Below are 115,161 nucleotides of genomic sequence, written 5' to 3' on the forward strand. Positions count from 1 at the left end.
CAAAGGCAGATGCTCAACCACTGAGCTACCCAGGCATCCTCACAACCTCTGGTTTTAACGGTCACATAGAACCACAGGTCTATCATAAAACTGTAATTGAAATGGATGTTTCTAAGCAATGTAGAAATATATTCTAAGCTGGAGCTCTAAGAAGGTCAGTTGTATTTCCAGCTGATGTGATTCTTCATAAGCAATAGAGAAATATAGAATTAAGAGAGCAATTCTCTATGGTTAGTAATTTATTCTAAAGGTATTGTAGTACAGAGCAGCTTCAAGGAGGAGAGAATCACATTCACAGTGAGTATGAACAGATGAAGAGAGAAGCCCGAAGCAGACAATTTTGTCAGAATGCACTTTGCCTTGTGTGCTGATGCCACAGGGGGCCACCGTAGCTCCAGAGCTGCTTTGGCTGCGGGGGCTTCACCCTCTTGAAGCTGGGTCTGCGGTGTCACCTCTCTTGCAGTTGTGCCCTTTGCCAGAATCTCACCACCATCAGTTATAGAAGCTAACATCCAAATGGCCATTATCTTGCACCAGACACTCTGGTAAATGCCATGTATGTCAGTAACACCTCCATCCTCCCAACAACTGCTAGGAAAAACTCTTTGTCATCTTCATTTTACAGATTTCATATAGCTCATAAATAACAGAGCCAGGAGTCACCAGGCAGCATGATCCCAGGGCCCCCAGTTCATAATTCCTACCTTCTCTGGGACCTCTTGGTTGTTAAGAGGTCTGTCTCTCTTGTGACAGAGAATTCACTACCACTAAGGATCTTCGGCAACATTTGAAGTCCTTACCCATTTGTGTACTTCTCTTATGTGTCTTCCTCTTCGGCCCTGGGACTTGTCAATCTGTCACTTACTAGATAGTCAATTTAGTAAATTGCATGGCCTTTCTGAGCCTCAGTTTCCCCATCAATAAAATGGGGACAGGAGGGAGATGGCTGGATCAGATTCCTCAGGGCTCTATCCACTGTAAATGTTCTGGGATTCCACAATGCTCAGGGAATACCAATGATTTCAAGGCCACATGCATACCCATCAATCAGCATGTCATTGAAGGTCTTGGCTCTGGCACTGCCCTGCTCACCAGTCCCCGCTCCAAACCCAGAAGTTTTTATTTATTTACTGCAAGTGTGCATCTCTAGGAGTCCTGCCTAACCCTCCCTCCTCTGAAGGCCCCACAAACTCTCCTTCCCTCCTCCAGAGGCTTTCATCTTGATGCCTCTCCTGCCTTCTCCAGGCCATGCTTCTCTCTTCCCATTCTGAAGACTGTTCACATTAATCCCAGATGTGTACAGAATCCAGATATGCAGCCCTTTACAGGGGCCAGAGCACTGCGGGGTGCGAGTTTTCTTATGGAGAGACTCACAGCCACTTGCCCACATCAGGACCATCATGTCCACTATCCAGATGAAGAAATTAAAAAATCAGAAATAGCAGGATTTGTCCAACTTTGCTCCATAGCCCAGGCCAGAACTGGAGTGGAAACCTAGCTCCTGACCACAGGCTGGAGCTCCCTTGGGAGCCCTCACTGGCCATGTAGGCATTAACCCTTTCACGCTGGGGCACTGCATGTCTCCAGTGGGTCCAACCCCCTTGTTCTCGGGTCCAGGGTGTGACAAGTGGTGAAGAGCATGGGTGCTGGCACCTGTCCTGCATAGGTTGGGCATGTTTGAAGCCTCAGCTTCCTCACGTATGAGATGAGGTGGGGATTAAGTGAGATAACACAGGTATAGGTAGCCCCTGCTTTTCAAAAGTTCACATTTAACCACTTTGCTTTTATGAAAGACCTATGGGAATACCTGTTTTCAGTAACTGAAAGAAATTCTGAGAGGATTTTCACTTTCGAGATTCAAAGGAGCAAAGCAAAGATAGTGCTGAGTATCTTGCGGGCAAGCTGTTATCGATGCAGCGGGGACCCAAAGCAGTGTGATTGGTCCCCCACAAGCATCTCAGCATCCAGCTGTCACCGTTTTGGACTGGGTCTGTGAGCATCTGTGCTTTATCTCAATTTATTTTGGGCATCCTTAGCAAGATGTGTCCTAAGGTACCAGAAAAGCCTAAGAGGGGTTATTTTTGGGAACTCTCAAACATTTTCCTATATAAATTAAAGGTAACTGCTTCTTCCTTTACATCGTTTTGGCTCATGAAAGATTTCATAGGAACGTTCTACTTTCCGAGGGTGGTGTGTGTGTGTGTGTGTGTGTGTGTGTGTGTGTGGGATGGGACCTGTAAAGCATTTATTTAGCACAGGGTCTGGGAAATAATAAGCGCTCAATAAATGTTAGCTATCATGTCCGTCCCCGTCCCATCTCCGGGGGCCTAACTCAAATAACTAGAAATGAAAACCAGGAACTGACCATGGGGGCCACAGCCCACCTGGCTACCTGGTGCATCAGGAAGAGGGGCTCTCAGGGCTTGCCAGCTTCAGACCTGTGTAGGTCCCCTTGGACCTCCACGGTGTCTCCTCTCACCCCCAAATCTTGCTCCCCTGTGCGTGCTGGTAGCCGAATGAAAAGCCTCCATTTGAGGGCTTAGCCAGTGCCAGGCCCTGTGCTAAGCTCTATACACGAGGGATAGTCACACGGGCCCGGGGTGGCTTCTGGAGGCTGAGCCCGGTTCCCCTTTTCCACATCGTGGCAGAGCCTGGAGTGGCGGCTCACCTGGGACTGTGCCCCTTCGCTCCCCCTTTATGGGCATTTCCTACCACCAGGCACTACATTAGCCAGATAACAAAACAAATACTACATTCTCACCCTCCTGAAACGTGCATTCCCCGGGGCAGGGGGTGGAGGCGGCTCGCAAGTTATAGAGAGGAAAACTTTGGAAATATTCGATACGTTTAGATGTTTTATTAGGATTATTCTTTGCGGGGCAGCCCCGGTGGCCCAGCGGCTTAGCGCCGCCTTCAGCCCAGGGCGTGATCCTGGAGACCAGGGATCGAGTCCCACGTCGGGCTCCCTGCATGGAGCCTGCTTCTCCCTCTGCCTCTGTCTCTCATGAATAAATAAATGAAATCTTAAAAAAAAAAAAAAAAAGGAATATTCTTTGCTGCATGTGTTTATATGGAAGACGTTTATACCACCCCCCTCCCTCTCCAAAACGGGCTCCCGCTTGCGGGCATCGCCGTGCGCCTGGGCTTGGCGCATCAGGCAGGAGCCCGGGAGCCCCGTCTCGCTGTGCGACCCCGGGCGTTCGCTGCGTCTCCCCGTCTCCAGCCTCAGTTTCCTGCTCCGTCGCGCCAGGACAGCGCCGCGACCGCCAGCTCCCGGGCTGCTGGAAGGATCCCATTGGCTGGTGCACGGAGAGCGCTCGGCCCGCGGGGCAGCCCCGACCCGACCGACGCCCGGCTCCCGCTCCCCCGGGGAAGGTTACGTAAGGCCGGCGGGGGTGGCTGCCGCGGCCCGGAGCGCGCCGTCGGGAAAGGGGCGTGGGGACCCCCGGGGCGTGAGCGCGGCGGAGTCGGGTTTCAGAGCGCGGGTGACTCAGGGGAGCCGCGAGGCCGCCCGCCCCGCTGCCCAGCGCCGCCTTTGTTCGCTGCAGGAAGGGCGAGCCGGGCGCACGGGGCCTTGGGGGCGCGCGGGGCTGCGGGATGGCGCCAAGGTAGGACCCGCTCCCCCGCGCCCCGGGCCCGCGGCCCCGCGCCCGCCTCACCTCTGCCCCCGCCACCTCTTGCAGGAGGGACGCGCGCTCCTGGCGCCTGCTGTGGCTGCTCTCGGTCTCCGCGCTTCTCCCCGCGCCCACCCGGACCCGCTCGGCGACAGGTAAGCGCCCGGCCCTCGGGCACCGCCGCCCCGCGCCCCGCGCCCCCCGCCCCGCGCCCCCCGCCCCCCGGGGCAGCCGGGCTCGGCGGCGGGCGTGCCTGCCTGCGCTCCTCATTCCTGGACATAAAAGGGAGTCCTCGCCGCGCCGGGCGGTGCAGGGGGTGCGAGGGGCGAGCCCGAGGCCGCGGCACCGGGCAGCGGGGCGCGCCCTCGGGGCACCGTGGAGCGGGGCGCGGCGGGCCGTGCACACAGGTGCGGGAGCGTGACCACAGCGGGGACACCCGGGGGCCTGTGCCGCGCAAGAAATAACGGGACTGAACGAACCTCGATGCTGCCTCGCTTAGCTCCAGGTTACCTGCGGGAGTCCCCGTCCGCCCTCGCAGTGGCGCCCTGGGTGACGAGAAGAGCTCGGGGCGGGGAGCCAGGGGACCCGGTCCCTCCTGTTCCCCGAGCCTCACTTTCCCCCCCAGCACCCAGAGGTGGGTGGATGACTGACGGCTACAGTCGGAGTTAAAACACCGTTCGGTTAAGGGGTGTGTTCAGGCTGCTTGAATTGTTGGCTGAGTTAGGTGACCCAACTCAGGGCAGGGAATTTCACCTCTCTGTGCCTCAGTTTCTTCATCCAAAAAAAAAAGGGGGGGGGGAATAATTAGACCACCTTTCCTGGGGGATGCCGTGAAGATTACAAGAGATATTAGAAATATCCAATGTTTCCACGCTGCGGCCCATGCAGGCACAAAGTAAGTGGTAGAATTTCTGGGTGGATCTTTGCAGTCGCCGCGTTAGCAAGCAGTGCAGGCAGTTTGACAGCAGAGGACACTGAGGAGGAGAGACGCTTCAGAAGTGGCCTGTCCAAAAGGCGGGATCTGGGCTCCCATCCTTCCTCCCTCAGTCCTTTCCCCTTACCACTTTGCACAACTCTCTTGTCCCAGCAGTAGCCTCCCTCTCCTTTTGGTTTTAGAAAATCAGTACATAGCCTCAATAGAATAAGTGTGTGTGAGAAGGGGTAACAGCCTCTCTGTCCTTTTGAAGGAAACGGACTATTGAGGGTGGCCCAGGTTAACTCTTTGTGTGCCAGAGGGAGCCCGGGACAGCCTGGATCATTGTAACCTTGGGAGCAAGACCCAAACTGGCAGCGGCCACTTTTCCTGCCAGAGCCTCCGGCCTGGCATTTCTTGCAGATCAAAGGGCAGCTGGAGCACATATTGGCTGCTCAGCACCGTGGTCCATGTGGAAATGCTGCAGTTTGGCATGTGATATAGGGTATTGCCAGCTCAGTGGCAGAGGGCAGCTTCGTGTTTCCCGGTCTTTTGTGAATTTTGCTGCAACCCCCACCTCCAAAAGGAAGAAGATTCTGGGGAAAGAGACTTTGGTGTTTCTTTCTCCTCTTGTGTTTGAAGGCTGGACTCCTCGATGTCAAGTCAGTTGTTAGAAACAACACAGAGGATGTCCTGTTCCCATCCATAACGTAAAAGGGGAGTGCCAGGAAACCCTCAGAAGCTGAAAAGGGCAAAGAAAGGGCCATTTGCAACTGATGGGTATTCAGCGTCGCTCTGGGCCTCTGCAGAGACTTCCTAGACGTGTGAAACGTCCTCCTGCAAACCAGATTTTTGCGGGCAGTTTAATCATGCTCACGCTTATAAACAAATCACTTTCTACATTCAGGCAGAGGTGTGAGCAGGTCCAGGTTACATTTATCCAGTCCTCAAAATTGCTCCCGGAGGCAGGCACTGGAGCTGTTTATGTCTCTGTGCTTCAGTAAGGAAACCACTTCCCAAAGTCTCCAGGCTTCCCAGGCCCTGAGGGTTTCCTGGCCCACCCTGTTTAAAGAGACCCTTGTCCATGGGACCCTGTCCCCCACGCGGATCCTCGTGCCCCTGATGCATCATGGCCCAGCTAGTAAAGTTACAGTGTCATTGGAATACCTGCTATGCAGTTATAAGGAGGTTGTTTTGGAGCCGGGAAAAGTGGCTTCACAAGTAATTTGTTCCTGCTAAGAAAATCCTTATATGTGCAAATATTTACTTTTCTTTCAACTGTTTTACTGTGAAATATAACATCCATTCAGAAAAGTGCACACAGAAAGTACAGCCCAATGGTTTATCACGGAGCAAACACCCCTATAACCCAGGTAGAGAAATAGGCTAGCCCCAGAAGCTCTCTTGTGTGTCCCTTGGATGCGATCATGCCCTCCCTACCCTCAGAGGTAACCATCACCTTGGCTTTTATGTTAACTTCTTCCTTACTTTTTAGGAATAACTTTAGTACTTAAGCGTTCATCCTCAAATTCTACAGTTTCATTTGACTTGCGTTTGAACTTTATACATGGCGTCTTTCACTGAATATTAAGTTTTGAGATTCATTTATGCTGTTGCATGTGGGCTGTAGCGAATCCATCTTTGCTGCTGTATAGTTTTCCACTGTATTGATGTGCTATACCTTATCTATTTTTCTCCAACAACATTTGAGTCATTTCCATTTTGGCAGACATAGCAGAGTGTTTCTGCACGTTCTCGTACATGTGCATGTGTTCTGGTAGATTCTACATCTAGGGGTGGAGTGCTGGGATACAGGGTGCACAGATCCTCCAACTGAACACACAGTGCCAGCCCAGCCTACTCTATGGTTGTACTGAGGTGCACGGTCATCAGCGTGGCATAAGAGCCCCCATTTCTTCAAATCCCCACCAGCACTCGGTCTTGTCACTGGACTGAACTTCAGTCCTTCTAATGAGTACATAGTAGAATTTAACTATAGTCTTAATATATTTTCCTATTATTTTTGTCAAAGATTTTATTTATTTATTTCAGAGAGAGAGAGAGGGAGAGATAGAACAAGTAGGCAGAGCAGCAAGCAGAGAGAGAGAGAAGCAGACTCCTCACTGATAGGGAGCTGGTTGCGGGGGTTGATCCCAGGACCCTGGGATCATGACCTGAGCTGAAGGCAGACACTTAACTGAACCACCCAGGTGCCCCTATTTTCCTGATTATTAAGTTGATTACCTTTTCAAATATTTATTGGACATCTGGTAGTTATCCCGGTTGACTTTTTTTTTTAATGAGTTTTTTTTTTTTTTTAGCTTTTATTTATTTATTTGAGAGAGAGAGAGAGAGAGAGAGAGAGAGAGAGAGAGTGTGTCAGAGGGAGAAGCAGGCTCCATGCAGGGAGCCTGATGTGGGACTTGATCCCAGAACTCCAGGATCATGCCCTGGGCTGAAGACAGGTGCTAAACCGCTGAGCTACCCAGGGATCCCCACTTTTTTTTTTTTTTTTTTACCGAGGTGAAACCCACATAACCTAGAGCTAGCCACTTCCATGTGTATAATTCGGTGGCAGTTCATACATTCATGCTGTGGTACAGCCGTCTCCTCTGTTGAGTTCCAAAACATCTTCATCACTCTAAAGAGTGAAAAGCCTTATTCCCATTAAGTGGTCACTCTCCATTACTCCCATGCTCACCCCACCAGCTCCTGGCAGCCGCTAAATGGCCCTGCATCTCTGTGGATTTGCCTATTCTGACTGTTCCATAAAATGGCATCATATACCCTGTACCTTTTGTGTCTGGCTTCTTTCACGTAGCATGATGTGTTAGAGGGACTCCATGTGTGCCAGGACTTCATTCTTTTTTTATGGCTGAATATTTCACTGCATGGATATACCATAATTCGTCTATCCATTTTTCCATTGATGGGGACACTGGGGTTGTTTCCTCCTCTTAGCTCTCATGAACAGTGCTGCTGTGAACATTTGTGTATAAGAATTTGAGTCCTTGTTTTACTTATTTTGGGTATAAACCCAGTGGAACAGCTGGGTCATGTGGTCATTTCATGTGTAGGTTTTATAGAAACTCCCAAACTCTTTTCCACAGTGGCTGTACCATTCCACATCCCCATCAGCAGGGTACAAAGGCTCTGATTGTTCCACATCCTTGTCAACACTTCTGACTTTCCATTTTTAAAATTATAGTTATCTTAGTGGGTGTGAAGTGGTCTCTCCTTGTTATTTTGATTTGCATTTCCCTAATGACTAATGCCGTTGAGCATCTTTTCACATGCTTCTTGGCCATTTGCAGATCTTCTTTGAGGCAAATCTGAGCACTAAGCAGAGCCAGTTTGAGTTTTTCCTCTAACCATTTCACTCTTCTTGCTCATGGCTGTCTGATGTGCTTTCCTGAAGGAGAGAGAAGTGGCGAGGAGTCACACCTTAGATTTTCTCTCTCTAGCCTCTGGCCTTTCCTGTGTCCTGGCCTTAGTGAGCTACTGTTGCTCACATATCATTGGAGGTTGTGATGAAGATAAATGATTGTAATATTTTATTATTTTTTATTTCTTAAAAAGATTTTATTTATTTATTCATGAGAAGCGAAGAGAGAGAGGCAGGGACATCGGCAGAGGGAGAACCAGGCTCCCTGTGGGGAGCCTGATACAGGACTTGATCCCAGGATCATGACCTGAGCCAAAGGCAGACGCTCAACCACTGAGCCACCCAGGTGCCCCTGTAGTGTTTTAATTACTGGGTAAACTTTTTGGTTTTGTATAAAGTAGGGAATGCCTGTGGTCGCATCATGTGTTGCCTGTGTGTTTTACAGCAGAGTGCAGGCTGACAATTCCTGGCACACTGAACCACTCACAGCTCTCAGTGTACCGTAGGGATTTTGTAGTTCCTTCGACTTTGCGCAAGATGTGAACTCATCTCCCTGTCTAGAGTACACTTCCTTGCCTTTCTGTTTCTTTTTGAGGACTAGTGCTACTTACCAGCCTAAATGGCACCCTGGCAGGACCACTTTGAGGGTGTGGGTCATGCCTCATTTGTCCAGAAGTTGGCCACTAGGACTTCAGCTGTTTTGTCATTATTGTGACAATAATGCTGCTGGGACCATCTCTGACAAAAGGCCTTTGTTTTCCTTTTGGATTATTGTTATTTGGACTAGATTACCTCACACAGACTTGCCCATCAAGGGACAGAAGTACTTGGATAGATCTTATGTATTTAGATGGATCTCTCTTAGATACAAATTTAATCATTCTCCTTCCTATTTTAATTGCTCTCACTGGGTTCTTGCTGTACTTAAGCAGAAGCATGCCCCTTATCGACTTGGGCTCACACCAAATCACTGGTAGCTTGTGGAGTAAGATATGGGATGACTCACCCTGTGCCTCCGCATAGGCGGGTCGCTCTTTGAGAATACCTTTCTCCTTGTCCACCTGGCAACCCACTATTCATCCTTTAAGCATTCTCTCTGGGAAGCCCTCCTCCGCCAGGCATGTTGGGTGTCATTCTTTTGGGCTGACTGTCTATCAACCCATCCTTCAGTCACAGGCCTTCTCAGACTGGATTGTGACCAGTGATGATTTCCCTGCCTTCCCTACCACACGGGAAGCTCCAAGAGACAGGGACTGGGCCTTTCCAACTCTGAATCCCAGAACCTATCTCAGGGCCTGGCCGTGTGGGCACTCAGTAAACTCTGTCAATGAATCAAAGAGGGAATGAATGGGTAGGTCCAGCTTGTGGTCTGGAGAGAATGTGCCAATTTACCATGTCAATGGTAATTGTAATTCGTCTCTGTTCTTCCACAGCTCTGCCAACCGTGGGGTGACCATGGCTGAGTAATGAGGGTACATTATGGAACTCTTAGGTTTTTTTCCTTCAGTAACTTTAATAACTAGTTAGGAATTTATGCCAATGTTATTTTGTTCTTTATATTTTTTCATTATATGTAATTGCAGAAACAATTTATTGTCTAGCTTATCCCCTCTCATCTTATTAGTGATGGCCTATATTTTGTCAAAAGCTGTACATTTATCTTCTCTCTGCTAGTTAAATATTGAGTTTTTTTCAAGGTTTTTTTTGAATGTCTACAGCTTGACCTACTTAAAAAGGACCATAAATTAGGTTAATTACATAGATTACATAGCATGTAATCTAAAGCCATGTTTTTTCAAAGTGGTACCTAGGATTCCCCAAAATACTAATTAAGATGTGAGTGATTTACCCATCATTGTGTTGCTTCTGGTTATCGTATAAATTATTTTTCTTTAATGATACAAAATCTCTACTATTGGTCCCTTCTTGTGCCTATGTGTATGCATGTTTTTAAAAATCTCACATGGGGGCAGCCCGGGTGGCTCAGCGGTTTAGCGCTGCCTTCAGCCCAGGATGTGATCCTGGAGTCCTGGGATCGAGTCCCACATCGGGCTCCCTGCGTGGAGCCTGCTTCTCCCTCTGCCTGTGTCTCTGCCTCTCTTTCTCTCTGTGTGTCTCATGGATAAATAAATAAAATCTTAAAAAAAAATCTCACGTGGTCTTGATAATCATTGCATTGTAATATGTTCCAAAATCTGGTAAGGAAAGTCACTCCTGTCTTGTTTATTAGGCCATATACTTTTTTCTTATGATATGATTGGGTGCTGGGGATGTTGGCATGCTGGTGGGTGAGTGAGGGATTATCAAAAGAGAGGAAACCTTACAATAAGATTCAGTTGAAGACACTAATGTGCAATAAGAAGAATGGATGAGCAAATAAGGTTTCAAATTCAGAGCAGAAGATTATGGGTCTTGCACTATTGCTGTTGACACAGAGCCCAGGGGAGCAGAGATGCATCAGAAGTGTTGGAAGGAGCAAGGTTGTTGACTAAACCACCTTCCTCTGCTCTGCCTCAACTCAAGAGAGTAAAAGTCTAGGGTTGAGCAGAACCTGGGAGAAGGTCCAGACCTGTTATTGGGTAAGCTTTAATGAGGGAGACATGAGACTGAGGTCACCTAATGAGCACATCCCACCTCTTATCTCCATCAGAACTCAACCCAATTCAATTCAACTCAACCCAATGCAACCCAACCCAGCCCAACCCAATTTTATCCAATCCAGTTCATTTTGTACTTGTTGCATGGCATGGATGACTTGAAGGATTGGAAAGGGAAGAAAACTATTTTGAGGGTCCTGGTATCTCCCTTAAATGAGCAGGACCCCTGACTGCAAGTATTGAGAGAGCCCCTTCCTGGGTTTGGGGCAACGTGGCTAGAGTCTGATTTAAAGGGAGCAGCCTTGCCTTAAGCATCTCTAGGAGTCACCCTTCCGTCACTGAGGGACTTAAATGGGGCCCAGCTTCAAAGCCCTCTCTTTTAAGGGCTTTTTCAACTAGTCTCTCCATAAAGTGAACATCTGTTGAAGTCTTTGAAAAACTGTCTGCCAGCCCAGGTGGCTCAGCGGTTTAGCACCCCCTTCATCCCAGAGTGTGATCCTGGAGGCCTGGGATTGAGTCCCACATCGGGCTCCCTGCATGGAAGCCTGCTTCTCCCTCTGCCTGTGTCTGTTCCTCTCTCTCTCTCTCTCTCTCTCTCTCTCTCTCTCTGTCCCTCATGAATAAATAAATAAAATCCTAAAATAAAATAAAAAAAACTGTCTGCCCTATTCCGTATTCTAGCTACAATATAGATGTATAAATTTATAGATATATAGATTTCTATCTTCTTCCCATATTTCCTGACTGTCTGCTCTCACTGAGGCCCTCTGAGGTGGGTGGTGGGTGACTAAGAAGATGCATTGGATTGAGTACCCATCCTAGAGGGACAGTGCCCATCCTAGAGGGACTCACAGTTCAGTAGTTGAGACCAGTGTGCAGCGGCTGGTTTAAATGCTAGGGAGCTTATCCTGTGTGTCCTAATGCAGGTGCAAGCAAACCTTGGCACTACCAAAGTAGGGATGTCTATTTCCACCAGAAGATGGGGGAGGCAGGGGGAGGGAAGCAGGCTTTGAAGGAGGAGATTTATTTTGTTCAATTGCATTTAAAAATTGATAGTAAAAATAACAGTTATTGTAAAAATCTAGGGGGAGAAGGAGTTTACAAATGCCACATATTATCTCCAGACTCAGAGATAAATGCTGTTGACATTTGTGGACATTTTTCAAAGTTATTTGCCTAAATATGCACATGCATTATAAAAAGAATAGATCATTCTGTACAGTGTTTTGTTGCTTGGCATTTTTTTCCTTAATAATCATCTAAACACTTCCTCTGGAACACTAAAATATTGTTCCCTAACATCCTTTGTAACGAAAGTAGTGTTTCGTTGTATGTACATCCCTTAATTAGACTAGTCCCCTTTTATGCCTTTAGACGGTGTCTGGTTGTTTGCTAGCATAAACACTATCGTGATGACCCTAGTCTTGTAGCTCTGTATTTGACCTTTTCTGTAGTTATCTCCTAGCACAAATTCCTGAAGCACAATGTTGGCTCTAGTGCATGCCCATTTTTTAAAGCTTCTCTAGTGATTTCTACTCCCTGCAGCAGCATACAAGAACTAGCTCACCCCACCCTTATCCACTGCTGCTCTTTCTCTAATCCAAAGGGAAAAAGTGAACAGCAGGTATAGGGACAGTGCTGCATGACTGTCCCATATTGTCCTTAGCTGAATGGAGTCGTGAATCCTTCCTCCTTTTTCCCTTCCCGCTTCATTCATTTATTCATTTTGCACATGCCTTGTAAGGGCTGAAGAAGAGGATCTTTCAGGAAATTGGAGTTCCAGAGGTCAGGTCATAAGGACCTTGGTGGTTCTCAACCGTGGCTGCACCTTAGAGTCACTTGGGGATTCGGAATGAACCTGATGCCCAGCCTTCTCCACTTCCAAAACGCTGAGCTCATCCGGGGTGAGGTCTAGCCATTGGCAAGTTTTAAAAGCTCCTGGTGTGGTCCTACGGTGCAGCCAGGGAAGAGAACACCTGGTGCAGCCCAAAGGCCTCCTTTCAGATGTGGCGATCCCAAGTCCCATAGAGGAAAGTACCTGCCCATGGTTGCAACAGAGAAGAGGGGCAGACCAGGCACTGGATCCCAGAGGGAGCTTCAGGGAGTAGAGTTTAGACAATGAGCTCTGGGAGCCTGGGTTTTGGGTTCAGATCTCAGCTCTGCTACTTCCCTCTGAGTGACCTCTCTTTTCCTTATCCTTTCCTGTAAATTGGGCCAGTGGTTCCTACTATGAAAGGTAAGAAAGTAAGCATTGGGCCTATAATTAGTGACTTCCTTCCTTCCCTGCTCCCACATCACTGCTGGTTCCCCGAGGGCAGGAACCCTTTTTTATTTATCCATGTTTCCTCAGCATCTGACATGGCACCAAGCGGACACAATGAGTATTTGAATACATTAATGAATGCATCATTCAAAGCCTGAGACTGTGGAGATCTAAGTGAAAACCCAGCATTATGAACCCTTGACCATAGCAAAGCTTGTGTGTGCCTCCAGCCCTGCTGGAAAACCACCCGCAGCCATCTGCTGCAATGGATGGTGCAGGGACCAGAGTGAGGGGGAGAGCAGGGACTGGATATAACAGATATGGTGGGGATAGAATGAATACATGTCACAAAAGGAAAATGAAGGTATGCTTTTTGGGTGCTGGTAAGTTAGAACCATTGAATAGAAATCCAGAGAGCCCAAAAGCTGGCGGACAAACTGAACTGAACCTAAATGCAATTTTTACAGCATCACACACAGAGCTCCATCTGAAGTTGGGTCAGCCAGCTGCTTCTTCCCTCCCAGCCGTACATCTTACTGGCTGGCTTCTTCCAACTTTATTTTCAGCACATAGGTCTGCCTCCTTCCACCCTTCAATGCATCCCCCAACTGCGGCTAACAGTAGTCTTCTAGCTTCTTGCCACTCAGAAGTGCTTTGCAGACCAGCAGCATCAGCAGCACCTGGGGACTTAGGTAAAAATCATCATATCATCTCCAGTCCCACCCATAGACCCAGTAAATCAGAATCTGCCTTTTAACAAGATTCCTGGTGATTCGTGTCCACAGTACAGTTTGAGCATCACTATAAAACCAGCTCTGATCATGTCACCCCTGCTTAGAATCCTTTCTCATCTTCTCATGCTAACCACCCATGGTAGGTGGTCATGGCCCTCCGAAGGCTTCCTCATCTTAATCTCCAGCACCTGTGAATATGTCAGGTCACACGGTGTAGGAGAACTAAGGTAGTAGATGGAATTCAGGTTGTTAATCAGCTGACCTTAAAAGAGGGTGAGGATCCTGGATTACCCAGGTGGGTCCAACATAATCACAAGGGTCCTGCAGAGTAGAAGCAGTGGCAGGAGAGGAGATCATGCGACATGGGAAGATCTTGACTGGCCTTCTTTGCTGGTGTTGAAGACGCAGGAAGGGACCATGAGCCAAGGAACACAGGTGGCCTCTAGAAGCTGGGAAAGGCAAGAAATGGATTTTCCCTTAAATCTTCCGGAAAGAAGCACAGTCTGTTGATACCTTTTTATCCACACAAGACCTGTATTGTACTTCTAACCTGCAGAACTATGAGATTATAAGTTTTTTAAAAATATTTTATTTATTTATTTATGAGAGACAGAGAGAGGCAGAGACACAGGCAGAGGGAGAAGCCGGCTCCCTGCGGGGAGCCTGATGCAGACTCAATCCCAGGACCCTGGGATCACACTCCGAGCCAAAGGCAGCTACTCAATCACTGAGCCATCCAGGTGTCCCAAGCTTTTTTCTTTTTTTTTTCTTAGTATAAGTTACTGAGTTTGTGGTGATTTGTTACAGCAGTCATAGACAATGATGACAACACTTCTTAGCATGGCAGTTGAGACCCTTGACATCCCACTAATGTGCTATTTTGGCCTTGTCTCCCAGAATCTCCCTCCTCACTGTCTGATCTCAAACAGCACAGCCTCCAAAGTGGTTGGAGTCTGGGGGAGGGCCACCTCAAGAGTCGAAACTGGGAACATTCTCCCCTAGATCCTCAGCACCTAGCACCATGCCTGGCCCCTGGCAGGTACTCCGGCAACGCTCGTGAAGTGAATCACCTGGTACATTCAGGTTACCATCTACCGTGGAGGGGCTCCCCTGTCTTCAGGAGGCAAAGACGGCGATGATGTGGGGAGGCATGCTGCCCACAGGCTCAGCTTTGAGGGTTCCCTGTTCTTTTGTCTTGGACAGATCTCTTTTTGGGCCTCAGCTTCCTATCTGAGAAGTGAAGGGGTTGGACCAGGTGAACTTTAAAAGCACTGTTAGCATGAACATTCTAGCATGGCTGAGTTCAGTTTGGCCAAACGTTGTGGCACTTGGGGGAAACGGTTGAACTCAGCAGCTCTCATCCCTGTTCATCTGGTTGCTAGGCACATGCCTCACTATATCCCAGTCCACAAGTCAGGATGCAGAAACTGTGCCCGACAACTGTGTATTTGGCGCAAAACAGAGACCACAGCTGCCCTCTCCCCCTGTCTAGTTAAAATGCCAAATCACTCACTCTCCCACAGAAAGAAAAAATGAGGGAGGGGGCAGAGAAACTATTTCTCACTGCAGAGTTTTTCCATGTGACACATTTTCTAATTTTACTTCAGATTTAACTGTCTAGAGTAGATGATTCCACGTCAGAATCTCCCCCCTCTTCTTCTAGAATGTAAACTTCCAGTTTAAGAAATGGAATGTTTTTGCTTGTTTCATATTTGCAAGTATGGGCTGATACCAAATTATAGCTGAATGTCTTCGTCCTCTCCGCTGGGGGAAGTTCTCTGAAATGCATAGCACTAACCTGGTGGGTGGACTCCTCAATTCTGAGCCTGGTTGTGGGAGCTTGGCCAAGTCACTTCCACTCTGGGACTCAGATACTTACAGAGCAAGGACTGGAGAAGGCTGGTTCCCCATGGAGACCGTGTGGCCGGACTGGAAGAAGTGGTTGGTGGGCCCCATTGCTGAGAGTAGTTCTGTTTGAGACTCCATTGGTATTGTGTGCACCTGACCTTCCATCTGGACCAGCCGCTCTGTGTTGCTGATCCAGTGCATGAAGCGGCTGAGACATTGTTAGCACCTGGAAAAAATTCTCAGCTTTGTTTGAAAGAAATTGAGCTTACCCTTGCAATGCCTGTGGCATCCAATGTCCCGCTTCCCTCCCTCTGCCCACCCCCGGCCCCTTGGGGTTAGGCCTGTGTCCTGGCCTCCAGTGGATTGTTGTAGCAGCTCCCTGGCCAGTGGGACCTCTGTGTCTCCATTCCCAAGAACGCCCTGCAGGCAGAGTGACTTGTTGAAACACAGGTTCCATCATGTTAGGCCCCCTCCTGAACCCCTTACATGCTTTCCATTACACCTTCAATTCCACTTTTCTTGGGCTGGGATTCAAGGCTGCTTGTCCCCTTCCCTCCCACCTCCTGCCTTGGCTCCAGCCCCCCTGAACTACTCGCTGGTCTCTGAACTTTGAAGTATGTTCCCTTCACCCAGCCTTTGCTTGTGCCTTCCTGCAGGTTGGAATTCTCTCCGTGCCCTGCTAAAGTCCTCATTTGCCTTTTCTCCTTCATAGACTTATTATTCAAATTGGGCCTTTTTTTAAAAAGATTTATTTATTTATGAGAGAAAGAGAGAGAGAGAGAGAGAGAGAGGCAGAGACATAGGCAGAGAGAGAAGCAGGCTCCTCACAGGGAGCCGGATGCAGGGCTGGATCCCAGGACCCCCAGGATCATGCCCTGAGCCAAAGGCAGACGCCCAGCCGCTGAGCCACCCAGGTGCCCGTGAAATTGGGCCTTTGTAGCGTGGTGGTGAAGTGCTGGGGCTGTGGGATCATACAGAGCTGGTTCAGTTCTAGGCTTTGCACGTACTGGCTGGTGATTTTGGATTGTTTACTAATCCTCTTATAGCCTCAGTTTCTTCATTTGTAGAGTGGGAGATAATAATAGTACCCATCCATCGTAGAGTTCTCATGCTAAGGTCAGGAGCTCATGCCCCCACGGCTCTTAGCATAGCACTCGTATCTGCCTCATTCCATCAGGGCTCAGGATTTGTGTGCCGGCCCGTCTTGCCAAGGATGAGGAGGGCTGAGACAAGGTCATTCATCTTTGGAATCATTGACCTTCTAGTAGAGGGAACCTAAGAAGCCATACTCTGTTGTGGGAAAAGTGAAATATAGCTAAGCAAGGACTTTGCAAGGGTGGATAGGTGGGTGGGATAGAATTAATCCTAAGGTTTCTGGCCTCAATAGACTTGGCCATCCTGCCTGTCATACCTGGTAGGTTTTTCTTTTTTCTTTCCTTTTCTTTTTTTAGAGAGGGAGGGTGTGGGAACAAAGAGACAGCGAGGAAATCCCAAGCAGTTCCATGCCCAGCGCAGAGCCCAATGCAGGGCTCAGTCCCACAACACTGAGATCGTGACCTGAGTCAAAAGTAAGAGTCAGACCCTTAACCAACTGAGCCACCCAGGTGCCCCAGGTTTTTCATTTGTTCATTTGTTCACTCACTATTACCAAATAAAGAATTCATTGAGCTCTGGCTTTGTACAAGGCAATGTGGTATGTGCTGGGCATCAAATGATGAACAAGAGAGGCATGGTTCCCACCCCTCAGGGAGTCTACAATCTAGGGGGGACATAGACACTAAATAAATAATTGTACAAAAACCCCTAAATATTTGTAAATGGCAAACAAATGTCATGAAGAAGTACAGGGAGCTATGAAAGCACAGACCTGGGCATTCTGATCAGCACTAGGGTGTCGGGAGAGTCTCTGTGAGGAGTGACATTTAGGGTGAGAAGTGAGGGGTGAATCTATTTATCTGTGGGGTTGGTGGGTTTGAAGGGGAATGGAATCTTCCAGGTCAAGGGATCAGAATGAAGAGAGGGTAGAAAGAGCAGCCTGTGTGCAGCCTGAGCGTGGTGCGGGAGGGGAGGCTGTGAGGAATCTCAGGTCGAAAGCAGACCCTCCATCCAGGAGCTGCTTTCCCAAGCCTGGCCCGTAGGTGAGCCTCTTGGCTTCCTTCTGTGTGTGGATGCCTTGAAGAGCTCACAGCCTAGGATCCATGGACTGGGTGCCTCCAGGTCCTGCCTCCTTCCCTGCTTGTGCCTCTACTTGCAGAGGGTGAATTGCTTCAGGGAGGAGGTACAGTGCATTTAAGAGACTTGCAGCGAAATGATAGGGGAGCAGGGTTGAGTGAGAGCCACCCAGAGCCTCAGCCACCCAGAGCCTGTTACAGCCGCCTCATCAGGAGGCCGTGAATGTCACATGGGGAAAGGATTCTAAGAATTGCCCTCTGCACTTAGACTCCAGTTAGTCTTGGCTTTGAAAAGCTTCTTCCTGTCTGTGAAATGAACCCCTTCATTTCGGGCCCATCCAGAGCCAATGTTCTTCTTTTGATTTTTGTCTCTCTCTGGATCCCTGTATTCAGAATGTGCATCCATGAACACGACGCAGAGTTCTCTCGCCAGGGAACAGAAACAAGATCTTGTGGTAAAATAACTCTGGTGGGAAGCTTTTAGATGTGTTTGCACAGGAAAGCAACTTCTTTAGAGATGGTGGGATGTGGCTGATGCATTACCTCCTCCTGTCTGGGCCATTTCTTTAGAGACCTTCTCAGATTGGCTGTGCTCATGGCTCATGGCTCGTGACTGTGGCATGCAAAGTCACATTGTTTATTTCCTGCATCCATTTTACCCAGAGGTTGGTAACTTGGGGTGGGGAGTCTAGTAATAATTGGGGAATAATTTAGAACATTTAAAAAAAGATTTTATTCATTTATTTGACAGAGAGAGAGAGAGAGAGCAGGAGCGGGGGGAGCGGGAGGCAGAGGGAGAGGGAGGATGAAGCTCCCCGCAGAGCAGGGAGCCCAGTGCAGGGCTCCATCCCAGGACCTGGGGATCATGACCTGAGCAGAAGGCAGATGCTTAACTGACAGAGCCACCCAGGCGCCCCGATTTGGAGTATTTTATACTAAAAGGAACAGCACACATATATTATGGAGTGGAGTGCAAAAGTTGAGTTCTTTTAGAGTTAAAACCAGAAGGCTTTAATTAAGTTTCTAAGCTCTGGGGAGCTCTTTGTCTAGACCCAGATCCTCAGGCATAGCATCCCCTCTCCCTGATGGTAGGAAGCTTAAGTGGAGATGATGTTATATATAGATTTGAGGTCCCCAACTTGTGGGGGAGGTTCAGAATTATTGCAGTGGGTGCCAAACCTAGTTTTGTATAAACATTTGCTCCATCTGCAGATATCTAGCATGCGTGTGTGCAGAAGGGGTTATTACCCTTTATTTTGGTGTTGACAAGATGAAGATCACTGCCTTCCAAAGCTCTTGTACTAGAACTGTTAGTTCCATGAGGGAAGGAACTTGTCTGTCTGTCACTGCTGGATCCCCAGCACCCAGAATAGTGCCTGCCAAGACAGCAGGTGCCCAGTGAATGCTGATTGAATGAATAGATGTGTGTGTGTGTGTGTGTGTGTGTGTGTGTGTTCATGGCGACAAGAAACTTTCCCCTTTCCATCTGCATTTACCTTTCTAGGAATGAGTGTGTGGGGCAGCATTAGCATGGGAAGGTTGGGTGGAATTCGAGAAATGCTGCTCATGCATATGCATCCGGGAGGCTGGCCAGTCCCACTCAAGGTCCCAGATTCTAAGAACTGCCCTTTGGAGGCAGCCTCCTACCCAGTGTGGTCTGTGCCACATAGTGGCTCCCATGGGAGAGAAGGCACAGTTCACCGTTCTTGCACCTTGGAGAGCTGAGCTCCTGGGTCCCTCTGAAAGGGCCTGAAGGTCCCCCAAACACCTTGCCTCCATCAAAACCCCCTGGGAACCTGGAGGACCCAGAACAGGTGGGGCTTTCAGGATCATCTATTCTAGTTCTAAATTACAGACGGAAGGATGAGAGTCACACAGCTGGAATACAGAAGGCCTGGATCTGGGTCTTCTGATGTCCAGGTGGAGCATTGCACCGCCCTGAAATTCCTAAGCGCGCCTGACTGCAGATGTGTGGTCAGTGTCTGTCCCATCCCCAGGGACGTAGGAGGAGAGCCAGGGGCAGGAATTCACATAAGCTGAGGCCCCTTTTGTATGTGGCAGCGTGTGGTTAAAGCTGAGCTTTGGAAACATCAGATGGACTTCAAATCCCAATTCTGACTTTTCTGAGCTATGTGCCTTGGGCAGATGGCTCAGAAGAAGTGGTGGTCTTGTTGCCTGGATTGGGGTGGGGCTGGGTAGAGGTCCCACCTCCGCCTCCTCCGGAGCTGTGTGAGGCCTTCAGCAAGTAATGCTAGGGGAGTGCTCAGAGAGAGCGGGAGGCAGCAGGCCTTCTGCGGATGGGAGCTTTCCTCTATGCCTCATGCTGCTGCACAGAAGCATCTCTGGCCTCAACCCTAGAGATTCTGACTAAGGGGGCAGCCAGGCATCAGCGTTCTAACCCCCCACCCCCACCCCAGTGGTGGTTCTGCCCGGGATGAGGAGCTCAGTTCTAGACCACACAGACATGAAGACTGGTAAATCTCCAAGACTGGCAGTCCCAGGCAGCTGGTGGTTGGTGCTTGATAGTATTTATGAGTGAGTGAATGAATGAATGGATGAATGAGTGAATGAATGGACGGGCCAGGTGTGTGTTGCTCCTGACATGGCCCTATACCATCACCCTGAGAGCTAGGTATCGCAGTCTCTATGTCCAGACAAAAAAACCTAATGCTTGGGAATGTTAAAGAACTGGCCCAAGGTCATGGGCTTGTAAGTGGTGGAGCTAGGACTCGCACGCAGGTCTGTCTGGCACCGAATCCCACGTCCTTTCCCCTGCACCTGTGGGGTGATGCTGGGCCTCCTGGGATCCCCTCTGACGTTACCCACAGTTTCGGGTTTCCAGGTAGGGGCCTCTCCTGGGTACTCCTCTTGGAAGCTCTGACTCTCCCTCCTGTCACTCTGGAGGTGTGCCGCCCTCCCTCCAGCGAACATGTGCAGACCATCGAGCTGTACTTTCATCTTGACTGAACAAGAGTCAGCCTGTTGCAAATTATGACTCAGGTCACCATCTGTTCCAGCTGTTCGCTGAAACTCAGATCCCACCGCGGAGCCAAATGGGCTCTGGCGTCCAGCAGAGAGCAGGTCTCTGCACAGCGGAGCAGGACAGTGTGTAGGAAGAGGCAGTGTGTTTGGTAACAGCTGGAGGACAGTTTCTTAGGTGGTTTGTATCTGCCTGCACATCACTGTACATGCAATGGACCGCAGGCCCCCACTGCAGGCATGAGTGCAGTCATTCCCACATTGGGCCCTTACTGTATGCCAAGCACTGGCCGAGGCGCTTCCCACATCACACCTTCTTTAGGCTTTGGTGGGAGAGTGGCCTGGAGTGTAGACAGCTGTGGGCACATGCCATGCCGTGGGCGTGGGGGTGACTCCCATCGTCAGTCTGGGCCCTGATTTTCTCATCTTGGGGACACTGAACTGGTGTTTCCTGAGGTCCACTCTGGCTCTGAAGGTCTCCACCGGCCTTGGTGTGTGTAGGGAGATTTCATGGTGCCTGCTGAAGCTGTGAGCTCATTCCGCCGGCTGCTTCTCTGCCCTGGCTGAGTTCACACAAACTTGTCTGTTGGGACACCCTGGGCTGTTCCCAGGGCAGCTTGATTTTGCCCAGGGTGTAACATGCCAAGTGCCCTGAGAGGCTGCAGGAAAGTATGTCTCCTGCTGTTGCCAAACTACCGCCTTCGCCCCACATTCCAATTCACCAATTCCACCCTCTCCTTGGCAAGCAAAGGAAGGGGGCCCGGCTGCCAGGGGAAGCAGCTTAGGATGAGGTAGTGATGCCTCCTAAAATGGTCAGCTGTGGCTTTCCTCAGAAACCTACTGAGGCTCCTGTGGCCTGTTGGATTCATTTTTTATCCCCTTGACTTGACAGTCAAGCCTTTCTGCAATCTAGCTCCTGTCTCCCACATGAAAAGGTGGTAAGAGTAGAAAGAGCTAGGGGAGGACCTCAGGTGACCCACATGCAAGTCCCATGTGGTCATCCATCCGCTCACCAGCTCTGTGGCCTTCATCTGCAAAATGAGACAGCAGTGGTCCCCACCTTATCAAATTGTCCTGAGATTAAGTGAGCTAATGCATGTCACTTTAACATTTCTGTATTTCCCTGGATTTATATGCTTTCCTTTCTGCTGTAATGCTGGAGTTTAAGGGTCCCTTGCTCCCCCAGAACCACTCACACGCTTCTTGTTTTCCTTACAGCCTGTGCCCTGCTCCCTCCACCATATTCACCTGTGCAAAGCCTTCCAGTTCAGGCCGCCTGTAGCGGGGCTCTGTGTTGGAGTTTTGTCCCTCTACTAGGCTGAGAGCTACTCGGGGACCAGATACTGCATCCTCGCAACTTCCCAGAGTCCAGCCCAGAGCCAAATTTGGACAAGGTTAGCCCCTGGACACTGGTTGTAGGCAAGCCCGGAACCCTTGACTGAGACCAGGATAGCGTGAAAGGAAAGATCTTTCCAGGATCCATTCTCCCTTTGTGGTTATGAAGCAGGAGAGCTAGGTTCTTGTCTTACAGAGTTGAAGAATAAATCTTGCAGACAAAGGAGAGTGAGTAAAGCAATAGAGTTTTATTAAGCAAGGTTACAGAAAAAGTTCTCAGGAGTGAGAGGGGTCCCGGCAGGGTTGCCACGGAGGACCTTTAGGGTTGATCTTTTATTGAAAGCTAAGGAGGAACTTAAATCCTTTTAACATGTTTATTGATAACACCAGAGTAAGGACCAGTGATAACACCTTTAACGGCTTACTTTCTTTTTAGGGTCTGGTAATTCTTTATTGGTCAAAAGTAGCTGTTATAACAAGACCTTACCTCTGACACCTAGGACAGGATGGTCTGGTTTGTCCCCCTATCTCTGGTTTCCTTACACCTCTACATTTTTGGGATTTTAGTAAGCCTGATCCTGTAGCCCCCTACTATCTCTCCCTACCTAACCCTACCTTACCCTACTTCATTGGGGCTGGAATAATGTAAATTATGGCTGAACTGAGGCCTATAGATAGCAACTCTTTAAGGTATTTTACCGACCAGTTGTCACCCATGCCAAAAATTTCAGGAAATACCTGAGGATATGCCTCACTTAGAGAAAGGCTTAGAAAGCTCCAGAATTGTTGTCTTGCAAGCCCCTCCCACCCAGTGCCTTACTTTCTGGGTGGGAGTGGGAGTGGGGGTGGGGGATACAGCCAGGATTAGGAATCTTTCCTTACTTCCCCCAGGACCTGGAAGTCTGTTCCATCCCATCCCATCTCACTTGTCCAGTGGCCCCAGTTCATGTCTGATAGCCAGACAGGTTATAGGCAGTTTCCCTGAGGCCTCCAGCCAAACTTCAAGACCCTACCAGCATGTAAAGCAGAAGGGGAGGTGTGTGTTGCTCACATCCTCCACCCAGACCCTCAGTTCAGGAAGGGGGGAGGGTGGAGGCGGCTGGAATTTAGTCTGAAGTCTGAGAGGCCAGTGTGTTTAAGGGAGGCACTCCCAACTCAGTCAGTGGGTGAGAGCCAAGAGCAGAGATTTTGCAGAAGATTGGTCATTCAAAGCCCTCTTGCTTAAGGGTCAGCCAAAAGGATGGAAGACTGCAGCCCTCACAAAAGTTAACATCAGGCCTTTGTGATATTATAATAATAATAATATTCTATTATCTCTCAACAGTGGAGAGCAGATGAGAACTAAGCTAGTAGGTGCCTATTGAGCTAACAGTGCTGGTGGGATTACTATGGCAACAGCTGGCATTCATTAGAATTCTTTTGATTGATGACGATAAATATGAGATGTTAGGGCAAGCCTGCAATCACTCTTGTCCAAAATCTGTTGAGCTCATTCATTCACTCACTTGTGCATTATGTGTCCATCCATCCATCCATCCATCCATCCATCCATCCATCCATCCATCCATCCATGTTTAGGCCGGGTCCCATGCTAGGAGGGTGGGTGAAGTTGGAAGATACAGAAATGAAACCAGAACATGATATCTCTACCCTGAAGGGCTCACAGGCAGTGGGAGACATAGGCAAGTAAACAGATAATAACAGAATAGTGAGAAATCTGAGCTTCCTGGGAAACTCACACAGGGAGGATTTCTTGGCAAGATGAGGTGACTCATTTGTAGGCATCTGGAAGGAATGGGCCCTGAGGTCCAGCTTTCCAGTGTGGCTGAAGTGGACTTCCCTGGATGTGTTTAGGCCCCTTAAGTCCTACACAGGGCAAGGGGAGGCCGGAGAGGCAAGGGAAGTAGCTGTTGCCACTCCTCTGGAAGACATGGCTCCTTCTGCTCAGGACAGGTTTTCCCTGGGTACTAGCTCCCTTGGAGGCCATCAGCTTATTCCTGGCTGCAGAACCCTCACTTGATATGCCAAGGCCCTTGGGCTGGGGCTCCCAAGCCTCCCTGTATTCACTTCTCTCCAGCCTAGGGCCACTTGGCCACCTCACTCTAGGCCCTGGGGCCCTCCTGTTGTCAGTCAGTGGGTCTAGTCCCTCGGCAGACTCAGTATTCTATTGGCCTGGCTAGGAAGTCACTCATTTGCAGCTCATCATGGCCAAGGCCCTGCCTGGGTCCATCCCCTGGTCCCTGGTGGAGTCCTTCCCAATCCTATGCCTGGGTCCTGGCCCTGCAGACTTCTCTACTGCTGGCTATCTGCTCACATCTCCTGCTGTGTGGATGCCTACCACTGACCTCTGTTCTGGCCTTAGACCCCAACCTTAGCCTGCACCAGCACTGTATACAAGTGTCACCAACCTGAGGGTGATCATCACCTGGAGGACTAGTCCAAACATAGATGCTGGCCTTTGCTGCAGAGCTTCTGATTCAGTAGGTCTGGAGTAGAGCCTGAGAATTTGTAGCTCTGAGTTCCCAGATGATGCTGTGGCTGCTGGCCTAGGAACCACCCTTTGAGAACCATCAGTGTCATGGTTAAGCAGATGGGCTATGGGGCTTGAACCCAGCTATCTAGGTCCCAGATCTTGTCTCTTTTACCACCTATGTGAACCCACGCCTCTACACCTCATCTAGATGAGTCTCCTCATCTATAAACCAGGCTCCCGTGAGCACGGAACGACCCAGTCGAGGTCCTACCTGGCGTACCGTAAGCATTCAGTGAATACATTCATTTCTTTGGCTGCTGTCACAAATTACTGCAGCTCGTGTGGCTTAAAACAACAGAAATTTATTCTTGTACAGTTCTGGAGACCAGAAGTCCAAAATTAAGGTTTGGGGTAGAGCCTTACCCCCTCTGGAGGCCTTAGGGGAGGATCCTTCGTGGCCTCTTTGGGCTTCCACTGGCTGTGCCAGATTCCTTGACTTGGGGTGGCCTCTCTCTAGGCTCTGCCTCCGTGGTCACAGTGTCTCCTCCCATTTATCTGTCAGATGTCCCCCGTGTGTCTCTTATAAGGACACTTGTCACTGGATTTCAGGCTCACCTGGGTAATCTGGGATGATCTCTTCATTTCATAATCCTTAATATCTGCAAAGGACCCTTCTTCCACATAAGATCCCATTCACAGGTTCCGGGGATGAGGACATATCTTTCCGGAGAGCCATCATCCCACCCACTGCAGTGAACATGGTCATTGTTATTGTTGTTGTTTCTTCCAGCAGCTGCAGTTAGGCCTGACTCCAGCTTTTTGCCCTGGGGTGGGGGGATCGAGTGGGGTGCTAAACCGGTTTCCAGGTTCTAGCTCCTCTGTGCTGGCCCTGCTTCTCAAGCCATTCCCAAGCTGGCAGGAGGTTCCCCTCAGGAGTGGCATTGGCCCCATTACAGTCTCTCTGTGTGTTCAGATTTCACCCATCTGAGGAAAACCACACTCTCAGCTCCTGGACACCTGTTTGGAGCTCTCTGTCCTTATAAATTTTTCCTTATACCTGAGTTGGCTGCGCTTGACAAAGCACTTTGCCTTTCAGAACCGCATGTGGCCCTCCCTGCAACCTAGAGATGGAAGTAGCATTTCCTCTCCAGGTGAGAAAGCTGAGACCCAGAGGGAAAGCCGCTCAGAGCTGCCTTTCAGGGCCGTTACAGTAGTAGTTCAGGGGAGAGGAAGGAAAGCTCATGTCATTGATGATAATGGCAATAACCACACCCAATGTGCTCTACTAAACAAATGTCTGCTCTTGCTAGGCCCTCCACTGAGTGTTCTATATCTGTTATCTCAGGTCATTCTCAAGACTCTTTCCTGCAGTTGGGTGGCATTATTCCTATGTTATAGATTTAGAGCCTGAGGCTCAGAGAGGGGAAATGTTTTGTCCGACGTCACACAACTTTTAAGTGCAGTGCTGGGATTTGAAGCCAGAGCTGTCTTTCTCCCCATCATATGTCATCTTGTTTAGAGATCCTTCTCCCAGCTCTGAAAATATGTCAGGTCAGCCAAGAGGAGAGATGTGGCCCTCCAGTGGCCAGCAGGATGGGAGTCTCTGGCCCTCCCAGATCTGCTTAGAAGATAAAGCCCCTGAGAGACTGTCTCCGACTGGCAGTCTGTTCCTGGTAGCTGCTAGGGGGAAGCTGTGTTGGTACAAAGAGTGATGGGGGTAGAGAGGCAGATAGGTCCAAGGTCACTGAGGGCTAACCAGGGCATGCTCCCTGGCGCGGGGCAGCCTTGGGGGGAAGTGACATTCCTGGAGAGGGCCAGATGGAGACCCAGCTCTTCACTTCCGACAGATGAAGGCTTCACCCATTCTGAGACCTGAGAGCTGTGTGCTCTTGGGCAACTAATTTAACTGCTCTGTTTCCACATTTGCAGATTGGGGATGATAGGAGTGGGGTAGTTGTGAAGAACTCAGGGGCTGTGTCGGGGCGCCTGGGTGGCTCAGTCGGTTTAGCATCCAACTCTTGATTTTGGCTCAGGTCATGATCTCAGGGTCATAAGATCAAACCCCGCATCAGCCTCTGTGCTCAGCTCAGAATCTGCTTGAGATTCTCGCTCTCCCTCTCTCTCTACTCCCCCTGCTCTCTCCCCCGTTGCTGTGCAAGCTCTCTCTCTCTGTCTCCCAAGTAAATAAGTAAATGAAGTCTTAAGAAAAAAAAAAGAACTTGGGGGCTGTGAATGAGCATCACCTTCACTAGCCCAGGCTACGCTGGGACCACCTGAATCAAAATCTCTGGGAGTGAGGCATGGGCAGTAGAGTTTTTGAAAATCTCCCCAGTGATTCTGCTGTGCAGCCAGAGCTGAGAACCACTGCCATGGGGGTAGAGCACTTGTACCCAGGGCACAGGAAGGGCTCAATACATATGAGCTATCGTTAGGCATAAAGGCACATGTATGTTCACGACACTGACCTTTATTGGGCACCTACCTGTGCCAGGCTCTGTGCCAAGCATCACCTGTACAGGTCAGCTATTCGTATTTATCGACCAACTGTTTCTAGCATTGCTTCTAAGAAAATAAGTCAGTTGGGTTCGATGCTTTGTGAAGACATGACCCAAATCTGATATTCTGGGGAGGTTTTACTGACGAGGGGGAAAATTCAGAAAATATACCCATATGAGAGAAACTGAAACCCTGTGAGTAGGAATCATAGGCAAACATCTCCAACTCCCCCCCCCCCAAAAAAAAGATCTCCAAACCCTTTAATAGGTAGCTAGACTAGAGAGAGTGGGCTGCAGACTCTCCATGGGCCCCATGGCCAACATCTTCCCTTGCAGTGCTCCCTCGTGAACATCAGTAATGTGGAAGGCTTGTGATAGTGGAGTTTTTTTGTTTTGTTTTAAGGATTTTATTTATTTATTCATGAGAGACACAGAAAGAGAGGCAAGGACACAGGCCAAGGGAGAAGCAGGCTCCCTACAGAGAGCCCAAAATGGGATTCGATCCCGGGACCCCGGGATCATGGCCTGAGCTGAAGGCAGCCGCTCAACCACTGAGCCACCCAGGCATCAGATGGTAGGGGTTTTGTTGGTTTGTTTTTAGCTCCAGAACACTTTCCTCCAGTGAGGCTGGGATTGGAACTGAATATATGAAGGAAATGAGGTCTGAGTGGCTTTGGTGTGAGCATGTGTCCTTGTGAGTTAGCGTGTGAGAGTACCCACGGATGAGTGTGAGTGTGAGCAGACCAGTGTGTGTGTGACTTGGCATGTATAGGGGATGAGCGTGGGTGAGGGTGTCAGGGTGTGAGCGCTCTCATGTGCGTGTGCGTGTGCCAGTCCGGGCCTGCGTGCAGCCCCCCGCGTGCAGCCCCCGCGTGCAGCCCCCTCCGGAGCCCCGGCTCCGCCCGGGGAGGGCAGCTGCAACCAGGGGTCCAGATGTCTGCGCTGACCCCGCGCGGCCTCCGGCCGGGCTCTCGGGGCTCCGTCCCCTTCTGGGGGAACCTGGCAGTTTTCCGCTCCCAGCAGGCCGCTGCGTGTTCCCCTCCCGTGCCCGGCAGGTGCCCCCGACAGGCCCCGTCCCCTCCGTGCCCGTTTTCCATGGGTTTTCCTCGAGGCGGGCGCCCTGAGCCGAGTCCTCCAGAGCTGCCCGCCGGGAGTGATGACTCACTGCGGTTGATGTCATCCTTGGGCTCCAGGGCCTCGGCACACTCAAAGAGCCGTTGTTCTTCCCCAAATGGAAAAGAAAGGTCGATAAATCGAGAAGAGTTGACTCAAAAACTCTTCCCTGATGCTCCTGCCTGCCCACACCTGCCGTACTTCATGAGCCACCTGGTGCATGTGGTCTCCGAGGTGGCGCTGGGCCCAGGCTTCTGGGACAGGCTTGGAAAAGACCCTCACCTCCCCAGGACAGCAGGACCCACTGCATGCTCCCTAAGGCTTGCAGATGGCTCTGGCACCGGAGCCGATTTCTGTCCAGTCCAAGGCGTTAATGTGTGTGTGTGCATGTGTGCATGTGCGTGCGTGTGCATGTAGGAGGTGGTAGTGAGCAGACCTGGATCACAGAATCAGGGAGTCAGAATACATCCTCTCCAGGCTAAACTCAGTTCCCTCATTGCCGGGCCTACTTATCCGATTATATTATCAATTCTTTAATGGCTAACAGTTGGAAGCTGGCTGGCGAGAGCGTGGGGGTGTGGGGCCCAGAGCTGGCCCAGTCCAGTTAGCTAGGACCTGCAGCCGGTCCTGGGTTTTCAGCTGTGCCAGCTCCCTGCTGGGCATGGCCCCATGGTGCTGTCCTTTCTCACGATGACTCTGTGAGCCAGCTTCTGTTGCGGCCCCACCACAGCTCAGAGGAGTGAAGTGGCTTTCCCAAGGCCATATACGGCTTAGTGGCAGACTCAGGACTCAAGGCCGGGCGTGTCTGATAGCCAAGCCTGGGCTGGGGGAGGGAGGGTAACCCTTACTTGTGGCTGCCAACTGGGAGTGAGCATCAGACTTACCCAGGACAGACCCTGGAAGACACTGAATCCACAGGAGGAAGGGCCAGGCAGGAGGGGGCAAACCTGTCTTTTTTTTTTTTCTTTTTTTAAGCACTTTATTTATTCATTTGTTCATGAGAAACAGAGGCAGAGACACAGGCAGAGGGAGAAGCAGGCTCCCTGTGGGGAGCTGATGTGGGACTGGATCCCAAGGACCTCAGGATCATGACCCAAGCCAAAGGATGATGCTCAACCACTGAGCCACCCAGGTGCCCAGACCTCTGTCTTTTTAAAAGCTCCCTGGGTGACTCTGATGTGTGACTTGGGCAGGAAACTTCATGCCACGCTATACTACCCATTCTGATCTGAATCCTGATGTAAATCGTTTATTATCCTTCATGGCCTTAAAGTGATCATGAACTTCTCCAAGCCTCAGCTTTCTAACCTGTAAAATGGGGATAATAATATGACCTGCCCCAAAGAGAGTCAGTAGGAAGATGAAATGATTCATGGGATGCTTGTTGAGCGGCGCCTGTCACACAGCAAGCCCACGGTGAATCTTAGCTGCTGATGTTATTTCTTGTCTTCATTTATAGGTCACCCTTGCCAGGCTCTGCCTCCACTGGGGACTGAGATGGGTCTGCATGGTCTATGCCCAGAAGCCCACACGTGGTCCTATCAGAGAGGGAAGGGAACGCACCACCAGAATGCAGAGAGATGAAGGTGTTGGAGTGGAGGGATAGGTGGGGGACCCCGGGGAGACAGAGGTGTGCAGCTGTACCTGGGGGAGTCCCGAGGGCAGCCTGGGAGGCCGTGACTTGTAATTGGGCAGAGCCCAGCGTGAAGTCTTCCGTGCTGGCTCCTGCACTGGGGCTTCAAGTGGGTTGCTTCCTCTCTCTAGGGCTTGATTTCCTCCTCTTTGAAATGAGAGAGTGATCATGCCTTGCCTCTTCCCCTGGTGGAGGAGGGGATGCTCTGGAAGCCAGAGAGGGTGCTGGGTGGGGGACAACTTCTTCCTGCCGGGTGGGCAGGGGCAGACAAGCCGCAGTGCCCACACCTCGTTCGTCTCCACCCACGTCCAGGCACCTTCAAAGCCATCCTTCTCTCAGTTTAGGCCAAAGGCCTGAGAGAGCAAAAGAACGAGAGAGAGAGAGAGAGAGAGAAAGAGAGGGAGGAGAGCTCACACAGTAACTTCATTGAGCGTGAAAATTCCTATGCTATATATGAAAACCGGCAAAGGGAAGGAGGCGTTCTAAGTTTACATGTAGAAAAATGCTCTTCTGTAATTCAGAAAAATGAGGTCTTTGATTGTTGCCAAGCCCAGGTCTCCTTTCTGAGTTGATCCAGGATTTTTTCCCCCCTGGCAAGAAAATGGTTCTTTTTCTACGAAATGCATTGGGTGGCAGGTTTTTCTAAGAACCTCTTGCATCGTTGCTGGGTGCGGATGGATCCCATGCAGCACGAATTCTGTTGTTCCTTTTCCCCGGGAAGGGAGTCAGGTAGAGCTGGGAGTCTCTGCGGGCTCCAGCCTGGGTGGGGCAATGCTTCCTCGCAGGTGGAGTTGTGACATTTTCTTGGGCACAGCGCTCCATGCCTCTGGCCAGGCTGTGCTGCCCAAAGACAGGACGTCTGTGGGGCGGGCTGAGTTTGACTCCCTGCTGGAGTCATTCCTTCCAGGCCCGAAGGCTGTGGGTTGGAGGAACAGACAGTGAATGAACAGTGGTTAGAGAAGCTGGAAATCAGCTGTGAGAGACAAGAAGGATGCAGGATAGGAGACTCACAGACCTGGTGGGGAGCGGAGGGGGGGCATGGAAACCATCATCCTGAGGCTCAGAGAGAAGGGATTGCTCAAGGTCATACATTGAGCTAGTGGCCATCTGCCTCCAGGCCAGCAGTTTCCCCCACCCCATGCTTCAGAGAGGCCATGATGCAAGAGTCAAGGCCTGCCTGTGGGTGGTCCCAGAGTGCAAAGTAGGGCCCAGCCTGGTGGGTGTGAGCTAAGGGAGACCTCCTCAGTCCATCAGGAGAAAGAGATCTGAAGACTAAAGACTGCCCAGCAGTGGTCAGGGTTGTCCCCAGTAGTGGAGATGTGCACACAGAACACTTGCACATGGCCTTTTGGTGGGTATGCGGTGGAGGAAACACCCTCTTCAGACAGTGAGCTGTACTCTCCTTGCATAGAGTCTGTGGCTTGCTCCACTCCCAGCTTCCTGTCTCTGTGGGGAAGTGAGAGGAAGGGAAGCCACAGGCCAGGAGGTCTGATTTGATAACCCAGCGTCCTCAGGGACCATATGTCTGGAGGGGTATCCAAAGGGATGGGAAGGAACAGTCCTGGGAAGATGCAGGAACATCTCCTTCCCAGGCAGGATGGCCTGAGAAGGAGCAAGAGGAGAGATGCTTGGTTCTCGGAGGCTCCCAAGTTTATGCTGCTGGAGCAGAGGAGGTATTGGGGAACTCCTTTTTTCTCAGAGCCTGAGTATAGGGGCTCCCAGGTAGTCACCCCCACTTTACCTACACTCCCTTAAGCCTACTGGCTCCAGCCCCAGGCCACAGCAGCATGGGATCCTCTAGACCCCCTGTGCCCTGCCTCCCGTGGAGTACGCCAACCAGCTCGAATACGTCTGGGAGGGTGCCCACCTAAGCTGACTGAAGTGTCCCGTAGGTCTTCGCAGCCGCAGGTGGAAATGAGAGAGATGAGGAGGGGGCACCTTGTGCTTTCCCAGGCAGCCAGCACAGGAAAAGTGAAGAGGGTGGGAGGTAGGCATCTAAGTTCTAGACCTGGCTTGGCCGCAGCGACCTGCATGACCTCAGGCCTGCTGTGTGGGGACCTCCCAGGCCCCTGACTCTGATTCTGGTGTTGGGATGCCTGTCCTCGCTGTTTCCCCAGGCGGCAGTGTCCCCGCAACTGCAGCCTGGGAAGCCTCCGTTGGGTTTCAGGGAGGCGCAGTTCTCCAGGTGGCCACCAGGGGCCGCTGCCACGCAGGATCCGGGGTGTCCTCAGCCCCCCTCCCCGCTGGCTTCTCCGCAGCCCTAGTTGACCTGGAGCCAGAGGAACGCTCCGGAGCTCCTTCCGGCCTTAAATGCTAACAAGCGCGAGCACTGGGCGCAGGTCCCAGATGATCATCTGTGAGATGGAGCTTTGCGAAGCCAAATGCAGTTCCCTGGGGAGGCGAGGCCCCAGAGCCGCAGACTAGCCCCAGGCACTGCCCCAGCACCCCGCACAGGGAAGGGCTGATCCAGCCCATTGCACAGAAGGAGAAACCAAGGTGTGACGGAGGGAGATGAGATGCAGATGTCCTGGAGTCTGTGGCCGCCAAGAGCAGAGGGAAGGGTTCCGGTTCTTCACCTCCTCTGGCCAGGTTGCTGTCTTCTCAGTGGAAGGAAAACCTGAACCCTGCCCTGTTTGTTTCTTCATCGCTAGGAATCTGCCCTGGTTTCCATGGAAACTGGCTTTGGACCCCTGGGAGGAAAGTTGCACCCTGCAGTGACTGACTGTTCAGATTTTCCTCTGCTGGGTCCATCTCTAAAGCCGTCTGACGCCTCCTCCCTGTGCCCTCGGGAGGGGCCGCCCAGAGCTGTGCTCAGGAGCCTGAGCCAAAGACGTGGGGCACAGGGGCCTCTGTCCCCTTTCATCAGGCCACGGGTGCAGAGGGCCTGCTCCTGTGCTCAGCCCTGATTTGAGTATTTAGAGGTGGGATTGATGCTGTGGCTCTGTGTATGGGGTGCGAGGAGGGCTCCCTTGTCTTGGAGTGCAGCTGAGCAGGGGCAGGAAGTGGGAAGGTGAGGCTCTTCCTAGATGATTTGGCTCTGAGAAGATGGAAATAGGGGGAACAGCATGAGCAGAGACAGAGACAGGGGAGAGGGGAGAATGAAGAGATGAAGCAGAGGGTGTCTTCACTGGAATTTTGACTTGATTCTGCCGGAACTAGGGAGCCATGGAAGGCCTCGGAGCTTGTAAGTAGCATGAATGGATGACTACTAACCAAGACACCTGGATCGTGAGCTTCCTGAGTGCCTGCATTCTTGCTTCAGCATCACATCCCCGGTGGCACACAAGCCAAATCTGGGGACTTTATAAATGTTTATCAATTCATGGATTGGAAAAGTGGGTTGAAAAATCCCCATTGGAGATGAAGCTCTCTTTATGCACTAATGAAGTGAGAGATGAAGACTGAAGTCAGAGTCAGCCCCAGGAGGTATTTCGAAGGCAGCGAAGCTACTTAGAATATGTCAGAGTGGCTATGGCTCCAAGAGTCCATCTTGTCTAGCTCCTTGATGTGCACATGGGGAAACTGAGGTCAGGGATGGAGAACAGCTTGCCCAGGAGCACAGATGGAGTCAGGGGTGGAGCTGGGACTCAACTGAAGAGTCCTGCATCCCCCACCTGGGCCTCTCTCAGTGCCCCATGCTGTATCCATGCCCAGAGGGCTCCCTGGGACCTGGCACTGTGGGAATGGGAGGGAGCTTGGATCTCCAGGTGATGGATGAACATGCAGTGGGGTCCTTGGTAGAGGTGGGGCCCGAGCCTGATCCCACTAGCCTTAACCAGGGCCTCAGATCCTGAGCCTGGCACTTCCTGTGTGCTAAGCATTTTAGATGTATTATTTCACACAGCTGTCTATGGAGAATAGGTATCATTATCTGTGGAGAAGTGTGGGCCCTTCGTGGGAAGGGGCCCAGGTTCCCGAGGCCAGAGAGTTCCAGGATCAGCCCCTGTGAGCACTGCCCCCTCTGGGATTGCCTCCTCCCTCCCGATAGTGGGATGTCTTCCCACCAGCTGTGACCCCCACCCTCCCACTTCCCACCCAGCACAGAGCCATCCCAGGACAAGCCCGTGGACCAAGCCGCTGGGCCTGTTTGTCTTGGCTCCCTGGCTTCTCTCCCCTCCCTGGTGGCCGCCTAAGCAGGTGGCCCTCCTGCAGAAGCCAAGGGGAAATGAGCCAGCAGGCCCAGGCGCAGCGCTGAGCAGGGGGTCACTCCAGGCCAGGGGTCGCTCCCCCCACGCCACGCCATGGGACACTGCGTTTGGAGGGAGGTAGGGGTTGCTGAGAGCAGAGCTGGGCTGACTCGGGCTTCCTGCAGATTGCAGTTGGCTCCCTCTCTGGCCAACCCAGTGGAAACAAGGCCTGTGGCCAGGCTCCTGCACACTCGTCTGCCCTCACACAGCTGGGGCCTGGGCAGCAGGAGGGCAGGGGACCGTTAGGGAAGGTTCTCTTTGCAGACTTTGCCTCTTGCTCAGCTTATACCTTGCAATCCAGTAGAATACCAGCCGCTACCATTTGCTGAGCATTGGCACTTCCCACCCTTCGTTTCATCTGATTCCCCACATGTGAGATGAGCTGAATGTCCTCACATCACCGCTCAGTCATCCACCCAAAGGCTGCTGACTTGGTGGTAAATGGCAAAGGCTGGATCCGAACCCGGCTCCGTCCAATGCCAAGAATTCTCCTCTGCAGGTGGCTTCCTCTGCCCACTCTCCAGATGGCCGGCCAACGGCCTGTGCCCAGAGGGGCTGGGACAGCAGCGCAGGATTACACCTCCCCCTGTCCATCCTTACTCGCTGCTCATCTGCCACTTCCCGGCGGTGGCTTACAGTCACAGAACTCCCTCCCTGACCATCCATTTTCCTATCTATAAAACAAGGAGGTTGGATAGATTTGTAATTTTTTTTTTTTTTAAATGCAGGATTCTTTGGAGACTTAAAGGAATCCCAGAATTGCCACGTGGAAGCGTTGGGCTGATTTAAGCAGGCTTCCCGGCCTCTCTGCCTCTGCCCCAGGGTCCCCTGAACCCCCACCTGTCCCTGAAACCCTGGGGACACCACTTGGAAACCAGCCATGGCTGGATGAGAGGCTCTGGCCCATTTACTCTCTATGGGGGGGAGGGGTACTTTCTCCAGACTTGGAGCAGCCCACCGGAAAGGGGCTTGCCTTCTTCTCAGTAGGGGGGAGATTGGATGGGGATGGGGGGGTTAGAAGGGTGTAGAGCTTCACACTAGTTCAGGGAAGAAGAAAGCAGGGCTGTCAGCAGGATGCTCTTGGTTTTATTTTGTTTTTATCTTTCAACCTGGAGAGGAGAAAAGAAATCTCAGTGGGGTGTTTGCTTTTATTTCTTTTTTCTTTTCTTTTCACTCTTTCTTTTGCCTTTCTTTTTCTATAGAGACAGGCCACATCTGAGTGAAGAAAAGCAAGGAAAGACGCTTTCATAATTTCTAAAAGGGGATGGGAGGAGTTAATGTCTTTAAAATATGTAAATGTCTTTTTTCACACCATGTATATGGTATAAGATTTCAAAAAGTACAAGAGTATCCAGAGAGAAGAAAGTCTCTCATTCCCCAGCCACCGACTCCCTTCCCTGGAGACAATCTCGAGTCCCAGTTTCTTATGTATCCTTCCAGAGGTATTCTGACATATATTTAAGCATCTATATATTTATATATGAAATATGTATTAATATAAGTATTTCTAACAGATAGTGATTCTGCTCTGCACCCCTTTTTGGGTCTATTTTTACTTAATACATCTTGTTGATTGTTTCATATTAATACCTAAGGAATCACTCTTTTTAAAGGCTGCATGGTATATCAAAACTCATTATTTAACCATTCCCGAGGATGGTCAGGAATATTCTTTTTTTTTTTTTTTTGCAAGGAATATTCTTGTACATGCTCTCTATTTCACATATGTGACTTTGTTAAAAAAAAATCCATGAAGGTATAATTCCTGGATCAAAGAGCCCATGTTTATTGTGATTTTGAGAAATATTGTCAAAGTGCCTCCCACAGACATGATAGCAGTGTGTGGTCCCACCAGCAGTGTATGAAACCCCCTCGCAGCCTTGCATATATTATCTGACGTTCTGATGTTTGCCAATCTGAGAGGGAAAATGGCATCTCTTCGTAGCCCTAACTTCTATTTCTTTCCTGAGTGAGGTATCTTTTCATATGTTTAAGAGCCATTTTAGATATTTTTTTCACGGTGGAAAGAATTTCCCTATTCTTTCCCCATTTTTCCATGGGGCTGTGCTCTCCTGTTTATTCATCTGTTTTGTGTGTTAGGTAACTAGTTTGTTATCTGTGATATATGTAGCAAATATTTCTGTCCAGTTTGGAATTTTATTCGACACCTGTTTGGGAACTTTTGTTGTCATGCAGAACTTGAAGAATTTCTGTGCAGTTAAATTTAAAGGATTGATCAACCTTTTCATTTATGCCTTCTGGGGTTTCTCATACTTAAAATTAATTCCTGTCTTAATGCAAGTCAAAAACTGGAGAGGGGAAGCATTGGATGGAAAATCAGTTCTGAGTTCGTAGCCAGCAGTCCCCTCCTTCCTTGAATCTCACCTTTACCGTTTGTAAAATGAGGGGTTTGACTTTAGTCATTCATTCATTCATGCATTCATTCATCCATTCATTCATCAGAACTAGTCTGGATACTGGGAACACAGAGATGAATGGTGTGGACTTTGTTTTCCTAGTCTAACGGGGAGAGAGATAAAGTGACCCAACAGTGACATGCGGTGTGCTATAAGGGCTGAGGGAGGATTCCAGTGTGTACTGAGAAGGCATCTAATGCAGCCTCCTGAGGGGAGGAGGATGTGGGTGCAGGAGGTGAAAGAGGTGATTTCAGGGGAGGTGAGGCCGGGCCTGAGTCTTGAAGGATGAGAAGGAGTACCTCTGGCAAAGTAACTGGGTGGGGTGAGATGGGGTGGCTGGCATAGGGGACTGCACTTGCTCTAGAGCAGGGAGGAGCGGCCACAGCATGGGGCACTCCAGAGACTGTGTCAAGGCATGCTGGAGAGTAGGGAGTGCGGCTGGGTCCCAACCACAGGACAGGAGGCAGTGGCCTGACACTGACCCTGTCCAAGGGAGGGCCCTGGGCTGGGTGGCCTTGGGAGGCTTCTCAGCAGGGCACCAATGTGATCAGATTCGCTCTTTTGTTGAGGAGGGGTAATTGTTTTCACTAAGACATTGTGACATATTTTCCATCACATGTTTTATAAACAATACTACAATGAGTATCTTTAAATATCACTTAGTTTATGAAGTAAACATTACCCACCCCCCCAAAAAAAAAACTGAAGAAGAAGAAGGAGGAGGAGGAGGAGGAGGAGGAGGAGGAGGAGAAGGAGGAGGAGGAGGAGAAATCATTATTGTTGAAAAGCCACAGAGGCTGCTCCCATAGCTCATCTTCCTGCCTCCCCTGAATGTTGGCCAGAATATGCTGCTGGTGGGCACAGTGGCGTCTTACATGTTCTTACTACCAAAAAAGAAATGGTAGTTGGGTGATATTGGTGTTACCTGAAGATGTGGTGGTAATCATGTTGCAATACAGAAATAAATCCAATCAACATATTGTATACCTTAAACTTATACAATACTATATATCACTGATGTCCCAATTTAAAAAATTAGCACAGTTGCTTCAGAGGACATTGTAGCAGCATTCAGTGAAGTTGCAGGGGTACATCCCCACATCGAGCAATCATTCCACCCGCCGGGTGAGCACGAGGAGATGTGTATGAGAAGCCCATAGCAGTAGAGTTTTGAATAGTGATGAAAATCTCCCTTCCCACCAACAAAAAAGTGAGCCACTCTGTATGGCTTGTTGATACCGTAGAGTGTTATTGTGAAAGCATAAGATCAGAGCCACATGTGTCAATAAAGATCAATCTTCAAAATGCAATGTTGAGTGGGAAAAAAATTGTCAGAGGAGTCCACGTCAGTATACCAACTCTGATGCGAGGTTTAGAGACGTGCACTGTGGTTGCACCTTCCGTCACAGATGTACATGCTCATGTAGTAAACATATAAAGACAATGCATGGGACTATGTACCCCACATCCCACAGAGAGGCTGCCTTTGGGGTGTGGCCGGGGACTAGGATTGGACAGTGCCCGAGAGCTTCTGCTGAATCAGTACTTTCTTAAGCAGAGTGCTGGCATATGCCTGTTCTTCATAATATTCTTCAGAAATGGTTTTAATAATATATTCTATTTAACTTAGTATTTCCCCAAACTATCATGTATTTCAACATGTAATCCATATACACGTGATTAATGAGATATTTTACATTCTTTCTCAAAACTGAGTCTTTGAAATCCAGTTCATATTTTTCATGTGAGGTGCACCTCAGTTGGGATGACCCTCATTTCAAGTGCTCAAAAGCCACACTTGGCTAATGGTTATCATACTGGACAGTGTGGGGTTAACACATCTCTGTTAGGGACTGTATCAGGGGCCCTCTGAGATTCCTTTTGAACCTGAAAGTTGAAGATGATGATGATGATGATGATGATGATGATGATGATTGCCACCATGACTGAGCATGTGCCAGCGCTTCATACTATTTAATCCTCTCATTTAATTATTCCTTTTTAAAATCATGGCTAAATGGAGTGCCTAGGTGGCTCGGTTGGTTAAGCATCTGCCTTCGGCTCAGGTCATGATCCCGGGGTCCTGGTATGGAACCCCACCTTGGGTTCCCTGCTCAGCGGGACTCTGCTTCTCCCTCTGCCCCTTGCTCTCACTTGTGCTTTCTCTTTCTCTCTCAAATAAATTAAAATATTAAAATAAAATAAATGGCAAAACATAAATACACAAAATTGGCCATTTTAACATTTAATATGTGTCCCATTATTTATGGGTTTTGGTAGGTCTTAAGTATTTTGTACTAACTTTGTGACACATACACAGAGCAGCTAGCTGCTGACTTTGTGCAACCTTCTCTGTGGGTGCTGAGGGTGGGGCACTGGAGTCCAGGCATCTCTCTCTCCCATCCTTCAGGGACAGTTGAGCTCCTGGACCACTCAGAATTCAGTTGCACCCTCGTGCTGCTAAAGGATCATTGGCATGGCAGGCCAAGCAGGTTGAGCTCCCCCCAGAACCTCTGCAAGGGAGCCCCCATCTTGAGAGACTGAGGCAGTGAACCAGCCTGAGGTCAGACCAATCATGGGTTAAAAACATCTGCCACTTACTGTGTCACCTCGGAGAGTCACTCCATCTTCCCAAGCCTCAGTTCTTCATCTGCAGGATGGGAGAATGGAAGTTAATCCCTGGGGCTGTGGTGAGGACTAAGTAAAATCATGTATGAAAAACTTGGTCGTATTTATTCTGTATGGGGAGCTCAAGGGCACAGAGGCAGTGTGTCCAGGCCCCCATCTTGGCCCTCTCCTTGTCACAGAGGGGTCAATAACCCCTGTCCATCAACCACTTGGACTTGTTGAAAGGCAGAAGTTGGGGCACCTGGGTGGCTCAGTTGGTTAAGCATTTGCCTTTGACTCAAGTCATGATCCCAGGGTCCTGGGATTGAGCCCCGTGTCGGGCTCTCTGCTCAGAGGGAAGCCTGCTTCTTCCTCTCTCTCTCCCCCTACCTGCCATTCCGCCTGCTTGTGCTCCCTCTCTGTCAAATAAATAAATAAATAAAATCTAAAAAAAGAAAAAAAACAAAAAAAAAGGAAAGAGTAGTGAATGTTTATTGCATTACCACCTTATTTACCAAGTTACACAGGTGGTCTCACTCAATCATTTTCATGGGGCTCATATCATAGAGGAAAACATGGCCTTGCAATAGTGAAATGACTCACCCAAGGTCACACAGCTAATTAGTTGTTCAGCCAGACAGGGACAAGTTGGTAAACTGAAAGGCAGGCTTGATTTACTACATGGAGCTTTACTCCCAGTGCCCTTGAAGGCTTGGGTCTTCTCTGGACATAAACTCAAGTCCCCTGTAGTCACTCAGGCTCTCAAGGTCCTCTGACCTTTGGCTGTAACCCAGGCAGTCACCAGGGTCTGCTTTCCCCCTTGACCTCTGGGGAAGAACCCTGCTCGATTCTGACCCTCCCTCATCTCCTCATTGGGCTGAATACTCAGGATCTGGCTTCACTTCTGAGGCCTAAGTGTCCTGCATGTCCATTGTCCTGCCCGCAGGGGTCCAGTCCACCTGTCCCCAAGACCTGCCTTCCTGTCTCACTGCTGGCATCGTGGACATCTCCTCAGGAATGGGTGCACATCACACAAGGCAGCCCAGAGCCTGCTCCCAGGGCACCAGGGTTGGGCCGATCAGGGCTCCTTAGACTAGGGGCCTTTCCAGGCCACCACAATGGAACCCTAGGATTTCAGCTGGATAAGAGCTCAGACCCTGGGGTCAGATGCTCTGGCTTTGAACCCTGAGGGAACTTACCTTGGGCAAATTTCTTAATTTCTCCTTGAAGTCAAATGAAGCTAAGGGTACTTCCCCTCCCAGAATTATCATGAGGATGAAAAATGAGCTAATGTATGTGAAGAGTTTAGCGCAGGGCTCCACGCAGGAGAACTCAGGGAATGTCCCTGTTGATGATGATGAGAATTCCAACAGCCCTGAAGTCTAGGAACACTTCACCTTGTCCCAGCTTCTCCCCATAACCCTGGGGACACTTCAACAGTAGCCCTTGTTCAAAACAAACCAACCTACCCAGTTTTATAGAGAGAAACGAGGAACAATCTGTAAGTTGATGGGAGAACTTTATATAGTCCTCGAATATTCTAGGAAATACTTTAAAATGTTTTCCAAACTGCAGTCAGGACTTTTTAGTGGGTAATGACATTAATTGAGTGGGTCGTTGCCAACATGCTTTTAATGATTCTATTTATTTATTTGAGAGGGGAGGGGCAGAGAGAGAGGGAGAGAGTCCTAAGCATCTCCCTGTTGAGCACGGAGCCCAGCTTGGGGCTCAGTGTCGTGACGCTGAGCCAAAACCAAGAGTCAGACGTCTGCTCAACTGACTGACCCACCCAGGCGCCCCTCCAGCATGCTTTTAATAAAAGAGGAAAAGAATTCCCCAAAGGAAAATTTCGGAGTGCCTGGTGAGTATTGAAAGTAAATAATGTTTTATGAAACATTGTTCCAGGGTTACAGATATGTTTATTGAAACGGGCCTATTGGGTTGCAATATAAATGCATTTCTAATTGTGGGTCATTGTCAAAAAAGTTTGTAAACCAGTAAGGAAGGAACTATAGGGAGGTTTCTGAGGGATCCCATTTCCCTTTTTTTTCCTCCCCATTTTCAAGCATTGTGGAATATATGTGTGAGGCATGGCCTCTGTCTCCTTCCCTGCAGAGTTGGCTTCCCAGGGCCCCCTGGACCTCACGGAGCTCATCGGCGTCCCGCTGCCCTCATCTGTGTCCTTTGTCACGGGCTATGGTGGCTTCCCAGCCTACAGCTTCGGGCCTGGTGCCAACGTCGGCCGCCCAGCCAGGACCCTCATCCCACCCACCTTCTTCAGGGACTTCGCCATCAGCGTCACAGTGAAGCCCAGCAGTGCCAGCGGTGGGGTGCTCTTTGCTATCACCGATGCCTTCCAGAAGGTCATCTACCTGGGCCTGCGGCTCTCGGGCGTGGAGGATGGTGGCCAGCGGGTCATCCTCTACTACACGGAGCCAGGCTCCCATGTGTCCCATGAGGCTGCTGCCTTCCTGGTGCCTGTGATGACCCACCGGTGGAACCGCTTTGCGGTGATCGTCCAGGGCGAGGAGGTGACCCTCCTCATGGACTGTGAAGAGCACAGCCACATCTCCTTCCAGCGGTCCTCCCGGGCCTTGGCTTTCGAGCCCAGTGCAGGGATCTTCGTGGGCAATGCAGGAGCCACGGGGCTGGAGAGATTCACCGTGAGTCTAGCTCTGTGGATCCGGGAGGCCGCTGGACACTGTGCAAGAAACACAAGCCATTGTTCTTGTTATTATTTTATTCTTTCTTTTTTAAAGATTTTATTTATTCATAAGAGACACACACACACACAGAGGCAGAGACACAGGCAGAGGGAGAAGCAGGCTCCATGCAGGGACCCCGATGCGGGACTCGATCCTGGGACCCCAGGATCACTCCCTGAGCCGAAGGCAGACACTCAACCACTGAGCCACCCACGGATCCCTCATTATTTTATTCTTAAAGCCTCAAAGAGGCAGGCATGTGTGGTGGGATGAGCACTAGTCCCACAACCCAAAACCTAGATTCCAGTCCTATGTTTCCAACTTATTCTGATGATTCCAGAGCGTGGATTCTCTGATCCTCTCTGGGTTTTCTTATCTGTACACAAGGATGAGAAAGTCTGCACCATGGAGTGGTAGAGTCAAGTGGGATGGCCTGACGGAAAGCTCTCTGTGCATTTTCAGGCATTTATAAAAGGAGGATAGTTTATTATTTTTTCAGTGATCTTACCTTGGGAGAGGAGTGCCAGGTGCATTTAATTTTTGCCAAGCTAGAGGAAGCTGGAATGCCAGAGTGAAAGGTAGTTTCTCTCTCTCCTTTTGGACAATATTCTCTGAAAAAATAGCAGAAAATTGCCCTGTCAAACAGGCTTTATTTTTTTTTTAAGATTTAAAAAATTATATTTATTCATGAGACACAAGAGAGAGGCAGAGACACAGGCAGAGGGAGAAGCGGGTTCCTTGTGGGGAGCCTGATATGGGACTTGATCCCGGGTCTCCAGGTTCACGCCCTGGGCCAAAGGCAGGCACCCAACCGCTGAGCCAACAGGTGTCCCAAAAGAGGCTTTTATGCATAAGCCATTCTAAGAAAATCCCTTTTATTGTGGTTATGCATCCAGTCAGCACACATACTCGTACCTTACCTAACCGGTACTAGATGGTACCATGGGGCAGAGTTTGGGTTTATTTGTAGTTTAGTGGGAGACGGTGAGTGAATCTGAAGAAGTTAAAATCCAATTACAGTTTTTTAACACTTTGGGAGCATCATGGAAAACCAACTGTCAGGGTGGAGAGAGGAGGCAGGAGTGGAGGCAGGGAGGCTGGCTGGTCTTTCTTCTTCACACGAGGGCTTCTGGCCAAGAAGCTTCGAGCTATAGGGGAAAGACACTTTCTGGGTGAGGAAGATGGACGTGCATCTTAGGGCCTGTCACCAACAGGCTAGGGATCTGGATCCAGTTAGGGGGCTTCTGTGTTAGCCTGTGCTCTGAACACAGTACCCTGGGGCTTCTGCAGCTAGTGGAGCTCATATTATATTGGCCCAAGGAGAGTCCCCCTAAATGAGGTGGGCCGAGAGGTGGCTTATCCTGTTGTCATGGCCACACACAGCACATTCTCACACCTGTCCTTTCACTCAGTGGCGTGGTCTCTCTTACAAGAACAATCATGTTTGCCACTAGTGGTCTTAGATGTGCAAGCAGTGGCTTCTGACCTTGTGCTTTTCCCCAGGGCTCCATACAGCAGCTCACCATCCACCCTGACCCCAGGACCCCTGAGGAGATGTGTGAAACTGAAGAATCCTCGGTGAGCCCCCATCTCCCCTGTCCCTGCCCCCACCCCTAGCCGCCAGTTGACCTGGGAGGGCTGGACGCCCAGGCAATTCCTCTTCCCCAACGTCATGGAGTCTCTAAAATCTCTAGACTTCTCAAGCACTGCCTCAAGTCCTATTTTGAGTTTTTGGGCTCAGTTTATTTTTTTAAGAACTTCAGCCATGTCTTTTGTGGGGGTTGGGGTGGGTTGTATTTATTTTGGGGTGTTAGGTTCTTCTGTGGCTGTGGCAGTCAGTGGCCTGGTTTCTAGACTTCCTGCCAAGAAAGGGTGTCAGGATTCTAAAATCAAAGTTAAAACTCTAAGACATGAGTGTAAATTCCTATAAAAACGGGCCTAAATTTAGCTTTTATGCTTGGCAAATGAATCAGTTCCTAAGTTGGGGATGGAGTGGTAGGCAGGGAAAAAAGATGGGTCCTTCCACGCCCCCCCTTCCCTTCTGTCTCCCTCCCTCCCCCAAGGACCTACTGAGTCCCTGCTAGGTGACAGACCTGGGGGCTGCTGGAAATAATGAGATACATCAGCAGCTGTCTCTCCTCAAGCTGCTCTCACACACTTAACAAGCCCGAAGGCAGTGACAGAGCTGGGGGTGACCTGGAACCTGGGAAGTCCTCAAACCCAAGCTCCCGGGTTGAGTGGGGGCACGAAGGTGAAAGAGTAGGTGAGAGAGGAGCTGATGCTTGACCAATGACACACAAGTCTCAGCTGGGGATGAGGAGGAAAAGGCCTTTCTGGTAGAAGCCATAGCGTGATGCAGAAAGTCAGAGGTGAGCATGGCGTGGCATATTCCTAGAACTTCTCTTTCTCTTTGGGGGATGTCAACCCCAAAGTACAGCATAAGCTGATTTCATTCATCTAGAAAAAAATGCTGCCAATTTAGTGGGAAAGCTCTTTGGGGGTGGAATTAGGCTCTGTAAGAACGTTTGCACTCCCCAAGGCCTAACCCTGGCCTGCCATTCCTTTAAAGCTGGGAGAAGGGACACCTTACATATATCATCCCCTGCTCTCTGCCCTGCTGTTAGCACTGGAAAAGTAGAGGCCGCCCAAGAGTCCAAGAATAAGGTATTATTGACAAAAGGATGGTGGCCCCCAGGCTCTCTGGCTGACATCAGAAGGCTAATTATGAAAATAAGGTAGCAATAGGAAGACATTCTCCAAATGTCACGGTTCTCCAGCGTAACATTCTGGTGACAGCCATGCAAATGGAAGTGCCTTTGGCAGAGGTTGAAGGGCCCTGGACAAGATGAAAGTAGGTATGTTCGAGAGACTGTGCGTTGACTGCATGAGCAGTGAAAGGAACAGTGAAAAGAATAGCCAAGCCTGAGCACTGTACACGTGCTCTCTCTGGCTCTGTCCGTCTCCTTCTTTCACACATGCACACGCGCATGCACGCACACACACAGTTTCTCCAAAGGAGTCACCGTCTGTGACCGTCCCACTTGTCAACTGCTGCTCCCCCCTCTGCCGGGCATGATTTGTCTCCACACAGGCGTCAGGAGAGAGCAGCGGGCTTCAGGAGCCAGAGGGAGTAGCTGAGATCTTAGAAGCTGTCACCTACACTCAAGCCCCCGTGAGTACTGGCTGCCTCGCCGCACCTTCTTGGTCAGCTTTTAGGGGCCGGGAGTTAATAGAGAGGGCCCCGAGCTCTGGGGCTTCTGTCTCTTTTCTTAGATCTGTGACTTTAATTGTGGGCTCACCTGGGAAGGTCAGGAAAGTCCTGGCCAAGGCATTTTGCCAAATTCCCAGTGCAGTGAAATGCCAGTTATCTCTAGGCCACAAGAGGACCCTGTGCCGTGGCCGCAAGAGGACCGTCCAAAGGCAAGCGTGCTCCACTCCCTCCCAGCTCTGTGAGCTTAGGTGACTTACTCAGCCTCTCTGAGCCACAGCTCCTCTTCCATAAAATGCTGATCAGAGTCCTCTCTCAAGGAGGTGTTGGGAGGGTCAGATGAAGCAGTGCAGGGTCAGGTCTCAGCCCAGTGTCTGGGACGAGGGAAGTGGTGCCGCCGAATGGTGGCTGGTGTTCGCATTTGCTCAGGGCCCTGGGCTGTGGGAAAGAAGGCAGGGCCCCCACTCCTGTGAGATGCAGAGTCTTCCCAGGAGCTCCCTTCTGGCCCCATGGGAAAGGCTGCCATCCTTGCAGTGGTTGGGGCCTCCTCCCTCCTGGGAATGTACTCTGTGGCCCAGACAAGGAAGTGGTTTTGAAAGCACTGAGTCAGACCATGGGGACAGCAGGAACCCATTTTTAATGAAGACAGCAGTGTCTGAGTCATTGAACACAGAAGCCCAGCAATCTCCTTGACTGGTCTGGCATATTCTACAGACTTATCCCTGATAAAAGAAAGCAAGGAGATGGAAATAGGGCAGAGGCTATAGAGTATAGGTCTCTGGTGACAGAGGTTTGGGTGGAGCAGAATGGAACCTCAGTCTGTTAGTGCTGGGGAGACTTAAAGGTCCCCGCTTTCTGTACAGAGATTTATGGAAAACTGCCCTTTGGACAGATGGGCAAATTGAGGCCCAGGCAGGGGAACAGAGTGGCCCTTGGGTACCTGGGTGGAGCTGAAGCTAGAGCACGAGCCCCCTGACGCCCCATCCAGGGCTCAGGCCACAGCCTCGTGCTTCTGGTCTCAGGGTGCTGCAGAGGCTCCTCCCCAGGACCACAGCCAGTTCGAGGGCAGCTGAGATGGAAGAGGCAAGGGTCTAAGGTGGCCTAGATGGTGATGGGGCTGTGGCTGTTCTCGGCAGTGTCGTAACCCTATGTGCCACAGCTCTTGGCCACCCCATTGGCATGTCCAGGGCACTTGCAGCAGGGCCTAGAGTGCTAGTTCCTTCTAGCCTGACGCTGTGCCTGCCCAGTGCCCCAGTTCACAGCTCGGCGTGAGGCCAGCTCAGGCAGAGATGCCAGTAACACATGGTGGCCCCTGCAAGAGGAACGGAAAAGGGGAGTGAGGGTTTGAGAGCATGAGATGATCATGGCAGCAGGGACCACCCAGGGCTTCCTGGTGGAGGAGGCATTGAAGCTGGGCAGCTCTGGACAGGGGTAGAGAAAAGGAAGGGATGCAAGAGAACCAGCACTTCTCCATACCCACTGTGGGCCTGGTGCTTGTGTATACGTGACTTAATTCAATCCTTGCAACAACCTTGCAAGGGAGGTGGTGGCTCAGGGAACAGGATGGCTTTGCCAGGGTCAGGCAGTGGTGGAGTCAGGACCTCGGGCCACAGTGCCACAGGCGCGGGGCAGGTGTCCGAGCACGCTGTAGTCAGGAGGAGGTAAGGACTACATCCTTCTCGTGTCTAGAGAACAGAAGAGTGATTTGAGGGACTTGGTGGTCCCTGGGCCCCCTCCCTCCTTGGACACTTTACTTCCTAGACTTCCCAGCCGCACTGTCCTCCGTGGCGTTGAGAGAACCGGTGCCCATCAGAGTCCCACCCGGTGTGGCTCAGCTCTCCACTTGCTGGTTGTTGGCTGGACGTCAGTAACTTCCTCCTCCTCCGTTGAGGGGGCTGGTGCGGGTTACGTGGCCCCCGTGAAACATGGGCAGCCCTCCGTGCGTGGTGGTGGGCGTCGCTCTCCACTGATAAGATTATTGCCCTAGAGCGCCCTGTTCTGCTGGGGGCCCCCTTCCCAGCACCTGCTTCCTGGTCGGCTGGTGACTGGGGCTGCTGGGCATGCCAAACCCCTGTGGTTGCCCGTAGTCCTTAACAGAATTCTCTCTGGGCTGTGGGTGCTGATGCTAACTTGTCTGTTCCTGGCATCTGAGTCTCGTTTGTTCGTTTGTTCGCTGCCTCCCTGCGTGGCTCCTGCAGAGCAGCACTTCCTTTGCTGTTTCCCGGGGAGTGTTTTTCCATTCATTCCTCAGAGGGGGCACTGAGGCACAGAGGAGTGAATAGTTTGTCCCCAGGGCTGCCCCGCCAGGCGGTGGCACAGCCAGGTCTCCAGCTCCGGTCCAGGGCTCTGTCTCTCATGTCACCGCCTCCTGGGAGGGCTCCAGCTCCCCTCCAGGGCCACCCCTCCAGGACAGGGGAATTCCCCTCTTCTCTCAGATGTTCCCCTCTCATCTCTGTCTGGCTTCTCTCTTGGAACGAATCTCACTTCCCTGTCCTCACCCCTTCCAACCTGCCACTCTGCAAGACACAAGCCATGACCAGCGGCGAACTGAATCATGGGCTGCCGGAGCAGTCAGGGACTTAAAAAGCCAGCCCTCCTCACCTCTTTCCCCATTTAGGGCAGGAGTCCCTGCCACCGCATGCTTCCCCCTAAGTCAGCTTCTGTTGACACACCTCTCCATTTCTGGAAAGTTCTATCGTGCTCAGTTAGAATTAATGTCCCTGTGGTTCCCAGGCCTGGCTGTGCATCAAAATCGCGCGTGTGTCTTGGCGGGTGGTGGTGGTTGGGGGGGAGATCGGTGGGGGGACAGTTGCCTCTGGGCTGTGTACCTGGGCATTCAGATTCAGGAGGGCTGGAGTGAGGTCCAAGAAAGTGTACTTGCAAAAGCTCTGCAGGTGATTCGGATCCGCAGCCAGGGCCTCCTTTCCAGCCACACCTAAATGCTCACAGTTTTCCCAGACTCTGTAAACATTTGTAACTCCTTCACCCAGGCCTTGGCCTGGCCTCGGTGGTCTGTTTGCCTGGAGGGCCCTTCCCGCCCCCCGTCACCCCCCACCCCCCCGGCCAAGTCCTAACTGTTCAGGATCCTGTCCGCAGCCCCTTGTCGGAGCGTCCCTCCTGTACTCTGCTCTCACCCACTCTGCTGTCCCACATGTCACATTCAAGCACATCGTGTCTGAGTCTGGGTCTCCCCCCAGTACAACGATTTAAGGTCTTCATTTCTGTATCCCTGAGGATCAGCTAAGGATGCGGCACACAGTAGGGCCTCAGGAAGTACATGTGGAATGAAGAATTCTGTTTGTGAATGAGAGAGAGGCTCAGCAAGCCTCTACACCTTTGATACAAAGTCTTGAGACTCGGTAGTCCCATTTTGTCATAGACACACAGGTTCCGCATCCACACTAACCCCTGAAAACCAACAGCCACCTGTTGGAGGCAAGACACCTGACCCTAACCACCAAGGGTCAGCTTACCTGATTCATGCTCTGCCTCGAAGCGCAGTTGGTAGCTCACTTCTTGGGAATTTGACAAATGAGGGTTTTGGTGCACAGGCTGGAGTCCGTGATTTCACGTAACGGGACCGTTGCCGTCTTGAACACAGCTCAGCCCATTGTTACGTTGCGCTCTGGTTTCCCATACCCCTGCCTGCCCTGCCTGCCTGCCTGATCCCAAAGCTCAAACCCCTTACAAAGCAGCTTCGCTTCCAGCTACCAGCAGGGACGCCATCAGAGAACCACAGCAGAGTGCCCCCTGCCTAGGGCAGAGCTCACACCACCCGGCTGGGGCCCCCCTGCAGCTGGGGAGAAGCAGGGGAGCGTGCTTGGGAGTTCTTCACAGCCCGCTGGTGGTGGGGCCTGCTCTCTTTCTCCCACCGCCCACCCTCCCCGATTCCTGCCTCGCTGGGATTTTACTGTGCAGCCTCCCAGTTTCTTTCTTTTCTTTTCTTTTCTTTTCTTTTCTTTTCTTTTCTTTTCTTTTCTTTTCTTTTCTTTTCTTTTCTTTTCTTTTCTTTCTTTTCTTTTCTTTCTTTTCTTTTCTTTTCTTTCTTTTCTTTTCTTTCTTTTCTTCCTTTTCTTCCTTTTCTTTTCTTTTCTTTCTTTCTTTTCTTTTCTCTTTTCTTTTCTTTCTTTTTTTTTTAAAGACTATTTATTTATTCACAAGAGACACAGAGAGAGAGGCAGAGACACAGGCAGAGGGAAAAGCAGACTCCATGCAGGGAGCCCAACGTAGGACTCGATCCCAGGACTCCAGGATCACGCCCTGGGCCAAAGGCAGGCACTCATCCGCTGAGCCACCCAGGCATCCCAGCCTCCCAGTTTCTTGACCTAAACCCAACTCTCAACCCTCAAATCCGCACTCTCATTGGTGCCAGGCTGAACTCCCCAATGCATACACTTCTCTTGAACCTAATACCCATGGACACCCCAGGTGCAAGGTCAGACTTCTCACCAAAGAACTGAGCTCTCTGCTCTCTGCCTCCCCTGGCTCCATCCACCTGCTTCCCTCCCCGAGCCCTCGAACCCTCGCCAGGCATAGGTAAGCCAGGTCCTAACAGTGCTGTGTCCTTTCTTACCTGGAGCCTCCCTCCATCCCTGTCTTCTGAAACTCTCCTCATTCTTTAAGGCCCAACTTCTTGGAGACTTTCATTCCTGCTTCTGCCCTGGAGATTTTACAGTACAATAACCTACATTTTATTTTTAATACATAAATATTCTGTGTTCGTTACTGGAAAAACTGCAATTGTGGATGAACGAAAAAAGATAAAACAATCCCCTTTAATACCAACACCCAGGGAAAAGCACTATGGAGGTGCTGCTCTTTCTCAAGTACCTTTTTCAGGTCCTGGGAGGGTCAGTGATTGCCTATGTATACAATAGGCAGGTCCAGATATTTTTCTGGGTTTGTTTAGCACGTCGTGGATATATTATTTCCTCCAGTGAAAATCACTGCCATTTTTTTCCTGCTTCCCTCCCAAGTAAATCCTTTTGGGTTTTGTTTTTCCTCCCTTCAGTCTAAAGAAGCAAAAGTTGAACCCATAAACGCACCTCCAACTCCATCCCCTCCTTCTGACGACACAGAACTTTCGGGTGAGCCCGTACCCGAGGGGACTGCGGAAACTGTCAACTTGAGCGTCAGCCTGCATAGCATCCCAGAGCAAGGCAAGTCCCTGTTGCGCCTCCATACACGATGGTCTTCTGTGAAGCGATTGCTGTGTGCCCAGCCTGGGGGATGTATGCCACATGGAACATCTCATTTAACCTTCCCCTCGGCCCTTCGAGGAAGGAATTGTAACCATCCTCGTTTTATAGACAAGATGGGGAAATCAAGTCATAGAGAGAAGGGAGGTCACCTAGCTGAGGCTCTTTGGCTTGTAAATGGCAGAGTTGCATTTGAACTTGGATACTTGAACTTTTAACCCCTAGACTCTGGAAAGGCCCAAGTTCCAACAGAAAAGCTTACAGGAAAAAAAAAAAAAAAAAAGAAAAGCTTGCAGGAATTGTTGCTCTTTATTAAATACCTACTGTGTGCCAAGTGTTCACATACTCCATCTATAATCTTGGAAGTACGTCTCCCGGTTGGTTTTATTGGCCAGTATTTTATGGGTGGAAAACCTGATACTTGAAAAGGTAAGTGACATGCCCACGGTCACAGCTCATGCCCATGCTCAGACGGCTAGTGAGTAGTGGGACTGACCCAGCGTCCAGGCCTGATTCCAGAATCCCCATCCTTTCCAGCTTCAGCCGCAAACTCCTGACTCTCAGAGAATAGGATCAGGTCATCTAAGCTCCTACGTGGCACACGTGAGACACTGGTGGCCAGAGAGGGGCAGGCACCCAGCAGGTCAGTGGCAGGCCCTGGGGGAGTGCTGGTCTCCTGGCTCCCCATCCAGGGCTCTTGCTCCTGACCCTTGTCATCTGCAGTGTGCAGAGAACACTGGTCAAAACCCAGAATCTGATGTGATCCCCTAGGCGGCTGCCTGACATGTACCCAAGGGCCTGAGATTTCTGTCCTATATCAAAGGGGCAGCTGCTTCAGGCTGAGGTTACTGCTTGTGCCAGAGCACCAACATGCAGGGCAAAAAAAAAACAAGGGCAAATGCCCACTCAGACTGCCTGTAGGAAAGATTGGTTGGGCAAATTGTATTTCATTTTTATGTTAAGCTCCGATATTGGTGATGCAGAGGATTGAATGACCCAGGGACAGGTTTGTGGTATACTCCACAAAAAAAGTGGATTTCAACACTGCATGTATGCTGTAACCCTCATTTTGAATATATTTTTATATCTATTTATGTATAGGCATGTAGAGCAGTGTGTGTGCGTGTGTGTGTTAGAGTAATAGACAACAAAATGTTATAAGTAGTTATCTGGGTGGTAGGATTGTGGGTGGTTTTCCTTTCTTCTGTGTTTGACAAGCCTTCTGCAATCATACGCCTCATTCTTCTTTTTACTGCTACCATCAGTAAATGCAGGTTATTTTAACATCTAAAGTGGGAAGTCTCTGGGTGAGAGAAGGTATACAGTACTGAATAGGAAAAAATTTGTATGGTAATTTAATAAAGTCATAATAACAACCGCGGAGTCAGGGTGTTGCCGTGGAAGACCTGGGACGGAGCAGACGGTTTGGGCAGCAGCTCTACTCAGCCACCTATTTGCTCTTAAGGCCTGGCACACGTTGCTTAACATTTCCAAGCTTCAGATTCTTTAACTGCCCCCTGGGAGTGTTCACAGTCCCCACCTCCCAGGTAGTTTAGAGGATTGGACCCAGCCAGGGATGTGGAATTGGTTTATGAATCGGGAATGCTGTTCTCCTGAGTGGAATTAGGATCTCTAAGGAGGGGCAAGGAGCCAGCAAGGGCTGCAGGCGGAGTAAGGGCCTCTCCTTAGGGTGGGGGTGGGGAGTCGGGGTGCGTGTGAGTGCAAAGGAGGTGGGAGCCAATGCAGACTGGGACGCAGATCTAAGCACCTCTCTCCTCTGTTCCCTGGAATCAGCCAGATTCCTTTACAGGCAGAGAAGAGGCCAAATGGAAACAACAGAGCTTGCTGTTCTTTTGAGTAGACAGCCCAGATAGTGAGGAGAAAGGGGCCCGAACCCTGAGCCCTGTGCCCGTCTAGGCAAAGCTACCTAGGAGTTTTAATCCAAACTTTCCTGAGACTGTCTTGGCCCAGGGCACCCCCACCCCCACCCCACACCTCCAACTTAACATCCTCCAAGGAGTGGGGATTCAGGGCATTGGGGTCTGGCCTGCTGCTTGCACAGCACCCCCTGGTGGCCAGATCTGGGAGGACGAGAGAGAAGAGAGAGAAGAGAAGATGCGGGTGGGCCATAGCTCAGCACCTCCCCCCGCCCACACTGTTCTCACCAGGGGACATGCCTAGCACAGCACACGTGGATGTGGGAACAGGCCGACCTGGCTTCGAGGCCCCTTCCAGTCACTAACTTTCTGTGGGACCTGTTTGTCTTCAGCAAAATGGGGTTAATCATCATAAAGTGTTAATGTGCACACCAGAGCAGCACAGACATGCTATGGGGTGATAGTGGGCAGATGGAAAACGTGGGATTCCTGTCCGGGCTCTGCTCCCCCAGCTGTCAGGTGGTGGAAGGTCCTTGCAGGTAAGACAGATGGGCTAGTGGGAGGATCAAATGAGGCACCTCATGGGACATGCTTAGCCTGGGGCCCAGCCCATGACAGGCATACATTCATATTAGTATAATTTCTTCTTCTTCTTCTTTCTTCTTCTTCTTCTTCTTCTTCTTCTTCTTCTTCTTCTTCTTCTTCTTCTTCTTCTTCTTCTTCTTCTTCTTCTTCTTTTTGCTTTAGGAATCTACTTGTTTTTTAAATTGCAAAAGAGATATGTACTTGTGGTAACAGTTCAATCAATGCAGACAGAGTCCTATGAACCCTCCAAAATTTTCTTTCCTATCTGGAGGAAACCAGTATTAAGCAGTGTGGTTTAGCCAACCTTGTGTGGTTTATCTGCACACACACATACGTATCTATATGTTACATATGTTATTTAATAACTGTATTAGTTATATAATGAAGGTTATATATATATATATAATAATGATAAAACATGTATATTCATATAGTCTTTTTCACTTAACACACATAGAACCACACTGACAATGAGCATTTATCAATCGCTAACTATATTTATTGCTAACTGTATTGAGGGGCTGTCCTCAGTGCTTTTTTTGTATTAACTTATTTAATCCTCGTAGCACATAATCTTCCAAGCAACCTTGTGAAATAGTAATTGTTGCTCCTGACTCATAGACGAGGAACTTGAGGCCCAGGTTGAATGACTTGCCACAGATCACGTTCCTAGGAAGTGGCAAAGCAGGGTTCCCACCCCACAGTTGGTGCCAGCATCTGTGATTAAAGGACAGGGTAATAATCCCCCTCAACATCTGTTTTTCTGCAACTTGTTTTTTTCTCCTCTTAATCCTATATTACGGACATCTTTTCAAGTTAATAGGTAAAGAGGTGCTTCATTGCTTTTTCAGGATTACAAAATGCAGTTGTTAATTCCAGAATGCCTGCTTCCATAGGGTCTGGTGAAGTCCTGAATGACACACTGGAGGAAGTTCATACTGTGGACGGTGCCCCCATTACAGATGTTGGCTCGGGGGATGGGGCCTTCATTCATGTCACTGAGGAGGTGAGTGAATGGTAGATTTCATTTGCTGAGTCAGTAGTAAATTGGTTGCTTATTTCAGGCTTGGTGGTGACTTGTATTGGCACAATAAAGAATCAAGAGGGTTTTAGTTGTTGGTACGGATGAGGGGAGACCCAGGGCCCAGGAGGCTCTCCAGGGATGCCCCAGGACAGGGAGAGGAGATGCGGCATGAGCCAGTCCTCATACCTGCCTGGAAATGAGTCCTGGGTCCTCATTGTGGTACCCACCTCCCTCCTGCTCATTTGTGAAGATTACACAGCCTTTTCCTTTGGAGCTCCTTGAAGACAGAATCAGATGGATTGCATATGTGTCCACTCCATTGTCGTGTAATTGGCTTTTATACCCACAAAGCCAATTTTTTAAAATGCTAGACACAGTGAGGTGTGAAATTGAAGCAAATGTATTTTTTGCACAACAACCTGTGCTAAAAACTCACAGGTTCGGGTGTTTCTTTCTGCTATCCTGGGATGAAACGCGGACACCTCTCATTCTCTCCCAGTCACGATCTGATAATAACCTATTTTCACAGCTATTTCCAAAGTCCAGTCCAGCATAATATCCCTTTGTCTCCCAATTCAAAAGAACACATATCCAGCTCACAAATGGTTTGCAGTGGGGAGGAAGGAGGAGAAAATCTCAGCACACAGATGATTCTCTCTCCAAAGGAATTCTTTACCTTTCCCTATATAGCCCTGAGGCAGCTGGTGGCTGGAGGCAGGTCGGGGGCTAACTCTGATAGAACCACAAGAGATCCTAACTCTGGGAAACAAAGGGTTGCAGAAGGAGAGGTGGGTGGGTGGGGGGATGGGGTAACTGGGTGACCGCACTGAGGAGGACATTTGATGGGATGAGCACTGGGTGTTATGCTATATGTTTGCAAATTGAATTTAAATTTAAAAAAACCAAACAAACTGATTTCCTTTCTTGTCTCATAGCACGTGCCACACAGGTGGTCTGGTTGCTTTTTCTAGCATGTGGAAGTGTACTTAATTATACAATGAATTAATTGTTCTTAATTGTACTTTATTGTAAAGCCCTTTGGGACTTCAGCTAAATTTGAGGCAGAAAGAGTCTCATTTGAAAATCTGTGACGTCATCTTTTCTTTCTTTTTTGGGGAAGGACAATAATTCTGCAAGGATTTATATCGTAGGAAAAAGGATTCTGTGGTCAGATACATTTGGGAGATACTCCACTTTCTATCCTCCTTTTTATAGACTCCTTGTAAGTCCTGCAGCAAGGAAATCTAACTTTGGTCAGCTTAATGGTTTTAGTATCCAAAAGAACTACGTTTTGCAAAACAGAACAAAATAAAACAGAACAACCCTCCAAATTTAAAAGAAAAAAAAAAAGAAACGTTTGGAAACTGAGAGAAAACTGAGATAGTTGGATCACACTAGCACCCAAAACTGCTATTTCCATTTCTTGCATCTGCTGTGTAACCTCCAGAGAAGGTTCTGCATTTCCCAAGGAAACTGAGTCCCAGGCAGAGAAGGATCACGGGGTTCGGTCTGGAGAAGGCTGAGGAGGACAAGATTGTTGTCTGCACATCTCTGAAGCACCGTCAGGGGCAAAAGCATTCGACTTGTCCTTACGGCTTCTGGAGCGGCACCTAGGGCAGGTCACAGGGAGACAGATGTGTCTAGATAGAAGCGTCTGGAGCTGGAGCAGGCTAACTCAGGAGACAGGGATGGCCTGGCCACTGGGCATGTGCAAACAGATGCTTGGACTCAAACAGGAGATACAGTTGCCTCACGGTCTTTCCTGTCCCTGGGATTCTGTGATTCTGGGACTGTCTTGGGGCTGGGGTGAAGTTATAGATAAGAAAATTGCTTCGAGAGAAGGAAGCTACAGGAATGCAAGCTGATAGAGGGAGGGCTGTGGGCAGTCTGTTCTCTCCAGCCACAGGCACATGGATCAGAGCCATAGGCCCCCTGACATGGTGCCTCAAGATGCTTTTGTTTCAGGCTGTGCATACTGAAGAAGGTTTGGCAGCCACAGAGGCCACTGGGGAGGCTGAGGTGCCCACCAGCACTGCCGGGGAAGCGGAGGCCAGCAGTATGCCCACCAGGGGGCCAGCTCTCTCCTTGTCCACTGAAGATATGGGGGAAAGGGTCACTCTGGTAAGTAGCTCAGAGAACTTGCTGTTTCTGGGGGATGGTGGGCATCAGAGGTGGGGGCAGTCACTGGTCTTCCTTATCAGTCTGCAGAATGCAGAGTGATAGCCTTGTGGGATCAAGTCTGTGTAGACCCCGATTTGGAGGCTGAGGGGTCTGTTGACTCATTCAGCTGTTTGTGGAGTGATGTGTTATGTGGGGCATGGGTAGATAGGATAGACCAATTCCTGGGGACAGAGCCATAAGAGATGCAATAGGAAAAGCACTGAAAGGGGCCCAGAACCCAACCCAAAAGATCAGGGGCCCTGGATGCCTTCCTGAGGATAGGATGCTGCTGAAGGTGAGGCTATGGGGACGCTGAGAAGGAAGCTGGCAGGTGAGAGTGAGACAGGTGTTCCAGGAGGCGGGCTAGCAGGAGCAGAGACCTGGAGGCATCAATGGGAACGTGCAGAGGGTCGAATGTGAACAAGAGGAGGCAGGCAATGTGGCTGGAGAGGCCCCCGAGACCCTGAGAGCCGCGAGTGGGAGCTGGAGTGTGTTCAGAAGTGGACTAGTGGACTAGTCAAAGTAGGTCTCAGAAAGTGGAGAAAGGCTGGGAGAAGCAAGCCTGGAGGCCGGGGCTGGGATCGGAGGCTGTGTCGTGGTCCAGGCAAGGGGTGGTATCGGCTCGCTCTGGGTTTGGTCAGTGCTTTCATATTCTTCCCAGAGTCTCAGTGAATAAAGGCCTGGAAGGCGGCTGGTGGATCTGCCACTATGACTGTTGGTGGCCTCGGGAAGGGCAGGGTTAGGGGTGCGGGAGGGGTGGAAGGAGAGCGAGGTGAGGAGGAGGTCAGTGACGCCAGCCAACTCCTCTTAATGAGGGAGAAGGCTGTGTGTTGCGGGTCCCTGGATTTTGCCCTGGTGCCACGACTGGGGCGTCGGTGAAAGCCCCACTCCCAGGAGCAGTGGAAGGAAGAAGGAAGGGATGAGGGTGGGTGGCAGCGAGGATGGTAGGGAGGAGCGGGGTGAACCACGCAGGTGGCACGCTGGCCAGGGGCTCACACCTTGCATGGTGTGCGAGACGTGGGTTTCCGCATGGGTGCTGTGTTCACGGTGCTGCGCAAGATGAGGTCTTGGATGTGCAAGTGCTTTGAAGGCGAGGAAGCCACAGGGTGCAGATGCCCAAGGGACCCTGGCTGTCTGCTGGCTCCAGCCACACGGACCACAGTGGACCGCTGACAGGCCCCTCTCAATGTCTTCCTGTTCAGAGTGTAGATGCTGAAGAAGGCTCGGGAGCCACAGCAGCTGGGGAGGCCGAGGTGCCTGATGGCACCGCCAACGAAACAGAGGCCGACAGTGTGCCCACAGAGGGAGCGACCCTCTCCATGGCCGTCCAGGACCCTGGGACAGGGGTTACCCTGGTAAGGAGTGCAAAGTGCCTCGGGGTTGAGGTCACAGCTGGAGCAGGTCCTGGCCTTCTTAGAGGACCAGTCTTCATTCTGTTCAGCACATCCAAAGGAGCCTGAGTGGGGCGCTTCTCTGGAGTGGAGTTGGCCAAGGCCTGGGCAGGCGTGTGGTCGAGCCCTATTTCTGGGCACAAGCGTGAGCTGTGAGAGGGCAGAGGAAGGGCAGAGTCAAGGGCAGGGCCAAACTCCCTCAGCCCTCTCCTTAGGCGACATGGAGACAGTCAGTGTTCCCAGCTCATGAAGGTGGGACGCAGATATTCTAAGACACTTAGTGGGTCTGTCCCTATGATGTGATTATAGTGGGAGTCCTGCAAGTTCTTCAGACTCAGACTCAGCCCTGGACTCCTCATGTCCACTCCTCCTGTGTTCCCACCTCAACGATAGGGACCATCACCCCCTAGTCGGCCAATACAGAATTCTCTTCCCTCTTCCTTACTCTCCATATCCTGTTAAGCATCAAGTCTTATTGATTTTTCTACCTAAATCCGTTATAGACCTGCCTCCTTCTACCCTTCCCAGCCCCAGACTGTGGGACTGAGACGACTAAGGCCCCACCTCACCTCCATCCTCTCCCCCAACTCTCCCTGGGGTGGGGGCAACCCTCTGTATGGAGCTTCCCATCGCCCTCACTCCAGACCCTGCTCCCCCATGTGGCCACAAGGCCTTGCAGGGTCTGGCCTGGCCAGCCTTGGTGACCACTTCTTAGGCCACTGTCTCCCTGGCTCTCGGTGCTCCCACTTCACTGACCTTCCTGAAGTTTCTTGACTGTGCTTCTCTGCTTAGGATCTTCCCATACCCTCTCCTCTCTACCTAGAACCTTTTCCTTCCTCTGCCCTGCCTTGAATCCTGGCTTATCCTTCAGAGTTCAGCTCAAGCACCACTTTGTCAAGGAAGTACCATCCCAGGGGCGTCTGGGTGGTTCAGTGAGTTGTGTCTGCCTCTCAATTTTGGCTCAGGTCATGATCTCAGGGTCATGATATGGAGCCCTGTATTGGGCTCCAGGCTCCACAGGGAGTCCACTTGAGATTCTCTCTTTCCCTCTCTTGCTGCCACTCTCCCCTCCCCCTAGTGCTCATTTTCTCTCTCTCTCTCTCCCCACCCCCTTCCAAAATAAATAAATAAATCTTAAAAAAAAAAAAGGAAGTACCATCTTAGACTGTGAATCTTCTCATCAGACATGTTCGTGGTACTCAAACCTCTCTTTGGAAGGCCTCATGATAATTGTAGTTAATAATAACCTTTTTTTAAAAGATTTTATTTAGGGCAGCCTGGGTGGCTCAGCGGTTTAGCGCCGCCTTCAGCCCAGGGCGCGATCCTGGAGACCCGGGATGGAATCCCACGTCGGGCTCCCTGCGTGGAGCCTGCTTCTCCCTCTGCCTGTGTCTCTGTCTCTCTCATGAATAAATAAATAAAATCTTTTTTTAAAAAAAGATTTTATTTATTTATTCATGAGAGAGACAGAGACACAGGCAGAGGGAGAAGCAGGCTCCACGTAGGGGGCCCAGTGTGGGACTTGATCCCAGGACCCCAGGATCACGACTTGAGCCAAAGGCAGATGCTCAACCACTGGGCCACCCAAGCATCCAGGTAATAATAATCTTAATAAATTAAGTTCATTTCTGGCTCCCTCCACACTGTAAGCTCTAATAGGACAGGGATTATATATATATCATGTTCATTGTCTTCCTCCCTGCAAATAAATGGTGGGTACTCGGTGGATATTTGCTGGATGAATGACTGGAGGTGTCATCTGGCTGTCACATATCAACAGCCCTGGCCTTTAAGAACGTTCCATACGTTTGCTCCCAGCCTTTCCCCTTTGGTCCATGAGGCGAACTTCGCAGTGGGGACCCGCTGACAGAGCTCTCCAGGCCACTTGCAAGTCGCGTGGGTTATTTTAATTAACAAAGCAGCTGCCTCCACCTTCTCCTCCTCCTTTTCCCCTCCTCCTCCTTTCTTCTTCTCTTTCACCCCCCATCTCTTTCCCCTCACTCCTCATCCTTCCCTCCCCCACTTGTTGAAAGGCAAAGCCCTTAGTCACAGCGTGAGAAAACTAGGGCCTGAGTCCTGACTCGTAGAGGCCAGCGGAGCCGCCAGGGTGCAGGGCTGCCTGGGCGGTGGTGAGCGCTGGGCCCGAGCATGTGCAGGCTTAGGCCAAAGCGGCGGTGAGCGCGGGGGAGCCTGGGGGCGGCCTGCTGACCTGAGAGGTGCCCCAGCCTGGGTCTCCAGGGCCTGTGGGCCAAGGCGGGCCTCGCAGGAGCAAAGCTACGGCCCTGTTACTTGTCTACCTTGGCCCGGCTGCTGACCCAGGGGTGTGGAAGGAGCGGCCCGTTCTCATGCCTCTTCCCTTTCAGGGTGCAGTCGCTGAAGGAATGTTCACAGCATCAGCAGCCACGACGGAAGTGCCCGGCAGCACGTCTGAGGAGGAGGAGGCTCGCCAGGTCCCCACGGGTGGCCTGGTTCCCCTCCCACCCACAGCGGCCCCCGAGCAAGCGGGCGCGCCCGTAAGCATCTCCTGGCCTCCCCTGTGCCTGGGGGGGGGGGGGAGTCAGCGTGCCTTGCGGGGGGGGGGGGGGGGGGGGGGGAGTCAGCGTGCCTTGCAGAGGGGGGGGGTGTCAGCGTGCCGAGGCAGGAGCAGTGCCTGGCCTTCCAGAGGCCAGGGCAGCCCTCAGCTTGGCCAGGGCGCGGACGTGGGTCGGGGCCACCCGAGGGAGGCGGGGGCGGGGGGGGGGGGCGTGGAAGGAGCGTGACAGGGCAGGTCAGGGAGTCAGGCCCAGCCCTGTTCCTCCCAACTTCGCCCAAGAATTTTCTCGGCGGGCTGCCAGGTTGGAAGGGGTGGCGGGGCAGAAGGGAGGGGAGGGAGCGCCCCACCGCCGGAGGAGACGCATGGTCGAGGGGGTTGCGAGTCCCTGCTCCTGTGATGCGGCGAGGACAGTTGAAGGTCAGCAAGTCTCGTGAAACCGGGACCGGCGCCCTAGGAACCACTGTCACCCACACCCCCAGCAGCGATGCCGCACATGGCGTCCCCCGGGAGGGGAGGTGATTCCTCTTGCTGGTTTTGCTCTTCAGGGGCCTGGTGATGAGGGAGAGCTGGCAGCAGCTGTGACCGCGGAGCCCCTTCCCACGGCTGAGGCTGAGGCGCCAGAGGTGGGCGGCAGCCTCCCGGAGCGGCCCCCGCTGCCCGTACCCACAGTGGCCTCTGAAAGAGGGGTCACTCCGGTAAGTGGCGTAGAGGCATGAAGATGAGGTGCGGCCCGTCTTCCACAGGAGGGAAAGAAGGGCCAGAGTCCTAGGAGGGACTTGCTTAGAGGTGGGTTTCATCGTGGTTCATTAAGTTCCAGATTTGGGCCTTTGAGGGGCATCCAACCTGGGAACGCCCAGGAAGCTGCAGTTTGCAGAGGAAATGCAAGGGCGAAAAAAATCTAGGGCACCCAGCTTCTTGTCCCAATTGTCCTCGAATTCAAATGAAAACTTTATAATGGGCAAAGCTGGGCAAAGATGCAAAGACCCCATCTCAGATGTCACGAGAGTCCCATCCCGAACGTGAGGAAGCTCCTAATACTCAGGACTCGGGGGTGAATGTGGGTGACCACCACGTCCCTTCCTCCATGAGTTTCTCTGATTCTTTTTGTTTGTTTGTTTGTTTGTTATTTAGTTTCTCTGATTCTGGGCTGTACCTGTGTGACCTCACCCAAACCCTCTCTTTCCTTTGGGGCTCAGGTGGTCCTCTTTCTAGGAGGGTGGCTGTGAGGTCAAGTCAGAGGTCCCGCAGTCTGGGAATGTTTGGAAAGCTCTGTACACATGCCTGGGGTTGTCACCACATAAGGCCTGTAACTTTGTGTTTGGGAACTAAGAACCCCAGAGCTGTTCTCTGCATGGGCAGGTGTGAATCTGAATGAAGCTGCTCTGGGCATGTGAATATTTGTAAGGGACAGTCTGGTGACCAGATCGGGCAAGTCAGCTTCCTAAGTAACATCGGGTCACCTGCGCTTTCAAAGCCTTGACTCAGGCTGGAGGCACATGGCCCATGTGACCCACCACAGCACTGCAGGGCTAACCTGCGAGGGCTGTGGGACCACATGTCCAAGAATACTCTGGAGCCAGAGCGCCCATGGCCTGAGGACCTCTGCTAGTGGCCCAGGGGTCATCAAGCGCCACTTACTGCCTCTTTCTGTAAAGTCTGTCCATTCATTCATTGATTTACTCACTGGCTGAGCACAGTACCTCAGGGCCTCAGTTCAGACTCTTGGAGATGGAGATGATAATGACCTGGCTCCTGTCCCCAAGGAATTCGCAGTTGAGGAGCAGGAAATCAGCTGTTTGTATTGACATCTATTAAGCACTCTATGTCCGAGTTTATCTGACCCCATGCATACGACTGCAAACTGAAAGGGCCCCAGTTTGCTGGTGAGGGTCGTGGGACCTCCGGAATCCTGCCTGCTGTTGCATGCCTCGAAGAAGCAGAGCTGGCTTTTGAACCGAGGCATGCTGGCCAGCAGAGCTTATGCCCCTGAGCACCCCTGAGAGTGTGGTGCAGTGGAAAGGTGCCAGACTGGGAGCCAGGGTGCCAGGGTTCCTTGCAGGGGCGCCACTGGTGTGTGATGTGTCCATCAGTGTCGATGTTGCCATCCATAAACAGAGGGAGGTTTTTAACAAAAGCTCTGGTTTTTAACTCTGCGCACATTAGAGACACCAGGGCACTTAAACCACCGCAGGTGTCTGAGTGCATTGCCAGACCAATCGAGGAGCCCCTTGCTCTGGGGTTCAGGCTCCCGGGAGATTCTACTGGACAGCTCAGTGGAACCCACCCAGCTGGCAGTGACCCGTGTGGCCCCGGCTCACACGTTGTGACTGCCTCGACCAGGTTCCCCTGCTCTTCTGCTCCTCACTCTAAGGGCCGTGGAAAACAGCAAGACCACATCTCCCCATGGTGACACCACATCAGATACAGCCGTATTGCCTGGCCATGCACCTTTATGTGGAGCCAGTTCTCCTTTTTCTCTTTCAAAAACCTTTTGTGATAGAAATTCTAAAAATTCACAAGACAATTTAGAGTACTACAATAAGCCCCCCACGTACCCATGACTCAGTGTGAACACATAACCAACTCGCCACCGGGCTTCATCTGTTCCACCTCATCTGGCCATCTTTTTGGAGCAGAGATGAAGGCTGGAGGTGAGGGCTGGAGTATTTTAAAACAAATCCCAAATGTCGCATTATTTAACTGATAAATACTTTAATGCATATTGTGAATAGGTTGATCTGGAACTTTTTTTCCTCCTTGGCCTCAATGCCACCCGTCAGTGGTCATTACTATCAATATCAATGTTGTTATCCATCTAACAATGGTTCTTTCAAAATATCTGATACCCTAGTTGCTTAAAAAATGCCTTATTACAATTACTTTGAATCTGGATCTAGACACGTTCTATATATGATGTTTGGGCTGATGTTTCTTAAGTCTCTTGGGGTCTATGATTGTTTCTTAGCTTCCTTTTTCTTTTTTGTCATTGATTTCTTGGAGAAACTGAGTCAGTTGTCCCTTGATCCTTTGTATTTTCCACTTCGAGAAGTTGGTGCTGAAGGCCTGGTGAGACCAGTCATGTTGGTGGCAGTGTTGATGGGTTTACTACTTCTGGGAAGGGCTTTGCAAGCACGTATTAACAGCCATGAAACTACTTAGTGTTAACGTGGAAACTTTTGTTCTGGGAATTAATCCTAAAGGGGATAGTCTGCTATGTAAAAAGGCTTTGTTGTATATAAATTTGCTAATCTCCATATTATCCATAATAGAAAAAAATGGACACAGTTTAACTAGACAAAAAAGGGGGTCAATTGGATAAAGGCTATTCAAATGATGGAATATTATGCAGCTATTAAAATTATACTTACCAGGAATATTTAATGGTGTAGGAAATATAACAAAACCACGATGAAAACTGGTTCTAAACTTGAGTACATTGTGTGGCATTAACTGTCGATATTTATTTGTTGATAAAAAGGGCTTTATTTTTCCTTTCCTGCTTCTCCTCTCCAAGTGGGTGTTCCTGTCACTCTGAAAGCATTTCCTGAACACCCACCAAAGGCCAGGCGCTGGGGCCTAGAGGGGATTCGGGTACTATGCCTGCCCTCCAGGAGCCCACGGTCCCAGGGAGGCAGGCCTATAAGCAATAAAGGCTCTGGACAGGCTACAGGGCTGGTGGGAGGAGAGGGGCGGCCAGAACCTGCCTCAGAGGGTGGCATATTGGTCCTGGTTACCCTGCTCTGGCGGGACCTGGACTGGGGCGGTGGGGGGACCCTAGCTGACAGAATGGGGAGGATCCCTACGGCCTCCTTCCCTCCATCATACCCATCCACCCTATGTGTGAGATGCAGAAAGAAAGGGCTCCTGAGCCCAGGGTGACAAGTGCCCCTTGGGCTGGCTCATGAGGAACAAAGCCTTCTTTACCCCTGTGTAAGCCTCCTCTTAAAGATGATCAGTTTCTACAAAGGGGGGACAGTGGCAGAGGAGGGGTGCCCAGCGCTCTGCTGACCATTCTGTCCTCTTTAGGGTGAAGCTGGGGAGGGGCTTTTTGGCCACCCTGAACCTGCCAGGCCTACTGGACCCACGGTGAGACCCCCTATCTGGGCTCAGCACACACACAGTGTGCAGGGGTTGGGGCTGCTGAGAAATAGGCACAGGCTCAGATTCAGGGTGCCTTCCAGTGAGATGTCAGGGCCTTTACCTCTGTCAGAACCCTCAGGGAACTCAGGGGCAGAGTGTGTTTATATCCTATTTATATCCTGGGCCCTGAATGGCCCACATGTCTCTCTACCACATCCTGAACGACTTGTCACCGTGCCCCAGGACTGTTCCTCCTTCAGGATGCTCTGTCTCTGGGAGCAGCGCCCCATCTTCCTGGATACCAAGGCAAATCAGGAAACATCTTCCAGTGGCCCTATGCCTCCCACGCCCCATCCAGTTTGTCTCCAAGCCCCGAGGCTAGCTGGTGCCTCAGACAGTGGCAGCAGCCCCCCCATCCCCACCTTCCCTCTCCCACTCACACGCACACACCACCGCCACCCTTCTCAATCCAGACCTAACCTCCAGCCCAGCCCCTCCCTGGGGCCTCTGAGCATACGCTCCATGCATGTTCCATGACTGAACTGAGCCTTACCTGGTTCTTATGTTCAGGAATTAAGTACTAGAAAGGTATTTTTAAGAGATTCCCTTTTGTCCTTTGGAGGAATTTGATGGCATTCAACAAGTATGCACTGAGTGCCTTCTTGGTACCAGATCTTGTGCTAAGATACTGGGCATTCAGAGGTATCTGAATGCCCAGTTCAGGATAGGCCAACCCTGGAGGGGACCAACCCTGGAGGGGACCTAGCCAAGAGGGGCCCACAGACATACACACAACTGAGCTTCAAGTCAGGTGGTCCTACCCCCAAATCCAGACCTCAGCAGAGATTGGTGAGGAACACAGAGTAGGGAGAGATGAATTCCACCTCCTACCTGGAAATGGGGTGGGAGGGCTTCATGGAGGTGGTGGCCATGGAACTAGGCCTTGAAGGATGAGTAACAGTTTGAAAGGCAAGAAGGGAGGCTGAGAAGATGTGAAAGAGCACCGTATGTTTGAGGATTGGCTGGCTGTTGGCTGTGCAAAGGGAGGTGATGGGGAGGAGAGTGGGAGAAGAGACCAGAAGGGCAGTGGCAGCAGCAGTGATAGGGCTACAAGGGAAGACTTTTGGTGACCTAGCTGTCCTTAGGGAGTGGCAGGTGAAACCAAGCGGTGGGAATTTCTTCTTTCTCCAGGTGGAAACTGAGGCCGAGGGCTCCGGCCTGGGCTGGGGCTCCGAAATTGGGTTTGGCTCTGGGGACTTGGTACGCAGTGAAGAGCTGTTAAGGGTAAGTGTGAGAATGGGACATCCTGGGATCTGGGACCTGCCTTCTCAGAAATCCGGAGGATTTCCCCTCCACATGTGTCTATATTTGGCATTTTCCACTTTGATCAGTTTTGTTTTGTTTTAAATGAATATGAGCCTTGTATATAGTTTATATTCGGGACCTCTGCTTTGCCACTTGCCCCTTTTACCTGGCATCCAGCGCTGTTCCATGGTCACATATCCCCATGACCCTCACCTCTTATTGGCTTTGCCTCCATCCCCTCTACCCATTATGGAGAATTACTGGCCTCTTCTCTGGGTAGTATTTCACACTTTGGCTTCCAGATCCTTCTTGAAATCCTCCTTACCCCAAGGCAACCCCTACTACCTCTTCAACTGCTCCTTCTTCCCCTTTGCTCTTGCTCCCTCAGCCTCCTGCCCAAGGCAGGGCCCCCACTAGTTTCTGGTTCCTGGCGATCACCTCCCTTCTCCAACTCCAGCTGGTGGCTTTGTGCTGGGGCCCCCAACCTTGCCTTCAGCCCTTTCCCTGAGCCCCTGTGCTGAATCTTCACCTAGAAGACTCCACCCAGTTGCCCCTCTGTCCCCTCCTCAGGCTAGGACAGGAAGGATTCTGGACTTAACTGGATAAGTGAAATGGGAGTCACATGGATCTTTCTGACTGGTAGGATCCACCAACCCAGCTGGAGGCTAAAGAGACTAGTACACTGCAGGATGGTTTTTTTATTTTTTATTTTTTTTATTTTAAGATTTTATTTATTCACGAGAGACCCAGAGAGAGCAGAGACACAGGGAGAGGGAGAAGCAGGCTCCATGCGGGGAGCCCAGTGCGGGACTGGATCCCAGGGCCCCAGGGTCATGCCTTGAGCCAAAGGCAGATGCTCAACCGCTGAGCCACCCAGGTGCCCCTACAGGAAGAATTTTAATAAGAGTTAGCAACAGGCAGTTTTTGACTGCTCTGTCAGGTAATCAGAAAACTAAATTAGCCAGGACACCTCTGAAAATTCTAACTGATTGTGGATTTTTATTCTATAGCTATATCTAGGGAGAAAACATGATATGATAGGCTCAGAAAGACCTGGGTTCAAGTCCCAGCTTTTCTAATAATTAGCTGTGAGTGTGTAAGCCCAGACCAAGTCACATTGTCTCACTGAGCCTCAGTTTCCCCCATCGGCTAAGTGGGAACACCAGTCTCTACTTGCAGTATTATTGTGAGGAACAGAGAGAATGAAGGGAACATATATGCTTAGTATATTTTATCCCCTACCCTGCTTTTTCTTAACAGAGTATCTTTTTTTTTTTTAAGGGTCCCCCAGGTCCCCCGGGCCCTCCTGGCTCACCTGGGATTCCAGGAAAACCAGGAACTGATGTTTTCATGGGACCCCCTGGATCGCCTGGAGAGGATGGAGCTGCTGGTGAACCTGGGCCCCCGGTGAGCTTCTGGGGTCATCTCTCCCTCTCCTTGGCCATGAGGCTTCCTCTAGACCCCAGACTCCAGCACGAAGGCTCATAACAGAGAGTGAGCAGCTAGCTAATGTTTGTAAACAAAAATCCTCAGCTGAGTCATTGCTGAGACTCATAAGAAGCAGAAGCCAAGAAACATACCATCCTACACACTGCTTTGCTGCTTTGTCTTAGGATAGGAGATACAGACTCATGTGGAATCTTGGAATCATAGGACATCGAAGTGCTGGGCCGGGAGCAGGAGGTCCTCAGAGACCATCTAGGCCGACCCTGCCCCCAGGTCCCCACAAACCCAGAGAGGAAGATACCACCCAGAGAGTGAGGGACACTCATCCACAGGTACATGGTCAGCAGTGGCCATGCTGGGGCCAGGGACCAGCATTTCCACCCTAGACTGACACAAGGCTCCTGGACCCATTGACCTCACCTGATTGGTCCTCCCAGCCATGGCCTCCTTCTCCAGGAAGGGTTCATAGTGATTCTTATCAGAGATGTTGTGGGCTGATTGTCACTGATATTCTCAGGGCCCCGAGGGACAGCCTGGACCTGATGGAGCCTCCGGCCTTCCTGGGATGAAGGGAGAGAAGGTACAGACAGGGTGGGAGGGGTCCAAGCACATGGGGGCCGCCAGACCCACGCTGCCTCTCTCTGACCTCTAGGCCTGAGACCTCTAGACCTCCTTGCCTCTTAGGTGAATGACCCTTTCTAATCTAATTAGGAGGGGTCCTAATCCCCTCGCTGCTGGATGTCCCCGTCCTGGGGCTCTTGATGCCCAAACCTGAGCTCAGCATCTCCAGCTTCCATGAATGGCGCTGCCACCTAGCCAGTCATGAGGACTCAAAGACAGTATCTTCTCTGAGCCCTCCTTCCTCTCCCTTTCCTGCTGTACCAGGACTGGTACACCTGTTGCCAGGACTGACTGGTGCACCTGCCATCCACATCTCTTGCCTCTTTCCTCCCTCATCTGATGTTCATCTCTCCTCACCCACACGGTGGCTTCAGGCGTCTTGCCAGTGTCGCGTTCTCCGCACCCACAATCCAGCTTCCACCCACCTGCCCCACCCGTCCACCCTCCCGTAGCAGGCTTTCTCTGGTCTTTGCTGAGAAGGTATCAAGCCTCGCTGCTGCCTGTAGGATGAAACACAGACGGCGCCCAGACCTTCCATCCCAGCTCTGTCTCCTCCCGTCTCCTTCATGTAGCCTCTGGATCAGCCAGCAGCCCTGCTGCAGTGCTGTGGGCATACTCTTCCTGGATGGCCCCCTGGCCTTTGCACATGCTTTCTCTCCATCTTGGGTGACTTTCCCCTTCCTTGTCCTCCAAGGGCCAGTTCAGATATATCCTCCGAGAAGCCCTTTCAGACTCCCTATGAGCAGAAAGCAGCCCTCCTTCCTGTACTTCTTGTTAACACAGTATTTGTTCTGCTGGGACCCCTCCCAGCTGGTGATAGCTTACCGGTGAGCTCCCCCGATCGACCCCTACCCTGACAAATAGCACTCACACTGTCTGTGCGTCCTTAGGATCTGGTTCAGGCCTCCATTAGTGTTTGATCAGCAAATCTGCTGTTCCCTTCACTCTTCATTCTCTGTAAGCCTGTCTTCTGTCTGCGTGCGTGGGGGCGGGGTTCCTGCCCCTGCAGTCTTCCCAGCCTCTTTGATGAGATAAGCCACATCCCTCAAAGGAGAGCAATAAAGATAAGGTAAACCTCCTTGCAATGATGCAGTCATGAGTTTTACTGGGGTTCAGAGCGAGGATGATCTGTCCTGGCTGAGATAAGGAGCAAGGCCTTCTGTGTACTCCACCGCATGAAGTCGTGGAAAATGTGAACTCCCTAGACGCCACCATCTTCCCTGAACTGAATTTCCAGTTTCCATCAGCTCTCAAGTGTGTTTATTTTAATTGAAATAGTAACTTGATTTTCGTGGAAAGCTCATTTCTCAGAAAAGGAAGAAAGCAACTAGTTGTCAAGCTTTATGGACCTCATTTTACATGTACTGAGTATTTCATAAGAAATTCGATTTTGCAGGAAACATCATAGACCTACACTGTTCTTCCCTGTTCTTCTTACCAGCTCTCCTCTACCCGCCCCCACACACCCCTTCCATGCTTCTCTGGTATTTAAAAATACCCATGCCCACATCCGCACGCTGACACTGGGCGGGTGCACTCTGCAGCAGCTCAGGGGAGCAGCCTTGCACAGGGCAGCAGGCTCACCAGGATAATTGTTGGAGATAAATTACATTTTTCTCTCCCAAATTTGCTATGAGTACTAATTTATTGCACGATGTTCATACGATGCTTTCTGGCCAAGTAAAAGGAGACTGTAGAAGGACTTGGAAATTTGCATCTAGAAAACTCGAAGGAAACCTTGCAGATGACATTTACCTAAAAAAAATTTTCTTAAAAGCCAAAACTAAACCAAGGAGCTGTGGTATGGATATAAAATAACAGAAACATGCTAAAGAAAATGAGTAATCTCCAGGGCGTAACACAACATGAGATCCGATGATACATTTGATCCTTGACTCCCCTCCGCGATACTGTTCTTCAGTTTGCACAACTCCGGTGACAAGGGACTCATTTCCTGCCAGGCAGTGCCTTCCACAGTTGCGTGGACACTTGTAGGAGGAGTTCTTCAGGCTGCGCAGAAAGCAGCCTCTCTTCTCACTTGCAGGGAGTAGAGACCAGTCTGGACAATTATCTAAAGGGGACTTTTTTCCCAAAGAATAAGGTCCAGCTTATTTGGCAAGAAGAAGAATATTATCATATATAGTCATTATTTTCAAATGTGAGGTTGTCATCATAATGTGAATGGTCATTAAGAATTTATGAAACAGATTATTTTATGTTGTGTTCGATGATAGGCATACTCCTTAATTTATTTCCCCAAATTAACATGAGCAGCCCCTCTGAGGTCTTTGGCCCATGAAGAAACAGGCAAGGAGTAGCCTGCTTTCTCAGCTACCAAGTGCTTCTGGAAAGGATGCTGAAAGGACTCGCTGGAGACGAATCTCTGTAAAATTCCTTTCTTCTTTTTGCCCAGCACACGGTGCCATCCAGATCTTCACATGTGTAGCATTTACGATCATCACTCTTTCGCTTTCTTTTACAATCTGAGTCACTCAGTGTATTCTTTGGTGTCAAAAGGTGCTGGAACACCCAGGCAGGAAAGAGTTTGTGTTTTGAAGTTTTCTTCCGTGCCCAGAATTGCTGAGGAGCATTGAACTCCCAGTTAACAGGCTTTGAGTGATCTCACCGAGCTGCCAAAATGTCATTGCTGGACCTCGCATAGCAGATTTTGTCTTGCCCATGAGATGAGGAGAGATGCAAGTAAATCATCATCAGCTTCCCTTTTTCTACTGAAACCCAGTTGTTCTTGGAGCAGTTCTCTAAATCTGACACTCTGCTGGGGGAGCCACGCTTAACAAGGTTCCAGTCGTGGTTTGGAGCTGGTAACAGCTTATTTCGGTTAAACATTCCAATATTGGCCCGATTTCCTACTTCAGATCTTCTTTAACCATCAGATATGTTTGGTACAAAATCAGGATTATGGGTCTCCGTAAAACCAAACAGACCATGGTCAATTGTAACTAACAAGTTGCAAGTTATCAGTATAACAAACTGCATGACCACCACTGACAGACGTGCCCAAGGTCTCAGATACCACCACAAGAAAAAAAATTGATATAGTTATTAGGTTTTTTGATGTTCCTGTATGTTGAAGTCTCATAATGTCCTTAGCAAATCCCATTACCGTAATGAGTGGAAATTTCTAATGAATTCTGAAGCATGATTTTGTAGCATTCCTGCGCCTCGGTCCTTTGCAGCATTTCTGTTGTGGAACTGGCCTCTCCATACTTCACTGCCACAGCCAAACCCACAGCTTGGCTGGTTGGAATTCCAAGATCTCACACTGAGCAATGAAGTCTGTAGCTCTACTGTCATCATTTTGGGAGCAGGGAGTCTTCGCTGACTCTTGTAATTGGAGTCCCCAGTTTTCAGTGCATCTGTTCGTGTAAATTCCAATAAGCAAGCTCATCCATGTCCCAGTTGATCCACTCAGAATCCAAAATGGTGGCCACCAAATCTGTAAGCCAATGGGATGGGCCCAAATACTACCTTTCTGCATGTACAAGCTGGATAAAAATCACCTGTGTCTGAGAACAATAACTCAAGGTTCAAAATATCTTCTAGAACTTCCTTTGAAACCACTACAAGATGTACTCTTGATTTGAAGAGCTGGGAAGGTAACTTTGAGAAAGACTGTTTTTCACTTTCTGAACATAATTTTCTTTTTTAAAAAATTTTAATTTATTTATTCATGAGAGACAGAGAAAGAGAGAGAGGCAGAGACACAGGCAGAGGGAGAAGCAGGCTCCCTGCAGGGAGCCCATGCGGGACTGGATCCTAGGACTCCAGGACCACGCCCTGGGCTGAAGGCAGGAGCCAAACCGCTAAGCCACCCAGGGATTCCCCCATAATTTTCTTTAACACACTCAGCTAGCAACACAACAATAAGGTTTTCAGAGATTAGGGTCCAGAAGTCAAGAGAGGGGGTTAACTTAACTTCTGGTTCACAATATCCCTGATTTCTATGCGACTCATTACTGGAAAGGCGTGTAAGGGTGGCACTTCCCACGGGGACAGACTGCGACAAGCCGCAGAGGCTGGCGTGGCTGGTCACACCCCAGAAGAGCAGGTGCAGTAACCATAGCCTCCAGATTAGAGGCGACGGAACTGGAACCTGATTCTTTTTGTTTCTGCCCATAGTGAAAGGTCACATGTAGTTTCTCTCTGCTCAGGCTGGTAGGCAGAGAAGCCTCCGAACCCAGGCACCACCGCTTCTCCCAGTACCCCTTCCCCTTCCCCTCCTGTCACTCCCTAATGTCCGGGGGGGGGGGGGGGCGGTAGGGTGGGGAGGGCTGCAACCTGATTCTGTGATCTCTCCTCAGGTCCATCCCTCTGATTCAGCTCTTATCGAGTACTTCCTTTCCGCAGTTCTGTATTTTTATTTCTAAGATCGCTGATTGGTTCTTTTCTATAACCACTGTGCTTATTTCGTGATAGTTTGTCCGTGTTGCGTGGCTGTAATACTCTCCCTCTTCTCCCTGAGATTCCCCTGAAGGGTATCACGTACCCTTCAAGTCTCCGTTGGCTCGTGTTCTTCACGCTCCTTCCCCGGGCGTACATCCCACTGCTGGCACTGCCGCCTCTTGCCCTGCGTTGCCTGCCCTCGGATGTGTGGTGTTTCTTGCTTGTGTGTTTGCTTTTTGAGATTGGAACCTCCCTTCGGGCTGTGTTCTGCCTCTGTCTGGACAGATTGTGGGGAGCTGGGCAGCAGCTACTTCTGAGACTTGCAGGTTTCAGGGAGAGGATGGGGGTGGGGGAGTGTTGACATCAGGCAGGGCATCTCAGCAGCTGGTCTTAGGAGTTTGGGGTGCCCCGGCCCCCGTGGGGTTCCCTAGCCACTCAGGACTCTGCCCTATACCCAGACTCCAGCAAATAAGCTTATTGTTCTTGTAGGTGTGGGGACTGGGGGAGATGAGAGGGAATGGCAGGGCTCGCTGGCCTTCCTGCTCCGGAACTTCAGCCTATCTGCCCATCAGAGCCTCACCCTGCTCCCGGCTTCCTGTCACCACTTTGCAGGATCGTCTTCCCCTGTGCCTCTCTCCACCACCGAAGCCTCAGGCTTCGGCTTCCTGTCTTTTCCCCTTGGCGTTCCTGGCTGTTTTCAAGCTCAGTGTCATTTGCCATCTGACTTTTGAGCATGTTATTTTGGAACTATCTGCTCTGTCCTTTCTATGAATTTGATATAGAAGAGCGACCCAGCCCAGGGAGACAGGGGACTGAGGAGAAGAGCACAGCCATAGATGGTGGGTCCATCACCATCAGTGTCAGGACCTTTTCCTGACTCCTCCTGTCGTGAATCCTCAGAGATTCTCTCATTGGGACTCGTGTCCACAGTCCCCTGACATGTAGGGCCATGTCTCTTGTAGTTGACCACTCCTGGCCGCCAGCCCCCACTGGTCCTCCCTTCTGCTCACAGCTCACAGCTGGGTCAATTCCATGGGATCCATATCTAACCACCTCCCAGATCTAAACCTGTCCTGTGGCCCCCATTGAGAATGGACATGCAACCTCTTTTTTTTTTTTTTGCAACCTACTTTAGAGCAACACCCCCCAACCTCATCCTGGGGCCACTCCAGCCAGATATTGGTATTTAGGTATATCCAGAAGAAAGTCAGCCATCGTTCCATAGATCTCTAAAAGTCTAGGGAATACATATCAAGTTCTTGAAGTCCCTTTATTAGCTTGGAGTAGGGGACGTATCCCTCTCCTTGCATCGTGGGAGGGTGGGGTAACGGACAGGCCAGTGCATGGACAATTCTCCAAGGGAATTCTTCCTCTACGATCTCTCCCTGGTTAATCTTCAACTTCTCCTTTTCACTCTTGAGGTAGATAATGAGCTAAGAGTTGAAACACGGATTTCTCACGCTTTCGGCATAACTTGCCTAGCAAAATGACAACTCCGATAATGCACTTGGCTTGGAGACATCAGCCCATTTTAATATCCTACTACTTAAGAGTCAATAATTCTGCATTTTCTTTTCTTTTGACTATACCAAGTGAGATGTACATTCATTGACCCTTTCTCTTGTTTTTTGTTTGTGTGTGTGTGTTTTCTTTCCCAGGGAGCAAGAGGGCCTAATGGCTCCGTTGGTGAAAAGGTAAAAGAAAAAGAACAAAAAGCTTGCTTCTCATTTTTGTCCTTTCTCTGGCTTTACTATAATTGGACTGTTGGGCTGGAATGCTAAACACATGAGTGTTGGGGAGCAGAGAGAAACACATCTCAGCAAGTGCTGAGAGAAAGCAGAGTGGCTGGCATGGGCGGGGTGGGTGGGTGGGTGGGTGAGCAGCCTGTTGTGTTTACTCCTCTCTCACGTCCTCTCCACATGGGCGTGCACAGAGCTCGCTCATCTCCAAGTGATGATGTGCATCATCACTCCACATCACTGATGTGCATCAGCTCATCTCCAAGTGAAGTGTCAGTTAGCCAGGTAGCAGTTTCTGTACCTCGAAGCAGTGCCCATCAGAGACCCCATCAATCTCATTAAGTCCAAAGAATGATTTTCTGACTCAGGCACGTATGTTATTCCTTTCATGAGCAAACCCAGGGCCGCCCGGTAAACCTGTCCTCTTCCTTACAGGGTGACCCAGGCAACAGAGGCTTACCAGGACCTCCAGGGAAAAATGGACAAGTCGGCAGTCCCGGGATCATGGGACCTCCAGGGCCTCCTGGACCCCCAGGACCCCCAGGCCCTGGATGTGCAATGGGACTTGGGTTTGAGGTATGTTCCCCTCTCTGTGTGGTTAAAGAACAACGTGCCCTGGGGACTGTTGGAAAAGCCAGCTGCAACGCTGGTACAAAGGGCAGAGGCTGTGGCGACTCCCCCACGGACCCCAGCCCTGGGGCCCAGCTCTACACCTGGCACAAGTAGATGCTCAGGAATTGGAGAGGAAATTCTCATTCTTCCTTCCCCAGGATACTGAAGGGTCCGGAAGCATCAGGCTATTGCATGAACCGAGAATCTCCGGACCAGTGGCTCCAAGTGTAAGTTGTTTTGAAGCCTTCATTTTGAGGACTGTCACGTTGTCGTGCTGGAGTGCGGCAGCTATGGGGGTGCTATCCTGGCCCTGCTGTTTTCATTAATTCACCCTCTCTGTGCCTCCAGCTTCCGGCAGTGCTGTGGGGAGGCCAAGTGCTCTTTATAGCTTGTTTCTTAGAGGAGCAACACAGAACATCATAGAGGAAAACTTGAAAGTCCTCTCTCTCTCTCTCTCTCTCTCTCTCCAGTCCTTACCATCAAGCATCTCCACCTCATTGTCTCCTACCTGCTGCCCTGTTCAGTACTCACACTTTGCCTCATTTCAGAACCCTGTGCTCCTGACAGGTGCCCCTTCCCACTGCATCTAGCCCCAGGGAGGTGTTGTCCATCTTCCGCAGTGATTCCTAATCTCAAGAGGACCGACCACCACCCCCCCATCTCATTATCTTTGTCAAACGGGACCCAGAGCTGAGCACACTGGTCCAGGAGAAACAGCCTGTAGGGACAAGCAGTAGAGTCCCCTCGGTGGTTAAATGAGACCTTTTCCTATCCTCTAGGTGCAGAGGGCTCTGAGATTCAGGGTTAAGAAGCCACTCTCCCTGTGCTGGAAAGACTCCTTTCTGACTCTGGAAGGGGAGTTTGCCCATCATCTTTGGTCCTGTTATCTGGGGGAAAAATTCACATGGGCACTTAGGGAGGCAAGATAGGAAGTAAGCAAAGTGAAGAGAAGAAAACCAAACAATGTTTATTTGTTTTACCAGGGTCCCAAAGGAGAAAAAGGAGACCAGGGACCCAAGGTGAGGTCACAGATCTGAAGTAGGGGTGGGGGAAATTTCCAGCCAGGTTCTAGGAGCATTATCCATGTACAAATTTTTTTTTCACTATCATCGCTGTATCCAGGGTGACAGAGGGATGGATGGAGCCAGCATTGTGGGGCCCCCCGGACCCAGGGGGCCACCAGGTCGCATCGAAGTCCTGTCTAGTGTGAGTATCATCCAGGTTGGAGCATGGCTATGCATTTGCTGCTTTTACTAAAGGGGAGAGAAGATTGAACACAGCTTGAGGGCCTTTGAGGCTGGTGGTTATGCAGAGGGCGCAGAGCTGGCATCTGGCTTTGGAGCTTCCACCACATGTCTGTTCCTACCCCAGTACCACTGTTCTCACATAGTGCTTCCAGAACATCCCCCTAGTTGGCAGCATTTACAGCCAAGAGATTAGCTGTCACAGAGCTGTAACATAGAAGCAGAGGAACATAATGGGGGAATAAGTGAATAAAGATGTTTTGGGATATGGGAAATTCAGGAAGACTTCTTGGAGGAAATGTCTTTGAGCAGAGACTTGAGAGCTGCGAAGGATCTTAGCAGGTGAGTGTTAAGAACAGGACTTGCAGAATTCAGGGGAGCAGGAACACTGAGCCACAGCTCAGAATAGAAAAAGTGTGTGTCCAAGGCACAGGGAGCTGATGGGTATGAAGAGGGTAGAGAGTGATAGAAATTTGTAGAGGAGGCTGGGATGTGGCTTGGGACCAGAGCAAGGTCCCCTTCGTGTTAGGGTATCACATTGGTGAAAAACTGTGCCCCTTTGGAGACAAATGATATCATACTGGTAGATAACAGAAAGACAAAAATCCCAAATTACTAGGAAAAAGAGGATGACTAGAGTTTCTTTAAAAAAAAAAGTGATTAAAAATATCAAGCATGGGTAAGGGTGTGGAAACATAGGCTTTAGTGACAGTGTAAATTGTATGGCCCCTTTAGACAGCTCTTTAGCAATCCGTTAAAACTAAAAATGCCTGTACCCCCAATTTCATGTGGAAAGATGGTCATGCTATATGGTTGGAGAAAGCAAGTTTAAAAATAATACATACAGCCTGATGCCATTTATGTAAAATAGGCACCTGCACGCATGTGCACGTGCACACACACACACACACACACACAGCCAACACTACAAGTTTTCTGTGGATATATATATATATATATATATATATATATATATATATATATATTTGTGTTATATACAAAATATCTACATGTATTAAAATTTTAAAAAGAGAGAAGGCATTCATGTTTTGTGCAATTTTAAGGTTAATTGAAAGAGGAAAGTGCCACAGCAGCTCAGGGCTGTTTTATAAAAGGTGGAGAAGGGATGGATGTGTTGGCAGTGAGTTTAGGGTGTTATCATGTCCATCTGTGTTCTGTCATGAGGGTGGGGGCGACCTCAGTGAAAGACTCCCTGCCAGGAGCAGGGTGGGACATACGCTACCCACTGTCTCATCATCTGTTTGCTCTCTTTTCAGGCTTTGACCAACATCACCCATGGATTCATGAATCTCTCGGACATCCCTGAGCTCATTGGGCCTCCGGTGTGTATCCATAGCTGCCCTAGAGTAAGGGTCCCTCTGATGAGACTAAGTTGCGTTGGTTTGGAAGCCTTTTAGCTCTTTTTTAAATTTATTTTTTATATTTGTTTGTTTGTTTGTTTATGATTTATTTATTTATTCATGACACACACACACACACACACACACACACACACACAGAGGCAGAGACACAGGCAGAGGGAGAAGCAGGTTCTATGCAGGGAGCCTGATGCGGGACTTGATCCCAGGACTCCAGGATCATGCCCTGGGCCAAAGGCAGGCGCCAAACCACTGAACCACCCAGGGATCCCTTATTTATTTATTTTTAAAGATTTTATTTATTTATTCATGAGACACACACACACACACACAGAGAGAGAGAGAGGCAGAGAGACAGGCAGAGGGAGAAGCAGGTTCTATGCAGGGATCCCGACAGGGAACTCGATCCCAGGACTCCAGGATCATGCCCTGGGCCAAAGGCAGGTACTAAACTGCTGAGCCACCCAGGCATCCCTAGCTTTTTTAAAAAAAAAAAAAGATTTTATTTATTTATTCATGAGAGACACAGAGAGAGAGGCAGAGACATAGGCAGAGGGAGGAGCAGGCTCCCCGTGGGGCGCCTGATGTGGGACTCAATCCCAGGACCCCAGGATCATGCCCTGAGCCAAAGGCAGACGCTTAACCATTGAGCCACCCAGGTGCCCTAGACTTTTAGCTCTTGAATCGTGGAGCTAGAATATATCAGAACAGAATGGAAAAAGAACTTTGTATTTCTGAGAAGTTGCTATCACATCAATTTGATCGTTTGGGGAGTTTTATCCAATGCAGTGGAAGCTTCCAGTCTTCCGTATCAGAAGTATGCGTCATAGAAATCAGAGAATCATAAGTAACAATCCAATTGACGTCCGTGTGATGGCTTTGGCTTGCTTTTATTAGCATGATCTCATTTCACAGAACGGGAAGAGCCTAGAGAGACCTAACCTAGTGCTAATGGGAAAACCAGCGCACAAAGGAGAGAACATGACTTGCTTCATTCTTTCTAGCCTCCCCGTTAGAGATCAGGAACATTCAATGAGACAACAGTATTTCTGAAAGTCCACAGAGTTGGTCTATGGCACAGCAGGACCTAAGAGGAAGGAAGCTTCTTCCTGCATTCTGTGCCATAACACCCCATTGCACCTCCCAGCATGTGCTGGTGACAGCTGGGGAGAGAGGAGAGAGCTCTGGCCTCAGGAGCCTTGGGGTCCAGCCCTTCTGCCTGCCACACACCACCCTGAATGTCTAAGCCTGTCCTTTGATCATACCTCACCAGCCTTTGGGGCAGCTCACCAGAGGTTGGTGGATGTGGACTCCTTTGGAAATGGCACACACTCTGTGCAAGCCTGGATGGAGACTGAGGCTTACGCTTCCACAGCTAGGCAGCCCTGATGTCTTCAGGGCTCACCCACCCCTGCAGTCCCTAATGAGGTTGGCCTGAACCCCCACCATCCATGTCCTGGGGGAACTCGGTGCTCTCCCCAAGGCTTCTGCAGCTATCTGGGAGGTTCTAGGGCTAGTCTCTCCTGCTGAGTGACCTCTGTTGGTGGGTCCTCCCATTGTCTCTTCTGTACTACATCCACTGAGGCTCCCTTTCCTTGATTTCTGTACAATCACTCAAAACACCCCAGTAACCAACTCCTAAGGCAAACCAGCTACTGAACAAAAGTCGTCTCATAGTGGGTCTTGGTATTTCCCAAACTGCTGGAAGTTTGGGGTATTAGGTGGGACATTACTAAAGCAAAATAACAGGCTAAAATCAAAGGTTTGGCCTCTGTTTTCTAAGAGTCCCTGGGCCTTGTCTGCCCCAACCCTTCTCCCTCTCCCCACCTCTCGAATCCACCTTCCCCTCCAACCCTGTCCTCCCCTTAGTAAACCCACACCCCTCAAGGGTCCTTTACATGCCGAATGAAGGGCCAAGATTTTCCTACTCAGAGGCCCCTCCCTCCCTGAGGGACTCAAGACCCGGCCAACACCTTCATGCTTTCCCACCCCACTGTGTATGCAGTGTACCAAGAAACGTGTTGCTATCCAGTCATCTCTCTCTTTATGTTTTCTGCCAAACTCACAGACCTTTGATGAGCATGTGGGTCCCTGAGCCAGCAGGAAGAGCCCTGGCCAACTGGAGTGAACCACAGACTCTCTGTTTATTCTTCTCTGAGGGAGAAGAGCTGAGTGTCACCAACATGCCCCCACTTCCACCCCCAAATACCTCAGTGCACTCTTTGGGCCCACTCCTCAGAAATTAGGGGCTTATGCTTCAAGAACATGTGTTGAGGACACTGACTGAACTCATGGAGGGGGAGCCGCCAGCCGCTTCACTTGCAGAGTCCCATTTGGGGATGGGGGAGGTGATGGGAGTGGAGCTGTGGGTTCCAGGATGCAGTTTCTGGCTCTGTCACTAGCTGTGTGACTCTGCCCAGTCCCTTCCCTTCCCAGGCCTCAGCATCCTCATCAACAAATGGATCATGAGATTCCCCACATAGGAACGTGCTTGGGCCTTTGGGAGGTGCTGGGGGTGGGGGGAGGTGCTCTGAGGCAGTGTTCCTCTTGGCTCTGGAAATGCCATTCCTAACCCACCTGCTTGGTTTTTGGTATGTCACAGGGTCCGGAAGGCATACCCGGGCTGCCAGGATTTCCAGTAAGTACCACAGCAGCCATCTTCCCTCTGTGCCCTGGGGCTGTGCTCATTCTGTTCCCTCCACCTGCAATGTCATTCTCTAAATTCTGCATGACCAACCCCTGGTGCCATCTTGTTCATGTAACCTGTCCTCGTTGACCTCCACCTGGAGTGGTCTTTTCCTCCTTTGAGTTCCATAGGCTTTGTTTTCAGCTCTGCTGTGATTCTCTTCTTCTGATCCCAAATAAGTTAATTGTGTCCTTGTCTTTTTTTATTATTTTTTTTCCCATGATTTTACTGTGAAAAGCTTGGGGAGGTTGGGTCTTATCTCTCTCTCTCCCACAGTACTGGCAGAAACCAGAGCCAGTGGTTGGCTTTCTATGAATGCAAGTGGATGAGTCAAGCATTTCAATAGATACAGCTGATACAGTCCCAGCAGATCAGTTTCCTACAGAGAGAAGACAGTGGCGATGGAGGATGGGGTGGGGAATCACAAGGAGTCCAATATCTAATAGTCCGTGTGCTCACTGCTGGGGCTTCTATCACGGGATGTGAATATGCATTTCTAGGTAGAAGGTGATCAGTTCTGTCTAAAACTTTGAGCCTGTGCTGAAGCCCTAAGGCTCCAGGGTGATTTCTCCAAGACACTATAGCTCTGAAAGGTCCTAATGCCAACAGGCATATGCACTGTCTCCAGATAAATGAAGGAAACTTATCAAAACTGCAACATCAATTTATTCTTGATGGTGGAATTATAAATGATTTCTTTTTCTACTTTTCTGAACTTTTTTACATTTTTTAAAAGGAGCATATCTGGGGATCCCTTGGGTGGCTCAGCGGTTTAGCACCTGCCTTTGGCCCAGGGCGCGATCCTGGAGACCCGGGATGGAGTCCCACGTCGGGCTCCCGGCATGGAGCCTGCCTCTTCCTCCTCCTGTGTCTCTGCCTCTCTCTCTCTGTCTATGATAAATAAATAAATAAATCTTTAAAAAAATAAAAATAAAATAAAAGAGCATATCTTATGATGACATAGTTCATGCAAATACGCATGAACTAGACCTTAGATACGAGAGAGGGAGTAGCAGCCATGGAGGACACCTCTTTGTTAGGAAAAGAAGAGTCCAGGCCTCTGAGCTCCAGCTCTGGCTTGGCTGCTTCAAACTGGTGGTGTGTTCCAGAACACATCTTCCTCTAGATGAGTAGTTCTGTGTTGCTGAGGGAGGCTCCCAGGCCACTTTAGAGAGCAAAGAGGGGGCCACATAGGCAGGTTCCAGACCCCTGACCTCCAATAGAAAAGCTCCATTTGACATACTTTGTATAGTAGGTTTTTCATTGAAGTCTTTATTTGAAAAAAGAAAAGGAATGAAAAGAGCTTCATTGTTAAAAAATAATGATAACAAATATTTGGAAGCCACTGCTCTAATGGGCAACTCACCCTTTAAACCAGCAGACAGAACAGGAACTTGTGAAAATCTACATGCAGTAAAGTGCTTAACGTTTTTGGGGGGGACAGACGTCTGGCTAGTCATTGTCACAGGTATTCAGTGTCTGTTGGAGTTGAGAAGAGGTCACTTCTGGCTGGTGTACAGAACTTGGCTCTGCAGAGGGGCGGATGTGCTTTCCTGCAGGGGGAAGGCCACGGGCAGAAGCACAGAGTTGACGGACAGTGCAGAGAGGGGCAGGGGAAAGACTCACCCTGGTGTGACAGGGAGCGGGAGATGACATGCTGAGGCTGGTGTGCTGGGTTTGGGGGTCAGGCTGGGATGTTTGGATCCTGTCCCATGAGTGGTAGGGAGCCAGAGAAGAAGCGGGAGTCATGGAAGGTGAACAGTGGGTAGAAGCTGGCTGCAGGATGGCCTGGAAGGAGCCGTAGGGCCAGCAGAGGTAGCAGGACCAGGCTGTTTCAGGAGTGCCCATCAGGGGAAGCCACCATTCAGCAGCAGGGCCTCCAGGCCTACTCACGCTCAGTGTTGTCTTCTTTCCCCTAGACCATAACTTCTGCACCACTTAAAATTAAGAAGATATCATGGATAATGGTGACTTCCTCCTCCCAGGGGAATGGCACCCCCTACTCTTCTACTTTTTGAAAAAAATACTTCCATTTGGTTAAAGCATTTTAATTATAACAACCAACAGAATCTCCTCTGATGATCCCTTCCAGGGCCCTCGAGGACCAAAGGGTGACACTGGCGTGCCTGGATTTCCAGGACTAAAAGGAGAACAGGTAAGAGGGACTCAGGTCTCTACTGGGATCATGCTCCAGAATTTTTTTTTTTTTTTTTCAGAATTTGCTAACTATTTCCAATTGGCTGAAAGTAGCTGTTAACTTTTTAAAAATGAGATAATAATTCATATACCACAAAATCCACTCCTTAAAGGATTGAGTGAGTTTTAGTGTGCTCACAAGGTGGTACCACCATCACTGCTACCCAATTCTTGAACATTTTCATGCCAAGAAGAAGCTCCATATCTTTTAGCAGCCATTCCCCAGCTGTTAACTTTTATCATCTCAATGGTCCTCCAAGGTGAGGGTGGGTCATAGGTGGAAAAATTGATTCTCATCATGGCTTGGAAAAAGAACTCAACACACCCTTGAATGTTGTCATCCATGTGCTGTGCTTTGTCTGACTACCTGTTGGGCACCCCCATGAGAGTGTGTGCTCCCCGAGGGCAGGCCACATGCCGGTTCCTTTTCTATAGTTCTGGTGCTTAGCACAGGTCCTGGTATGCAAATGGCACCCAAGACATTTATTGGATAAAACAATATATAATTCTATATATTGGATAAAAGACGATACAACATATAATTAATCAGCACATTGAATGCTAGTATTTAGAAATAATAAGCTGGACATTCTGCATTTGGATGGCAGTCTTGGTTCAGAACCTTTGGAATAAATATTTAGCATGCAAAGCATATCCTTGGAACTCCCAGGACACTGAATGGACCTTTATACCTTTCCACATTTGCTTCTTGGAATTAACTCCCCAGTTAGTTTTTATAGAGAAAGGAAAGAGTGACATCTATTCACAGATCACAGACTGTCTATCATTCATCTATCCGTTTGTGTACTCGTGCGTCTTATATCTGTTCTCTGGGGTGTGCCAGCCGGTGTCCCATAGTGGCCCTAGGGATATAGAAGTAAGACATGAGGAACAGGGGTGCGATTAGCCAGCAGAAAGTATGGCCATGGCTGTGCTGGAGGTTTGTGCAAAGCGGGGAGGAGCAGCCCTCGCGCCTGCCTTGAGAGTCACGGAGGGTGGGTATGTATGTCTCTAAAAGGAGGGAACATTAAGCTTCTCTTGTTTTCTACCCCAACATTCCACCCTGGCAACCCCAACAGAGGCTCCGGTGTCCGTTGGACCACAGTCTTAGGAGAGAGGGGGTTCAGTGTGCTGGGTGAAGGGGTCTAAGTTTGGTGCCACATGGGGCGATGTCTTGGGATGCTTTTTGCTGCCTTGGGCCTTTGGCTTGGGAGGAGCTGCTCTGGCTTGGGAGGAGGCCTGGTCAAGCAAGAGTGGTTGTTGCTTTAACCGCTGTTTCTAGAGGGACCTACATGCCATCGCCGCCCCTAAGCTCCTGCCGCCTTGAACACTGGGATGGGCACCCAGCCAGCTCTGCTCCAGCCCTCACGGCAAACGAGCTTTCTCTTGCTCTGCTTCTAACGCTTTTGTGCTTGTCCTTCTCACTGCTGCCATGCTCAGGACCGCCTTCCCTCACCAGTGGAGTGGTAAGATCCAGATATGAGGTGTGGGCTCGGGGGGACAAAGGGAAGAGGCTGCTCTGCTTGCTTCAGCACCACTGCCCTGGCTGCTTCCCACCCATTGAAGGGAGACATTGGCCTGGTCCGGCCCAGCCCCTGGGGCCAGGGCTGAAGTTTGGAGCCAGAGCCTCAGGGTAACATAGGTTCCTCCACCTGGCCTTCCCTGTGTGCAGATATCTTCTTGGAAGCCTCCTGAGATAAGGAGATGGCTCTGCTGAGGACGGGATTTGGGGCAGGATTTGCCACTGGTCTCCCCATCTCCCCAGTTCCCTGCCTCTGAAATAGCTTTGCCTGATCAGGTTTGCATGTCCCACAGGGCCCCCCCCCCAGGGCCTCTGTGTCAAGAGAGGCTTCTAGTGTTCACACCTTTGTCTGTTTTCCAATTGCAGGTGTTTTTTTTTTTTTTTAATTTAAAAAAATATTTTATAATTATTTTATTTATTTTAATTTTTCTTAATTTTTATTTTTTTTAAATGACAGACGTTTTAACAAGAATAAGATTGTTGGGAAAGTGAGCCACCAAATAAATTAGGAGCCAGAGGCTCTCAGAGGGGTGCTGTGTAGCAAGAGGTGGGAACGACCTTGTCAGGCTGGTTCCTGGAGGGTAGGGGGTGAGGATGTAGATCCATCAGCAGTGGGAGCCCTGGGTGGGGGAGGCTTGCAGGACCTCAGCCTGGGCTTGTGGTGTATGGAGGGAATAACCCAGAGAGCATTGCCTGAGGAGCCTGTTGCGGTTCTCTCTCTAGTGACAGGTTACATCAGAGTGGTGTGTTGGAGGGGCAGGAGCGGGGCTGTAGGACTGTGAGCAGTGGGGAGGAGGCCTGACTTCACTGAAAGGTTCTCTGAATTGCAGGGCGAGAAGGGAGAGCCAGGTGCCATCCTGACCGGAGATATTCCTCTGGAACGGCTGCAGGGGAAAAAGGTAATTGTGTCACCAGGCCCTGCAGGCACACATGTGTATAAGCATCCCACATTTGTTCCTGCCACACGCTGTGTTCCTCTGAATGACAAATTCATATCTCCCTGCTTTAGGGTGAACCTGGAGTGCACGGAGCCCCGGGACCAATGGTAAGCCAGAGCACCTCTCCGCTGGGTCTGGCCTGGGGGCTGAAGAATTTATCATACTTTGGCTCCATTAGAGTGGGTTGTCCCGGTTGTGAAGATAGAAAGGGTATGGCAAGGTGTGTGTGGATTAGGGTGGGCTAATTGGAATGAAGTAAAAATCTCAGGGGCTCAACACAGCAGCAGCTTATTTCTCACTCCCACCAAACCCACGGTGGTGGTTCCGAGGTGGGCATCTCCCCTCCGAGCGGTGACTCAGGGACCCAGGGTGCTTCTGACCTGGGGCTCCACCATCTGATGGCCTCAAAGCCACACTGGCATCTTCCAGCTGGCAGGCTGTGGTTGCGGAGGGGAAAGAGGTCATGGAACGTGATGAATATCACTTTAGCACATTCTACTGGCCAGAACTTAGATGCCTCGGGGATGCCTCAAAAGTGTGGTTGAGCTGTATGTCCTGCAAGGAGAGGAGCACTGGGGTGCTGAGCACTCACAGGTGCCCTGTGTGCTGGGCTTGCCGGCTGGAGGCAGCCACTGCCCCAGGAGCCCCAGAGGAACCCCAGAAAGTCCTCTCTGGCTTTTTGGATTCTAGCTATGAGGCCTTGAGCAAATCCATCTCTCTCTGGGCCTCTGTTTTCCCATCTGTAAGGTGGAGGTATTGACTTAGTACTAGATGATACGATAGCACCCCTCTCGCCTTCCTTGCTCTAGGAATCTGTAACCAATTTGGGCTACTGAATAGTTTTGTAAGCTACCAGTTCTCTCCAGAATGAACTATAAACCTCTCTGGCATATAGTCCCCCACCACCGCCAACGAACAACAAAATTCGTGTGTAGACACCCACTGTGGGTGAGGCACCGCATTGATACTTCACACAGACCATCTCATTTCATCCTCAGTGCTCTGAGCGGTATCAGAATCCCCATTTTACAGATCAGGAGACTGAGGTCACAGAGAATGACGAGCTGGCCCACAGTCACACAGCTTGTAAGTGGTACCTTGGGGATTTCAACCAAGCCTGTCAGACTCTGTGGCCAGGTTTTCCCCACTGCCTCCGGGAAACACTTCTTTGGAAGTATTTGGCCTGGAGATTTATTTGCACATGGGGTTTGCTTGGTTGAAGCTGGACCTCAGGCCTGGGGAGAAATACCTCCCAGACGCATGTCCTTGATGAATGAATGGCCTACCACCTCCAAGGTGCATCCTTCAAAGGACCTCCTGAGGCCTTTGGTCCCTTAAGTCAGGCAGAATGGATGTGCTGCAGAGGAGAAACTGTGGCTTAAGGCAGACTGGGGGAGTATTGCGTTAACCACTGGTTGATCACTTACTAGCATCCAGTACCATGGGAAATGGTGGTCGTTAGCAATGGTGGTCAGCAGGCCGCTGCAGATGGCCATGCTGGTTGTTCTGTGTGTGCACAGCTTGCCAAGGACAGACAGTAGGGGACACCTTTTAATTTGCATAAAGGTGCCATATAGGGGAGCTGTGGCCCTGGTGACTAGTGTAGCTTATGCCTCCTTTACAAGCTTCCTGGAGCCTTGTTATAGGAGGCTCATGGATCAGTGTCATCAGCATCACTTGGGAGCTTGTTAGAAATGCAGAGCCCTAGGCCCCACCCTGGACCTCCTGGGTCTGCATTTTGACAAGATCCCCAGTGATGCGCAGGCACACTGATGTTTGAGAAGCTCTGCACTAGAACATACCGCCAAGTGGCCTGTACCCTGTTAATTCCTTCTGTCCTTGCTTTTCTTTGATGAGGAGTGATGTGGGCCAGGTCCTCTACATACAGAGCCTATTTCCACTCAGCTTTATTTGCCATTTTCCAGGGCGTGGCCATATATGTTAATGTCAGCAGGAGGAAGGGACTTGGCTGAGACTAGTCATTCCCCTGGGAGACAGGGCAGAGCCAGTACAGAAGTAGGGAAGAGACTGGAAGTAGAGCTTGTTCCGGGTTGAGATTGTGCATTGCATGGATCCCTGATGCCGGAAGGCGTAGGGTTCCTGCAGGAGATGAGAACAGGGCAATGTCTCTAGAAGCCTAAAGATGTAGAAAGCCAACACTGGAATGAATAAGGGTCTGCAGGTCAAGGACTCACCTGGAGAAGTGGGGTGCAGCCCAAGACTCCTGAGAGTAGGAGCAAGGCAGGAGTCAAATCCTGGAGCTGGTTCTCAGGGGTTGGGGTTGCGCTGGGAACCCCTCTTTGTGGCTGGGCTGCCAAGAAGGGTGTGGCAGGCCTCCGTGATTCCAGGTGGAGACATGGAGAGTCCTGGGACATAAGACCTAGCAGCAAAAGTCCAGCTTCTAAGTGACGCCAGCACCCAGCTACCTGAGAGGGCTGAGGCCCCAAGCTACTGACCTCTTGCTCCTTCGTTAGCTCTGATGGAGAGGGTGGGGTCCAGAGTCTGGGGTTGGGGGGAGCCTGCAGGAGGACATGGGGAGCCCAGGGGTGGGACAGGTAGTCCCAGCTGAGAGCAGAGAGGTTGGGAGACCAGGAGCCAGACAGGTGCCTACTTCGTAATTGCCCATTGTCCTTCCTCCCCTCAGGGATTCATCTTCACCCCTGCCCATGAAGGCTGGCCAGTGCCCCCCGCCCCCTGCCCCATCACCCTGGCCTTTGACTTTCTGTTCTTTTCTAATCTGATATATATTTTGCCTCTAGGGGCCCAAAGGACCGCCAGGACACAAAGGAGAGTTTGGCCTTCCTGGACGACCTGTAGGTGTCGGTGTTCCTCAAACTGGATGTGAGGGGTGGAGACGTGGGCCGGGCTAGCTGCTGGGCTGTGGGTTTACTAAGGCATCCCCTGTGGGTTTCAGGGTCGCCCGGGACTCAATGGCCTCAAGGGCGCCAAAGGAGACCGAGGGGTCATGATGCCGGTGAGTGACGTGACCACTGCCCCAACCCTGCACTCCCCAGGGACAGAGCCCTGAGTCTGGTGTCCAGAGGAGGGAGGGGACAGTGCCAGGTCCAGCGACTGGGGCTTGCAGACAGAATCTTTAGGAACGTTTTTCTCCTTCCTCCATTGCCACTTCCAAAGATCCTCCAGGCCATCCCTGGCCTCCAGCTGACTCTCAGGATGGTCCCTGTCCCTGAAAGCAGCCTCGTGGAATATAAGCTTCCTTGTCCAGACCCAAGAGGGAGGGTGGGAGAAGGGGATTTGGGTGTACTCAGGAAATCTGAATCTCAAATCCCAGTCTTCTGACCGTGGGATACTATCCCATCTTCCCTCCATACCCAGACCCAGGCATCTCACACATCACTAGGGGCTCAGTACGGGTTTGTGAGTGTCTACTTGGGTGGAGCCTCACGAAGGTGGCCAACACTGGGGACATCAGTAGGCCCCAACATTTATTGAGGAAGCCAACATTTATTGAGCACCTACTATGTACCAGACTCAGTACAGAGTCTACTTTTGTTTGCATCACGTTGTTTCTTCTTTGTATGTCCAGAAACCAGAAGTGCAATTTTACTGAAGCTTGTGGGGACAGGTTCACACCCATCAAGCCCACTGCAGCTACTAGGGAAAGCAGGCACTCGTGCCTTCACTTAGTAATTAGTGCAGCTTCCCAGCAGGCCAGACTCCTCATGCCTGTGGTCAGAGCCTCACCCCTCCTGCTGTAAGGTCCTGCTTCGGATCCAGGGCAGGAGGAGAAGACACTGTGTGGTATTAAGGCCAGGCTGACCTGGCTTTGAAAATAACTCTGCTCTTGAAAAAGAGTTTTGCATTTATTTTTGCATTTTTGAGGCACTGTCCCAGGTACCATATCAGGTGAAGGACCCTCCCCACCCCACTTGGCCCTTCATATCAGGGATGTGCTGCTAGAGAGGTGGTGGGTTCTGTGTTGGCTGATGCTGCTCTGGGAGTCAGAATCTGAGTTCCGACTGTGTGGCCTTGAGCAGGTCACTGCCCCTCTCTGGGCCTCTGTCTCCATTTGTAAACCAGGGATAATACTTGCTCCGCTGCCCTCCCCCATGGCTTGCTGTAAAGATGCAATGGGCTCGTGGATGTGGACATGCTCTTTAGAAGTGTCAGGCCTACCTGTGGGAGAAGTTAGTCGACTTTAGAGGACTCTTCTTTTTTCATTGTGTCCCCAAACCCTGGAGAAAATATCCTGCAGTGTGTATGTACTCACAATAACCTGAATTCAGGAATGGCCTTTTTCCTCCCTGTAGGGCCCACCTGGCTTACCTGGTCCTCCGGGTCCCCCTGGGCCTCCTGGAGCTGTGATTAACATCAAAGGAGTAAGTAGGTGTGGGGGAGGTGGGGAGACCTTCAGGGGACAGCGGAGAATGGGCCCCAGAGTGCCTGGAGTCAGGGATCCCAAGGGCCTCACTTCTCTTGCTCTCACTTCGCACAGGCTGTCTTCCCCATACCAGCGCGGCCGCACTGCAAAACACCGGTAAGTCGTGTAGGGTCGCTGCCTTCCAGAGCAGACTTTGGCATAGAAAGCAATGCTAGGAAACAAACTGATGGTCACTGGAGGGGAGGGGGGGAGATAGGGTCACTCGGTGATGGGCATTAAGGAGGGCACACCGTGTCATGAGCAGTAGGTGTTATGTAAGACTGATGAATCACTGAACTCTACCTCTGAAGTTATATGTTAATTAATTGAATTTAAATAAAATAATAAAAAAAAAGAAAGCAACCTAGAGAAGGTGATCAGTCTTTCTTTGTCTTGAGTGCCTACAGTCCATCAATGTCCTCTTTGATGTCTCCTATCCCCTACATATAGACCCTTAAGTAAGTAGCTAGATGCTTCTAGAATAACAGACCGTGTTATCTGTTAGGCTGTGAAACATACTGGATCTTCTAAGGGTGTACACACTGTCAGAATCTTTCTTTAATGCAGTCAGGAAAGCAGTGTCTTTTATTATTGTAACCACGTTAGCTTCATGCGTGCTGCAGTAGAGTAAGAAGGAAGACAGACCCTGTAAAAATATCGGTGGGAAAATAAAGCAGTTCCAATCAGTGTTCCTTGCATTAGGAACTATGGGCCAAAGCCTACAACTGAGTGTGTGCTGTCCCTTCCCAACTGCGGTGTTGCGTAGCACACAGCCCTGAGAGGCAAGCGCTCTCCCTCCCACTTTATAATGAGCAAGCAAACTGTGACTCACACTAGTCACTGAGTTGTCCAGGGTCATAGTCCTGACAGAGCTGGGGTTATCCCTTGGGTCCCCTGGCCACTAGGCAGCAGGTGCGAACACTGTGACTCCCTGTATATTGGGAAGGTTCTGTTTCCGTGGGGAAGCCCAGGGAGAGGGGACCTGTCCCTGTGCACAGGCATTAGTCTAGGAGTGACGTGTGATCATTTTTTCACTCATTCAACAAGTATTTCTTGAGGGCTTACCGAGAGCCAAGTACTCTGCAGGGCCCTGGCGACACAGGGGTGAACTAGATAGGCGTGCCCTCCATTCTCAGGAGCTTGCAAATGACAGTGTAGAAAGATCCCTTGAAGTGGGTTCATAATTGATGTGTTGGGTGTGGTGGTGAGGCTTGGGTCAGATGCTTTCAAATGACGCACTTTGAGTGTTTGCCTGGACATCTGTCCAGGTCAAAACTTTAAGGCACCCAAGTCTGCAGCCCAGGGCCCTGGGAACTCTGGCCTAGAATGCAAATGACATGATCCACTAAGATGGCCAAAGGGCCTGCTGGCTTCCAGATCTCTGTAAGGACAACAGCAAGCCAGGTCATGTTTACATCCGTGGCCTGAGGCCTGAGAGGTGGCTGCATTCCACCTCCTTATCATACAGAAGGAGGGACCAGCTGCTCCCAGTACCCTGGGAGTTTGTGCCCAAAGCCCCCCTCTGCTAACATGATTGCAGGTGTCAGTGGCACCACCACAGGGCAGCACCTCACAAACTTGAGATTTTGTAAAAATGCTACTGCAGTTGTCGTGGCCTGTGGTAGGACCTTTGGCATAGCTGTGGCCTCTGGGGTCATGAGGTTACTGAAGAAAAACCAAAGATGAGCTCAGAGCACTTTTGATGAATATTTTATTTCACCTTGCCTGGCCGTCGGACACCATGGGGCTGGGGCATGGACATTTCCGGACCAGCTCTCAAAATGGACACTTGACAAAGAACTGCTTTGTGCCACATCCATCGTGCCACGAGCCTCTTCTACTTTCAGCCCCTTTCTGACACCACAACTGCCAGCCCACACCTGGAGAGGAGGATCCCTATCAGCGTAGCCACAAGATAGCAGCTTGGCACTGCAGCCAACTTTGAAATGTTGGTCCTGGGGGACTCCCATCCACTCCCCGCCCCATCTTCTCTTGGTGACCCTCCACCCAAAACTAGGAGGATCCTGGTACCAGAGGGGTCATTTTGACTCCACATCTCACCTGGCAAAAGGTGAAGTTGGATATGAAAGCAAATTCGCGGGTGGCTCTGTATTATAGATAAGAAAATGCAGGAATCTGAGAATGAACTGGGAAGGAGTATTATTTAGGACAACTTGGACACCCAACACGTAATGGAGCATCTAGAATAGTCCTTCAACCAAATGATAACCCTCCCCCCTTATTAATTATCACTACCATCATCAGCTTCTCCTCATTAATATGCTCATCCTTGATTCTGTGCAGCAGCAGAACTCACGGCTGGCCCAGCCTCGTGGCTGGGTACACCACTCACTTGGATGCTTGACCTCTCACATGAATCAGTCCTAAATAATAATAAAAGAGGCGAAGAACACTCATAGTGGGCCACGGTTTGTTATCTTGAAGCGTTGGGCTTTCCCTCAGCAGAGTTGTTCGGCCAGTAAGTCTCACCCCGGGCCTGGCTGCGTAATGGGCCCCTCCAGTTGAAGGCCTGGTTTGGCCTGTGCCAGGAGCTCCCACGGGGGAGCTCAGGACTTTTGGGGGCTCCATAGAGCCCCTTTCTTTCTTTCCAAAGAAAGGCCTGACTCTGTGACACTGTGCCTCCTACACACACCGCCAGGACAGGGGACAGTGGCTACCTGTGGATGCAAATGCCAGGACAGGGCTCGCACGTTATGACCTTGACTCTCTTTCTCTCCAGGTTGATACCATTCATCCGGGGAATTCAGAACTTATCACCTTTCATGGTACGGTTTCCCTTCTTCACCTTATGGCTCTGTGGGACTTTTCCAGACCCTTGTAGCTCCACAAAAGGTGGTCTCCATTCCCAGTACTGGACATAAGACTCATGGTTGAGAAGGTCTGGCTGCATGTGTTGGAAGCAGGGGGAGCTGAGCCAGCTTGTGGGGCTGAGCATCTCTTTTTGGTTTTGTCACACCTCCATATGGTCTATACATCTTGACTGGGGCTTCCAGCCAGCAGGAGATACTCCATTTGTCCATTTGTTTGTTAATTTGCTCATAAAACATTGACTGAGACCATGGTTCATGAAATTATCCCATGCATTGGGCTGAGGCAGATGAATTCTGTGCCGTTCCTGCCACCCAGGCCCTTAGGCTCCATTAGATGGAACTATTTTAAAAATCATTATAATGCAACGTACCGGGAATGAATACAGGGAAGGGCCATGGGAGCCCCGAAGACCTTTGCTTCAAAGTGTTCTTGGACCAGCAGCAGCAGCATCTCCTGGAAGCATGTTAGAAATGCAGCATCTCAAGCTCCACTGCAGACCTGCCCAATCACAGGCTGCATTGTAAGCCTTCCCCCCGCCCCGCCCCCCGAGGTGTATGCACAGTAAAGTATGGGGGGCACTGGTTCTGGGCGTCTGATTAGTGTAGGTCTACAGAGGGGCGTAGGTCAGGAAACCAGGAGCCTGCCAGGGAGCAGTCACTCTCATTCCCTGTCCCCACACCCCCTGTCACTCTGTCTTCCACTTTGATTGAGAGGCCTGAACATCTGCAGTTGAATCAGTTAAAGGTCAATCCCCACCCCCCCCCCACCCCCCCACAGCCCTAATATTGACCTCTGGCTCTGCTCTGTTGTCTGTGGCCTGCCAGGCAGTGGTCTGATGATATCTGGCCCTGTGCTTCTTCTGTTGCTTTGGGTTACAGGGTGCAGACTACTGTCACCCTCCATGCTCAGCTCCGGTTCAAGGCTCTCCCCCTGCCCCTGGGGCAGGGTGGACCCTGGGGAGGCAACTAGAGCTGGATTTGCTGTCTCAGGTCCCCAGTGGTTCCCCATCCCCGTGGGGCTGCTCTGGGACGCAGGGGAGGGAACTGACCTTTCTGGACAGGACAGCCCCTGGCAAGCCTGTGTCCTACTTCCTTGTGGCTGTTAACTCTTGCTCCCTGAGGTGAGCAGCCCCATCGGTGGTGGTGGTGGGCTCAGTGGCCCCTTCTCTGGGCTGCACCACTGCCTACGGTCTTACAGTGGGTAGGTGGACGCGTTGCCACCCTGGCCCTGCAATCGCATCTCCCAGATGACCCCCAGCTGGCACATCGTGCCTCTGGCACTCCCACTCCTTCCCCTCATGCTGGGAAGCCTGAGCCTCCAAGCCCCATCTCTAGGCTCGAGGGCACTGCTTGGTGGATCTGTCACCTCTTGGGAACTAGGAATTCAGAGATCTAGTGTTTACCCTACCCATCAGAGTGGGGGCAGGGGGTTGCTTCCCTTTCCCCAGTGCTGAACTCCCAGGAGGCTCCCTCCATGCTTGTCCCCCATATAAAGAGCTGGAGAGAGGGTGCTTCTCATAAGTCCTGAGTGATGGTGGTGGAGGACACAGTTGGTTGTCCTTCCAACTTTGTACATGGAATACTTAGCACCGTTCCTGTCCTCTGAGGGCACTCCTGGGAGAGTCCTCTCCTCCCCTACAGCACCATGCTACACAGGCGGAGGTGAGATGGGACCGGAAGCTAGCCAGGGTGTTGAGCCAGGCTGCATGCACGAAGCTGTCTAGAAGAGTTAACTGCAGTCTTAGCTGACCCCTGAACACCACCCTGCTTCGGGTTAGCCTCTGCTGTGTCCATCTCCCCAAGGACACAGGGCTTTTCAAGGTCAGGAATTGTGTCTGATGCATCCACCTCTACCCTCCCCAGCATTTACCAAAGGATTTCATACCTTCACTAGGCCTTCATTTATTGAGTGGACTTCACCAAAAGGGCTCTGTTGGACAACTTGTCTCAGAAACATTTTATGCAGAATGAAGGTGATTTTCCATTGTCTTTTAAAAACAAAAAATTAACATATATGTGTTTGGTGGCAGGTGTTAAAGGAGAAAAAGGATCCTGGGGTCTTCCTGGCTCCAAAGGAGAAAAAGGCGACCAGGGGGCCCAGGGACCACCAGGTATTGCAACTATTGTTCTGGATCTTGCCTTTGATTTTTGTTCCTGAGAAATCCAACTGAGCCAGAAAGAGAAATTATATGACCACCCTGACTACAAGCTCCGTGGAGTTCTAGAGAGACCCAGTCATGGGTGACGCATACCCAACATGGAACATTGCCAAGAGAGACCAGAAGTTCCAATCTATTCATGCTTCCTGTGCAAAATGAGGCCCAAAGAGGGCTAGGGTCATGCCCAGTGTCCCACAGTGTCTGGGTTGTGGGGCCCAGTTGAGGACTCATTTCTGCCTCCAAGACCCTTGCCCACTCCATCAGCTAAACCAATGTGAGGTCACTTTGGCTGGGGCATGATGATGGTTGCCAAATTGGAGACCTCTGAAAGAGAGAGAGAGAGAGAGAGAGAGAGTACTAGCAGGGGGAGGGTCAGAGAGCGAGGGAAAGAGAATCCTCAAGCAGACACCCCACTGAGCACGGAGCCCAACATGAAGCTTGATCTCCTGACCCTGAGATCATGACCTGAACTGAAATCAAGAGCTGGACACCCAACTGACTGAGCCACCCAGGCACCTCTGGAAATTTTTATTTTTAAATTTCTGAGGTTATGGTTGTGAATTTTACACAGCATTTCTTTTTCAGGCCCTCCAGTGGATCCAACTTACCTGAGACACTTTCTAAACAGCTTGAAGGTGAGTTTTTCTCTACCAAACATTTGGCTTCTGTTTTCAAGTGCTTGGGCTTATATCAGAGACCGGTTCATCTTACTCTCACTGAATGTTCTCTGCTTGCAGGGGGAGAATGGAGACAGGGGGATCAAAGGAGAAAAAGGAGACTCTCACGGTGATTTCTTGGTGTCAGGGCCTCCAGGCCTGCCGGGAAGTCCTGGCTTGGTTGTGAGTAGTGACTTCTCGCCATCTGCCTCCGTAAATCACAGCCTTTCCTGAAGCTCCCCAGTGGGACTAGGCAGCTGGAGAGTCAAGGGTCTGTCACTGTACCATAAGCTGGAGGCAGGACTTGGTCATTGGTCATTGGTCATTGGTCTCTCTCCCTTATATTTATTTACTGATGGGGAGGTTGGCTGAGGCCCACGGAAGAAAGGGAGCTGCCCTGGCCATATGCATTCAGTAACTTTCAAGCCACTAACCACACTGCCTTATTCATGTCAGTGGTGGAAAATTCTCTCAACCCAAGGAGTTACTGATAGTGAACATATCAGATAATGAAGACAGAATGGAAGGCGAGGGAGATATTTTTAGAAGAGCTGTTTGATTCTTATGAAATTTCATCAAAGAAGGAGCCCCTAGATAGACTTAGTCTTCTTAAGATGCCAAGTTTCTCCAACTCACAAGAGAGAAATTCAGAGAAATTCACAAGAGAGAAATTATGACCAGATCATGACCCTTAGGAACCATAAGCAACTTCTGGTCCCAGAGCTCACCATGAAGGTAGACCCAGCAAAGCCAGGAGACCAAGCTTCTACTTCCACCTCTGCTGCTAACTGGGTTTGACACTTGGAACAAGCCCTGTCTCCTCTCCATGCCTGAGTTTTTTAATCAGTTAAATGTGAAGTCTGGGCCCTTCTGACTCCAGGGCTCTCTGGAGTTGGATGCAGTGACGCTGAGCATAACGACTGGCAGTGAGGTCCTATACCACCTGAGCTGTGCCCAGCATGGAGATAATGATAGCCATAGCTGGTAGTTACTGACGTTTTTTTTTTACAAACACCCTTATACAAAGAAGAGCTTGGACTTCTAGAGGTCAGTTCTGTGTTCTCTGTTGTGTTACTGTGCTCTTGCCTTGACAGGGCCAGAAGGGGGAGACTGTCGTTGGGCCCCAGGGACCCCCGGGTGCTCCTGGCCTGCCTGGGCCTCCTGGCTTTGGAAGACCTGGTTCCCCTGGGCCACCGGGACCCCCAGGGCCCCCAGGACCACCAGCTATCCTTGGTGCAGGTCAGTACTGGGCATGGTGGTCATTGTGCTCTCCCTGCTGCTGTGCTCAGGGTCAGGCACCACATCTGAGTGGCATGTCAGTGCCACATTATATGACTGAGAGCTATTTCCTGGATGGAGCTTTCTTTTTTCTTTTTTTTTTTTTTTTACATTGAGATATAATTCACGTGCCATAAAATCCACCCATTCAAAGTGTATAGTTCAGTGGTTTTTAATATAGTCACAAGGTCATGCAGCCATCTCCTCTAATTCCAGAACATTTTCATTGCCCCAGAAAGACACCCTGCACCAATGAGCAGTTGTTCTTTCGCTCTCCCCACCCCAGACCCGGGCATGGGAAGATTTACTTTCTATCCCTCTGGCTTTACCTATTCTGGACCTATCCCATCAGTGGAGTCCTACCATATGTGGTCTTTTGTGTCTGGCTTGTTCTGCTCAGCATGGTGTGTCATGGGTTCATCTGAGTTTAGTGCGTGTCAGCCCTTCCCCACCCTCGTTCCAGCTGAGTGATAGTCCATTGTGTGTGCACGTTAGCTTCTGGTGAGCGACTCATCAGCCGATGGACATCTGGGTTGTTTCCACTTCTTGACTGTTGGGAATAGTGCTGCCATGAACATCCGTATACAGGTTTTCGTACGGACATGTTTTCAGGTGTCCTGGGTGTACTCCTAGGCGTGGCATTGCCAGGTGGCAGGGACACGTGTTCACTCTGCTTCACTTTTTGAGGACCTGTTAACCTTGCTTTCCAAAGTGGCTACACCATTTTCGCTCTGGTGTCTGCTCACTTTCACCCACACTTGTTATCCTACCTGTTTTATTCCACCCATCACCCATTCCCATGAGGTGGTATCTCGTGGTGGTTGTCATGTGCCTTTCCCTAAAGTCTAATGGTGTGGAACATCTTTCATGCGTAGGTGGGAACTTCTTGGCTGCTTTGTCAATGACTGGCCCTGAGGGGACTTGAGGACCAGCATTGATTCTAACTCCCCATAAAAATCTCCCTACCCATAGCTGCCTCACTCCCTCAAACAAAAAAAATAAAAAATAATAAAACGGTGAAGTAGAAGAAAATCTCCCTTTGTTGGACATTTAACCAAGTGCCAAGCACTCCACTAGTCACTTCCTATATCATTTCATGGAATTCTTACAAAGCTCTTCAAAGAAAGAATTGGCATCTCCATTTTACAGCTGAGAAAAGTGAAACCCATAGATGTTTCTGAGGTCACACGCCTAATTAGGGGCTCAGATGGGATGTGGACCCAGATCGGTGTAGTTCCGAGGCCTGTGTTCTTTTATTTGGGCCCATAGTGCAAAAGCAGCAATCATAGCATGAATGTGTCACTTTGGTTGCTCGCACTGACACGAGCCACGTGTGGCGGAAGCCCACCCGGGAAGGGACCCATCTAGGGCATCAGAGAGAACTTTACACAGGACGTGACTTCAGGACTGGGCCTTTCACTTAATCTTGCATTTTTTTGGCTGCAAGTGATGGAAATGTAACTCAAACTATCTTAAGCAAAAGGGAAGTTTATTGGATATGAAAAAGGAAGTGAATAATTATTTGTGGGAGAGGGCGGCATGCAGCAGGACCTCAGGCACAGCCAGAACCAGAAACGAGAATTCTTTGGCCATCTCTTGTGTCAGCTCCTCTCTGTAGCTAGCTTCACGTTTCGCTACCACAGACCACATCCTCTGCACGGTGGGAAACATGGTTACTGATAACTCAGAGTTTCCATAGTCAGCTAGAAATCTTGGCCTTCTTTCTCAGTTTTAGTTTGAAAGGTCCTGGGGTGGAGAAGTCCTAGGGAAGAATTCTGACTAACCTGTCCTGGTCCAGATGCCCAACCTCGGGCCGGTCACCTGTGGCCAGAAGGTGGGATTACATGAGAACATGACGGGGCCTTCTGAATCCAAATGGTTGTAGAGGGGAAGGGGAAGATTTCAAGAGAAGGTGAGGATACTGGTCCTACAGAGAAAGAAGGTACTAGGCAGATAAAACCTAGGTGCCAACACAACCTTGAGGGATGAGCAGGAGTTGCAGGAGGAGGAAGGACGTTACAAGATGCAGAGAATCTGTCGTTCATAGCAGCTCTACATGAGATGCTGCCCAGGGCTCCTCGCTCCACTAAGGACTGCCCTTCGCCTAATGCACGGCAAGGCACACTTTACAAAATGCTCTTATATCAATTATCCCATTTAATCTTCACAGTGACCCTGGGAGGGAGAGGAAATGGATATTACTGTAAAACTCATTTCATGGATGAAGACACTGAGGCTCAGAGAGGTTAGGAGACTTGCTCAAGGTCACAAATACTAGTAAGAGGCATGGCTGAGGTCCAGATCCAAGTCCTCTGACCCTCCCCTCACCAGATATGCACCATCTACGTAATGCTGTCCAAGTCCTAGGTCACAACTGCAGACTTCCTCGCAACAACCTGAAAAATCTCATATAATAATTTTACTGGGACTTGTAAAAACCTCCTGAACTTCCATGAGCTTTGCAGATTTGGGGGGTGGGACGGGGGTTAGAGAGGCAGAAGAGGAGCATGGGTATGGGCATTTTTCTAGGGAAGAGGGCAGTGACTCCTCAAACACTACAAACCTTGGGTTGGATGCTAGGCAGTGTGCAAAGCATATCCCTAGTTTCTATCCTTTCTCTGTTCTCACCACAGCCCAGTGAAGAGGAAAGGCTGGTTTACATCTCACAGGTGAGGAAGCAGGGGTTCAGAGAGCTTGTTGCTTCCCCAGGATCACACAGCCGAGAAACAACAGCTCAGGAGCCTCAGTCTGTGTCTCCTGGCCCCAAGGCCAAGGCTCCTCCTTTTGCTGCTGCTGCGCTGCCCTGCCCCGCTTCTGCAGCCTGCCACCTCCCTTCCTCTTTCTGAGGCTGCCTCATCTGTTCAGTAGTTCCCTGCATGTCTAGTCTCTGGGCTGACGTAACTTGCCCAAGTCATGACATTTCTGGAAATCCCAATTGTACTGACCCTTACAGACAACAGAAACAACAGGAACTTATTCACTTAGGAAGCTAGAAAGTCCTGGTGTGGCTTCATCCAGGGCTACGGTCAAGAATTGCAGCTCTTTCCCAAGCCCATCAATGTGGCTGAGTCCCAGGCCAGGCTCATGGTCCCCAAGGTACGGATGCCAGGTGCCGTGCCCAGCATCGCTCTGAATGGGGCTGCAAACGCTCCCCAAGGTGACCAGCTGACATCTGAGGCATTGCATGGAGAGTATGCCTTTTTGTAACTTCTCTCTTCTGCTTTGTTTTAGCTGTGGCCCTTCCGGGTCCACCCGGCCCTCCAGGACAGCCAGGGCTTCCCGGATCCAGAAACCTGGTGAGTATTATTATCCATGTGTCTTCATCCTTCTCCTCCTAATGAGTTTACTTAGAACGTCAACTCTAGTGCGTAGGGGCTGGCACACCTTTTATGTAAGAATTAGGCCTCCCTGGCAATAGAACTGGTACAGTTTCACATACAGAGGCTACTTAGGATCTCTTTAGGTGGCTTATCAAGTAAAAAGACACAGAATGCAAAATCACGTATGACTTCGGTTCCATCCTTCTAATCCTTAATTGACTAAACTATAACAAGAGCCAATTAGATGACATCTAGAAACATAAGCACAAGAGTGTAAACGGTATCATGGCAGGCCCTGTCTGGGTCAGACTTACCCTGGGTCGTTCCGCCTTGTCTCTCCTGCCAGGGGATATCTCTCGCACATTGGTTGCCCTGCACACCAGTGGTCCAGGGTGTAGCACTCAGAGATTATTACGATGCTCAGGAAGAGAGGCAGACAACCTCACAAGGATGTCAGGAGTCCTGGGAATGCGCCAGGATCTTGGCTGGAGTTGGAAAATTTGGCTGCCTGAGGAAAAATCCATCCAGCAGCTGATGGAATTTTGATATCTGGTGCCTTTGGGGGCTTTCTAAGCCATTTTGATGCACAAACTCATTATTTTCCAGGCTAGGTGAAAATTAATGTTTTATGACCTTTCTCCGTTGAGATGAAAAATAAAAGCTCTCTTGGCCAATATTTCTTGGAGACGTGATGCTTGTCAATAGACATTTGTAGCTTTTGTATCTGCTCCCAGATTTGCCAAGATGGATGGCAAATCTTTGGCCATTTTCTAGACCGAGGGATATACAGACTCTCCTGTAATTTGATATTACAACTAACCAGCGGGGCCAAAACGATTCAAACCCTACTTGGAATTCCTCACTAGCTTGCATTTCTTATTCCAAATGAGAACAAAACTGAAACTCTTTATGGAGTAGCAGGAGCTAAACACATTTAACAACATCAGTGCCCCTGGGCAGCTCACGCAAATCCAAGCGGCAAAAGGTACTCACGATTTTGTTATTATCAGGACTGAAGAAAGACAACTCTCTTTACACCTTTTAAACATCTCTGCTCATGGAATATCATGGTCCAGTTTTCATTTATTTATTACAGTATAGATCTGTGGTCCAAGCTAATTTGTGTTTTTGTTTCTTCACAAAGAATGTCCTTTGGCTATTAATGAAGTTCCATGTCTCTCTAGGGCACAGAGAGCCTTTTTGCTGGCTTTCAGGAGATGGCTCCTGTTTGAGTTCTCAAAGGCTGGTTTTTCGAATTGTGCCACTGCTCTAACGATAAAACTGCACTGTTTGGACTGGAAATTTTTCCTACAGGTTACGGCATTTAGCAGCATGGATGACATGTTGCAGAAAGCACACTTGGTTATTGAAGGGACATTCATCTACCTGAGGGACAGCACTGAGTTCTTCATTCGGGTCCGAGATGGTTGGAAGAAATTACAGGTAATGCTAAACTTCTTTTAACAGACTGCTTCCACATACCCTCTAAAAAATCATAATCGACCCCTGGAAATGCCATTTTTCTGTTTGAGGGTAGGCTAACGATTTCTAGTTGAGGTTTCATTTTCAACGTACTGTTTTCTTCCAGCTGGGAGAGCTGATCCCCATTCCGGCTGACAGCCCACCGCCCCCCGCCTTCTCCAGCAATGTGAGTAGCTGCCCAGCCCTACTTCTCACTCCTTCACTCATCGGCATCCACTAAGTCCCCCCTTGGTGTCCAGAACCAAGCTCTCCAGCCTCTGACCAGCCAGCTCTCATGGTTTAGTATCTGGCGGGAGGCCAGAAGTTACCAAGTGCCAACAGAATGTTCTCACAGTAGAGCAGTGGATGAACTGGACCCGGAGGCCAGAGACCTGCTGTTTGCATGTCATAGCTGAATCCTCTTGGGCAACAGACTTTCTCCCTCTCTTGGCCTCAGTTTATTCCCTGTGAAGTCACGGTTGGCATAGGCAATCAAGAAGAGCCCTTCACGTTTTGCACTCTGAGACTCCTTGGCCTGATAAGAACGTTGGCGACTTCCATTGTCCATATTTTGGCCCTACAGCAATGCTTTGAGGCAGGTCTTGCCATCCCCACCCTGCAGTTCAAGAAACTGAGGCTCTGAGTTGCTGACTGCTCTACAAAGTGAAGAGTTGGCTCTAAAATATGGGTCTTCTGGTTCCTTGGTTCAGTGCTCTCTGTAAAAGATTTGAGAATATCCCCTCCCTTTCCGAAGATCATTTCTTCACAGCGGGGGGCCGGGAGGGAGGTGAAGGACATGAGACTCTTGGCAGTTCAGAGTGGCCTGAAGACAACGGCAGACTATTTAAAGTATTTATTCACGAAACATCACACTTGCACCTCAGTGTACTCTGGAGAACAGATTGGATGCTTATTCAGGACCGTTTGTTTTCCTCTTTTACATAACAGCCACATCAGCTTCCGCCTCCACGGATGCCCCTTTCAAGCATCAGTTACGAGAGGCCTGCGGTAAGTACAGTTCATGCATTTTTCCTGCAATTGCTGCATATGTATCTATTGAGTGCCTGCCCCATGCTTGGTGCATGGTCCCTGCCCTCAAGAGGCATAGAGACTAGCAAGAAGGGCCAACAAAAAAATAGGTAGGTGGGCACCTGGGTGGCTCAGCGGTTGAGGGTCTGCCTTGGGCTCAGGTCATGTTCTGGGGGTCCTGGGTTCAAGTTCCGCATCGGGCTCCCTGCAGGGATCCTGCTTCTCCCGCGGCCTGTGTCTCTGCCTCTCTCTGTGTGTCTCTCATGAATAAATAAATAAATAAAATCTTTAAAAAAAAATAGGTAGTTACAGTAGTGTGGTGAGTCATCGGGGTGAGGCAAGCAGGGTGCCAGGGTGTGAGGAACGTCCAAGAATTCTGTCCTTTTTAGAGGAGGTAACCTCTGAGCTAAGACCTGCAGGAGAGCCGAGAGCAGGGTGGAGCCAGGTGGGAGGGAGAGAGAGGGCATTGAGGCCAAGGGGATTTGGAGCAGAGGGGGGGGGGGGGGGGCGGGGGGGAGGGGGGAGCACTGGGTTTTGTGTAACTGCGAGAACTTCGTCTGGCTGGAGGGGTGGGGGCTCGTCATCAAGGGCCGGTAAGCCAATTCTAAGGACTTGCACCTGTTCCATTGGATAGTGTGGGGAGCTACTGAAGGAGACTGGCATTTTGGAAATTACCATGGTTAGAGTGTACAAATGGATTGGAGGGGACAGGACCAGGGGCCCAAAGACAGGTGGCTGTTGTAGTCTTTGAACTAGGATCATGGCCCTGAACACGTAGAAAAAATAAGAAGACTGGAGAAAAAAAAGCAGGAGTGACAGATTTGGTCACTGGTATGAATATGGGGCAGCAAGGACGAAGGAGATCAGGAATGATGCCCAAGTTTCTGCTTGGATAATTGAGTGGCTCTAGTTTCTTTCCCAAGGATCATTTTGTTGCCAGAATTAAAACTCTGACTCTTTCCCTTCTAGCTTAAGGGAAGATTTTATGCAGTTAATTGCAGGAGCCTTCGGACACTCAATGGCAGGAAGTACCACTGGGCCTGTGGACTCTTGTCTCTGCTATTAAGCCTGCTCAGTAGCTCTACAGACCAGCTTCTGGAAGCCTCTTTCCTCCTGCCTCCTTTCCACCCCCATCCCAACACACAGATACAGGTCACGGCCGCAAAGCTCACACACTGCTTTGCATTGCCATGGCACTGATCTTGACATCAACACCATGTGGTCTTACAGCTGCAGAGCCCAGTACTCCTGACTCAGTTTAGGGTCTGGGGAGAGGTCGCCTACCTGGGTCATGTTGGACTCATTGCCCACTCCCAGCCAAATCGAACGTAGCCAAGAGAATGAGATTGAATGGCCTAAGGACACTCTTTATAACGAAAGTCATGTGGGCATTTTAAAAAAACGAGGCATGGGCTCGACAGACATCAGAAATGTGTTTCCTGTGGTGCTGCCACTCATCAGGCAGGACCTGATCCAGGACACTGTGAGTCTGAGGTACCCGTAGGATACATGAGTGGAGGCTGCCCAGAGGGTGTGGGATTGAGGGTCTGGTCTGGAGATACAGACCTGGGAGTCTTCCTCCCAGCCATGGCATGGATGAGGGGGGTGGTAGGATTCCCAAAAGAAAGTCTGCACACTGAGAAGAGATTGGAGGGCGAGGAGCAAAAACAAAAAGGAACTGATGGAAGAAACATGAGAACAAATAGAAGCCATAGCCAGAGAGGGAGAAAGAATGCCAAACAAGGTAGAAGCCAACAATGTCAGATGCTGCCAAGAGGGCCATCAAAAAACCAAAATGGTGTCCTCCAAATTTAGAAGCCAGAGAAGAGCATTTCTGGGGCATGGAGGGATGCCAACGAGATTCCAGTTGCTTGAGGAATAAATGGGAGGTGAGATGAGGAAAGAGAGAGGAGATAACCCTTCCAAAAGCTCAGCCATGAAGAGGAGAAGTTAGGGCAGCCGCTGAAGGATTTCTAAAATAGTATTTTATAAATTCTAAAGTCATATGTATTTTGTAGAAAGTTTGGATAATCAATACAAAGAATGGGGAAGGAAGCAGTAAATCACCTATACCTCTACCGAAACTACAGCCATCCCCCAAAATCACCCATTTAACAAGTTGGTTGTTGAAACATTATTCATAAAATATGTTCATAAAAATGATAGCATATTCATTATGAAAAATGTTCCAGCCCTTAGAGAAATACAGACCTGAGAGCACAAAAGCCCCCCCTCCCACCATTCAGAAACCACCATCATTCCAGGTAGTTCTCTATTTATGTATCTCTATGTAAAGAAGGAGACGTGGAGATGGGTGGGATCGGAGGCATGGCAGGGAAGCCCTGCATGTACCTCTTGCACCTTTCCTAGGTGTCCCCTGGTGTAGGGATGCCATCCTCTTGTGACAGCCCTTGGGTGTAGCCACCAGAAACATGCTGGTCAGAGGGTGATGAGACCCTAGGGCCTCTTCCCTCAGGTGCTAGTCTGCAGATACATGGGAGGGAGGACGAGTTTGTGTGTGGGGCTGGAAGTCCGGTGGGCTGAAAGTGGTCATGGTGAGTGAGCAGTGTGCTGCAGCCCCCACCCCATCCTAAGGGCTGCTGCTGGGAGGGCCAAAGGGAAGCCTTGTCTCAGTTGGGGGATAGGGGGCTTGACTTGGACTTCTATCTAGCACGGTGATACAAGCAGAACAGAAATGAATAAAAACCATAAATTAGGAGATATTGCATGCTTGGAGTCTCTTCTCTTCAAAATGGGGAAGGAAACGGTGGTGAAATGGAGAAGAACATCCAGAGAAGTGCAGGGACTGCATGGGGCAGTCTAGATGTTGTAGTTCATAGTGAGCTGTGCCCAATTGGCTGGACACTTGATGAGCGGAAGAAGGCCAATATGGTGACACTTGGTGTTGGGCCATATAGAAGCTTGGTGCTGGGGACATTCAGACCTGAGAGGCAGTGCAGAAGTGGGGAGAGAAGCACTGAGCACCTCCTGCCTCACTACACAAGGCTCATTTCACGTCTTTTGGTTTAAGATATTTTGAAATAGTTTTTTTTTTTTTTTTTTTTTTTTTTTTTTTTCTGGAGACTTGAGGCCCAGGGTCTGGCACCAGCCCTCCCCAGCTCTGTGCTGATGAGAGCAAAGTCACTCCTGAGGTGACATCGAGGAGGGAGAGAACTACTCTTGGACATATGCTACGGAATGTACTCTAGAGGGCACAGCACGAAGGCTGGGAGAGAGAGATGGGTTTTGGGAGAGAAAATGTGGGAGAAAACACACTCTGGAAGGACTTTTATTTTGGCTGCTGACCAAGGTGGCAAGGAATGTGAGGGTAGAGTTACTGTGTGACCCCTGGTTTCTAAAAGGGTCTACCCGGCAGTCTTAGCAATTAATGTCATGACTTTCTCCTGTAAAAGTGCCTTTCCCTCTGGCCCCTCATGATCAGCCCCCAGCCTGCTTGGGAGGTAGAGGAAAGGGCAAGGCCAGATAACTTGGTTTAACTCTAGGATCCAGTAGCAAAGCTGGCTTAAAACCCTCTTGGAAGCTGAACTTGGGCAGACCCAGAAGTCTCCAGCAAATGGTCTGCACACTGGACTCAGATCTCTGAAGTGCTTTATTTTGTTATGTTTTCTCATTATGGAAGCAATCTCTACCCTTTAGAGCAGTTCAGAGAGCTGCAGCAGGCTGACTGGGGCTCCGAGCTCTCCTGCCCTGGAGATGGTCAGGCAGGGGCTGAATGAGATGACCTATAGTGCCTTCCATCCCAGGAAGTCTGGATCTTACTATCAACATGAGATGGGTATGGGACTCAGGGTTGGCCTTCAACTCTTTTAACGCTCACTTACTTTTCCCAGCTGCACCTGGTTGCCCTGAACACGCCATTTTCTGGGGACATCCGAGCTGATTTTCAGTGCTTCCAGCAGGCCAGGGCTGCGGGGCTGTTGTCCACCTACCGAGCATTCTTATCCTCCCATCTGCAAGACCTCTCCACGGTGGTGAGGAAAGCAGAGAGATACAGCCTTCCAATAGTGAACCTCAAGGTAAAAATAAATATTCTTCCCATTGTCTCCCCGATGCACTGGTCTCCACAGGGACCGCAGGCAGCTGCCTCTTCCTGATGTCATCAGAAGTGTGCTGGTTCCAGACCCTGCCTGTCCCTGATTGGTTGTGTGACTGGGTGGGTCAATTTAACCTCTCTGTGCCTCAGTTTCCTTATATTTGCCAAGGCCCTTCTTGCTTGGACAGTATGGCTCTTGGATCAGACAAAAGGAAGGAATAACAATAATCACTTCTTTTAGTTATGTCACTTTTCTTTAGGTTTACAAAGTGCTTTACATCCATTATCTTAATAGACACTTCCAATAAAAGAGGGGGGCATTCTTCCTTCAGATTGTCAAGTGCGGGAACTGAGGCATAGAGGAAGAAAGGAGTTTGCTGGAAGTCACTATAAACCAGAAGTCAAGTCCTTGACTCCCAGTCTGGGACTCTCAGTTCCACCCAGGGCTGCCTTCTGTAGGGCGTTGGCTGGGTGGCACCAGAGAAGAGCTGGGGAGCTCCCAGAGCAGAGCCTCACTATCCTACACCGTACTTTGGTCCTCTTGGCACATCTAAGCTGCCAAATCCTGGCAGATATTTCTCTGCCCCCTTTCACGGGCAGGGGAGGGCCTAGTAAGACCCCTGTTACCCCATGGAAATAGGCGGCTCCTTTAAGGCTACAGAGGGACAGCTCTGCTACTGCTCACACTATATCCTGGATGTTGATCTCACCATAGCTCACAGGTACTTTGAGACCCTTAGGTCCCTGTGACCCTGGTGCTCCAATTTGGCACCTCAAGGCTAGCAAGGTCCATCCTGATCCCACACCTGGCACCTCCCAACCCATCGCTTATCCTTAGGTTCCATCCTGCCACATTTACCCCCTCAAATTGTTGGTATTCTTGGAATACAGATAACTGAAGGAAACTGGGCTCCTTTAGGAGAGGAGTAAGAGTCAGCTCTGTATCACCTGCAGTGTAGACTGGCACAAGCCCTGGCACTAATTTGAAGCTTGGTATATATGTAGAAGAATTCTTTAAATAAAAATTAGGGGACGCCTGGGTGGCTCAGTGATTGAGCGTCTGCCTTTGGCTCAGGTCGTGATCCCAAGGTCCTGGGATCGAGTCCCACATCGGGCTCACCACAGAAAGCCTGCTTCTCCCTATTCCTATGTGTCTGCCTCTCTCTGTGTGTCTCTCATTATTAAATAAATAAAATCTAAAGATAAATAAATAAAAATTAGTAAAGATTTAAAATGTGCTTTTGATGGGGAGGAAGCTTTATACACATATAATAAGAGAAATTACATCAAGAAATAAACAATAAAACCAGAAGAGTTCAAGGATGGATGATAAAAGAAACAACAAACATTTCTTGAGTTCCCACTCTGTCCAGACTCTGGGATTGGGGCTGGTGGCTTTGGCGTGGGGTAGCCTCTCAGCCTTGAAGAATGAATAAAGAGCTAGTCCATTGCAGGCTGATAGCACAATGATTCCAACGTGGCATTTCTATCTCCACAGGGCCAAGTACTTTTCAACAATTGGGACTCAATTTTTTCTGGCCATGGAGGACAGTTCAATGCACAGGTTCCAATATACTCCTTTGATGGCCGAGACGTGATGACGGATCCTTCCTGGTAAGTAGGGGGTAAGCCCTCAAAGCATATGGTGTGATAGCTTTAGGAGACATTCTAACAATGGGATGATTTTACCAGCTGCCCCTCTGGGTTGTTGCTAGCACAGAGCCTCAGCAAGGCAGCTGAGAGCCATGGAGAGAGCCCGGGCCTTCCAGCAAAGAGACCTGTGGTAGTGGCCCCTTAATAAGGGACCTTTCAAGGTTCCTCCACTCTTTCAGCCTCAGGTGCCTCACTGTGGAATGGGCAAGATAGTCATAGCTGTACCATAGGGTTGCTGTGAGCATAAAATGCTAAGTGTGAGAACATCTAGCATGCAATAGACCCTCAACAAGCAGTAAGGAATGCTGTTCTGGGAGATCCTCTGACCCTATGCTGTGAGCTGGCTCTAATTCTTTGGAAACAGTGTGCTATTAAGATTAGGACAACTTGGTTGGGGTGCCTGGATGGCTCAGTCAGTTGAGCGTCTGACTCTTGATTTCAGCTCAGGTCTTGATCTCAGGGTCATGAGTTCAAGCCCTTCATTGGGCTCCACACTGGGCATGGAGCCTACTTTTAAAAAAAAAAAAGATTAGAACAACTTGGCAAAGCTTTCCTCAGCATCTACCCTATGCTGGGCCCGATGTCCACCTGGAAGACATAGTAATAAGCTGCATGACCCCATGCCTTTACAAGGCTCATGGTCTACAGGGGAGATTAATCGCCAACTAGCTATAGTTCCGGACAGAACACTATAATTATAAAATGGAGAAACAGATGATAGTACAGAAGAAAGATTCATCCTTATTTGGGGCCGACAGTCAAGAAGGCTGCTTGTAAGAGCAAGCATTTAATGGACTCTGAAAGACAAGAAGTTATCACTGGTCTGAAAATGAAAGAGAAGCCACTCTAAAGGTCCTCATGTGCAAAGGTTCAGATTCACAAAAGCACAGTGTGGTCTGAGAACAGGGACGAGCAAGGTAGGGTTGGAATACAAGGTGTTCAGCTAGTTGGAAAGAGCAATGTTGCCAGTGGTGGGGTCAGATGGTGCTGTGGGGTCAGACCATGAAGGGCTCAAGAGTTTGACTTGATTCGTTACTTAACGCCAATTTGTTCATCGATGAGGTACGACACAAAGAAGAGACATTTCAAAAGTAACGTGACACGATTCCTTTGCAGGCCCCAGAAGGTCGTTTGGCACGGCTCCAGCACCCACGGAGTGCGTCTTGTGGATAAGTACTGTGAAGCGTGGCGAACCGCTGACATGGCAGTCACGGGACTGGCCTCCCCACTGAGCACAGGGAAGATTCTGGACCAGAAAACATATAGCTGCGCTAATAGGCTAATTGTTCTGTGTATTGAAAACAGTTTCATGACAGATGCTAGGAAGTAATGACCTTCCAATGATTCCTAAGAGTTTTCCAGTTTTTCTTATGTGAAGAGTTGACACTGAAATCTAAAATGTTTAAATGTTGTAAATATTAGTTTTTTATTACACATTCGTCACGACAGCAACCAAAGAAAACATACCTCAATACACTAAAAAACTGAAGACATAAAGGACTCAGATCAAAAGTAAAATCTGATCTATTGGTGCTAGATTCTGCAGGAGACCCCATGCAGTGTGAACACATCCCAACACGGTTAAGAGTGAGTTGAAAACAAAGGCCTTGGCATTCTGTCCACTGCATCCTTCAGAAAGTAATTTCCTCCTTTAACCATTGTTGTTGAGTGTAAGATGTCCTTCATGTTTTCTCACAAAGTCAGTGTTTAGACATGTTACCCTAAGTTATGTGCCGACCGAATGCTTTATTCTTCATACATCCATAATCTACAGAGAAACTGAACTGCTCAAATGATCCTATTTGTATTTTCTGATATTACCAGACTTTAATGTTTATTTCCTAAAATATTGCCATCATGCTTTAGGAGTTTTATATTTTTACACAATCATATTTTAGTATGGCATCTGTTTATATAACTCTGACTTGCTGGAAAAGTTTAAACTCCAAATTATCTGAAACTAGAAAAGAAATAGCACATAATGACTACCTTTCCCTTGGTGGCCCTCCCCCCCACCCCCGCCCCCACCCTCACCCCGTCCCCCTGACTTTATGACTTCCAGGGACAGCTCTCGAATTACAACTGCCGTTGAACCACCAGGTTCATGAGGATGAATTTTCTGAGACACATATATCTTCATGCTGTATACTTTTATTTTTTTTCCATGTAAGTGAACATAAAAACATCTTTTCCAGGCACTTTCTTTCTGTTTGACTCTTTTCCCCTAGATCCTTTCTTGTCCACCGCTGCTGTGGAAGTGGCCCTGGGGCGGGTTTGCTAACCCTGCCACTGCTGCGCAGCCCTCAGGAGATGATCAGAGAACACGGGAGGATTTCCCGTCATGCTATCTGCGCTCCTGCCTGTTGTCTCCCACTTGGTGGGGACAGAAGAACCCCAGCAGGGGAAACACAGTGAACCTGTGACTGTCGCAATGCATGACCTTGGGCAAGCCCGCCTTGTTCTTTCAAGGAGGCTGGGATAAAATAATTATATCAGCTCCCAGTTATTAAACATCAGACTTATTATAAGGTCCATTTACCTTTCTTAATAACTCTGCAAGGTAGGTATTTTTAGCTCCATGTTACAGATGAAAAAAAGTAAAGGCTCAGGAAGTCACTTGTTCCAGGTCACCTAGCTGGTGAGCAGTAGGGCTCCTTTCAGATGCGGGCTGTCACATCTTTGCAAGGAACCACTGCATGAGGCCACCTGTCTGCTCCCTCCCGCTTTTGAGTCTGTGATACTCTGGCTCTTGGCTTGACCCTGAAGGAGAAACAGAATCACTAGGCGAGGGGCATGCCGGGATACTTCCTTCCATTCAGCTGGGCTGGCCCAGAAACTCAGCAAAGTGAATCCACCCAAATAGTCCTTGAGGTAGGAAGGAAATTGAGGACCGGAAAAAAAAAAAAAAAAAAAGGCCACACAGCCCAGAACCTCCACTTAGGGGCTTCCTAAATGGAAGAGTGATGAGAATCTCTTATGAGTCATAGGATAAAAGGCGGTTGTAGGTTGGAAAACCCCAGAAGTGGATTGAGGACTGGCCCACCTACCAAGTGACAGAGGACTGCCTGACACGGACAGGAACTGAGAGGAGGAGGGCAGGAAGTTCCTGAGGTCATGAAGTGAAGATGCCATCTGTTTTAGTCAGAGCCCACCATGGCCCTGGGTCACAGAGTGAGCTGGGCAAGATGGGAATTCAGGGAGAGCCAAAAGGAGGAGAGACTCCTGCTAACCCCGGGAAGAGAAGTGGAGGTTCATGACCTGGCATCTCAGTCCTCTGTGCACTGGAGTGGGTAAAACCAACTGGCCCTCTCAGAAGAGGCCCTGGATCAACCTGAGCCCTTTCAATTGCTGAGAATGAAGGTCAAAATCTTGGGCATTCAAGATCCTTCCCGGAACATCAGCTTTCTTATCACTTGCCAAAGGTGACCAGTCCAGTGTCCTTATGGTTACTTAAGTGAGTCACATAGGCCACTCCACCTGGCTGTCGCTCATGTCCCACCCCATGTTGGGACAGCTGTACCACTCTATACCTGCCTGGCCTCCTTGCTGGTGGCCAGTACAGACTCTGCCTCATTTACGATATCCCAGTCCCCCGAACCTGTCTACCTTTGTCATTCTTCCTCCTCTAAACAGCTGGTGTTCTTATCACATAATTGAAACACAGAGACTGAAAGGTCTGTAGGCCTTCGCTCTACTTCTGAATGTACCTCAAGGGCCAAGAAACAGACTATGATGCTCTCAGGCCCGCTAAGGGAAGGAGGTGTGCCACAAGTAGTTCATCTTTACATTGCTGGAGGTCTTTGGGTACTTGATCTGAGTCTATGTTGTAGACTCTCAAGGTCTAAAGCCCAAAACATCTAAGGTCCCCCATCTAGAAGCAGAACCAGAATGACAGAGGCAGCTGTCAACATATATGAGGGGCCGGGCCCGTGTAGAGGCAAACTTTGGAGGGCACAGAGGAGCCAGGAGACTTGAGAAGGTATGGGAGGTGGTGGAGACGAAGTATGAAGGAGAGTTTCCGGGGTGGCAGGGTGATAGCTCTCTGCCAACCTGAGTGTGGCCATATGGTGGTGCCCAAAGGGGGACAAGGAAACAAGGAGGATGGATCACAAGAGCCACTCTCAAACATCCTGCGCCCCTGGACTTCGTATGGCTGGCACTGCATTGTCTGAACTCAGAGAGAATGCAAGAGGGGGACAGCATGGACTTCAGGGAACTGTCAGCAATCCAGTACAGCTGAATACTAGGCAGTAAGGGAGACACAAGCCGAATTCATAAGCCAAAAACACAACAAGCACACAAAAAGGAATTTATTAGCTCTGGAAACCAGAAAGAAGGACACTTAGCCTGTTTTCTGTGTGTGTGTGTGTGTGTGTGTGTGTGTGTGTGTGTGACTGTCTGGCTGCTGTCTTGCTGTATCGCTTCTGCTTTCCTCTGTATTTGGCTTCCTTCCTTTCCTGCAGGGAGGAACAAGAGTTCTTCGTGTGGCAGTGTGGCAGGGGTTGCTCGCAGACAGCTCCAGGCTCACATTACTCCACCACCCCAGAGACTGGCCTCAGAAAAAAAGAGACTTCGTCTCCCCTCTGGGGTTATACTAATCCCTGGAAAGGACTTGATGGTTCCCACCTGCATTGTGTGCCTGTAAAGATCACACTAGCCTTGAATGCTAGGATAAGGCATTTGAATTTGCTCCTGCAATTGGTGGCACATGTTGGGAAGATTTTAAGAAGATGAGATATGGGATCAGGTCTTTGTTCGAGAAAAATCAAGTAGGTCTTTTGTTTCATCCATTCAGAAATACTTTTTGAATGATGATTTTGTATCCAGGACTATGTTTGGATTTGGAAGTATAAAGACAGACGATGCATCCCACTTTTTAAATCCACCTGAACGCACAGACTATTTCAAACCTCATGTATATCCCCTTCTCTCCCAATCCCGCGGGGACCTCACCCGTTGAGGCAAGTACATGTGTGCAATCTCTGCCTAACCTAGCAGCTGGAAAAGCACTTCTCTGCTTACTCCTTGAGCTCCTGGGTCACCGAGACATCACTGAACCCCTCACAGCTCTTTGATCCCCACTGGCTGACTTACCCCTTTGCTTTCCACCGTATACTCCAACTTACAGGGCAGTCAAGTATAGGCAGGCCTTGGTTAGTGTTTGAATTTGGGCTCTGGCCCCTAAGAGCCTTGTAGTCATAGGCAAGTTACAGTCCCCTACACTCAACCTTTCCCTTCAGCTCAGTTCCTTCATCTGGAAAATAGAGATAGTAATGGGAACTACTCTCTTGAGTTGTTGGAAGCTCTAGAAAAGGTATTCTCATACTGAGTAAGCACCCATAAGTGCTCACTATCTTCAGCTTGCCCTGATGTTTCTCAGAAGGAGCTGGGGGTCTCACCTTGCTAGGCGATGTCTTCTGATCTGCCTGGTTTCTCTGCCTGACCTCAAACCCAGGGCTCGGGCTCACCCTGTACACACCTGGTACAAAGATACCTGTTGGAAGTGGGTAAGAGTCCCTTACGTAGTCTGGCTACCCTCGCCCTCCACTCCTCCCCATAATCCAACAACTAGTGTTATCATCTGGCCCTGTAGGGGCTCCAGGATTCAGCTCTGGCACTGGGGCTGGCTTCCTCCTGATTGACAGGAGCACGTGCTACAAGGACTATGAAATAGTCTGATTATTCCCCTGCCTACGCCTGCCCAGCACCCTGAGTTCCAAAAAGTACCCAGAGTACCCTGTTATCTGATCTGTTTGTAGAGGAGATTGCCTGCCCCACCCCTCCTACCAGACTTGCTCCTTTTTTTTTCCCCCTGGACCTTCTCTACGTGAATGGTCCTGCTACCCAGCCAGCAGCCAAGGGGTCATTTATCTCTTCCTTCACTTGTTCATTCAATAAGTATTGACTGAATGCCTCCTTAGAAGTAACAACAACAACAACAATTTTGAAAAGATAAAAGTAAGTGTGAGGAAGTTCAGCAAAGTCTAGATATTTCCATGATGGTTATTTCTATTCTTCTAAATGTCACCATATTTAACCACTATCTTGGGGCATTCCGCTCTGCTGCTTGTGTTGGTGTTTGAGACACAGCAGGGCACTGACTCCTCTCTTACCTTCTGTGGGACTGCTGCTCACACCTCCCGGCTGACCTCCTGGCCTCCATCTTCCCCCTCCAGGTCTCTCTCCACACCAAGAAGGAGAACTTTCTAAAGAGTCTGTCACACTCTGTCAGTATTTTGATTGGGATCCCGCCTCAGATGAAGCATTCATTTGCAAGTAGTTTCTGTGGAAGGTGATCCCAGGACATACCCGACAGGGAAGTGGGGAAATGAGAAAGAGAAGGGAAGGCAGGCTATACAGGGGCATCCAGTCACCCCTGCAGATGACCAGATCATGCTCTCCTCTTTGGAACTCTGGGAGCCAGTGTGGAATGAATGGGCACCCCAGAATATCCCACCTGAAGGGACAAGGGAGCTGTGGTAGTTACACACCATCAGTCACTGAAAGGCAGGGGTGCGTTGGAGGCCAGGACTTGTGACTGGCCAGGCCGGGGCCCAGAGGGCTCAGGCTGCCAGAAAAAGTGCTGATGGAGACTCTCAGGGTCACCAGCTGGGCCTGTAGGGGCCGGGGAGCCCCAAACCTGCGAAATCAGGCCCCGTCTCATGGGAAGCCACACAGGGCTTGTTTCAAGAACCATGCCCACAGGCAGAAACCTCGAGGACTTTTTGGGAGATATAAACCTGGTATGAGTGGGTGTCTGACAAACACGGCAAAGGCAGTGTCTGCCTGCGAATCTGTCCGGAGGCTCATTTCCACAGGACTGTGCCGCCAGGGGCTGGAGGCAAATGTGCCCCGAGTCCCGGGAGCGGTGAGAAAGCGCATGGTGACCCGCACAACTGCTCGCAGCGCTCCGAAGGCCCATCCAGCCCTTTCAATATAAGCTTTCATATTTATAAATACTGACAAATAACAAGCATCTGTTAGTCATCCAAGGAGATTAAGTGGCCTCAAAATGGAACCAGGAGACCAATCAGAGCCAATTAAGAAGAATTATTACAGAAAGCAGGAGGTTGGGGCACCTGGGGGGCTCAGTCGGTTAGGCATCTGCCTCCGGCTGGGGTCAAGATCCCAGGGTTCTGGGATGAAGCCCCACGTTGGGAATCCTTGCTCAGCAGGGAGCTATCCTCTCTCTTTCCATCTGCCTCTCCTCCAGCTCATGCTCTCTCTCAAATTAAATAAAATCTTAAGGAGAAAAAAAAAAAACAAAAAAAAACAGGCAAGCAGGAGGTAGCTTTTATTTTTTTTTTTTTTTTTTTTTTTTTTTTTAGGAGGTAGCTTTTAAAACAATTCAAATTTGGGCAGCTGGGTGGCTCAGCGGTTTAGCGCCACCTTCGGCCCAGGGTGTGATCCTGGAGACCAGGGATTGAGTCCCACGTCGGGCTCCCTGAATGGAGCCTGCTTCTCCCTCTGCCTGTCTCTCTCTCTCTCATAAATAAAATATTTAAAAATAAAAAATTCGATTTGTATTTCAGTGAAAAGGCAGAAGAAACATGAACTAGAATGCTGGAGAACAAGAAACACTCCTTAAAAATAAAATAATTGTATCCATCCCCAAATAAAATAAAACTGCAGCATATATACCACTAAAAACTGACTCTGAGTTAGCAGATAAACTCATAAGAATTAATATGATCCCCTCAGAATACAGACAAAAAGATGAATTCATTAGGTGAAAAAATAAGAGTGAGGAAGATAGATATAATGTTCCGGTATTTATGTAATAGGAGTCTTAGAATCAAAGAAGAATGAATAAAAGTTCTCTCTCTTTTTTTTTTTTAAAGTAATCTCTATACCCAACTGTGAGGCTCGAACTCATGACCCCTAGATCAAGAGTCACATACTCTTCCAACTGAGTCAGTCAGGTGCCCCAGAAGTGAAATATTAACAGAATAACGAGAGAAAATTTCCTGAGCTGAAAGAATTTTATCTATGGATTGAAGTGGTTCACTGAATCACAGGATTTTAATGGAAAAAGTCTACAAACCACTGACACAGAAGCCATTTTAAAAATGAAAAGATTCTATATAAAAGTTACTGGTATGAATCTTAAGACATAGATATAATGGATAATGTGCTATGAAAATGTTATGAGCAGAACTGATGCAAAAGTAAATAGGAAGCCTGAATATTCTGACCACAAGTGAAATTTAAAAGATTATAAAAAATCAAATAAGATGGATTCAGGTACTGAAAATTGCTCAAAGAAGACAAAATAAGGTAATGGAATATGGTTGGAGGAAGAGACGCTGAGATCCCCTTCTGAAAAGACAGCATTTGAGTTGGGATATTTATAACTGGTATATTAAGAGGTCTTAAGGTATGAATATGAAATTCTTTGATTTCTTACCAATATTGTCCTCAACTATGCTGTATTTATAGCACAGTCCTTTACAGGATAGGCCCTTATACACCTGTGGGGAACTCTATAAGTAAAGGTCCATCTAGAAGACAAAAAGCACTTTATAAGTATTTGAAACAGAGGAAATTTGCTACAATTAGTCACCCAAGTGATAGAAAAGCCTAGAAACTGAACAGGGTGCAGTAAGACTATCCAGCTATTATCAAGAGAGGCATAATGGAGGAGAATGTGTTACTAAAGCCCAGAGGCCAGGAGCCAATAGTGAAAGTTGGGCCCTGCTAGGCCTGGACTCATAAAGGAAGA

The 115,161-nt window shown here is 49.9% G+C and overlaps 1 protein-coding gene and 3 long non-coding RNA genes across 9 annotated transcripts; 1 reads left to right on the plus strand and 3 right to left on the minus strand.

Annotated features, from left to right (window-relative positions):
* Positions 1 to 2,848: 2,848 nt before the first annotated feature.
* Positions 2,849 to 4,832, minus strand: LOC119873953. Of its 2 annotated transcripts, none has more exons than XR_005367041.1 (3): positions 4,676 to 4,832; positions 4,094 to 4,588; positions 2,849 to 3,023 (listed from the first exon to the last, which is right to left on the minus strand). It is a non-coding gene; the product is annotated as an uncharacterized LOC119873953 (long non-coding RNA). The 2 variants fall into 2 exon arrangements; XR_005367042.1 differs by having other exon boundaries at positions 4,428 to 4,588; positions 4,676 to 4,830.
* On the plus strand, positions 3,046 to 108,637 carry COL15A1 (collagen type XV alpha 1 chain). 5 transcript variants are annotated; one of them, XM_038552919.1, is made up of 41 exons: positions 3,046 to 3,380; positions 3,684 to 3,769; positions 40,880 to 41,427; positions 42,973 to 43,047; positions 44,561 to 44,641; positions 49,689 to 49,836; positions 53,234 to 53,343; positions 55,327 to 55,482; positions 56,724 to 56,876; positions 59,276 to 59,425; positions 59,991 to 60,140; positions 63,472 to 63,531; positions 64,717 to 64,809; positions 66,112 to 66,237; positions 66,794 to 66,856; positions 72,960 to 72,995; positions 73,476 to 73,616; positions 73,811 to 73,879; positions 74,636 to 74,671; positions 74,775 to 74,858; positions 76,174 to 76,239; positions 78,878 to 78,913; positions 81,054 to 81,116; positions 83,510 to 83,578; positions 83,689 to 83,724; positions 86,377 to 86,430; positions 86,532 to 86,591; positions 87,889 to 87,957; positions 88,074 to 88,115; positions 90,739 to 90,784; positions 92,860 to 92,940; positions 93,574 to 93,623; positions 93,726 to 93,827; positions 94,739 to 94,883; positions 98,154 to 98,218; positions 99,557 to 99,685; positions 99,831 to 99,890; positions 100,652 to 100,711; positions 104,584 to 104,769; positions 106,285 to 106,400; positions 107,556 to 108,637. In XM_038552919.1, the coding sequence occupies exons 1-41, from the start codon at positions 3,061 to 3,063 to the stop codon at positions 107,767 to 107,769; spliced, it is 4,434 nt and encodes a 1,477-aa protein (XP_038408847.1). In that variant the 5' UTR covers positions 3,046 to 3,060; the 3' UTR covers positions 107,770 to 108,637. The 5 variants fall into 5 exon arrangements, with proteins under 5 accessions (XP_038408847.1, XP_038408849.1, XP_038408848.1 ...); XM_038552920.1 differs by having other exon boundaries at positions 3,056 to 3,375; positions 107,556 to 107,769; XM_038552922.1 differs by lacking the exon at positions 3,046 to 3,380 and adding an exon at positions 3,466 to 3,608 and having other exon boundaries at positions 107,556 to 107,769.
* LOC106559497 lies at positions 40,468 to 45,223 on the minus strand. Its single transcript, XR_005367040.1, has 3 exons — positions 44,938 to 45,223; positions 41,978 to 42,080; positions 40,468 to 41,465 (listed from the first exon to the last, which is right to left on the minus strand). It is a non-coding gene; the product is annotated as an uncharacterized LOC106559497 (long non-coding RNA).
* LOC106559496 lies at positions 65,594 to 67,921 on the minus strand. The gene is made up of 3 exons (XR_005367039.1): positions 67,769 to 67,921; positions 66,697 to 66,836; positions 65,594 to 66,336 (listed from the first exon to the last, which is right to left on the minus strand). It is a non-coding gene; the product is annotated as an uncharacterized LOC106559496 (long non-coding RNA).
* Positions 108,638 to 115,161: the final 6,524 nt, after the last annotated feature.

The sequence above is a fragment of the Canis lupus genome, chromosome 11, assembly GCF_011100685.1.
Source record: "Canis lupus familiaris isolate Mischka breed German Shepherd chromosome 11, alternate assembly UU_Cfam_GSD_1.0, whole genome shotgun sequence".
Classification (NCBI taxonomy): Eukaryota; Metazoa; Chordata; class Mammalia; order Carnivora; family Canidae; genus Canis; species Canis lupus.

Coding starts and splice junctions, on each gene's coding strand:
- COL15A1 (XM_038552919.1), top strand. CDS start 3,061: ATGTGTTTATATGGAAGACGTTTATACCACCCCCCTCCCTCTCCAAAA. Junction 86,592..87,888: donor ACCGAGGGGTCATGATGCCG/GTGAGTGACGTG, acceptor TCCTCCCTGTAG/GGCCCACCTGGCTTACCTGG. Junction 90,785..92,859: donor AGAACTTATCACCTTTCATG/GTACGGTTTCCC, acceptor GTTTGGTGGCAG/GTGTTAAAGGAGAAAAAGGA.